Source organism: Rutidosis leptorrhynchoides, chromosome 10 (genome assembly GCF_046630445.1).
Source record: "Rutidosis leptorrhynchoides isolate AG116_Rl617_1_P2 chromosome 10, CSIRO_AGI_Rlap_v1, whole genome shotgun sequence".
Lineage (NCBI taxonomy): Eukaryota > Viridiplantae > Streptophyta > Magnoliopsida > Asterales > Asteraceae > Rutidosis > Rutidosis leptorrhynchoides.
In genome coordinates, this window is record NC_092342.1 from 253,001,242 (window position 1) to 253,145,420 (window position 144,179).

Consider the following 144,179-nt stretch of genomic DNA (forward strand, 5'->3'; position numbering starts at 1 on the left):
CGGTCGGTTAACTATTTAACTCGGTCGATCGAAGGACTCACACGGCCGATTGTCAAGACACACACGGCCGAGTGTGTTCTTGACAGATACATGTCGACTTTTAGGGTTTTCTAGACAAAAAATTGATTTTTCAATCGATTTTCAATGAAAAGCTCTAAACCAGAACGTAGAACACAACTGTAATGACTCCAGAAACACTTTTTAACACACAAAACACAAACTATAACATAAGAAAAAGGATTAATCGTTTAAAACAAAAAATAACACCAAAAACACAAACTTTTTGACCCAAAAACGATTTAGATCAAGCAAACCAGAGACTCCAGCTCTGATACCAATTTGTAGACGAAGATTTAAGGATCTTAGATCGCTTTCTTACAATCCTAGAGGCGGAATACACTAGAATTGGGTTAAACTGAGATATGGGTTATATCAGGATCGATTAGATCAAACCTAGAGTGTATACTAGATTAGATCGACACCTAAACGAAGTATTTCGGTGGTATAAGGTGTTAGGATTATGGAGAGGTGAAAACCAGTTGACTAGGGTGATTGGAATGTGTAACCCTACAAAGGAGAAATAAACCCATATATATACTAAGCATCAGACACACTCGGTCGAGTGTATCTCTCATTCGGTCGACTGTCTTACACAGTCGGTCGAGTGTGTGGACACACTCGGTCGACTGTGTACATTTATTAACATATTGATCATTTAAATAATAAAGCACACACAAACACAAACGTAATCAATAGTCACATATAATAATTATTACATAACCAAATGTATTAAACGTTGAAATAATCTACGTCTGGGGATACATGCACCAACAGAACCGATTTAGTCTCTGGATCAAATGAAGTTGTTAGAGAAAAAAGTAAAAATGCATATGTGTTCTAAGTCTACTCATGATACTACCTGCAAAATCTCACATCTCAATTCGAAGAATTGAATTCGAATTTGCGAGTCAAAGTTCGTGATAAAAAGTCAACAGGATATTCATCAAATTCGAATTTGATATGATGTTTCTGTTGAAGATGTTGAATGTCGAGCACTAGGTGATTGTGTTGACAATGAATATTGTTTATTATTTGTGGCATGCGGTTTTAGTGTTACTAATGCAATAGGTAGTTTACTTGTTATGTTATTAGTTAGTTTAACCATGGTAAATGTAACTTACCATGTCAAGTTACCACTTGGAGGTTGCTAGTATAAAAGCAACTCTCGCTCTTATTTGTAACTAGTTGAGTTATTTTCCATTTCACTACTTGCAAGTATTTCTGTCTCAACCTTATCACAATATTACTTGTTCTTAACATCTAAACCCACTTACACTTACTAAACCGATCGACCTTAGCAAGATTTGGGGCTAACAATTGGTATCAGAGCGGGTCTAAGCTCTTTGCATAGAAGATCCATTGCTCGAAGGTCTCCATCGCGTATTTGAAGTGCTTGTGTTCATTTTCGGTTTAGGTAACTAGAAAACTCAACTCACTATCTTATTCTTGTTAGTTTTAGTGCTTATCATATCATATATGTGTTATTAAAACTACTTGAACTAATTTTTACACTTTAAAATACAAATAGATTCATCCAATTGTATGTTATTCTTGTTGTGTAAACTTGAAACTTGCATATGTAAACCCCATTTTCGTTATTAAAGCTTGAATATGTTAAATATGCTCGTGTTTGTTTAGAATCTGTTGCAAGAACACCTTAAATCTGCTTGTGTTTGTGAATAATATGTTGTAAGAACACTAGAAATCTGCTTGTGTTCGTCATTTGATGTGTTTTTCCTAAATTCAGACTGCCCGAAAACATGTATTGCATGCTCGAAAACCTGAAATTTGTGCTCGAAAACCTGAATTTAGTGCCTTAAAACCCGATTAGTCTTCCTCGAAAATTTGTTTCTAAGCAAAATAAGTGCTCGAAAACTTTAATTTGGACAAATTACTGCTCGAAAATCTAAGTTTGCATCACTTGTGCCCGGAAACTTTATATTTTTGGCTCCAAGTTTGACTTATTTTTGGCTCCAAGGTTTTGTCCTTTAGGCAATACCCACCGAAAAAGCATCTTTGACTTTGTTGTGTCATAAAAAGTACAAGGGACAAAAGGACTAAAGTACAGAAAAGCTGACTGTCCTGTGCTCGAAAAATTGGACCAAAAACCCCTGCCCGAAAACTTACTGCTCAAAAATCTTGACTTTAAACTTGTCTGTGTTTAACTGCTCGAAAACTTAGTTAAAAGGGTGCTCGAAAACCTGATCAAAATTATCTGCTCGAAATTTACTGCTCGAAAATCTATCTGCTCAAAAATCTCTCTGCTCGAAAACTTGTTTGAAACCACCTGCTCGAAAACTTGTTTGAAAGAGCATCTGCTCGAAAAACTTTACACAAGAAACTCCTGCTCGAAAACCATTACACGAATACATCTTGCCCGAAAACCTCCTGCCTGAAACTCATATAAAATTCGAAAAAAGCTCATTTAAAAAAAAAGGCGGGAAAACGTGAGTAAAATTTAAATTTGTCCTTGGATTAAAAAGCTCATTTTGACGCGAGATTTAAATTTTCACGACATAATATTTTTCGGCCCCGAAAATCACCCAAAAACGCACAATTTTGAACGAAATTTCACGAAAATTTCAAAAATTTCAAAAATTTTTTCTCAACCTCCCGAACACTCATACGTTCATTTCTCAAAAGTTTACGACATAAATTTTTGTCGATAAATTTTGGAGGGAAATTCATATTTGACACTTAACGGAAAAGTTAATGAAAACCATCGAAACCTAATTTTCAAAATTTGATTCATGTGAATCATATTTTGAGGGGGAGAAAAGTGATATTTCTTAAGTTTATTTGTTGTTTCGTGGTTTGCTCGTAAACCTTGTCTGTCTTAACCCCTTTGTTGAACACTCGTCCTATTAACATGGCAAATCGTGATGATCACGTGTCCTCTAATGTTGAGGAAGAGGTACAATTATACACCGATATTACTCATGAATATTACAACTCTGTACATAATAATTCTGTGCTTATATCTGATGTATTGCAAAGTTGTCCTGAAACACCTCTTGATCAAATTGATACAATTGCATGTAGCTCTGCTTGTCATATCCCACTCCCACATGTCCAAATGAAACTGCCCATCAAATCTGAATCTGTTGTGACAACCCGAAAATTTCCAACCAAATTTAAACTTTATCTTTATATTATTCCGACACGATAAGCAAAGTTTGTTAAGTTAAATCTCAAGAATTTTAAATTGTGTTCATACATTCATTATAACCTCGACCAAATTCCGACGATTCACGAACCGTTATATATAAATAAATATGTATATATATGTATATATATATATATATTATAACTTGAGAATATTAATAAAGTATTAAACGTATAATACTTTACATGAACGTATTTGTTTCAATATGTTTATCGATGGAATTAGAAGATAATATCAAATGATTGATTTATCAGATACATTATGATATGATTACGGGTCTATGTTATGAGGTCCACTGTGATTTAAGAAATCTATTCTTTTTGACAACATTCGAAAAATGGTAAAGTGATTTATAAGTAAGAACGTGAAGTGTAAATAACTTAGATGTTGGATATCGACAAGTTAAGTAACTCGACATTTTTCATTAAGATGATTTCATACGTTTATTTAACCTTTGAACTTTATCCCATGCTTCACCAACAAACTGTAATTTAAAAACTTGAAACCTATTATGAATATATATGATTCTACTTTTCTAAAACATTTTATGATATAACGATTTCCATTATTTTAACCTTTAAACAAAATGATTCTTAAAAATATATCTGGTTTTGGAAAACAAAATTATTATATTTATTTGATTTAGTTTCAAACGTACAAAAACGCTTTCAGTTTAAAAAGAACTTTATTATTAAAACGTATATAACTTTTATAAATATCTAGAACCACTTTTGACAACTCATTACTTAACCAATATGATAAAGATAACGATATTTATATTTTATTTTATTAAATATATATAACGATTTACATTAATATTATATATATTTATACGCGTATTATAAGTACATAGTTTTATACTTTTACTATACTTAAACTTTACCTTTACTTTATTTTTACTTTACTTTAACTTTAATAATTCACTTTAATAATTCATACTTTAATAATTCACGTTAATAATTCATACTTTAATAATTCACTTTAATAATTCATACTTTAATAATTCACTTTAATAATTCATACTTTAATAATTCATACTTTAATAATTCACTTTAATAATTCATACTTTAATAATTCACTTTAATAATTCATACTTTAATAATTCACTTTAATAATTCAAAAATCTATTATAAATAGAATTCAATAGGTTTCATTATTTCATAGAAACTTGAAAATATTTTTCTCTAAACTCTCTCAATCGATTTACATATATATATTTACTCCGTATTATTTCAAGACATTATTAGTATACATAAAATATTACGTCAGAGTGCTGTCCGAGTGATTTCGAAATTGTTTTTCGAGTGGGATTGGTTTAAGGAAATTATGGGTTATAGCTATGGAGGTGATTGGGTATGGTTCATGGGTATGCTCGTGAGGTCAATATAGTGTTTATCATCTCCGTTGCGTCTACGTACCTTTCCTGCAATATTGAATCTCAATATTGATATGTGAGTACTCATAATATAACTTTTACATACTAATAGTGTATCCCTGACTAGTGCTCGAGTATATAGGATTATGCATGTTTGTACTTTTGATATTGCCTTTAGTTAGGTTATGTTGAATCCTGAATTAGTTATATATGCGACTGAGATAAGGTATAAGATATGCATGTCGTTGGAAAGCTACCGAAAAATTAAGAACTTTTCATTTAGATATCGAATGATTTCGATGAACGGATTTGAAGTTATAGTCCATCGAATTTTTGTATTATTATTAAAAATGATTATTATTATCGTCGTTATTATTGTCGTTCTAGTTTTATCTTATTATTATTATTATTATTATTATTATTATTATTATTATTATTATTATTATTATTATTATTATTATTATTATTATTATTATTATTATTATTATTATTATTATTATTATTATTATTTTCTTTATCAATAAAAGGATTTATCATTAAAAATTGTTATTTTTTTATTATTACTATCGTTATTATCGTTAAAGTTATAATTAGTATTATCCAATTATTATTATTATTATTGGTATTATTATTATTATTATCATTATTAATATATATATATCATTATTTAAAAATAGTTATTGTTATTGTTATTATTATTATTATTACTATATTATCATTAAGATAATTATTAGTATTATCGTTAATAATGTTATAGTAACTATCATTATTAATATTAGTGTAATTAAAACAAATATTTGTAACACCTAATTATTTTGATTACTATTATTATCATTATTACGAACACGATATAAAAGACGATTAAAAGCTATTAAACGAAACGATTAGGAAAAATGGGTAAGAGTATCATGATGAAATTAAAATATTATAAGATATTGATTTAGATAAAATTATCGTTCTTATTATTTTTATCATTACTATTATTATTAAAATTATCGTTAGTATTAAAACTATCATTTTAACAAAAATTATCATTTTAATAGAAATGTCATTGTTACTATAAAATATCATTATTATTATTATTTTAAATAGAATTATTATTTTAAAGATAATATTAAAAATTATCGTAAATATTAAAGTTATCATAATTAGAATTATCGTTTTATCATAATGTCATCTTAGTAATTATAAATATTGATATTTTTATAATAATAATTATTATTACAAAATAATACAACTTTTACTTACTATCATTATAGATATTATTTTATCAAATAAATATTTGATACAAATATATTTTACTACGTGTAATAACTTACTTTAATAATACCTATCATATTATCTTTATAATATTAAATGAACCCTATAAATTTTATTACTTAATATATATACAAGTATATTTTATTATATAAATATAATATAAAATTCTATTTATTAATAAATAAATTATATTATTTACTCTAATAAATCTTTTAAAAATATTTAAAAATATAAAAAGACGATATTTAAACTATATATTAATCATGTATAGATTTTTAGAAATTATTTTGAGTCAAATTTACTTTTGTTGACTTTTGCATATTAGTCTCGAGCATTAGGATTGTGGTACACTATGACTTGAACTAATTTGTTAGACAAATATTGACCAACACATAAATATATATAATTAATTTAGGTTCGTGAATCCGAGGCCAACCTTGCACTTGTTCAATGACGTTATATGTATTTTTACTACGAAATACAGTATGGTGAGTTTCATTTACCTTTGTACCCTTTATATTTTTGGGACTGAGAATACATGCGCTTTTATAAATGTTTGACGAAATAGACACAAGTAATTGAAACTACATTCTATGGTTGAATTATCGAAATCGAATATGCCCCTTTTTATTAAAGTCTGGTAATCTAAGAATTAGGGAACAGACACCCTAATTGACGCGAATCCTAAAGGTAGATCTATTGGGCCTAACAAACCCCATCTAAAGTACCGGATGCTTTAGTACTTCAAAATTTATATCATGTTCGAAGGAGGATCCCGGAATGATAGGGGATATTCTTATATGTATCTAGTTAATGTCGGTTACCAGGTGTTCACCATATGAATGATTATTTTTGTCTCTATGCATGGGACGTATATTTATGAGAACTGAAAATGAAATTCTTGTGGTCTATTAAAATGATGGAAATAAATGATTATGATAAACTAATGAACTCACCAACCTTTTGGTTGACACTTTAAAGCATGTTTATTCTCAGGTGTTAAAGAAATCTTCCGCTGTGCATTGGCTCATTTTAAAGATATTACTTGGAGTCTTTCATAGCATATTTCGAAGAACGTTGCATTCGAGTCATTGAGTTCATCAAAGATTATTATTAAATCAATTTATAGTGGATAGTGGATAGTGGATATTATGAAATGGTATGCATGCCTGTCAATTTTTGATGTAAAGAAAGATTGTCTTTTAAAAACGAATGCAATGTTTGTAAAATGTATCATATAGAGGTCAAATACCTCGCAATGTAATCAACTATTGTGAATCGTTTATAATGTATATGAATGGGTCCTTTCAGTTGGTATCAGAGCGGTGGTCTTAGCGAACCAGGTCTGCATTAGTGTGTCTAACTGATAAGTCGATAGGATGCATTAGTGAGTCTGGACTTCGACCGTGTCTGCATGTCAAAAGTTTTGCTTATCATTTTGTGTCGAAAATTAACTACTTATCATCCTCAGGAAATTACCTGCTTATCATTTTTAGTCTAAGACACGTCTTGCTGCATTGATTGCAAGAATAGTTTATAGACAAAAATTCATATCTTAGCATATCTGCTAAATCATATCTTATCGTATCTGTTACTTTAAACTTTGCCTGACATATCCCGCAAATTTCTCCGTAATCTATGAAATCTTTTGATCTCTATATATAGATATCCTATGTAAATAGAATACCACCCGATAGCCGAAAAATCATTTTATTTCGAAAATCCTTTATCCAATCGTACGAAATGAAATTTGTCATCAGTTCAAGTCACTCGGATTCCGAAATGGAATCTCACTCAAGCTCCGAAAGCAGTGTGACCGGAATGGATCAACCAATCAGTCATCACCTATTCTGGATGAATTGGGGATGGGTTCGTAGGCTCTTCAATCATTGGAAACAAGAAGAAGGCGATCCTTTCCATCCACCACATTGCCCTCTTGGCGAAGAACCTGAAGCACTTACCGGCGAACCTGTTCGAAACACCATTTTCTCGCTCATTTCCAGAGTATCTCGTCACGATTATATATTACATCAAATTTTAAATTTTATTTATCCGCTCGTCCGAACCGACAATCACCCCTGTAACGACCCGACCAAATCGTCATTGACGGCGCCGCTACTTAGGTCCCGTTGCGTGGTCATAGTCTCTATATGAGACCCGTTTGACCAAAATTATGTCGCATTCATTTGAAACGTGCATGACTTGCAAAGTTTAGTTCACCAAACGGATCGACAACAAGTTTAAGTTTACAAAAGTAGTAAAGTACAAATGAAATATCTTGCGACATAATTAGTTTAAAATCACAGTTGCTATAAATAGCGTAAGTATGTAAACAATATGTTTGAATCCAAAGATGCTATCACTAGCGTATGCATGTATGTATGCTTGACTCCAAGCAAGTATGAATGTACGCGGAAGCATGTATCAAATAGCCATGTATGAACCTGAGAAACATATAGAAAACTGTCAACGAAAAACGTTGGTGAAATCATAGGTGTATTAGTAAATGTTATATTTTGAACCACAAGATTTAGTATTTCCATAAATTGATCATCCAAAAGTTGCATTCCAAAAGTTGGTTCGCGAGCACCCAATTATCAAGACTTAACGTTTCCTCCCATTGTATACCCCATCACTTAGTGCTAGAACAAACACTGATTCTCGAAAATATATTTCATCCGTAGACGGTAGCGAACCGTCCGAATGAGGGTTTGTCAAACCCGTATGGCCATACAATATAAGTTCTCGCTTACACCCTGCAAGTGTAACTAATGATAATCGAATTGAGGATTTTTGTTCTAACTCGCTGTGGAATGTTTGTTTCCTTGTACTTGTGTTCAAAGTATAAAAGTATGTATTATAAAACTGTATATGTTTCTCATCCCATAATTTAAAAGTATAAAAGTTGTTGAAAGATGGGACTATGATCTCACCTCGAGTGCACGAGTATAAAGGTACTTCAACAAGTAAACGTGTGCATGAAAGTTGCTTAGCCTTGACCTAAACAAGTAAGTTGTATCAATTAACCGGTTACGACACAAGGTCGGGTGAAATGTGTTCAATTAGTCCTATGGCTCGTTAAGACTCGAAAAGTATAGCATGTGAATCACGTTGTCAAGTTTCATGCGAGAATGAAGTATAAAAACATGTTAGAACGATTGCATAAACGTTTGGTTAAGTTTGGCTAAAAGTCAAACTTGGTCAGAGTCAAAGTCAACGATGTCGGGTCGGGTATCCGACAATTTTTCTAAGTTATATAATCATATATGAGCATGTTGGCCAAGTTTCATGTTAATCGGAGGTCCGTAGCATATCAAACATTTTACGTCAAATGACCAAGCAAAACAGCCAGTTTTAGTACAATGGGACGGCGTCCCAAATGGCTAGACGGCGTCCCACATTGAAGGGTGGGACGGCGTCCTGATAACCTAGACGGCGTCTAGGTTCAAAAGGTGGGACGGCGTCTAGGAGGTTGGGACGGCGTCCCAAGAGGCTTACAGGTCCTGTTTGCAGAAAACACAAGGCACGAGCCAAACTTCAATCAATCTTAGTTTATGATCCGCAAACAATCAAGACATGTATTTTATATCACCGGAAAGCTCTTTCGACAAGGAACACAACTAGATACATTTCCTAAATCAAATTTATCATTTTAGACAACAAAAATCTCGTCGAAAGTTCGTTAAACGTTCCAAAACAAGGTTTCAAGTTCATCAATTGCAATTCAAGTTTCGGGAATCCGATTTATACATATGATATGCCGTTTTGAAGGTAATGAAACATGTAATACAACTAAACACTTATCAATAACATTAATAAGCATTCAACGCATCAAAAGTTCGTTTTAAGAGTTGTCAAACCCTAACCAAACCTCAAAATCACTAATCATGTTAATGTAAGGTTTTCATGTCAATCAACACACCAAAACGAAGCTATTGAAGTAACTAACACTTTGAACACACAAACATTAACATCTAAACACATTTCATCATCCAAAATCAAAGATTAAGCATACACTTTTCATTTTCAAGCTAGTTACACCAAAACATCAAGATCGAGCATACAAATCATATAATCATGCTAGACACGAGCCATAGACACTAACTAACAACATTTCAAGTCAAAAACACGAATTTAAAGAAATTTAGTGTTTTAGAAATGTTACCCAAAATGGATGAAATTGGTACCAAATCGAAGAGGATGATGAGAGGATCACGAATATGTAATTTGTTTTGAAGTTTGCTTCCCGATCCGAATTTAGATGATGAATTATGTTTGTGTTCTTGAGAGAAAAAGAAAGAAAGAGAGAGATGGAGGGATTGAATGGTGGTGATTGGGGTGGACTAGTTGACCTAGTCAACTAGTTTGCCCCGTGTCAATTTTAGTCCCTCGAGTTTAGAAGCGGGTGCGGGATTTAACCAAACGAATATTTTAAAAACGCTCGAGTAGACGAGTGATGTTATAATTAAATAACGGGAATATTATAAACGTTAGTCAACGGAAATTGGGAATTTAAATAGCGAAAGATATTATTTAAAAAAAAGACGGTGTTAAAAATAAATTTAACGGAAAAACGCGGGATGTTACAACCCCGGTGTAATAGAAGAAGTCAACGAGCTTCGCGCTCGGGTAGTGGCTTTGGAGAATATGGTGCAGAGATTACAAACACCAGCAGCAGCATCAGCAGCATAACCAGTACCACCATCATCAACACCAACAGTACCATTACCACCTCCAACCACAATCGCGTCGTAATCCTTAACTTCACAATCTGTCCCACGAGCATCAACGTCATACGCACCATAGATACCAAGGAGTACCAACAACAATAACTGACGAAGTATTAATTCATAACTTCATTGGAGAAACATTCCGCGGCGATTATATAATCTCTAAAGTCTTAGAGATTGTCTAATCTAGCCCTAACCATAAATCAGTTAAGCGAACCAAAATGATAGAAGGAAGAGTAGAAACCCTGACAAAAATGGTGTGTGATTAACAAGTTAAACTTGTTTTGCCAACAGCATCAACAGTACCTTCAACGTCACCAGCATCGTCAGTACAGTCAACATCAGAATCAACAACACCTATAACATCACAAACTCCGTCAGTTCAAGAATCACTGTGGACATCATTATGAATCAATAACGTGTATATTGTATCAACAAGTTATGAAGAATTAACTCATTCCCTCTGAAGAAATTATATATATATTTTATATATATATATATTTATATTTTGAAATAAAAAAATAAATCTTTCCGTGCTAAGCTATTGTATGTGAATCTTAACTACTCGGTTAATTCATATTACAAATATGCAATAATGTACGTCCCTCGCCCGCGACTTAACCATCATTAACTACAATCTCTGTCTCAATTCAACAAATTCCAATTCCTAATAAATCAAGTATATATTTGATTTTACACTTCATCATTGATGTAACCGAAACTTTTCAGATAACATCATTCGTACTTTGTGAAGTTCACAAGAATTTAACGAAAACCAACATCACATCTCAACAAATAACGAAGTATTGATTCATAATTTCAATATTATTGAAGAAATACTTATGTAACCTCTAAAGCCTTCAAGGAATTATTCAATTCTAGTTCCAACCGTAGATCAAATGATTTTAATTTAGTATTAACTCATTAAAATCTATGTTATATCTGAGGAGATTATATACATATATATTTTCATAAAGACTGTAATAAAATTCTTATGCACAAAATATTAATTGTGAACATTTTTTAACGGGTAGGTAATACCCGAGAGATATATATAAATTCACAATACATATGTTACATTCTTCGAATCAGATTAAGGAAATTATCAATTATACTTCCTACTTTCACAATAATATACATTCTTTCATAGAAATCAAAACAACCATACTCATTCAAACCCAATTACATATTCTGATTTTAAAATCTCAGAATTCAATTCGAGATATAACCGGTACCATCACTTTTAGATTCCTACATCTTTCAAAGCTATACTTTGACTTCAAAAGTGTGTTAGAACATCAAATGTATACAAACGATTACAATCTGTGTTCAAACCCTTTGAAAATCTCTGAAGACACTTCAAATAATGAGCAATCGAGATGATGATCCAACCACATATTACCCACAGTTATGTACTTAAAAAGCTCTTGAAACCAAAGTCATAATTCAACACATATCTGTGTCAGATCTTTTGGCATTTATTAGCAAAAATAACCTTGCAATTCCTTTGCAAAGTAGCAAATTATATCACAGCTCCAGCAAGACAACTTCGATTTTTTCATTCGGAGTAGCCTTATCATAATTTTGATATATGTGATTACCCTTTTGTTACCGGAGAACCTTTCATATTCCACCACATTAGCAATAAACTTACCAACAACTTCACTGATCTTGGGCATTCCGAAGAATCTTTATATTTATCGAAACCTCATCATTTACTCATCTGCCTCTTGTAACGAGAATTACCATACGAATCATAGGGAATTAGCAATCAGTATTTTGAAATCTCACAGCATGTTGACGCCAACAGTTATACATAACGTCTATTTCCAAGGCTTACATACTTCGAATGTGAAGTTTCTGAAAAACACTCTGAACCGCGAACTAGTTCTCGAAATGCTGATGAAGCAACAAAAACTGTAAATGACCTTAGCAGTAAAAAGTTTGATGATAAAGATTAGTGTATTAACAAAGCTCGGAAATAGAGAAGTTTTGGAACTGGAAAACGGATTGAGCAAAGTATGAAGGAGGCTGTGGACAAATCACAAAGACTGAACCTGCCTTCAAAGAATCCAAATGATTCAGTATCTGCTGAAGTCATTAATGAATACCTTGCTCCTGACACTAAACCCTTACAGACAATATTCTTCATCATCCTCTAATATTAGAAATTCTAAGATATCATCGTATCTTTCATTATAAATATCCTCCATATTTCTGAAGATATTTCCATAACTATTCTTATCTGGAATCATTTATATCTTTGCGCTATCTGTATTACATCAAAAAGAAAACTGTTTAGTTCCTATACTCTGTAAACCTTTGAGTTTAAAATATGAATGTTTTTGAAGTAGTGTTGGAAACTGAAGCATGAGTTAGTATAATATAATGACACTTGATCAACGTGATTATATTACAGTAATTCATGCTGAGTTTCTAAATGGAACGTGATGATTCACAGATCATAACATCATCATGTGCCATGTTATACGACTCTTGTATTCTATTTAACCTCTAAAATATCAAGAAAATATTTCTTGATGATTCGGCATTTTCCAAGATATTCTAGTAATTTGACAAGTCAAGATTGTGCCATCACAATTTCCTTCCTAGAACATTAACAATGTTCATTCCAAAATTCATATCTGTGTATTCTGGACCATTACAAGGGGTAACTTAATCGCAAGAAGAAGAAACGAAAGGACAAAACTCCGAAATAGAAATTGGGGTATAAATTGCAGCAAATAAAAGAGAGCATTAACTGTGGATGACAATGATTATAGAAGATAGAAACAGAGACTTTGAAATATAAGGGAAGATATAAAGCCCAACGACAAACCAAAAATTATAAACCATATATATCGATGCATATAGCAATATAAAGACACGGGAGAACTAGAAACACTATAAACCCAAGAGTATAGTAGAAGTAAATAGATTCTTCCGGCGGTAGATGAAAAAGAAGAATGACCGATATGAAAGTTATAAGTATATCGAGAATCAGAACTGGATGGAGCATATTGATGAATACTTTAAAATATGAGTTGAGGGGGAAAGAATAGGAGGTGATGAAACATGACTAGGAACTTAGAAATCAACAGATTTAACTCACACAATGACGGAATAAGTGAATCAAACCCTCTAGTGAATAGGTTAAGCTTTTTGGGATTAATTTAGTCATACCACAACTAAATCAAGTGTGATTAGATCAACACCTAGAGCTATTATTCACCACCTGGGTGATTTGGGTTGAGAGAGAATCGGAGGAGCTCACCAGATCTGAGTGTGTGTAACAAATGAGAGGCTTAACCTAAAATGAAGAACATAAGACTTTATATACCCCTGCTGTTGACTCACCCGTACGATTCATCCATCACACATACGAGTTGTCTTCATCAGCCGTACGGGTGATCACTCACTCGTATCTTCTCATTTAGGTTGTAATTGTGACTTAGCTCAGCATCAACCGTGCGTATGATCCTGTCAGCCGTACGAGTGAGGCTTCACTCGGACGTCTGACTAAGTCTAACATAGTCAAACATCCAAATCTCGTTCCAGCAGTTGCTGTAACCACATACAAACAAGGATAGGATAATAACGAACGATCATGGTGGCCTGTAAACTGTTGTACCTGCAATGGACGAGGTTAGATGTCTAGGGACTTGCATAAAATGCATCAACAGAAGGTGTGAGTTGTAAGAAAATGAAGGAGGTGAATTTATAAGAAAATCTCCGACAGAACAATTAAAATGGACGATCACATTTAAAGCGGATCCTAATTCCTTTTGTTACCAGAGAATCAAATCTTATTACAAAGATTTTCTTCAAATCCCTTGAAATCTGGAAATCAATTATATCTACGTCAAATGATAAGATGAATCTACACTTACTCATTTCACTCTTCTATGTTAGCTTCATTCGTACTCTTCATATAAATGGATTGTTTATCCAAATTATTCGCTGATGATAAAACTCTAATTTTCAGCCTGTATGCATCATGAAAACATACTTATTATCATTCACGACCTTTCCACTCAAATTTCGGGACGAAATTTCTTTAACGGGTAGGTACTGTGACAACCCGAAAATTTCCAACCAAATTTAAACTTTATCTTTATATTATTCCGACACGATAAGCAAAGTTTGTTAAGTTAAATCTCAAGAATTTTAAATTGTGTTCATACATTCATTATAACCTCGACCAAATTCCGACGATTCACGAACCGTTATATATAAATAAATATGTATATATATATATATATATATATATATATATATATATATATATATATATATATATATATATATATATATATATATATATATATTATAACTTGAGAATATTAATAAAGTATTAAACGTATAATACTTTACATGAACGTATTTGTTTCAATATGTTTATCGATGGAATTAGAAGATAATATCAAATGATTGATTTATCAGATACATTATGATATGATTACGGGTCTATGTTATGAGGTCCACTGTGATTTAAGAAATCTATTCTTTTTGACAACATTCGAAAAATGGTAAAGTGATTTATAAGTAAGAACGTGAAGTGTAAATAACTTAGATGTTGGATATCGACAAGTTAAGTAACTCGACATTTTTCATTAAGATGATTTCATACGTTTATTTAACCTTTGAACTTTATCCCATGCTTCACCAACAAACTGTAATTTAAAAACTTGAAACCTATTATGAATATATATGATTCTACTTTTCTAAAACATTTTATGATATAACGATTTCCATTATTTTAACCTTTAAACAAAATGATTCTTAAAAATATATCTGGTTTTGGAAAACAAAATTATTATATTTATTTGATTTAGTTTCAAATGTACAAAAACGCTTTCAGTTTAAAAAGAACTTTATTATTAAAATGTATATAACTTTTATAAATATCTAGAACCACTTTTGACAACTCATTACTTAACCAATATGATAAAGATAACGATATTTATATTTTATTTTATTAAATATATATAACGATTTACATTAATATTATATGTATTTATACGCGTATTATACGTACATAGTTTTATACTTTTACTATACTTAAACTTTACCTTTACTTTATTTTTACTTTACTTTAACTTTAATAATTCACTTTAATAATTCATACTTTAATAATTCACTTTAATAATTCATACTTTAATAATTCACTTTAATAATTCATACTTTAATAATTCACTTTTATAATTCATACTTTAATAATTCATACTTTAATAATTCACTTTAATAATTCATACTTTAATAATTCACTTTAATAATTCATACTTTAATAATTCACTTTAATAATTCAAAAATCTATTATAAATAGAATTCAATAGGTTTCATTATTTCATAGAAACTTGAAAATATTTTTCTCTAAACTCTCTCAATTGATTTACATATATATATTTACTCCGTATTATTTCAAGACATTATTAGTATACATAAAATATTACGTCAGAGTGCTGTCTGAGTGATTTCGAAATTGTTTTTCGAGTGGGATTGGATTAAGGAAATTATGGGTTATAGCTATGGAGGTGATTGGGTATGGTTCATGGGTATGCTCGTGAGGTCAATATAGTGTTTATCATCTCCGTTGCGTCTACGTACCTTTCCTGCAATATTGAATCTCAATATTGATACGTGAGTACTCATAATTTAACTTTTACATACTAATAGTGTATCCCTGACTAGTGCTCGAGTATATAGGATTATGCATGTTTGTACTTTTGATATTGCCTTTAGTTAGGTTATGTTGAATCCTGAATTAGTTATATATGCGACTGAGATAAGGTATAAGATATGCATTTCGTTGGAAAGCTAGCGAAAAATTAAGAACTTTTCATTTAGATATCGAATGATTTCGATGAACGGATTTGAAGTTATAGTCCATCGAATTTTTGTATTATTATTAAAAATGATTATTATTATCGTTATTATTATTGTTGTTCTAGTTTTATCTTATTATTATTATTATTATTATTATTATTATTTTCTTTATCAATAAAAGGATTTATCATTAAAAATTGTTATTTTTTTTATTATTACTATCGTTATTATCGTTAAAGTTATAATTAGTATTATCCAATTATTTTTATTATTATTATTGGTATTATTATTATTATTATCATTATTAATATATATATCATTATTTAAAAATAGTTATTGTTATTGTTATTATTATTATTATTACTATATTATCATTAAGATAATTATTAGTATTATCGTTAATATTGTTATAGTAACTATCATTATTAATATTAGTGTAATTAAAACAAATATTTGTAACACCTAATTATTTTGATTACTATTATTATCATTATTACGAACACGATATAAAAGACGATTAAAAGCTATTAAACGAAACGATTAGGAAATAATGGGTAAGAGTATCATGATGAAATTAAAATATTATAAGATATTGATTTAGATAAAATTATCGTTCTTATTATTTTTATCATTACTATTATTATTATTAAAATTATCGTTAGTATTAAAACTATCATTTTAACAAAAATTATCATTTTAATAGAAATGTCATTGTTACTATAAAATATCATTATTATTATTATTTTAAATAGAATTATTATTTTAAAGATAATATTAAAAATTATCGTAAATATTAAAGTTATCATAATTAGAATTATCGTTTTATCATAATGTCATCTTAGTAATTATAAATATTGATATTTTTATAATAATAATTATTATTACAAAATAATACAACTTTTACTTACTATCATTATAGATATTATTTTATCAAATAAATATTTGATACAAACATATTTTACTACGTGTAATAACTTACTTTAATAATACCTATCATATTATCTTTATAATATTAAATGAACCCTATAAATTTTATTACTTAATATATATAAAAGTATATTTTATTATATAAATATAATATAAAATTTTATTTATTAATAAATAAATTATATTATTTACTCTAATAAATCTTTTAAAAATATTTAAAAATATAAAACGACGATATTTAAACTATATATTAATCATGTATAGATTTTTGGAAATTATTTTGAGTCAAATTTACTTTTGTTGACTTTTGCATATTAGTCTCGAGCATTAGGATTGTGGTACACTATGACTTGAACTAATTTGTTAGACAAATATTGACCAACACATAAATATATATAATTAATTTAGGTTCGTGAATCTGAGGCCAACCTTGCACTTGTTCAATGACGTTATATGTATTTTTACTACGAAATACAGTATGGTGAGTTTCATTTACCTTTTTACCCTTTATATTTTTGGGACTGAGAATACATGCGCTTTTATAAATGTTTGACGAAATAGACACAAGTAATTGAAACTACATTCTATGGTTGAATTATCGAAATCGAATATGCCCCTTTTTATTAAAGTCTGGTAATCTAAGAATTAGGGAACAGACACCCTAATTGACGCGAATCCTAAAGATAGATCTATTGGGCCTAACAAACCCCATCTAAAGTACCGGATGCTTTAGTACTTCAAAATTTATATCATGTCCGAAGGAGGATCCCGGAATGATAGGGGATATTCTTATATGTATCTAGTTAATGTCGGTTACCAGGTGTTCACCATATGAATGATTATTTTTGTCTCTATGCATGGGACGTATATTTATGAAAACTGAAAATGAAATTCTTGTGGTCTATTAAAATGATGGAAATAAATGATTATGATAAACTAATGAACTCACCAACCTTTTGGTTGACACTTTAAAGCATGTTTATTCTCAGGTGTTAAAGAAATCTTCCGCTGTGCATTGGCTCATTTTAAAGATATTACTTGGAGTCTTTCATAGCATATTTCGAAGAACGTTGCATTCGAGTCATTGAGTTCATCAAAGATTATTATTAAATCAATTTATAGTGGATAGTGGATATTATGAAATGGTATGCATGCCTGTCAATTTTTGATGTAAAGAAAGATTGTCTTTTAAAAACGAATGCAATGTTTGTAAAATGTATCATATAGAGGTCAAATACCTCGCAATGTAATCAACTATTGTGAATCGTTTATAATGTATATGAACGGGTCCTTTCATCTGTGCCTTTTAATGACGAATGTGTGTTTCCTATACTACCTGATATGTATGTAGACAACTTTGCCAAGATGAATAGAGACCTTAGATCATTTTCTAGTCAAATTAGCGAACTCAAAAATGATAACTCTAGGTTGAAATCAGAATTGGAAACAAAAGTGTCAAATCATACTTATTTCAAAATAAAACAAGATCTAGCAGATAAAGTAACTGAATTAAGAGAGCTAGAAGGTAGTGTAAAACCCCTACGGATAGAAAGGACAGATTTTAAACTGAGGAATGCAGTTCTCACGAAAAAAGTTAACAACGCTGAAAAAGAACTTAAGAAGCTTAATGATTCTAAGAAACTTTTCCTAGAGACTGTAGAACAGAACACTAGAAAGCCTTTGAGTGACCTGGCCGAGAAGACTTATGAATGCTCTAAGTTAGTTACAGAAAACTTAGACTTGAAAACCCAACTAAGTTTACTTGAGGAAAAACTTTACAGAACTGACCAAGCTAAAGTAGTCTTAGATGGCCACATTTCTAAACATGATCTGTTCTTGAATCGACCCAAAAACTCCTACCAAAAACACCAGGGGTTAGGGTTTGAAAATCCTCAAATACAGTCCAAGATCTCCAAAGCCGATCCTTGTTTATATGATGGTAGATACATTAAGATAGGTTTTCCAGAGAGACTCACTTTTGCCAATGAAAGTGAGATTGAGGAAAGAATAGCCAATCGATCAACAAAAATGAAACGTGAGGTGTCGTTAATTTATGACAAAATAAATGCAAATTACATTAGAAAAGATGGTTCATATTATAACACACCACTCGATTTATTCAATGATTTTGAAAGTTTGAATGCTCAAAATAGTCCTAAAACGTGTATAATATATTTACCAACCTTGGTTTTAGAAAGATACATCATCAGTCTGGAGGACGAACTTGATCAAAACAAAATCAAATATTTTGACAACGAACTCAAATTTCAAATGATCATTAAGGCTTTACAACACCAAATCTCTGTCATTGAATCCCAAAACAACAAACTGGTCTCCAATGTTCATAAACTTGAAAATCAAATTGCAAATCAAGTTGTTAATTTTTGTGAATTGATTTCAAAGAACACTGAATCATGGGACTCAAACCCAAAATCCGTGAATGACACCATCAATTGTGAAGGTCTAGAACAAGAACTCAAAGACTGTAGTGATTCTATTTTGACCAAATTTGACATTGTTGAACGCAGGTTAGAATCATGTAGGTCCAAATCTCTAGATCACTTCTTAAAATCTCAACCCAAGATTCCAGAAGTTAAGGTAGAACCACAACCCGAGAAAGAACCTATCTCTTTAGGAGCTCAGGATGTTGAGGCTGACCTTACTCAATTTTTTGATAAGCTAGAACGAGAAAACATAGATCTTCAGGTTAAATTTGAGACCTACAAGAAAACTCTAGTAACAATTGAGAAGATGCCAGTAGTTCCCAAAGTAGAACCCACTTATGATTTTAAAGACTCTGTAGTAGTTTCTGTTGATGACCTTGTCTTAGAAATTCAGGAGTTAAAAGCTCATGTGAATCTACTTAAGGAAGAGAATGAGACCTTGCATGACCAATGTGATTCACTAGAAAGTATGGACTTCGTGACCAAGACCATATATTCAAAACCTGGTTCTTACAAGATCTGTCCTGGTACTGAGACTATACTGACCTCTAATGACACTCCAAAATCAAATGTGTCAGTTGGTTCTAGAGTTACAAAGTCTGAGTTGTCCAATGCTTCAATGTCTACTCCCAAGGCTGTGAAAAAGCATGTGACTTTTGCCAAGACCAATCCAAAACCCATAGCATTCCAATCCTCAATGTCCTCAAAGACTGCTTTACGAAAAAACTAAAGACCCTGGAGGCTCCAAAATCGAAAGACAACGGTCCTCCTAAGTCTACACAGACAACGAGGAAATCCCTCATGAAACCAAAAGTCCACATGGATACGACACCCAAAAGGTCCTCTAACCCCAAACCAAAAGAACGAGGTTCTCCAAACTCAATGGTGACTCTGAGAAAAAAATCCTCGAAACCAAACGAACCCAAACTTACTCAACCCAAACCAAAGGAACCTAACGTTGCCCTACCCGTAGCATCCAAGTTCCCAAGCAAAAAGATTTACTCCGGTTACCAGACCAACATCAACTGTCTATTTCTGGAAACAGCTTATGGGAAAAATGGGGAGATTACGGGGCTTCGCGATCAATATGGTTAGCTTCCACACAAACCCATGAAGCCATCCATAGGTCCAAAAAATATCCCGCGCATCAAAATTGACCTTGTTTCTAAACACTCAAAGAATTATCTTGCTAAACAAGTGTCAAAGAAGAAGTGGACAACCAAACCATTTTCAACACCAAGATCCACTTCTTCTTCAAAACCAATGAAGTACTCTTCGTCTGAGTTACTTAAAATTAAGCCGAGATCCATTTCTCTGGCTTTGTCAAAAGATTTTCAATCACCCTTGATTCCACAAAATCAACTTTCTAAGGATACATCATGTATCAAACCCAAGTGGAATTCAACGTCCATAAGTCAGATCGACAATGCCTATAAATGGTATTCTAATTTAACTTTGAAAAAATGATTTGACTGCAAGATGTTTCTTGGATACAATAGTCCAAGACCCGAACTTAACCCGCCGACACCTGACTGAACACTCAGGCATGACCCACTCGCAACCCCAGATGACCTGATATGTTGTTTGAACCTTTCTTTCCTCCAACCTCGCCTAATCCCTGATTAATCCAAAACCAATTTCGCATGAATCCATAACCTTTAGTACATATACTTTAGTAGTTGAGGCGAATCACCCTCCGTTGAAATAGACTCATATGAGTTTCTTCACCTCGATGAACCTAGAAACTGCATGTGTCTAGGGGGAGCAATGCATGTGCCTAGGAGGAGCAATGCATGTGCCTAGGGGGGCAATGAGACCCGCAATGAAATGATGATTTTCAAAATCTGAAATGTCAAATTTTTTTTTAGGGGGAGAAGGGGGGAATGTGGGTTCCCATATAGATCATGATGGTTCCCATAATAGATCTGTATGGGAACCACACTTCAAAGAAGGTTTTATCCAAATGGACCCGCAACGAAGATTTTCACCAAAACCTTATATGGCCCGCGTCTCAACTGCCTTACAACCTTTCTCATCAAAACCTATATTTTCTGTGTAGCAAATTGGCAAAATATGTTTTAGTTCCAAATAAATCATATTTTGAGGGGGGGAAAAAGACCAAGAAAATAAAGGTTTTATCAAAACATGACACGTCATATATTGAGGGGGAGGGTAAAAGGATTAAAACCAACATGAGTTCTATCCAAGATGGCTTCTACATACTTCTGTGTAGAACCCGCATCTCAAAGCGGTGTCAAACACACTTCAAAGTGGTGTTAAACATCAAAATGGCTTTTACACACATAACACTGTAAAACCCGGCATTTCACATCAAACTCACCTTAAACGTTCAACTATCAAGGGGGAGTTTAAAGATTCAAATGTCAGTAATGACAGAGGATGTGTCCTAGTGACTGCCTTAGGAGGATGTGTCTAGATGACTGCCTCAAACAAAATAGTCATCAAATGACGGAGGATGTGTCTCAGTGACTGTCTCAGGAGGATGTGTCTAGATGACTGGCTCAAAATTGGAATGACCCAACATCTTGATGCAAATTAAGTGTATGGAGTCTCGAACTGCCGAAGGGGTTTTGAAAAACCATGAATAGAAACCCTGCGTATCGGCAGGAAATCCTCTATCAACACCTTGTTGTAGAAGGTGGGACCTCAAACAGTGTCCAGAGGTCAGACTTATCTTGAGGGAGATCTGTCTAGTTCAATGGAGAGGCAATATGACAATGCTTAGGCTTACCTTGGTAGATTTATCAGACCTCCGGAAGGATGATCACCTTAACGATCAATCAGCCTTTAAGCCTGATAACACACATTCCTTAGAGAGTGCAACAACTGAAAGAGATGTGTCACCTCATGACATATCAATGACTTCAGGACGCGATGTAACATTTTCCTACATTACATTGATTTCTACCGACACCAATGCGGTGTTAGGTACAGTTGGAAAAGTTGGTATAACCAAGAGCGGCATAGTCGCACAAAAGTCCCATGATACTTTAATCATGGAGGTGGATAGCTTGCTAACTCCGACTGGAACTTCGGTGACCAGTCACCCTCAACATCCACCGAGGTTAAACTTATACCTACCAATACCGGTGAGGTCCCCAAATCTGGAAACAGTTTTGGTTTCAGAAAACTTGTCTAGTGTAACAACTAGCATGCCTGATTTAAACCTGTCTAGTATAACAACTAGCTTGATTTTTACAAAATCAAAAACAGTTTCTGAAAGATCCAGTTTTCCCTGAGGATCAAACTTTTATCTTAACCTATTTGTTTCTTCTTAGCAGGTTCACATTCCCTCTCTAATGATAATCATATATGCTCTCTCTGCTATTTTGCAATGAACACGGGATTCCTTATTCATTCTACACGTGCTTAACACGGTACACCATATTCATCATGCGGGGAGAATGAAACACGACTCAAAACAAACCAACCTTGATAACGAAATAGACGACTCAATATTTGAGGGGGAGCAAAAGAGGTTTACACAAAATCACTTCAAGCTACTTTCAATTCACAAAGATGGTCGAAAGTCAAAGATCAAGACCTCATTGCCCGCCTGGGCTAAAGAAGAAGACAGAACAAATCAACCATAACACTCCCAGATCAGTTCATCCTATGTGCAAGTTCGTGTTCAAAGCTGACAGAATCAACAGCGTAATAGCTTCAAACCGAAATCAATGCCCAGAAGAAGGCTGCACAAGAAACTGTAAGAGAATGATCAAGGGAGGGTTACATCTTTTGAAAACCCCACGCCAAGGACTAGGTGTTGATAATCAAGGGAAATACTGTTGACAAAGGGAAGACTGTTGAGAATCAACACTATTTTGAAAACCCCATGCCAAGGGGGAGATTGTTGACAATGAATATTGTCTATTATTTGTGGCATGCTGTTTTAGTGTTACTAATGTAATAGGTAGTTTACTTGTTATGTTATTAGCTAGTTTAACCATGGTAAATGTAACTTACCATGTCAAGTTACCACTTAGAGGTTGCTAGTATAAAGGCAACCTCCCACTCTTATTTGTAACTAGTTGAGTTATTTACCATTTCACTACTTGCAAGTATTTCTCTCTCAACCTTATCACAATATTACTTGTTCTTAACATCTAAACCCACTTACACTTACTAAACCAATCGACCTTAGCAAGATTTGGGGCTAACAGATTGATTTGCTACATATTTCGTGAAGGAAGTATAGCTTCAAAGTGTCTAAATCGTAAATTCAAATTTCATGTTCAAATGAACTCGATGCTACAATATGTTCGTGATTTTTCAAATTTGTTGAAGTTTTGCATTTGATGTCTTGTGAATATTCTTATTCGCTGCCTTATGAAGATATTTCATCATATTTCAAGCTTGAATTCGGACAAATAGATTGAATTTAATTTTCAAAGTTCATCAGTTTTATGAAGAAACACTGCTGTGGATCGATATAATCTAAGAGATGTTGTTGTTGCAGATCGAATGAAGATGATGACCAGATTCGGTTTAATATTTGAATCATATTTGGAGGTTTACAAATTGATGATATTCCTATGAATTTCAGATTGGCTACCCGGAATTCGGTTTCTGATTCAGGTGTACTTGATACTGATGAAGATTCGGTTTGCATCATGTTCCCAAAGTAATATGGATTATAAGGTCATGGATCAATTATTGGGCCTAGCGAATCTGGAAAAGCCCAACAGAATCTGTTACCTTTCATATGGATCAACCAAATCTGACTTAGGCCCAACAGCATAATTAATTTATTGGACTAACCGAATTTGATAGGCCCATTGTCCAAATATGACATGCAATTTTTAGAAGTTTCAGTTTCAGTCCCTGTCAGGTTTCAAGGTTTTGCAAGGACAGTCCCATATCCGAATCTGGCTACATTTTGACACTTTTGGCCCCTTACAGAATTTCAGAATTTTCAGGGGTGGTCCCTAACCGAATCTGGACCTCCAAAGCACTATTTTCCACTACTTTTGAGGCTCAGATTCACACGCCTTTTCTCATACGTGTTTTTTAAGATATTTTGGGGAATTGCTGAGTACATCAACCATTTTAAACAATGATGCTTTTATTTCATGCATGCATCATTGTGGGAGAGATATGTATATGGTTGATGTGCGTATGACTTCTATACACTCAGTATGGGACTTGTGCTTTACATTATGACTTCAATACATGTACGGTATTGGACTCGGACTTCTAAGAAAGAATTGTTAGTTTGGGGGGAGATAGAGACTCGAAGAAGATCACATCATATGGGGAGTTTTCTTGTGGACAATATTAAAAGTATTCATTGGAATGATGATTAGTTCAAGATACGTCTCGGTAGTGAAACCGACGGTATGGATACCACACATGACATGATGATTAGGACTAACTGCGGGAGCCAATATGATAGACCCTTTGATGTGAGTCCATGTACTTTGAAGGGGGAGCTTCTGAAGTATTAAAATGACTTCTTAATGCAAGCAAATTCTAAAGAGACAAAGTCAAAGCATTACTTATTTGACGAGTGAGCAAAGGAAAATGAAAAGCAACTTCCACATCCTTGGGGGAGTATTTCAGACGTTCGGAACTTCGAAGGATCCAACGATCACAAAGCTACCTTATATCGAGTTAAGCGATATAATGAACTAATTCGTGCCCCATATACTTTGTGAGGGGGATTCTCAAATTTTTGAGCTTACTAATCAATGCAAGTGTTGGAGGGGAGTTATATTCTTCAACAACTTGAAGTGATGCTACGATGAATGTCACATGTTTGCGCATTTTCGCTGTGCAAACTCAAAGACCATTGAAGGTAGAAGAATTCCAACATCAAAGATCTACTATAACGGCCATGCAAGATTCGTAGGGGAGGTAGTTAGCAATAGCATGTTTCTTTCATGTAATTTTGTATGTTTTTCCAATGGAGTGTTCGTTTGGAAGTATGATTACCTCATGAGGGGAGATTGTTAGAACCCTAGAAATGAGTCAATCATACTCCTGAAGGTCCTTTAGATGAGTGCTATATAAAGGACCCCGGAACTCCATAGAAACCAATGATAGCCAATGTACTTCATAGAGATCAAGGAAGTCGTGGAATGAAATTCTCAATTTCTCTCTAGTTTCCTTGATTACTTTGTGGCTACTCGTTCTGTTCATCGTGTTCATGTTGATATTAGGATCCAACACGTTCTTACTTCTTGATGGACTTCTTGATCTAGCTCTCCCCTGACTGACACTCAAAATGGAACCTGAACTCTCACCCGAATCTTTCCTCCTGATTCATTCACTGAGAACTAAATCCTGAATTCCATCAAAATTAAGCTTAGTAGTTCTGTATGAACCATTAACCACTGTCAGCGTATCAGACCAACTTTCGGGTAATGAAATAACAGAAACAATGCCTCCAGGTCATCCTCGAATTTAACCTAACAGATTTTAACCGGGTTAAATCCAATTAAACTCGTTAACATGATCCGCTACCGAAAAACACTCTTGCATCCTAACATTCACTAACTATCGTTCAAGAAAACCTTATTCAAAGCAGATTGCTTTTAATACATATTAGATAAAGCCGCAATCAATTCTGCAGTTGTGGTTTCACCCAAAATGTTGTAAGTAATGCTCTTGACCAGAAAAAGTCGAACAACCCCTAGGTTTTGCCTATATAACTGATCCCAATCTTCCTGCTTCATCTCTTCCATTTTAACACCCAATAACGATTGGTAAAACTTCTTTTGATAGAGATCAACTTATATATGTGATGATGTAAAAACTACACCTATCTAAATTAAGATTAAACTATGGGTTAACTCCACACAAATGAGGAACTAGTCTCAATCGAATGTAGCTAGCACAAATCAAGTTCGGGTTGTACACAGAGAGCAGTGTTCAAAATTCAAATAAATAATGATTGTTCAAGAGATAATGGTTTGAAAACTGGGATTTTGTAATTAAACTAAAGTGCGAAAATTAAACTAAATTAATAACCATCAATGTACGAAGCAGTGTCCACTCGGATGGCTCACTAAAGACGTGGATTGTTCTTTCAATTAAAGCCAATCAAATGTCCGATACATTATAATCTAAACACTTCAATTTTGGCTAACTCACATTAATCTCATTTAAATGATCAAACTATAATTGATTAAACTATTGAGACTCAATCTAGATTGAATTCACATAAAATCTTAATTACAATGATTACTCAAAGAAACTACACAACTGTGTTATCAAAATACCAATTAATTACCATTCACACTCACATGTAAATGTCTTGATCACTAGGTGTTGAAGCATAACTTGTTTATCACTAATGAACTCAAGTAAACTAGTTAACAAGTTATGTAATTAAAGTAGAGTAAATGATAAATACAATAATGGGTCTATTTATAGAACACAATAATCAATAATCAATAAAATTTAGCTATTGAGATTTGAACTAGATTAAAATCACTTAAAATCCTAATTACAGTGATCACTCAGTGTAATTACACGGTTATGAAGCCAAAACTACCATTCCATTACCAATTAGAAACCAACCTCAATCACTTGAAATCAAGTTCATAATCGTCTAGATCACATATCGCGTTGAAGTGCAAGTTATTTATCACTTTTTATTTCACAATAACAAGTTAATAACTTGTATAATTGAATTAAAGTAACAAGCATGCATAACAATTGAGCTTTTAATAAAACTTAATAACAATAAATCAATCGAATATAATATAAATAAAACTAGAACAATCCACGATCAAAAAGCTAATACATTCGAGTCAACACTAAGAAAGTTTATCCTAACATGCTTGAATAATCAATTGTATTAATGATCTAGATGATCAGTCTTTTAATCTTGATGATATGCCTTCTTGAAGATGATAAAGATAGGGTTTAGAACCCCTAAAATCCCACCCCACAATCGCCCAAAATCGGCCAAATCTTAAACATTCTTTGAAATTTAAAGATTTGACCTGGCCGATCAACACTCGCGCTCGCGATTCTTACCTTCACAATCCACTCGCAATCACGAGTTGCTAAAAACTGGCATTTGTATGTTCGCGACTTAAGTACACGTGAATGGAATGAGTGCTCGATGTTGTACTCGCGAAAGGGAGTCATTTAGGCCATTTTTTCTCGCGAAATGGAGCGATCTATATCTCATATTTGGCCTAGAAAAACTCTAACTTCATATCTTCAAACCGAAATGAACCGAGACGGATTTCTTTGTTATTTATGCATCAAAACCACCGTGAACACTTCTAAAACATTACTTGAACCAAATGGCAATAATCTTCAATAATATACTCAATAAATCCTCAAATATAAACCAAAACGAACAAATGTGAACTCGATATTGCGAGAGAAAGTATGTATAAACCAAGCAATATCAAATTCCCCCATACTAGAATCTTTCTTGTCCTCAAGCAAGACTAATCTTTAAAATCATCAACACAAGTCTTCATATGATAGAAATCTGTTCGAACCAAACACCATTATGATCTTCAACTTCAAAACTTCAACAATAACCAAATAGATAAATAGGGTGGAACCAAGGTTGTAAGGTGGGTGTTCCATCCACAGTCATCTTCATGTTCAAGACAACAACACTACTCTCGCATGCACCCATTTATCTCTTGTGATCTATAGTAAGAACAATTGGAAGAAGGATCATGGTTAAAGTCCCATGTGACTTGGTACAACCGTTTTGGCTTTGGCCACATTTGGCTCTCGTTTCTAGTTTTATCCCCAAGAAGGCTGATGTTCAGCGGGGTGTATATAAAATAGTTATTAATTTTAGCAGGAAATACTATTAAATACGATACAATTTTACACAAGATATTTATTTATTTAGAGAATGGATATACTTAAACCTTGCTACAACACTTATAGGCAGTGTACCTAATCGTACAGTAGTGTAGTTTTTAGTAAGTCCGGTTCATTCCACAGGGAAATCTTTAAACAAAGCTTAACGCTATATTAGTTTACTTTTATAAAAATACAAATATATATATAAGTAATATTATTATTATAAAGGGGGGTTTTTACCGTTTAATGACCGGTTTGTCGATTTTAAAACTTTAGTCGCAGTTAAAACCAAATGTAAAATATTAAAAATGAATACAAGACTTAAATTAAAGCATAAAGTAAATAACGATAATGAAATTGCGAATAATAAAAGTGCGATAAAATAAACTTGCGATAATTAAAAAGTACGATAATTAAAAGTGCAATTAAATACAATAATAATAAAAATGCGATAATTAGAAGTGCAATTAAATATAAAATAAAGGAAATTAAATATGAAATAAAAGAATTATGCTTATTTAAACTTCCGTAATCATGATGTTTGACGTGTTTATTTTAGTTTTATGCCCATGGATTAATTGTCCTTTGTCCTGGATTATTTAATATGTCCGTCTGGTTTTTGTCCATAACAGTCCATCAGTCATAAATATAAAGTGCGAGTGTCCTCGTCAAATTATCCTTATACCCGAAGTTAAATATTCCAACTAATTGGGGACTTAAACTGTAACAAGATTTTAATACTTTGTTTAATAATTACACCAGGATGTCGACTGAGTGTAACCCAAGGTTTTAATATTTTGTTATCAATTATACCAAGTGTCCTTGTACATAATTTCACCCATGTTTTAATTATTCTAGTGGCTTATTAATCCATTCCCGTGTCCGGTTAAATGAACGATTATTCGTACATATAAATACCCCGCCCATCGTGTCCGATCGAGTGTATATGGTAATTTATAGGGACGCCCAATTGTAAATCTTTATATTAACATTAACAAACTATCATTTAGTTAAACAAATATAAAGCCCATTAATAGCCCATAGTCTAATTTCCACAAGTGTCGTTCTTTTGTCCAAACCCCAATTATGGTACAAAGCCCAATTACCCAATTTTAGTAATTAGCCCAACATCATGATTACTTCGTTTTAAATAAGCATAATAATAACTTAGCTACGAGACATTAATGTAAAAAGGTTGAACATAACTTACAATGATTAAAAATAGCGTAGCGTTACACGGACAGAATTTCGACTTACACCCTTACAATATTCGCTAACATACCCTTATTATTAGAATTATAATTAAAATTAAAATATAAATTATAAATATATATATATATATATTTTACGTATATATGAGAGAAGAGAAGGATAGATGGATTATGTTTTTGGCTCACCAAAGCTCGATTTTATAGGCATGTGGGCTGGAACTGGGGCTCATGCAATCGCATAGATTTATGCCTTCCAGGCCATGCGATCGCATGGCCAGCTGGGGAGGCTCATATTTGGTTGTTTTCTTCTGCCGACGGTTTTATAAATAATATAATATATTAAATAATTATAAGAATTATTTAAATATTATATTATATTTATGTGCATAGTTGACTTGTAATTTTTAGTCCATTGCGTCGAGCGTTGAGAGTTGACTCCGGTCCCGGTTCCGGATTTTCGAACGTCCTTGCGTACAATTTTATATTTTGTACTTTGCGTTTTGAATCTTGTACTCTTATAATTTCTAGACGTTTCTTATCAATAATTGGAACCTCTTTGATTGTCTTTTGTACTTTTGAGCTTTTTGGTCGTTTGCGTCTTCAATTCGTCAAATCTGTCTTTTGTCTTCACCTTTTATTATTTAAACGAATATCACTTGTAAATAGAATAATTGCAACTAAAAGCTTGTCTTTCTTGAGAAATAATGCTATGAAATATATGTTCGTTTTTAGCATTATCAAATATTCCCACACTTGAGCGTTGCTTGTCCTCAAGCAATATCGTCTTGAAATACTAGAATCACTTCTTTATTCTTCACACTTTGTACATCAGTGATTTCTATACGGCGGTATAAACAATGATAGTAACGATAGAACCATGGTTAAAGGTGGGTGTGTCATCCACAGTTGCCTCGGGTTTAGGTCAACGACACTTGCAATCAAATAGCCGATTTACTTTCGGTTTCCAAAGCAAAGTGCACATTTGAAAGGCGGTTTACAGTCCCACATGACTATAAAAATGTAGATCCTTAAGGAAATTGGATCTTTATGAAAATATTTGATCTTTTGAAAATTCAATCTAGCTTTTACCCTAGATAAGTTTTCCGGAATAACCCTTCACCGGTGTTTGCAAAATATTTTTGTGGTTTTGGTGGGTTTCAGATTTGAAAATTTTAGCTCAAAACTTGCGGTTTTGTGTCACCCACTTGCTAACCTGGTATTTGGAAAGCAACACGTCCAGTTTACTTGTCCCGTATATTACCTTTCGATAAACTACCGTCCGGTTGTAAAGGAAAGCGTTGAACAAGCAACTGTTAAGGCAATGTCCCCTGACATGCTTTTAATTATGGTCTATAACGTGTCGGATGCAATTACTATCCTTGGTAGGAGCAATAATAAAGGCTCACCCTTATGATTTTTCGGTCTGGCACAAGGTCCTGTCTTCGACCATTATGCAACCACCGTTCTTACGGTTGACACCCGATTTAGTTCAGGTGACCTAATGAATTCCAGGTGAATTTCTAGGATTTTACGTTCAATGGTAATGAACGCATTAAGAATAGGGTTTTCAGAAAACAAATCGGTTTGTAATTTTGATCAAAATATTTTCTCGTTCAAGCTCGAGTTTAGATATCATTGAATTCCATGAGTTTGTAATTCTCAATCTTTAAGGTCAATCTCTAGGATTGAGTAATATCAGTCTTAAAAGCTGATTTTTAATCTTTAAGGAGATTATCCTTTCTGGGGATCTGATTCATTAGTCTTATCCAGCTAATTTGCATGGTGCCCCCCATTGTACGAGATAAATCCTTCTCATGGTTAGGATAAATCTGACCACTTGGCGACCCTGTTTGATGCTGAGGTCCGTGGATTTCCTGCTGATTTTAGAGATGACTTTTCTAGATTTTTCGTCAACCTACAGCTGGTCTAGACGACAACTTCTTGACCTAAATCAAGAAGCGCGTGTCTTTTTCGGAAGACTTTACTTCCTTTTAATGATGGAATTGATTCATCGTGTAGATCCATCTCTTCTTTTCTTTCATCGGGTAAAATGGCTTAGTTTAGTCCAGAGCAAAAGTATTTTTAGTTATTTGTTACAGATATATGTGACATATGTTTAAGATAACTTGGTAAATTTTCCCACACTTGGCTTTTATTTTCCTTTTTATCGTCCTCTATTCCATTTTAAATGAATTTCAACATTTTGGTTTGTTTCTCAATTTATGTCCTTTCCGAGGTAACAATAATTTCGGTGTTAAAACCTAGTTTTATCGTTCATAAATATGTATAAACATGATTTTGAGTTCATTTAATTGAAAATTTAAAATTTTTTTTACTAGAATTGGGTAGTCAGTATATAAGACTAGGGCTGTTCTTTATTATCAGAGAGCACTAGATTCTAATACAACTACTACGTTACTAGTATTTTTAATGGTAACCAAGTGTATAAAGATAAAAATTTTAAAAATCCGAAAGAATTTAACCCCTTCCCACACTTAAGATCTTGCAATGCCCTCATTTGCAAGAAATCAGTACAATTTAAATTATTGAGGGTGATAAGCGTAGAAATGATTAAATTTTACCAAAGTTTCTAAATATATTGGCGTTTGTTTGCTGAATGATAGATGGTGCATAGCATTTGTTCATTTCGTCTGTTGTTACATCACATTTATTTGTCATCTTGTCGTCAAAATTAGTAGCTTTTGCTGAACTTAATGCCAGTCTTTGAAAATGCGCTGTTTTACCCTGTTTTGAACAATCGACAATATACATACATACAAGTATAATCATGCATGGCAATTTGAAATGGGACTTAATATCCCACTTTCAAATTCTAAATATGAAATATTAGTACACAATAATAATAAAAATTACACAAATATATCCAATAACATAAGTTTAAACATGAAAAAGTCAAAAGATAAAAACATAAAAATCATAAAAATAACCAAATGGAACTAAATCAGTCTGGATAGGGGTTCCAGTTCATCTCATCGGGTGGGTTCCATTGTTGGTTATAGGTGTTCTGATAGGCTTGGTCATAGTCATACCGGTTAAAGGGTGGTCGGATATCGGGGCTATGTGGCGGAAAATGAGCAGGTCGAGTAGGTACATAGTTATTTGGTACCTGATATGATAGCTGGCTCATGATTTGGTGCTGATGAACTAACCAGCTATCGTGTTTGCGTCGCCTATAATCCTCGTATACTCGCTCGGAGTTCCACTGCTCATACATACTATGTCTTGCCGCGTTCGTCATTGCTTCCTCATCTATACGAACGTGGACGTCAAGAATAGCATCTCGAAAGACATCCCTAATGTCTTCCGCCTCCTCCATTTCCTCGTCTGAGCCTCTCTCTACCTGAGGATGAGATCCCTCATAGGGTACTGCCTGGTTACGTCTACTTTTCAATACCTTAGCACCCACATAAACTTTCAATCCTAAGGGCTCAACCTGTTCTCTACAAATCTGTAATGGACCCCCTTGGTTCCTATCAACACCTAAATACTCTCCAATGAGAGTAACAAAAATACCTCCTCCTATTATACTCCCGTCCTGCAATCCCTCTACCATTTTAGATAAATAAAAAGCAACACAGTAAGGGATATTGACAAAGCTTCTAGGATCCCGAATACACTTTAGGTAGAATAAATCATATAAGGTAATTTTTTCTTTATTATGACCTCTTTGTGTAATCGAGTTAGCCAAAAATCTATGAATAATACGAAGCTCGGCTCTGTCAATATGTGTATAGGAGTGTCCTCCTGCTCGTGTAAAAACATCAAAATGTGACATACGCCTCCAAATGGCGTCAGCGTCAAAGTTACTATCTACCCGTTCACCATAATGAATCAGGTTTGTACAATTGGGTAATAGCAACTCACCAGGAGTATATATCTGTAAGGCCCTGGCCATGTCCAGCATGGACATTCTGTACATCCTACCGCCAAGGATAAACCTAAGAAATCTTTTATCATCTATCCTAACTATATTTGTATCAAGTGATACAGTACTCATCAACTCAACACACCATTCCTTATATACAGGTCTACGAATGGTGAAAAGACGTTCCCAATCTGTAAAAGAAGAACTGCCATACCTTTGAACTAAAAGCTGTCTAACACGGTCAGCTAGATGGACCGTTTCCAAAGGGGCCCAATCAATTACCCTTGGCACCTCTACATTTTTTGTTACCAATTTGAATTTGTTCCTTTGATATGTCTCGTAATCTCTCCATCTTCTATCAAATCTCAGATTAGGATGTAGAGTGTGCTCAGGAATCGTTGGGAATTCTACTGGCGGCCTCATTGGGAATACTATGAATTCATCAACAAACTGTACTGGATCATAATAAGGTATGTGCTGATCAGGCTGTTGTTGTTCCTGTTGTGGTTCTTGTTCGTGTTGCATTTCTGGCTGTGGTTCTTGTGCTGGTGCTGGTCGTCTAGATGATGATGCTCCTGAACCTCCAGTATCGGCTCTCTGTAAAACACATTAAACACAAAAATTGTGCATCCAAATATGCATTAGTGTTAGTAAAATAACAACTTAAAACAATCACTATAACATGTTAAATCAAAATTAAACTTATACACATTTTCACAATTTTTCACAATTCTACACTTTTCAAATAAGCACATATGAAAATGTATACAAAATTCATAAGCATTTAACTCAAATAACATGTCAAAATATTCATTACTAATAATTAAACAAGTCTCAAATGTCAAATATATCAAATAAATCAAGTTCATGAATTTTGGACTTAAAAAGTCCACTTTAATCTCCAAAAATCATGTTTAGGATCATTGTTTGGATCATTTAACTATCTAAACATGTTACACTACTCAATTTAGCAATAATTCATGACAAAAATCGGCCATAACCTGTTTATATCAAAAAGCCCCAAATTGCTCAAGAACACAAACCCTAGATTTCTAAAATTTTTGAAGTTTTTGGCTTCAAATCATGTTAAATAGCATCAATCTAGGTTATACATGCATAAAATACTAACAATTTAACACTAATTACACTAGAAATTAACAAAATTGCATTAGGTAAAAAAAATTGGTAATTATCACAAAAACTAGGAATTTATAGAGTTTAGGGGTGTAATTTTTACCAATTTGCTGAGGAATGAGAATCTAGGCATGATTAGAGCAAGAAAAATGACGAATTACGGTGGAAAAATGGCGAAAATTTGTGAATTTTTGGGTGAGTTTCGGGTGTATGTGTGTGTGTTGTGGTTGAAGAGCAGACCCACTGCTGTTTTTGTTTCTGAACTGCATTTGGTCCCCATGCGATCGCATGGGTTCCAAGTGCAAACCCCATGCGATCGCATGGGATGCCGGCTACAGTATTTTCAGCTTTTTTTTTTTTTTTTTTTTTTTTAAACCTTATGCTTTATAAAACTTATAATTAATTAAATTTTAAAAATTTTGTTTTCCTTTAGGAGCGAGGGCGTTTTGGATTGTTGTCCTAGTCTGTCTCTCGACAAAATTTTTAAAATTTGTCAAATCAAAGTGCGGTTTTTAAAAGTAGAGATTTTTGGGTTTTTTAATGTTTTTGGCATACTTTAATTCAATAAGATTAAAAATAATGATAATAAAAGTTCTCGTCCCTCCCTCGGGTAAAGCAATTTCGGTTCAAAGACCTAGTCTTCAACTTACGACGAATTTTAAAAATTATATTTTTAACTTAATGAGATAAAGTAAATTTTTGTTTTTAAATTCACACAACTTAAATATGAAATTCAAAATTAATATTAAAAATTCACACTAAACTTAAAATTTAAAATGCATAAAATTAAAAATTTATATTTTAAAAATTCACACCAAACTTAATTTAAAAATTCATATTATAAATTCACACCAAACTTATATTAATTTTTCAAATATTTACAATTTTAAATATATTGTTTTTACAAAGTTTACAATATTAATTTAAGATATAAATATTAATTTTAAAAACAAGGTAAAAATAAAATTTAAAATCTTTTTGTCTTTTTATCCCACTTTAATCAATCAAATATTATCAAAAATATGCGCCCCTCTTTTCGGTAAAGTAATTTCGGTTCCAAAACCTAATTTAACTCATGACGAATTTTTGAAATATTTTGGGTTGATTGATTAAAGATATTTATACCTTAAGAATAAACGTTAAATTTCGCAGTGATGTAATAAATTTTTGAATGATATCAATAATTTCGGTCGCCAAACCTAATTTTATTCAATACCAATTTAATACTTTTTAGCGAACAAATTAGCGTTTATTATCAAAAGGTTAAAAATAAAAATAAAAATAAAAACTGTACAGACATACCTGTGAAATAAATTTCTTAGTTATATGATCTATCCCATTCATAAGATAGTCGGTTTAATTGGTTTTCCATGGCTACATAGGCGTAACCTCGAGCATTCAGTGTCTTTTCTTCTAAACATATGAACGGTCCGTCTCTGCATAAAGTAACAAATTCAGTGTTTGAATAGGTTTGATTATTTGAACATTTACCTCCATTTGACCATTTTCCGCATTTGTGACATCTTTCTAGGTGTCGTGCTCTTCTTTTCGCTGCGGATTTTGATTTTCCTTTACCAAATTGTAATTTATTATCTTCGCATCTGGATTCTTTTCTAACTCCGTCCATTCTTTCTCTGATTACTGATACTATTTCACTAAGTAGTATGTCATTATTACGTTTAGTGATCAAAGCGTGTAGCATTAGACCATGGTTTAGTTCACAGGCAGTCTTCATTTTGTAAAAACCTAAAAAAAAATAAAAATTCAGAATGGGGGGAGAAGACTAGTTCTTTAGGGTCTGCTAGGGAAAGACCATTCGGGTTCCATTTTCGAGAACTACACGAAAACAGACAATCTAACTCTAACAGAAATACATATTATCCTTTAAAGACTTGATTCTCCCCACACTTAGTTAGCTGTTGTGTCGAAATTGTGATTAACTTCGTTGTCGACTTCCATCGGACCATGTATGTAATGTTTAACTCTGTGACCATTAACTTTAAATTCAATCCCATTTGAATTTATTAATTCTATCGTTCCGTATGGGAAAACTCTTTTGATTATGAATGGTCCAGACCATCTTGATTTCAATTTTCCTGGAAATAGCTTGAATCGTGAATTGAAAAGAAGAACTCTGTCTCCTTCTTTAAATTCTTTTGAACTTCTGATTCTTTTATCATGCCAATTCTTCGTTCTTTCTTTATAGATTAACGAATTTTCGTATGCTTCATGTCTTAATTCTTCTAATTCATTTAGTTGACTTAATCGTAGACGTCCGGCTTCATGTAAATCAAGATTACATGTTTTCAAAGCCCAAAATGCTTTGTGTTCAATTTCTACTGGAAGATGACATGCTTTTCCATAAACAAGTCTAAAAGGTGTGGTTTCAATTGGAGTTTTGTAGGCTGTTCTAAAAGCCCAGAGTGCATCCTCCAATTTAATGGACCATTCCTTCGGATTTGATCCTACGGTTTTCTCTAGAATACGTTTTAAAGCTCGGTTGGTATTTTCAACTTGTCCACTTGTTTGTGGATGATATGCGGTGGAGATTTTATGAGTTACTCCATATCTTTTAAGAACTTTCTCAAGTTGATTATTACAGAAATGAGTACCCCGATCACTTATTAAAGCTTTAGGTGTTCCAAACCTTGCAAAAAGACGTTTTAAAAAGTTGACTACAACTCGTGCATCGTTAGTTGGGAGAGCTTGTGCTTCCGCCCATTTAGATACATAATCAATGGCTACGAGTATATATAGATTATTATGAGATTTTGGAAATGGACCCATAAAGTCAATACCCCAAATGTCAAATACTTCACATACTTGGATGACATTTTGTGGCATTTCATCACGTTGACTTATTTTTCTGGCCCTTTGACATGCATCACAGGATTTGCAAAGAAGGTGTGCGTCTTTGTAAATTGTAGGCCAATAGAATCCAGCTTCATAAACTTTTCTTGCTGTTAGTTGAGGCCCATAATGCCCTCCTGTTGGTCCTGTGTGACAATGGTTTAAAATTTTACTAGCTTCATCTCCAAATACACATCGGCGTATTATTCCATCAGGACAACTTTTAAACAGATGTGGATCTTCCCAGAAATAGTGTTTTATATCACTGAAGAATTTCTTTCGTCTTTGGTACGATAATCCTTTTTCAAGGAATCCACAAACTAAGTAGTTTGCATAGTCTGCAAACCATGGAATTTCTTTATAATCTATCTTCAATAGATATTCATCAGAAAAGTTGTCTTGTATGGCCGATTCATTTAGAACTTCTAATTCGGGATTTTCAAGACGAGAAAGATGATCAGCGGCGAGATTTTCTGCTCCTCTTTTATCTCGGATTTCAATATCAAACTCTTGTAAGAGTAAGATCCAACGAATTAATCGTGGTTTGGCATCTTGTTTCGAAAATAGGTATCTAAGAGCAGAATGATCGGTATAGACTATTGTTTTTGCTAGAACGAGATATGATCGAAATTTGTCAAAAGCAAAGACAATAGCAAGGAGTTCTTTTTCAGTAGTTGTATAGTTCGTTTGTGCTCCTTGTAACGTCTTACTAGCATAATATATAGGTTGAAATCGTTTTTCAATCCTTTGTCCTAAAACGGCTCCCATTGCAAAATCACTTGCATCGCACATTAGTTCAAATGGTAGATTCCAATTTGGTGTTATCATGATCGGTGCATTAGTGAGTTTCTCTTTAAGAATATTAAAAGATTTGATACACTCATCTGAAAAGATGAATGGAGCATCCTTTTCTAGGAGTTTATTCATAGGAGTGGCAATTTTAGAAAAATCTTTTATGAAACGTCGGTAAAAACTGGCATGCCCTAGAAAACTCCTAACTCCTCTAACATTGGTTGGATGTGAAAGTTTAGCAATTACATCTACTTTAGCTCTATCCACTTCAATTCCTTCTTTTGAAATTTTATGTCCAAGAACGATGCCTTCTTTAACCATGAAATGGCATTTCTCCCAATTAAGTACTAGATTTGATTGTTCGCATCTAAGAAGCATTCGTTCCAGATTAACTAGACATGATTCAAATGTATCACCGAAGACTGAAAAGTCATCCATGAAAACTTCCATGCATTCTTCTATCATGTCGTGAAAAATCGCCATCATATACCTTTGAAAGGTTGCAGGGGCGTTGCAAAGTCCAAATGGCATGCATTTGTAAGCAAAAGTACCATAAGGGCACGTGAACGTGGTTTTCTCTTGATCTTCGGGTGCTATTGGAATTTGAAAATATCCGGAAAATCCATCTAGAAAACAATAGTAACTATTTCCGGCTAATCTTTCCAACATTTGATCTATGAAAGGTAAGGGAAAGTGATCTTTTCTGGTGGCGTCATTTAATTTTCTATAATCAATACATACACGCCATCCTGTTACAGTCCTAGTAGGAATAAGCTCATTTTTCTCATTTGTAATGACAGTCATGCCACCCTTCTTAGGTACGCATTGAACTGGGCTTACCCATGGACTATCAGAGATTGGATAAATTAGACCTGCATCTAGCAGTTTAATAATCTCTTTCTTAACTACATCTTGCATATTAGGATTTAGTCTTCGTTGGCGTTGCACATACGTTTTATGACCTTCTTCCATAAAGATTTTATGTGTGCAATACGAAGGACTTATTCCTTTAATATCATGAATCTTCCATGCAATGGCTGGTTTATGGGCTTTCAACACAGAAATGAGTTGTGATTTCTCATTTTCAGTAAGAGAAGACGATATTATTACAGGTAATTCAGATTCACCATGTAAATAAGCGTATTCCAAATGGTTTGGAAGTGGCTTTAACTCTAATTTCGGAGGTTCTTCTATCGATGATTTGTATCGATATCTGTCTTCTTCTTTTAGCATTTGAATTTCTTCTGTTGTTGGTTCATATCCATTAGCTATAAGTGTAGCTAACATTTCAGCTTCATCAATTGGTTCATTACCTTCTCCTAAAGAACATTCTCCTGTTCCTTGTAATTCTGGAAATTCTTCTAATAATTCTGCATGTGCATCTATAGTTTGAATATAATAACATGTATCATCTGCAGATTGTGGTTGTTCCATTGCTCTATCAACTGAAAAGGTAACACTCTCATCCTCTATACTTAGGGTCAGTTTCTTACCGAACACGTCTATCATTGCTTTAGCCGTGTTTAAGAATGGTCTTCCTAATATGAGAGGAACTTGAGAATCTTCTTCCATGTCCAAAACAACAAAATCTACTGGAAATACTAAATTACCAACTTTAACTAGCATGTTCTCCATTATCCCTCTAGGATATTTTATTGATCTATCGGCTAGTTGTATGCTTATTCTGGTTAGTTTCAATTCTCCAAGGTCTAGTTTAGTGTATAGTGAATACGGCATTAGATTTATACTAGCACCTAAGTCTGCCAATGCTTCTATTGAACTAAGACTACCCAGAAAACATGGAATTGTGAAACTTCCTGGATCAGATAATTTTTCTGGTATCTTATTCAACAGCACTGCTGAACAATTAGCATTCATAGTAACAGCCGAGAGTTCTTCCATTTTCTTTCTATTTGAGATTAGATCTTTCAAGAATTTAGCATATCTAGGCATTCCTGAAATCACATCAATGAAAGGAAGATTTACATTTATCTGTTTAAACATATCCAAGAATTTGGATTGCTCAGCTTCAAGTTTCTCTTTCTTCATTTTACTCGGATAAGGAAGTGGTGGTTGGTATGGCTTAACATAAGGTTTAGCCTTAACTGTGTTATCTTCATTAACCTTTTCAACTACCGGTTCTTTTTCCTTATCTTGATCAGGTTGTGGTTCTTGTGGAGTAGGAATAGTTTCATCAGAAGTTACAGGTATTTCCGGTGATTTAAGTGTTGTACCACTTCTTGTGGTAATGGCTTTAGCTGTTTCATTCCGGGGGTTAGCATTTGTATCACTAGGTAGACTTCCCGGTTTTCTTTCACCTATTAACCTTGCTAGGTTACTTATTTCTTGTTCCAGATTTTGAATAGAAGCTTGTTGATTTCTAAATGCTTGAGCATTTTGTTCATTGGTTTGTTTCTGAGATGTGAAAAACAGCGTTTGAGTTTCAACTAGTTTCGTCATCACATCTTCTAAATTCGGCTTTTTATCATCGGTTTGTTGTGGTGGGTTGTTTTGAAAATTAGGTCTTTGCTGATTGTAAGTATTATTGGATACTTGTTGATTGCTAGGACCTTGTTGGTTGTTGTATGGAATATTTCGGTTATAATTCTGGTTTTGATTGTAAATCGGTCTTGGCGGTTGATAATTATTCTGATAATTATTTCCAGGCCTTTGGTTTATGTATGAAATATTCTCTCTTTGTTCCATTGTTAATTCAATACTGAGACAATCTTTTGTCAAATGTGGTCCTCCACACTGCTCACAACTAATTCGTATTGAGTGAATATCTTTAGTCATCTTTTCCATTCGTCTCTCCACAGCATCTATCTTTGCGGAAATGGAATCTAAGTCATGGCTAGAATCGGCTCTAGCTGCTTTAGATGATCTAACGATGTCTTTTTCTTGGTGCCACTCATGTGAGTGGGAAGCAGTGTTATCAATAATTTTGTAAGCATCAGTTTCGGTTTTCTTCATAATAGAACCACCAGCTGCTATATCTATGTCTTTTCTTGTAGTGATGTCGCATCCTTGGTAGAATATTTGTACTATTTGACAGGTGTCTAAACCATGTTGCAGACATCCTCTTAACAACTTTCCATATCTAGTCCATGCCTCATATAGAGTTTCGTTTGGTTTCTGTGTAAACGTAACAATTTCTGCTTGAAGTCTTACGGCTTTAGATGCAGGAAAGAATTGTTTAAGAAATTTTTCAACTAAAACGTCCCATGTATCAATCGCCCCTTCAGGTAATGATTCCAACCAATCTTTGGCTTCTCCCTTTAAAGTCCAGGGAAATAACATGAGATATATCTGTTCATCCTCCACTTCTCGGATTTTAAATAGTGTGCAAATCCTATTAAAGGTATGTAGATGTTCATTTGGATCTTCCTTCGGCGCACCACTAAATTGGCATTGATTAGTCACCATGTGTAGAATTTGTCCTTTGATTTCATAATCTGGCGCATTAATTTCTGGATGAGTAATTGCGTGACCTTGGCCAGTGCGTTTAGCTCTCATTCGGTCTTCCATACTTAAAGGTTCCAGATTCTCCATAATTGAATTTGTTGAATCGGTATCACTAGATGATTCTGATTTAATGGTTCGTTCCTCAATAATCTCTGTTTGAATGATTGGTGGTTCCTGAGGAAAATTTAGTGGTTCAGGATCTACGAACCGTTCCTGAATAGTCTCCGGATTCTCAATTGTGAGGTCGGGTTCAAAAAATGGATTATCGGAAATTTGAACTGAAGTACTTGGTTGACTGGATGACGATTCTAAAGAAAAATCAACGGCGGTTATATTTGCTAAATGTCTTGATCTAGTTACAGGTGGTGAACGTACAAAAGGTGGTGAACGTCTTGCTCGGTGCATTCACTGAATATCCTATTAGTTTTAAAAAGGAAAGAAAAATTATAATAAGTTATCCAATCAATAGACTTTTCTGATTTTGCCCAAGTTTCGAATAGCCAAAAGATGCAGCAGAGGGGCAGGATTCGTTTGGTCTCAATATAATTGAGGACTGTTTGGCTCCAATAACCCGGTCCACGTACAAATCCAACTATTACTACGAACCAGAAAATTTTGATGTCTATTAATTTAACCACTCAAAATAAATTTTCGTAATTTTAAGAAATTTAGATAAGAAGTAGAATAAAAATCTATGTCCTAAAAACTAGAATAGCGAGAAATAAGAAAGAAAAAGAGTTCGTCGAAAAAGGTCGAAAAAAAAAAAATGGTTGAAAAATAAAAGGTGACGGAAAAATAAAAGAAACTTATAAAAACTTAAAAATACTTGACTAACCTAACCTTATTACTACAACTAACTTAAAATTATAATCGAAAATTGAGATTACTAATTGGAATGATAATTGATACATAGTAAAAGGTGTCTAAAAATATTAAAGCTTACAGGAAAAACTAAATCTCAAATGGAATTAACTTAAAAAGAAACTAAAACTTAAAAAGGCGTCGCAAAATTCTAAAGCACTTAAATCTTAGTCTAAAGAAAAAGCACTTAAGGAATTCTAAGGCAAAGCCTAAAAATCTAGAAGTAAAAATAATTATGGCAAAAACTATGAATTAAAACTAAATATGAGCGAAAAATACAAATATTACGCTAAAACGATTAAAAAGGGACAAAATATAAAAATATATAAAAAGTTGTAAAAAGTACAATTTTTATAAAAATATTATTTTTATATTATTTATTTTATAAAACTATTAATTTTACAATTTAAATAAACTAATTAAACTAAAAATACAAAATAAACTTAAACTAATAACTAATTAAATAATAAATCTTAATTAGGGTTAATAATAAAATTAATAATTAATTAAAACCCTAATCGCATTAATTGCTGTACGATGATGGCCTGTCAGATACGCTCATGCGATCGCATGAGTTCTAAGTTACCCAGCCATGCGATCGCATGGGCTAAGGTTTCGGGCCAGAGTTGGGCTGCTATAGTACAGGCCGATTAAAATTTTATTTTATTTTATTTTATTTTTTTGTGTTTTTGCTGTAAAATATAAAATATATTTATTAATTAAATAAAACTTATATTTTTACAAAATAAAAAAAATAGAAATAAAGAAACTTTATAAAACTTAAATATTTACCAAACTCTAAGAAAAAATATTTATATTTTTGTTTTTCTTTTAATATTTTTGAATATTTAAAACGTATTTTTACAAAAGCATACTAAAAGTAAAAAACTTTTTTTTTATATATATATAGCGTTGCGCTTCCGGCTTTTAAGACTTTCCCCGGCAGCGGCGCCAAAAATACTTGATGTTCAGCGGGGTGTATATAAAATAGTTATTAATTTTAGCAGGAAATACTATTAAATACGATACAATTTTACACAAGATATTTATTTATTTAGAGAATGGATATACTTAAACCTTGCTACAACACTTATAGGCAGTGTACCTAATCGTACAGTAGTGTAGTTTTTAATAAGTCCGGTTCGTTCCACAGGAAAATCTTTAAACAAAGCTTAACGCTATATTAGTTTACTTTTATAAAAATACAAATATATATATAAGTAATATTATTATTATAAAGGGGGTTTTTACCGTTTAATGACCGGTTTGTCGATTTTAAAACTTTAATCGCAGTTAAAACCAAATGTAAAATATTAAAAATGAATACAAGACTTAAATTAAAGCATAAAGTAAATAACGATAATGAAATTGCGAATAATAAAAGTGCGATAAAATAAACTTGCGATAATTAAAAAGTACGATAATTAAAAGTGCAATTAAATACAATAATAATAAAAATGCGATAATTAGAAGTGCAATTAAATATAAAATAAAGGAAATTAAATATGAAATAAAAGAATTATGCTTATTTAAACTTCCGTAATCATGATGTTTGACGTGTTGATTTTAGTTTTATGCCCATGGGTTAATTGTCCTTTGTCCTGGATTATTTAGTATGTCCGTCTGGTTTTTGTCCATAACAGTCCATCAGTCATAAATATAAAGTGCGAGTGTCCTCGTCAAATTATCCTTATACCCGAAGTAAAATATTCCAACTAATTGGGGACTTAAACTGTAACAAGATTTTAATACTTTGTTTAATAATTACACCAGGATGTCGACTGAGTGTACCCCAAAGTTTTAATATTTTGTTATCAATTATACCAAGTGTCCTTGTACATAATTTCACCCCTGTTTTAATTATTCTAGTGGCTTATTAATCCATTCCCGTGTCCGGTTAAATGAACGATTATTCGTACATATAAATACCCCGCCCATCGTGTCCGATCGAGTGTATATGGTAATTTATAGGGACGCCCAATTGTAAATCTTTATATTAACATTAACAAACTATCATTTAGTTAAACAAATATAAAGCCCATTAATAGCCCATAGTCTAATTTCCGCAAGTGTCGTTCTTTTGTCCAAACCCCAATTATGGTACAAAGCCCAATTACCCTATTTTAGTAATTAGCCCAACATCATGATTACTTCGTTTTAAATAAGCATAATAATAACTTAGCTACGAGACATTAATGTAAAAAGGTTGAACATAACTTACAATGATTAAAAATAGCGTAGCGTTACACGGACAGAATTTCGACTTACACCCTTACAATATTCGCTAACATACCCTTATTATTAGAATTATAATTAAAATTAAAATATAAATTATAAATATATATATATATATATATATATATATATATATATATATATATATATATATATATATATATATATATATATATATATATATATATTTTACGTATATATGAGAGAAGAGAAGGATAGATGGATTATGTTTTTGGTTCACCAAAGCTCGATTTTTATAGGCATGTGGGCTGGAACTGGGGCTCATGCGATCGCATGGATTTATGCCTTCCAGGCCATGCGATCGCATGGCCAGCTGGGGAGGCTCATATTTGGTTGTTTTCTTCTGCCGACAGTTTTATAAATAATATAATATATTAAATAATTATAAGAATTATTTAAATATTATATTATATTTATGTGCATAGTTGACTTGTAATTTTTAGTCCATTGCGTCGAGCGTTGAGAGTTGACTCCGGTCTCGGTTCCGGATTTTTGAACGTCCTTGCGTACAATTTTATATTTTGTACTTTGCGTTTTGAATCTTGTACTCTTGTAATTTCGAGACGTTTCTTATCAATAATTGGAACCTCTTTGATTGTCTTTTGTACTTTTGAGCTTTTTGGTCGTTTGCGTCTTCAATTCGTCGAATCTGTTTTTTGTCTTCACCTTTTATTATTTAAACGAATATCACTTGTAAATAGAATAATTGCAACTAAAAGCTTGTCTTTCTTGAGGAATAATGCTATGAAATATATGTTCGTTTTTAGCATTATCAAAGGCTCTAGTGTACGGTTTAATTGCGACTTAAGGCATGCGTATTGAAAGTTGTCCCGGTAACGAACAACCACACGGACAAGATACTAACCCGTTTTTTACCTTTCGGTAAACTACCTCTCGGTTGCAACGAGAAAACGATGCAAAAGTACTTGTCAATTGTAAGAGTTTAGTGTCATCAGCCAATCTTGTAATGATCAGCGATAAAAGAACAGGTATCAAACCCTGACAAAATCTCTCCGGGGTAGGAGAAATATGGGAATGATACATGAATGACATTTTGTACAACTCAATTCATGGGTTACTACTACAAAAACAATGCTGGTACGCGATACAAATCCTGCTCTAGCTTAAACTCTAATCAGTCTTACACTAGACAGTGGCCCGGATTTAACCTACCAAGCAATTTTGTTTTATGGGTGCAAGACTCTCTCTTCCCACGGTACCTTTACATCTCGAAATGATGATGGTATGAAATTGAGGTAGTTGAGGAAGTATGCTACACCAATTGGACGATGACTCGAAAGACTTTATTTCCTCTCAGGATGGAACAAATTCATCCTTTAACACACACACACATACCCCAAAACACATAAAACACCATAGTTCATTATCCATGTACCTGAACAAACTCAGCACACAATGGGGATAACATCTGATCAATTGAACAGTTAAAACTTGGCTTTTGAATCTTCAAAAAATTTAAAAATTCTCAAATTTTTCAAAAATTACTCAAAAATAAGACATAAAGCCAAGTGTAATACATCCACGAGAATTTATATCTCTCCCTCCTCACTTAAGATCATGTAATGCCCTCAGTACATGAAATTAGATAATCAAATATAAATTCGAGAGGACAATGGAGTGTAAGAAATATAAAAAGCGGGATGTACACCAAGAGATCGGGAAACGAAGTGCAGATGGCTCTGCACTAACGGTCATTCCTCGAATTTCATCACACAAAGTTCACCTCAAATGGTACCTGCAAAAGAATACACAAAAAAAAAAAAAAACAACACAAAAAGCAAAATATTTTTGGATTTTTTAAAAAATTTCAAACTTATAGGGTTTTTACAATTTTAAAAAACAAGCATACAAACTATACAAGGATACGTATGTATGTTTATTAAGAATTCGTGCATTCAAATTGGTCTCCTCCTCAGCTAATACTCGGGTGATAGTGGGTTCCATCCTTCACCCCATCAAAACCATCACCCGATGATCTATACCCAATCTAAGTTAACAGCAAAACGCCCGCTACCTTTGACTCATCACACAAATCCCTTAACTTATCATTCTCCTTGCTAGAAATATTTGACACTAACCTCTGATCAAATAATCATTTCAGACTTAGCATTACGAACCCTACCATACAATTTTCTCATAGATTTATCAATAACCTCATCATCCGATTTACCTAAGGGTTACCTTTCAGCATTCCAACCACACTTAGTTGTTTGACTAATTCCTATCATATATTTAATGGGTTTAGCACTAGCCACAACATTCACAAAGCCTATAGGTGTGGTTGGTGTTTTAACAGTATACTTAGTCTCAAAAGTCATACTTCAACCTCAATCTCTCAAAACTAACTTCTTAATTTTCCAGTCAGTTAACGCACCTGCAGTTGCTAAATATGGCCTACCAAAGTAATTGGTTCAACATTATCCTTCATCATGTCGACAACTACAAAGTCCGTCGGGAATTCTAATTCACCAACCTTAATAACCATGTTTTTAGTAATCCCTATGTATCTACCAACCGACTGATCAATCAACCTAACACATGTATTGGTCGACTTTAGGTCACCAAAATCTAAACGTAAGTAAATAGAATAAGGCATTAAATTTATACTCGTACCTGAATCCGCTAAGGATCTAAACAACTCAGACCCCTCCACCCGACAAGACATGATAAACGGCCCGGGATCACCTAACTTTGGTGGTATCTCAATCTTCTTCACAATGGCATCACATTCCGCTTCAAGAAACACGGAGGATGCCTGCTCATTCTCACTCTTATTTGCTATCAACTCCTTCAAAAACTTCCCATAATTGGGCATTCCCACAAGAATATCAAATAAAGGAACATTTACACAAATATTGTCAGAATTTAAAAACTTGCAAATATCTTCCTTTGGCTATTCGGAACGGATAACTTGTGAATAAGGAACAGTTGGATTGTACTCCTTCAATTTAGGTGAAGACTTCAACTCAGCTTCCACTTTCTTCTCAGTCAACTTTACATAATCGTTAACTTTGAACCTGGGAGACTCGGTAGTGTCAATCTTCTTCACTTCCAACTTGTGCACATCTGAAGTATTACCCGACATCAATGACATCAAATAATTACCATACTCGGGAGTTATATCACTAACTCTAATACCATAATCCTCACAAGATGTTACACTCTTCACACTCTCCACTCAAATCTCATCAACACTGCGGTATGGAGTATAATCCGTCATATCGGATAAAATTGAGAAAGCCAAATCACGATACTTAGTATTAACGGAACGAGATCCAAGCTTATCATCAAACTCTTCCTCATGATCTTCACACCCCAGAGTATAAACTGGATCAAATTCACCGAAATCATGACCATCAAAACTAGATATAACATTAACCCGCAAATAGTGAGAGACCTGGGGTTCCTTGTTCTTTTGAGAACCCTGAGATAAACTAGCATTCTGGCTTCCAGTAGAATTATGATTAGGGTTGGTCTGGGTATTAGATGGAAGAGTACCTGGTGGCCTCTCTGATAACAATTGTGAAATCCTACACATCTCCTTTTCAAGAGTCTGAATCAAAGCATGCTGATTACGCATATGTTGTTTCATTAGCTCATCTTTCTCTTCATTCTTAACCATATAACCTCTGATTAAATCCTCTAAACTATACTTCATACCATGTGGCTGGTTATTATGCTGATACTTATTCCGATTGAACGGTTGTTGGTAGTTTTGTTGCTGGTTTCTATTGTACAACCCCGGTGGTCCATTCCTTTGAAAACCTAAACTACCCCCTTGATATTAATTACCCGCATAATTACCCTAAGCAATCATCGACCTATCATTAATATTACAATCCTTAGTAAGATGAGGACCCTTACACTTCTTACAACCCACTTGCATCTCAACCACAGTCTTGTTCAACTTTTCAAACTCTCTGCCAAACATCTTCATTTGATTATATAACGATGCCAAAGGCATGCCACTACCATCATCCTCATCATAAACAATACATGCTGTTTCTTCATCGGAACACCCCTAGATGATGATGTCCATTCAAAAGTGTGTTGTGACATATCCTCTAAAAGCTGATATGCCTCATTTAGCGTTTTGTGCAAGAACACTCCTCCCACTGAAGAGTTTAAGATACCCCGTGTATGATCATCAATACCCCGATAAAAGAGCTGCACAATAGGACAAATGGTCTAAACCGTGTTGAGGACAGTTGCATAAAATTCTTTTCAATCTATTCCAAGCATCATGTTGCGATTCATCAAACTTCCGAGCAAAAGAATTAATCTCCGCTTTTAATCATGCAACCTTAACTAGCGAAAAATATCTAATGATAAACTTGTCATGAATTTGGGCATAGGTTGTAATGGAATTCGATGCTTGATTTCAACCATGCCCTCACGTCCCCTGTTAAAGAATATTGGAAAAGTATTAATTTGAAAACATCCGCACTCACATCGTTATTCTTGAAAAGGCTACATAACTCATCAATCTGTACAATATGCTCAAATGCGTTGCCAGTTTTTCCATCGAACATATTCTCTCGGACCATATGAATAAATTAAGGCTTAACCTCAAAAGAATCTGCAGCAATATCCGGTGTCCGAATAGGTGGTGGTAATGCTAGCGATGTAGTCTTCTTAGCACTCCACATTGGTTGGTCATTAGGATTCGTCGCTATAACTGGTTCCTCAATAACAATCTCAAACCCAGTAACAATCTCTGTTTCAACCTCAGAATCCAGTGATAAGGACTCTAATCTCTCAATAAGAGAAAGCTCGTTTCTTAACTTAAAAACTAGTGGTACTCTCTTTCTGGTTTAGAAAATGGCTCAACTACTTCTGATTTGTCAGAATTTAGTTTCATGCACTTCCACCTAATCGGCAATCACAACACTACAAATAAAAGCACGTAAAAGCAAACAAAATAACAAAAAGTAACTTCCGCATAAACAAGTTCCCACGAAAGGATCGAACAACTAAGAGTTATTAAAATCCTAAAACACACTACCCTCCTGCAGCGGCGCCAAAAAGTTGATGTGGTCAAACTACACCTCTTTAAATGAAGACTAAACAACGGGTTTAACTCCACACGAATAAACAACTAGTCTCAATCAAATGTACAAAGCAAGTTCAGCTTGTCCACAGAGAGCAACGTTCAGAATTAAAAAAACTAATGATTGATTTAGAGATAATGATTTGAAAAGTGGATTTTTTAATTAAACTAAAGTGCGAAATACAAAATAAACGAATAACAATCAATGGACAGAGCCGTGTCCACTCGGGTGATTCACTAATGACGTGGATTGTTCTTTCAATTAAAGCCAATTAAATATCAGATACGTTATAATCTAAAGGCTCAAATTTTAATTAAATCACATTAATCTCATTAAAGGATCAAACTATAATTGATTAAACTATTGAGGCTTAATCTATATTGGATTGTCATAAAATCTTAATTACAATGATTACTCGAATTATCTACACGAATGTGTTATCAAAAATACCAGTTAATTACCATTCACACTTACATGTAAATGTCTAGATCACTTGTTTTTGAAGCATAACCTATTTATTACTAATGAACTCACGTACGTAAACTAGTCAACAAGTTATGTAATTAAAGTAAAGGAAATGATAAACACAATAATGGGTCTTTTGATTTAACACAATAATCAATAATCAATAAGATTAAGCTATTAAGATTTGATCTGGATTAAAATCACTTAAAATCCTAATTACGGAGATAACTCATTGTAATTACACAGTTATGAAGCCAAAACTACCATTCCATTACCAATTAGAAACCTAACTCGATCACTTGAAATCAAGTTCCTAATTGTCTAGATCACATATCGCGTTGAAGTACAAGTTATTTATTACTTTTTATTTCACAATAACAAGTTAATAACTTGTATAATTGAATTAAAGTAGCAAGCATGCATACAATGGAGCTTTTAATCAAATTTAATAACAAAATATCAATCAAACATAACATACATAAAACTAGAACAATCTATAATCAAAAAGCTAATACATCTGAGTAAACACTAATAAGGTTTAGCCTAACATGCTTGAATAATCAATTAAACAAAGGAAATCAAGAGTATTCATCATTAAAATCAATAAAAAGGATAAAAAATAATTGTACCAATGATCTAGATGATTAATATCATAATCTTGATTATACGCCTTCTTTAAGATGATAAAAATAGGGTTTGGAACTCCTAAAATCGCCCCTCAATCGTCCAAAAATTTGTAACCCCAAAAATCTGAAATGTGCTTTGAAATTTATAGATGTGACATGGCCGACCAAGACTCGCGTTCACGAGTGTTGTATAAGTGAAACATGCTTTGTTGGCGACTCAAGTACACATGAATGGAATGAGTGCTCGATGTTGTTCTCATGAAAGGGAGTCCTTTTAGGCCATTTTGTCTCGCAAAAGGAAGTGATCTAAATCTCATATTTGGCCTAGAAAAAATTCTAACTTCATATCTTCACACCGAAACGAACCGATACTACTTTCTTTGTCCTTTATGCACTAAAACTCACCAAAACCACCATAAACACTTTCAAAACATTACTTCAACCAAATGGCGATAATTTGCAATAATATACTTGATAAATCTTCAAATATAAACCAAAACGAAAAATGTGAACTCGATATTGCGAGAGAAAGTATGTATAAATCGAGCAATATCAATCTGCATCTTCGAGAAACTGAAATCACTCACATCAAACCTATGAATCTTCACATCACTTTTATCTACCATTGTTCCTAGATTACACTCATAACCTTGCTCTGGTACCACTTGTTAGGAATTTTAATGAGCCCCAACAAGAACTTGAGAACCCTAGATTATCACCCCAACAACAACAAACATATACTAAGTATGTGTGAAAATAAATGCAAGAAACGTAAATAACATGGGGAATTTAACGTGTTTATGTACAATATTGCTATTGGTTTAATCCACGACCAATTAAAGAGAAAATATTACTTATTTTTGTACATGTTGAGGTTAGAAGAGGCGAAAGTTTCTATTTATAGAACAAATACAATAAGGAAACAATTCAGTGACTTACTGGACACGATAAGGGTCGCGTTTTGCAACCCCACCTTCCATACGCGACATCACCTAACCATAGAACCCTGAATTTGATCGGCACACAATCTCGCATCTTGCTCTTGTTGATCGCGCCCCATGACTGACCCTCATGATCCACGAGGGTCCAGCTACTCATTTCCTTGCTATTTTGTTCAACAAACCTTCACTCAACAATCTCCCACGGAAGATTTTTGGACAAAACCCAGCTTCTACCCTTACTTTTGATCATACCTACCACTAACAACATTTGACCTGCTGATTAAGACTCCTTTTAATACCACCGGAAGAGCCAGCCAAAACTACAAGGGAAGGAAGTCTTTCGACATTAAAAATACCACTGAGAAATAATCCGATTTGTGATACTCATTTGGGGCCAAGAATCTCTCTTTGGATACAACTCCTATCTCCTTAGTTTAGGAGATAACAGGTTGGAGCCTAAACTAATTGTAGCGAACCATTTCCCAAGCGATAAATCCGCATATAAAAACATCTACCCAATTCATCTCTCCAATAAAGAATAAACTCGCTGGCAGAACAAACATTTGGACTTTACCGATCAAGATATTGTACGAGAATGCGATTGCATCCTTAATTATCCACTTCATTGCTTTTATTTTCTCTGTTGGAACACCGACCACATACATGCGTACGAATTTTGACGAACCTGATTTTTTACCCCGAGCCAACTCCCACTGTACAAATTTAAGCACACAAACTTGCGTCTTAACCTTGTTACCCGCACCCTTAACTGACCCTCGCGATCCGTGAGGGTCATGCTTCTTGTTTCATAACTTTTTTGTTCAACAAACCTTCACCAAACAATCTCCCACTGAAGATTTTTGGGCAAAACCCAGCTTCTACCCCCACTTTCGATCATACCTACCAAAACAAGGTTTGACTCGCTGATCACGACTCCTTTTTGTACCGCCAAATGAGCCACCCAAAATACGCTGCACTTCCACATCGCTATCCTACGAGGGAAAGAAGTCTTTCGACATCAAAAATACCAATGAGAAATAATCTGATCTATGCAACTTATTTGGGACCAATAATATCTCTTTGGATACAACACCTATCTCCTTAGTTTAGGTGATAACGGGTTGGAGCCGGACCCGAATCTAGCGACCCTATTGGCGAAGCAATCTATCTGCGCAGAAAACCATCTACGCTATTCATCCCTCCAGTAAAGAATAAAATCGCTCACATAACAAACATGTTGACTTTATAGATAAACAATTGTACAAGAATGCGATCGCATCCTTAATCTTCTACATCACCGCTTTTGTTTTCTTCGTTGGAACACCGAACACATACGTGCGCTCAAATTTTGACAAACTCGAAATTTGACCCTGATCTAACTCCCACTATATGAATTTCGGCACACAATCTCCTATCTTGACCTTGTTGCTCGTGCCCCGCAACTGACCAACACGGTTTGCTGCTTGTTTCCTTGCTTTTTTGTTCAACAAACCTTCACTCAACACTAGTTGCATGCTCTGGCCCTCCCTTGTTTTCGATACATATGATAATAGCCTTGTAGCAGCTCTCGGCCTTAGCAACCCTTTTACAGCGACTCCATCTTTGGTTCTAGTACCCTCGAAAACGTATCCCATGGTTACACGCTCATAAACTGGCTCACTAAAACTGCGTGACTGTCGATCACCATGGCTTACTCACAATTTCTAAATCAGTTGTGCACACTACTCGTAACCCCAACTAGAAGATGCCATGGAAGCTTAAATGTATGCACTAGTTTCCAATGGCACATGTACTCTCGTTCCCTGATTTGTCTCCCTTGTGCCATCATCGTGGGTGGTAGGTAGCTCTACTAATAAATGTTTGATAGTACAAGGATCGTCTTCTGGCTCATTGCTTTTCTCAACAGCCTGGTGTTGACTTTGATGAGTCATTCAAACTATATGTCATCATTCGTACATTTATCATCATAATTGATAGTTGTGTCATGCCATTGACCTATTTACCAACTTGATGTGAAAACGTATTTTTCATGAGACATCTCAGCCCCATTTCCCATGACATTTTTGTTAGAGTCGCAACTCGTGTAGCACGACCGCAGACACGAAGTCTAAGTTACCTCTACATGTACACTAGTATCAAATCTCACTCATTACCATAGCAAAGCTAGGTAGGTACTCATCAACATCTCACCCGGATATTTCCTATAAAGTTCAACAAGTTTGCCCCTATAGAATAACCCGCGTGCACAACATATAAATGATCTTAAGCACATTCATCGATGTGTTTAGGGTATTTTGTCTCGTGGTCTTCATTTACGTATGTCCACTTTAGATAGTTTGGTGTCTAACAGGGGATTCTGATGGGGTAATTAAGTTGTCTTACGACTTGCGGGTTCATTTCCGTGTTCTGTGTCTTCTTGAAATATTACCTTTTCTCTTAATTTTCCAAAAGACAACACTTGGTAACTCGTTCTAGAGCGAGTCTAAAATTTATATATATATATATTGCGAATGTTTTTGATGAGGCAACTTAGCTTCATAACCTCCTCCTTGATGAGGTAAGTTGGCTTGGTAACCTCCTCCTTAAGTTACGTCGTCTATTGTCGCCTTCTAGAATTGTTTTTGTGACGATATGATTTCCATGTACTTGTTGCTAGGAGAAGCGTTTCTATTGGACAGGTCAGTGTGTTGTTGGATGTGTGAAGTAGTTTAAACAAAAAAAAGGAAACAAGGTACTATTAACTTGGAGATCAAGTCAAAGCTTGGAGAACAAGTCAAGCTTGGAAGACAAGTTTTACTTAAGGAACAAGGAGTTGATATTTATGGAATGTTTCTTGTACTTGAAGGCCAAGTTAAACTTGTGCAACAAGCTTTTAGGCTTAATGCTTCCCTATAAATAGACCCATAATCTCATTGTAACTCATCACAAATTCTATCAATAAAATCTCTCTAGTTTGGTCCGTGGATTAAAGTAATCAACCATTGATTACATATAACCATGTTAAATCATTGTGTTCTTAATTTTCTAGTTTATTGTCTTTGTTTGTCTATAGTGGGTTGGGTAATCTTTGAGAATTACCCTTATTGTTGGGTCCTAAATCCTAACAATTGGTATCTAGAGCTCAAGGTTTTCGAGTTGGTAAGATGGCAGAAGACGAAAAATTTAGAATCGATAGATTTGATGGAAAAGACTTCGGCTTTTGGTAGATGCAAATCGAAGATTACTTGTATCAAAAGAAGCTACACCAACCCTTGTTGAAGGTCAAACCCGAAGGCATGCATGATGCCGATTGGTCTCTTTTGGATCGCCAAGCTTTGGGTGCGATTCGTCTATCTCTCGCCAAGAACGTTGCAAATAACATTGTGAACGAGAAACAACGTTTTCATGTTTGAAGGCTCTCTCTAACATGTATGAAAAACCCACGGCGGTGAATAAAGTTTTTCTTATGCTAAAATTGTTAAATACGAAGATAAGGGAAGGTTCAAGTGCAACGGATCATATCAATGAATTCAACAACATTATATCAAGGCTTGAATCGGTAGATCTCAAGTTTGATGATGAACTAAAAGTACTAATCTTGCTTTCATCGTTACCGGAAAGTTGGTCGGGTATGGTCACCACGGTTAGTAGCTCTACGGGAACTACTAAGCTAGCGTTTGAAGGTATTAGGGATTTGATTCTCGGTGAAGACACTCGTAGGAGAAACTCGGGGGAATCGTCATCCGGATCCTTGTTAAGTGCCGACAACCGTGGTAGAAAAATTGATCGTGGTGGTGAGAAAAAGGGTAGGAAGAAGTCTAAGAAGAAGTATCCATCAAAGGACCGAAGTGAAGCTATTTGTTGGGGTTGCAATCAAAAGGGACACTTTCAAAGGAATTGCAAGAATTCTCCGGCGAAAGGTATTAACTTTACCATGGAAGATACGGATGATGCACTTTTATGTAGTGTTGAAGATTCGGTGGTGGATCTTGGATTCGGGAGCTTCATTTCATGCCTCACCCACTAGGAGTTTGATGACAAATTTTTGATCGTATCAAGGTAAGGTTAGATTGGCAAACAATAAAAAGCTTAAAATTAAAGGCATATGAGATGTTGTATTGAGAACTACTCTTGGTTCTAATTGGACTTTGAAAGACGTTAGGTTTATTCCTAAGTTGAAAAGGAAGCTTATCTCAGTTGGTCAATTAGATGAGGGAGGTAACGCGGTTACTTTTAAAAATCGCCAATGGAAGGTGGTTAAGGGTAGTAGGGTTATGGCTCGTAGACATAAAAGGGGAATACTTTATATGGTTGAGGTGTTTGATGAAAAAACGGTGGTTGCTACGGTTGATGTTGGAGATAATTCTACTCCATGGCACCGAAGACTCGGGCATATGAGTGAAAAGGGTATGAAAATGCTTATTTCGAGTGGGAGAATTGAAGAAAGTGGAGCTTGGATTTTGCTAACCATGTGTATATGGGAAGCAAAAGAAGGTGACTTTTGGAAAATCGAGGAATGCACCCAAGTTGGAGAAATTGGAGCTAGTTCATACGGATGTGTTTGGTCCAACGAATGTAGAATCACACAGAGGTTCTCGATATTATGTCACCTTCATTGACGACTCCACTCGAAAGGTATGGGTTTATTTTCTGAAAGCTAAATCTGATGTATTTGATACTTTTGTGAAGTGGAAAGCTATGGTAGAGAATGAAACTAACTTAAAGGTGAAGTGCTTAAAGTCAGATAATGGAGGAAAATATGGTAGTCTTGAGTTTAAAGACCATTGTGCAAAGCTCGGTATTAAGATGTTAAATACGGTACAGGAAACACCGCAACACAATGGGATCACCGAACGTATGAATCGTACGTTGAATGAAAGGGCTAAGAGTATGAGACTACATGTAGGTTTGCCTAAAAATTTTTAGGCAGATGATGTTAATACGGCGGTTTATTTGATCAATAGGGGATCCTCAACACCATTGGGTTTCCAAATTCCCGAGGAAGAATGGCAAGGTAAAAAGGTGAGTTATGGTCATCTTAGAATCTTTGGGTGCAATGCATATGTAAAGACCAAGGATGCGGATAGAGACAAGCTTGAGGCTAAGTCAAAGAGGTGTACTTTCATTGGTTACGGTTCGGATGAGATGGGTTATCGATGTTGGGATAACGAAGCTAAAAAGGTGATTTGTTCTCGTGATGTTACCTTTGATGAGGATTCGGTTTATGGCAAACCGGAAACAGGGAGTCCTAAACCGGATTATGTTACTTTTGACGATGTTTCTATTGATGATCTTGCAGGTTCTAGTGGGAGTTCGGTTAATAATGTATTGCCGAATAATGGTGAGGCGTCACAAAGTGCTAATGGTGAGGATGGTTCGAAGAGCGTTGAAAGTTTCGAACATAGTAGGAGTTCTAGTGATGAGGAGGATGATGATGGAACCGGTCCAACCATAGCGGTTGCTCCTACGCTAAGATGTTCTACTAGAGTGCCCAAGCCTAATCCTAGGTATTCTTCATCAACAAACTACTTGCTCTATATCGAGAATGGTGAACCTGAGAGTTACTTTGAGGCGAGAAAATTAAAAGAATCCATACAATGGAAGCTTTCCATGAAGGAAGAGATGGGGTCACTTGAGAAGAATAAAACTTGGTCACTACTGAAGTTACCTCATGATATAAGGGCGTTGCAAAGCAAATGGGTGTATAGAATCAAGAATGAGTTAGATGGCAAGAAAATGTACAAGGCTCGATTGGTGGTCAAAGGCTTTCAACAAAAGGAAGGAGTTGATTACAATGAGATTTTTTCACCAGTAGTTAAAATGACTACTATTCGGTTGGTACTTGCTATAGTTGCATCCGAGGACTTACATCTTGAGCAACTAGATGTGAAGACCGCATTCTTACACGGATATCTTCATGAAGAGATCTATATGAAGCAACCCGAAGGCTTGAGGTAAAGGGTAAAGAGAAGTGGGTTTGTAAGCTAAAGAAAAGTTTGTATGGATTAAGGCAAGCACCTCAGTAATGGTACTTGAAGTTTGATGAGTTTATGAAGAAGATTGATTTCTTAAGATGTGAAGCCGATCATTGTTGCTACTTGAAGAAATTCAAGTCTTCTTATATCATCTTGTTATTGTATGTTGATGATATGTTGATTGCGGGTTCTAACATGTCCGAAATCAACAAGTTGAAGAGATTACTTTCCCATGAATTTGAGATGAAAGACCTTGGTGGAGGGCAAATACTTGGGATGAGTATTATGCGTGATTGTGTGAAAGGAACTCTATACTTGTCTCAAACTAAATACATTAAGAAAGTAGTAGAGAGGTTCAACATGGAGAATTTAAATGCTCGTTCTATGCCTTTGGGTAGCTCGATAAGGTTATCGAAACGTCAATCACCTAGAACGGAAGAAGACAAAGCGGAGATGGAGAAGGTTCCGTATGCATCGGCCGTGGGTAGTGTTATGTATGCCATGGTTTGTACGAGACCGGATATTGCCCATGCGGTGGGGGTAGTAAGCAGTTATATGTCTAAACCGGGGAAAGAGCATTGGGAAGCAGTCAAATGGTTGCTTCGTTACTTGAAAGGTACTTCTAATATGGGATTGTGTTTTACTAAAAACAATGTCATACTTAGAGGTTATACGAATGCTAATTTGGGTGGATGTGATGATTCGGGGAAAAGCACTACAGGTTATGTGTTCATATTACGGAAGACGGCGATTAGTTGGATGTCTCGACTACAAAGAATGGTTGCTTTATCAACAACGGAGGCCGAATACATGGCTATTGCAGAAGCTACTAAAGAGCTTGTGTGGTTGAAGGACTTCTTGAGTGAGTAGGGTAAAAGACAAGACTATTGTGTCTTGTATTGTGATAATCAAAGTGCGGTTAATCTTGGGAAGAATTCAGTGTTTCATAGTCGTACGAAACACATCAAGTTAAGGTATCATTTTATTCGACATCATATAAGAGATGGTACTTTAATTTTGAATAAAGTCCTTGGTTCGAAGAATCCCGCGGATATGTGTACTAAGGTGGTGACGACAGACAAGTTGAGGTTTTGCATAGCCTCAACCGGTCTTCTCATGAATTGATGAGAGAAGATGACCTACTAGAGAGATAGAGAGTTGATGTTCGAGTCTAACAAGAGGAGTTGAAGACCTTGTATCGAAAGTCTACTCATCCGACGTATGTGTTGAGTGTGCGGGTTTCAAACGGCGTTTTGGCGGTATGAATGGTGGTTTGACAATCTTGGTTAGCGTTGGGTTGAAGAAGATTGGGTTTTGTTAAAGTCTCCTTCAAGTGGGAGATTGTTGGATGTGTGAAGTAGATTAAACAAAAAAAGGAAACAAGGTAATATTAACTTGGAGATCAAGTCAAAGCTTGGAGATCAAGTCAAAGCTTGGAGAATAAGTCAAGCTTGGAAGACAAGTTTTACTTAAGGAACAAGGAGTTGATATTTATGGAATGTTTCTTGTACTTGAAGTCCAAGTTAAACTTGTGCAACAAGGTGTTAGGCTTAATGCTTCCCTATATATAGACCCATAATCTCATTGTAACTCATCACAAATTCTATCAATAAAATCTCTCTAGTTTGGTCCATGGATTAAAGTAATCAAACATTGATTACATATAACCACGTTAAATCATTGTGTTCTTAATTTTCTAGTTTATTGTCTTCGTTTGTCTATAGTGGGTTGGGTAATCTTTGGAAATTACCCTTATTGTTGGGTCCTGATAGTGTATCCCCCCGTCAAGATAAACGAAGCTAAGCTAACGGAGATATCGCGCTTAACGAGGATAGATGACATAAGAATGGATCACAAGAACACATATGTCAAATACAAATCGAGGGCGGGATATCCTCAAACTCAAATAAAGGCGCCCAAAGGATAAAAGAAGAATGTTACCAAAGTAGAATCCCAATATTCAGAGTTGGTACGAAACCACTTCCGTTATACGAAGCAATAGTAATGAAGGAACATGGTGACGAAGAGATCACGGTTACCAATGGACAAGGACTTCTCCTAAAGTCACAAGATCACCTAGACTGAAGGATAGTAGTAAGCGGTTGACCAAACTCGCTTCCACTAACATCCAAATGACAAAAGTGGAATATTGCAGGGTAGCTTTCATAAGCCATCAGGAGTTACTGTCGGCCGAAGGGAAAGTTCCCTTTGTCTTATCAGAGATCGCCTCGAAGACTGAATCTACCTAGAAAGCTGGTGATAGAGCTATTGCCTAACCCTCTAAAAAGGAGAACATGATCTATGGAGAGGGCATTCACTCTAAGTCACAATTACTTACATACAATACTCTCAATGAGTTACCTTCATATCTTGGTGGCGTAAAGTACGATACCTTCGTACTACCTTCGGGGAATCGCCAACAAGCATACATTCATCATCATATCCTGTTATATTACTGACTCAGTGATCAGACCTCAATATCCTTGTTTCTTCAACAAGGGTTGCCAAGAATTGTACAAACAATTGGCGCCATCCGTGGGACACCACTTCAATATTCACTTTGTTTGAAAAAAGAAAAAACACAAGATCATGGTAGAATCTGATCACCCACCACCCGATTTCTCTTTACCCTCTGAGGTAGACTAGCATGAAATCTGGACACGGACACCTATCATTCCTGCTATGCCAATAACCACAGATCGGTGTGATTATGGGCCACCACCGTTAATCGACAAAACTTTCATAATCAACAACTATGATAACATACGCGCCGTTATCAAAAAGTTACGAGAAGAGGGGCAATTACACAGTCGGCGAACCCTCACGTATGATAGCGAGGACGTTGACGAAGAAATAGAAATGGAGGCGAGACCAGCAAGAAGTCTCCCTCTTACCAGCCAGCCCCAGATCATACAACTGGCGATCCCTCCGAACATCACTCTTCAGCCGGTGCCTTCGCAACCGGCTCATTCAATGATCACCCAGTGTCCCGTTGAGCAACTCTGGAGGGCTAGTTACGCAACAATATACCTTCGGGAGTCCATTTCCTGTTGTTCCGCAAAACATGCCTAACACCAGCATGGTCCTACCCGCCACAGTTGTTATTCCCATGGTGACTCATCAAAACACTTCGTTGCCTATGGGGACTGAAATATGGAACGGAGGTAATCCGTGGGTTAGTTTACCCTACCAAAATGTGTATGCCGGAGGTGCCCCCATAGCAAACAACCTCATCCATGAAGCTAATGGAAACATTGGCGGATGCTTAGACCAATTCTGGAAGTGTCAGAAAACTCCTTTTATATCTTCGATACAAAACCACCCGCTACCTATCGGGTTGAAGATACCCTGATGATTTTATAAATATCTTCGAAGGTGCGGCTTGAATGTCAAGGTGGGACACAGCCGTAGCTTGCCACGTGTTCTCATACGTGCTCAAAAATGATGCAAGGATCTGGTTCGATTCTTTAGCAAAGGATTCCATCTCGAGTTTCGAGGACCTTAAACTACTCTTCAGGTCGAAGTTTAGCTAGCAAAAGAAGTACAAGAAGAATCATGTTGTTGCCCACAGTATCAAGCAGAAGGAAAGCGAAGCTTCAAGAGCTTTCCTCATTCGGTATACGGATGAAACCCAACAGATCCTCGGACTCCCCGAGTCACAAAGAATCTCGGGACTCTTATACGGCTGTAGGACCCGAGCGTTGGTGGAACATCTTAGCCGAGATCTCCCCGACACTTACGAAGCTTTGCTAGATAAAGCGTACGTTTAGTTAGATGCTAAAGACACCGCCAATAGCTTCGTATACGAAGAATTCCAGGGTTTTAAGCGGAAAGAAAAGGCAGGTCACCGTGAAGAAAAGTCCAGAAGAAGGAACGAGGGGAACAGGTTCTCCCCTTGATCCTCGAAACGTTGATAAAGTTACCTAAAGAAATCCTAGCTACCGAAAGGGCTGCCCAAGCCTTTAAAGCTCCATCGAAGCTGAATAGCAAAGGAAGGATGAGAGATACAAGCAAATTTTGTGACTTTCATAATGAATTCGGGCACGAAACGGACGACTACATACAGTTGAGGTAGGCCATAGAGGTAGCAGTCAGATTTGGAAAATTAAAGCATCTAGTAATGGGCATATGAAACCCGAAGGTACCAAAGCAAGAACCTAAACCCGAAGAAAAGAAACCAAATGCAGACAACGCCATACTGACTGTCACAGAATGCTTCACCGTCGAGAAACTAAGGACCTACAAGAGGGGAAGAAAAAGCGAAGTGATAGACTGGGAAGAGATCTCCTTCCCAGCACTCGATACCATCACTCCCTTCGATAAACCTGTTACAATCAACGAACGAATCTTCGAGAGAGAAGTACATCGAGTTTACTTGGATGGCGGCAGTGCATGCGACATCATGTATGAGAATTGCTTCGATCAGCTTAGCCCTAACATTAAAGCCCGCCTAAGTCCACCAAGAGTACCTTTAGTCAGATTCTCCGGGGAAAGATGCTGGCCTATCTAAGAGATAGACCTCGATTTCACCATTGGAGAATCACCGTTGTCCAGGACCGAAACACTAGACTTTGTAGTAGTCCGGTCCACCTCACAGCATAACATTCTGCTAGGGAGAGTAGCCATGATGAAGATGTGATAGGTCAGATTATGTTGAGATTAGAAGAAATGACAAGTTAGAATGAGATTCAGTAAAGATGAAGGAGACTCGGTATGAGAGAGAATCAATAAGATTTACATTCCAAAGCTTCTAGAACTCATTTACAATGCAATGGCTATCTAATTAGGACTACTTAGGTTCCTTATATAGCCCTCTTCTAAGGAACCATCATTTAAGCTTATTTCACATTAACACTATACAACTTTGGGGTCCTAACAATCTCCCCCTTAGTGTTAAATGTGAACTTTACAATATAATCCTATATAAACAATCTAAAGGAACTTTGTTCCTCTGAAGTGAACTTTGGATTTGAATCCTTTAAGATTCTCATATCTTCGTATGTTCACTCTTGTTTTGAGACGACTCTTCAATCTCATGAGAATGTATTTGACAATCTCATTATCTTTAGTTGAATATCAGTTATTGATCAGTCTCCATCTTAAGTATTTGAAGGCATACATTAATGTTCCGTCTGAGTATCTTCTGAAATCTGAGACTCTAAGGAAGACCTTTGTATAGTGAGAATTGACATACAGAAACCCATATGGACAGTCACTTACTTCAAGTAAGGACATATATCTTAGCTCTTCAATCACTTGATTTGGCGGTTTGATTCCGAGCTTTTTGTGTCCAGATTCTAACCTCATCTAAAAATCGTGAATAGACATCCATCTCATGGAGTCAAGAATAAATCTGTAGACTGCCTTCATCGCAGTAGGATGATAAATTGTTGTAGATTCATTCAAGTCAATCAAGTAATTGTAGATAAAAATAATGTCATCCATCTTCAGTTTATCAAAATCCGCTTCTGAGAACTAATAATCCTCATCATCCATTCTTGTTACTTGAAACATTGGCATCTTCACTCCATACTTATTAATCATCAAAACCTTATTAATGCTTTTGATCTCTGAATTTTGCTGCTCTTGAAGTTTCTCTTCATTCTTCAATTTAAATTTGTCGCGAACACTCAGATAAGCTTTGAGATATTCCGGATTCTTATGATATTTCCATGCACCCAGAACACTCATTGATGTAGAAAGGATGAGATCAGAATCACCATAAATTCTATAAGCTTGTTGTTCAATGAATGGTGAACGAAGAATCATTTTCTCTTCATCCTCACTAAGTTGAAAATCAGCATCACGCTCAAGAACAATCTCTGCAATTTGAAAATGAACATTCAGATTAGGAGGAGTCGTAGTATCTTCCTTGCTATTAGAGAAAATCTCCTTTTCAAAGTGTATCCCAAATTCATCAGTTGGAGATGTCAAATTGACAAATTGATCTTCATTGAATTCATTGGCAACACTGGACGACCCCTTCCAAATATCTTTAATATTATCAAAATTTTGGTTGCTCTCTTGAACTGACTTATTCTCTGATTAATTAGCTGAATCCATATTTTGGTCCTTCCACTGCTTTCGGAGCTTAGGTGAATATCCATGTTGGAATAGCTGTCAGAATAACTATCGGAATAGCTATCAGAATCTGAGGGACTCGAACTAGTTGAGGGATTCACCTCGTATGATCAGATGAAGGATTTTCGATCAGAAATATATTATAGGATGTAGATTAGTACCCTGTAATACATAATTTACATATGCATATATAATACTAAAATCCCATAAGTTACGGAGGAATCTACGGAAGCTGTCAGGAAAGTCTACAGTAACAGATACGCTAAGATATGAATTATCAGATACGCTAAGATATGAATTTTTATCTATACACTATTCATGTAGTCAATGCAGTAAAACGTGTCTAGACTAAGAATGGTGAGCAATTAATTTTCGACACAAAATAATAAGCAAAACTTTTGACATGTAGACACGGTCGAAGTCCAGACCCACTAATGCATCTAAACAACTATCAGTTAGACACACTAATGCAAGACCTGGTTCGCTAAGACCACCGCTCTGATACCAACTAGAATGACCCGTCCTAATCCATCTAGAAGAAGTCCATATCGATTACAAATGATTCACAATAGTTGGTTACATCGCGAGGAACTTGACCTCTATATGATACATTTTTTACAAACATTGCATTCGTTTTTAAAAGACAAACTTTCATTACATCAAAAGTTGACAGCATGCATACACTTTCATAATATGTCCAACTATAATTGACTTAGTAATAATCTTGTTGAACTCGACAACTCGAATGCAACGTCTTTTGAAATATGTCATGAATGACTCCAAGTAATATCTCTAATATGAGCAAATACACAGCGGAAGATTTCTTTAATACCTGAGAATAAACATGCTTTTAAGTGTCAACTAAAAGGTTGGTGAGTTCATTAGGTTATCATAATCATTCATTTTCATCATTTTAATAGACCACAAGAATTTCATTTCCAGTTCTCATAAATATACGTCCCATGCATAGAGACAAAAATAATCATTCATATGGTGAACATCTGGTAACCGACATTAACAAAATGCATATAAGAATATCCCCTATCATTCCGGGAAATCCTTCGGACATGATAAAAACGAATTTGAAGTACTAAAGCATCTGATACTTTGGATGGGGTTCGTTAGGCCCAATAGATCTATCTTTAGGATTCGCGTCAATTAGGCGTGCACTAATTCTCAAAATTAGTGATGTTCCCTAATTCTTAGGCTACCAAGCAAAAAGGGGCATATTCGGCTTCGATCATTCAACCATATAATGTAGTTTCAATTACTTGTATCTATTTCGTAAAACATTTATAAAAGTAGCGCATGTATTCTCAGTCCCAAAAATATATATTGCAAAAGCATTTAAAAAGGGAGCAAATGAAACTCACGATCCAATATTTTGTAGTAAAAATATTCATACGACGATACTGAACAATGCAGGGTTGGCCTCGGATTCACAAACCTATATCATTAGTATATATATTAATACATATCCTTGTAATCGAGCAAGTTTATATATATTAGTATTAATAGTATGCTTATTATGTTATTTAGTTAAATTTAATATATTTCATTCACATAATTTATATAACTAATATTTATCTTTCTTTATAACAATTTATTAATAAAAATTTATACTAAGGTTTTTATCTGATGAAAATATACTTATATAACAATTGATATCTTTTATACTTAATTAGTATCATTTAAAAAAAAATAGTGATATGTATTACTAATATTATGATAGTGAAATTTTATATACGAATATATATGTGTAATAATATTGAAAGTGATCAGTGATAATAATAATGATATTTCATTTATAATTTTCTTAAAAAATATATATATTTACTTTTTTTTAATCTTTATTTTCTTAGTTCTACTAAATAAAAAAAATAATAATAATTATATTGTTAATATTAATAATAATATCAGTATTGGTGTTCATGTTACAAAGTAATAATGATTATAATGTTAATAGTTTTTAACAATAACAATATTAATAATGATAATCATGCTAGTAATAATAAGAATGATAACTTCAATAATAATTCTTATGATAGTAATAATTATAAGTATGGTAATAATACTAATATTAATGATAATAATAATAGGTTGTATTGTTTTCCTAAAAATGATAATAATAATCATAATCATAATAATAATGATAATACTTATAATAATAATTATAATGATGATACTAATAATTATAATGATAATACTAGTATTATTAGTAATACTTTTAATAATAATAACACTAGTAACAACATTAGTAATAATTATAATAAAGATAATAATAATAATAATATTAATAATAATAATCATAAAGATAAAGATAATAGTAATAATAAACTTCATAATAGTGGCTACCTCTAAATGTAAAGGCTTTAAACAAATATGCCATCTCGGGACTCGAAGCCGCAACCTCTCGTATACCCGTTATCACATGAAACCAGTTGGGCTGTTGCCCTTATTCCGACATATTACAGAAATCAAAAAATATTTAACTCGTACGTTCCTGTTTCCTTTATCTTCTTCTTCTTCTTCTTCTTCTTCTTCTTCAACTCAGTCGACTCATTGATCAAACCAAACATGAAAATCACTCATCTAATCAGTCTTAGGACTCTCAAACAATTCCTAATCAATCTATGTTAAACTTGAATTAATTTGAAAACGAGAAAAATAGAAAAATTAAACAAACACGGCAAGCTAGTAGCGACGGTTTTTGAAAAAAAAAATTGATTTTGCAATTTATAATGTTATAGACAAAAGTTGTAACATGAATTGTCTTTCAAATCACTCCTAAAAACTTTCTCAAACATCAATTGAATCAGAAATATTAAATAGAATTCGAATTTCACTAAGAACAACCCGTTTGACTTTTTACATTTAAACTTTGACTCTGCAAATTTGTACTCGATACAAAAAATTGAGACTTAAGATTTTGAAGAATGATTCATGACATGATTTAGAACTCTTCTACATTTATGGATTTTGAAGTAGGATTCAATTTTGATTTATGGGCAAAAAAAATGGTACGTACAGAGTCTATCGAAAGAAAGAAAGAAAAAGAAAAATATAATTGATTCAATTAACAATTTCGATTCTGTAAAAAGATAAATAGTTGTAACTGATTTAGAGAAGGAAGATACGATTGAATCAATCACTTGTGAGAGAATAGGTTATTTTACAGCTATGAATGTTGACAGAAATTGGCCAGGAAAGAAAAATAAATAAAAAGAAATATACAGTTCGATCATGAAAGCTACTAATTTTGTTGTTATTGTATTTGATTGGCACAATTTGAGGAAATCATCTACAGCAACGATCGAGATGCCCACAGATTTTGGATCTTATAGTTGTTTTATTTATTTATTTATTCATATATGTGTATATACGTATTTGTATATATGTATCTATGTTAGTATGTATATTTATACAATCTTATTTTATATATGTATAAATATTTATATATATATTAGTTGTTATATATCTATCTGTAATTTAAATTTAACTAACATTAGTAATTATTAATGTATTAATGTTAATATTATTATTAACACTTATAAAAATACTAATAATTAATCAATGATAAAAATAATCTTATTAATGATAATATTAATTATTATTATTATTATTTTTAATATAATATTTGTATCCAATAATATCACTAATAGTAATCATTAATCATAACAATTAAAATTTGTAACTTTACTAATGGTTATAATAATAATAATAATGATATTAATAATGGTAACAATAATATTAGTAATTATAATAAATCAAATGTATCAAGTTTCATATAATAAGTTTTATTATTAATATTGAATGTAATAATGTAACAACTATACTTGTAATTACATTAAATTTAATTATATATTACATATTATATTATAACATATGTTGAATATTTATTATGTATACATGTTATATATATACTATACATAAAATCAATAGTTATGTATATCAATTACGTGTATATGTATATATATCCACTACTACATATTTAATTATGTTTTAGATATCAAGTAATTAAATATTTTAATTATATATATTGAAACAATAATCTCAGAGTATAACATTTAGTACTTTATTAGTATTGACCAATTAGGTATATTTAATCTACTCTCTATATTTACATAAACAGTTTTAAATAATATGTTTAGGTTTTCTTACTTAGTAATTAATTTACATAATAGTTCATTAATGTATTTATTTTATAAAATAATTATTTACATATATATATATATATATATATATATATATATATATATATATATATATATATATATATATATATATATATATATATATATATATATATATATATATATATATATACATTTCCATTTACGATTAAAGGTTCATGAATCGTCGGAAGTGGTCGAGGTCAATTGATTTCATAAAATAGTTCAAAAATTCTGAGATTCAATTAAATAGACTTTTCTTATCGTGTCGAAATCATATAAAGATTAAGTTTAAATTTGGTCAGAAATTTTCGGGTCGTCACAGTACCCACCCATTAAAGAAATTTCGTCCCAAAATTTGAGTGGAGTCGTCATAGCTAACAATAAGAATGTTTTCATGATGAATTTTAGTTGATAAATAGGATTTTATCAATATTGAGTAATATAGATAAAAAAATCCGATCATTCGAAGCGCACGAGTGAAGCTATCACACAAGAGTGAAATGAGTAAAGGTAGATTCGTTTTAACTTTTGACATAGTCAGGATTGAATTTAGAAAATAAAGTGCGTCTTAACTTTTGATGTTGTCTTGGTTGAATTCCGGAATTCAAGGGATTTAAAGAAAATCTTCGAAATCTAAAAGATTTGATTCTTCGGCGAATAAGGAAATTAAGATCTCTATAATTAAATACGGTGATCTGCCTCGATTACTCTGTCTGATATTTCCATTATAAATTAAACTCTTCCGTTCCATTATTCTCACCATTCCAATACTTTCTTTCTTAGTTCATACATCCAAAAGATTGTGAAAATGCTTAATCCCGTTCTAATCCTTGATATTTTCATAATTATCATTTCTGTCATCATTCCTTTCAATCTTCCACCAAGAAAATCTGTTTACTTCTACTATTACCTTGAGGAGATGCTATTCTTAATTCTACCGTGTTTACTTCTACTATTACCTTCGGTAGTCGTGAAAACTTCAGATTCTGTAACCAAATAAGCTTGAGTTTTCATACCAAAGACTTAAATAAAGCATGTGAGATTTATCAAGTTGAAAAACACATTATTTTTAAAGTACCAAATCACAGACTTGGTAAAATGCCAAGAATGGATTCGGTATCTTCAAAAATCACATATAATCACCCAAACATGCATATTCAGTCTTATATCATGCAAAAACATAGTCATAATCAATTAACAACTCAAACAAATCAGAAAAACATGTTAATGACTTGAACAGACTCGGTACTGTAGCAAGAACACATTCGGTATGTACAGAATCCATCAAATACTCAATTAAACTTGTAATCAGACTCGGTCAATTGATAGATCAACTAATTTAACATAGATTTGACAAGATTTCATGTTAATTCACCAAATCAGATGAGTTGAATCTAAGAATTAAGAAATTCGACTCAGATTCGGTACAATCAACACTTTTTCAAAATTGAGTGTCACAATCTTGTTATTTGCATTATTTTCTGGTTTATAATTGTTCAATTATCTCAGATCATGAGACGACCCGTCCTAATCCATAAGGACGAATACAATAACATATGATTACATTGAGAGGCATTTGACCTCTAAATGATACATTTTACAAACATTGCATTCGTTTTTAAAAATACAAACTTTCACTACATCGAAAGTTAACAAGCATGCATACCATTTCATAATATCCAAACTTTAAATGACCTAAACTGTCATTTACTTTAATTATAATTTTTATTGAACTCAACGACTTGAATGCAACGTCTTTTGAAATATGCCATGAATGACTCCAAGTAATATCTTTTAAAAGAGCTAATGCATAGCGGAAGATTTCTTTAATACCTGAGAATAAACATGCTTTCAAGTATCAACCAAAAGGTTGGTGAGTTCATTTTTATCATCAATATTCATTTCCATCATTTTTAATAGACCACAAGATTTTCATTTCCAATTCTCATAAATATACATCCCATACATAGAGATAAAAATCATTCATATGAATTAAACACCTGGTAACCGACATTAACAAGATGCATATAGAATATCTCCATCATTCCGGGACTCCCTTCGGACATGATAAAATCGAAGTACTAAAGCAGTTCAAATTCTCTGACTGGGCTTGTTAGTGCCCATAGATCTATCTTTAGGATTCGCGTCAATTAGGGGCAGTTCCCTAATTCGCCCATAGATCTATCTTTTGTGAAGGGGCACATTCGATTCGATAATCCAACCATAGCATGTAGTTTCAATTACTTGTGTCTATTTCGTAAAACGTTTATAAAAGCAGCCCATGTATTCTCAGTCCCCAAAAATATATATTGCAAAAGCATTTAAAAAGGGAGTAATGAAACTCACTATACTGTATTTCGTAGTAAAAATACATATGACGTCATTGAACAAGTGCAAGGTTGGCCTCGGATTCACGAACCTATATCATTTATATATATACATATATATATATATATATATATATATATATATATATATATATATATATATATATATATATATATATATATATATATATATATATATATATATATATATATATATATATATATATATATATATATAGTGGTAGGATCAAGAGGGAAGTAACCATTCGGGGGGAAGCGGGGGGAAGCAAAAACTTTTTTTTTTCGTTTTTTGAAAAAACTTTGTTCACGAACATTATAGATGAGATGAAAATATGAACATTTAGTAGAGACACTTTGTGATAAATGTTTTTATTTTGGCAGAAAAATGCTCGAAGAAGTAATATATAACAATTATCGTGTTTTTCGAACGTATTTTGAGGTTTTAGCTATTGGGGTTTAGATATTAGGGTTTAGATATTAGGGTTTATAGGGTTTAGATATTAGGGTTTAGAAATTTAGGGTTTAGGGTTTAGATTTAGGGTTTAGATTTAGAATTTAGATTGAGTTTTTAACACGAACGGTTTAGAGTTTAGGGTTTAGGGTTTAGGGTTTGGTGTTTTGGGTTTATTCCATAAACCCAAAACACCAAACCCTAAACCCTAAACTCTAAATCGGGCTAAATTTTACTTCACAAAACATGAAAAAAACGTTCATATTCTTCACGAACAATATTATCTTGAATGTTATTTTTGTTGATCGTTTTCCCGCCTAAATAATAACATTCATCACGAAGTGTCTCTTCTAAATGTTCATATTTTCGTGTGATCTTGATGCCGAAAAAAAAAAATTTCAAAAAAACGAAAAAAAAAAAATTTTGCTTCCCCCCGCATCCCCCCGATTGGTTACTTCCCTGTTGATCCTGCCCCTATATATATATATATATATATATATATATATATATATATATATATATATATATATATATATATATATATATATATATATATATATATATATATATATATATATTTATTTATTTATATATATATTAACACATATAATTAACATGTAATAATAATCAAACCCGTTTGTATATATTATATATTACTTATTTAAAATAGTAATGTAATATTTATATAGTCATTATATATGTATTTGATATATTTTTATATAAATAACTTTTGATTTGTTAAAATAATGACTTTAATAATACTAAAATAGTGTTAATAATAATAATAATTAGATTTAATAATGACAATATTAATTTTGATAATAATACTAGTCATTTTATTTGTAGTAATAATAATAATGATAATAATAATATATTAAAAATAATGAGACTTATAATAATGATAATACTAGTAATAAAATAATGATAATAATAATAAATTCATGTTTAATGATCATAATAATAATAATGATAAAATAATAATAATAATAATAATAATAATAATAATAATAATAATAATAATAATAATAATAATAATAATAATAATAATAATAATAATAATAATAATAATAATAATAATAATAATAATAATAGTAATAGTAATAATAACAATAATAATAATAATGGTAATAGAAATACTACCTCAAAGAAGTTGTCCTTAGAAATGCCCAAGCCCGGGTCTGAACCCGCGACCTCCCGCTAACCCAATAACATCCTTAACCATATTTATTATTATTGTTATTTCACATATCATTAACGAATCATAATCATCATCATGCTACATCGTCTTATTATTTTGTGTATCATTATATTTAATTCGTTATTCGTTGTCATCGTCTTCATAATCACCATCAACGTGATTATAATCATAACCATTCCTTCATCATCATATTCCTAACTTCTTAGCTCGTTATCATCTATATCATTATTATCACCTTACATAAAATCACAAATTCGTATCATAATCATACTTCTTGGTAATTACGGTGCGTATGACATTGATGCTCGAGGTACATATTGTGATGTCGAGGTGTGGGATGCGGATGTTGTTGTTGATGGTGGTAATGGTACAGTTGGTGTTGCTGATGGTGGTACTGTTGCTGCCGGTGCTGCTGCTGGTGCTTGTAACCTTTGCACCATATTCTCCAAAGCCACTACCCGAGCGCGAAGCTCGTTGACTTCTTTTATTACACCGGGGTGATTGTTGGTTCGGACGAGTGGATGAATAAGATCTAGAATTTGAGATAGTATATAATCATGACGAGATACTCTAGAAATGAGAGAAAAAAATGGTGTCTCGAACAGGTTCGCCGGTAAGTGCTTCAGGTTCTTCGCCAAGAGGAAAATGTGGTGGATGGAAGGGATTGCCTTCTTCTTGTCTTCAATGATTAAGTAGACTATGAATCCATCCCCAGATCATCCAGAATAGATGATGGCTAATTGGTTGATCCATTCCGGTCCCATTTCGTACGATTGAATAAAGAATTTTTCGATATGTAATGATTTCCGGCTATCGGATGGTATTCTAATTATATAGAATATCTATATATATAGAACAAAAGATTTCGTAGTTTGCGGAGGAATTTACGGAATATGTCAGGCAAAGTTCACAGTAACAAATACGCTAAGATATGAATTAGCAGATACGCTAAGATATGAATTTTGTCTACACACTATTCATGCAATCAATGTAGTAAGATGTGTCTAGACTAAGAATGATAAGCAGGTAATTTCTGACAGAAAATGATAAGCAAAACTTTTGACATGCAGCTAAGGTCGAAGTCCAGACTCACTAATGCATCCTAACGACTATCAGTTAGACACACTAATACAGATCTGATTCGCTAAGACCACCACTCTGATACCACATGAGAGGTTCCAGAAAACAGAAAATGAAGGAGTAATAGCAGGATAGTAACAAAGAAGGCGAGAAACAATAGCAGGTATATGTGATGTTGTGTAGTTATCGAAGGTGATGTTTTGGGGTTTTGTTATAACCCGGGCCAAAAAGTTGTAATGTCCGAGCAATGGTAGTAGGTTTTATACGATGGTTCTTGATAATAGAATAATGGTAGTAGTAAGTAAGGAGGGTTATGGTGGTTGTCATTTATGATGGGTTTTGGGTCTTCGTGTTATAAACGGAAACAATATCAACTTAAGCATGATCGATGGTGGTGGTTTAACAAGGTGGAATAGATTGGTGTTTCAAGGGTGATGGTTGTTTATGGTGTAAGGTGGTGAAGTTTGTGGGTTTCCTTCGGCCCACACATCAGCGAGAAGGAGAAACATCAAAAATTTTATAGACGGGTTGTGGTAGTAGTGTTTTACAAGGTGGTTGATGGTGATCATGTTGGAAACATATAAAGATTAAAGTTTAAATTTGGTCAGAAATTTTCGGGTTGTCACAGATCTACAATATGTGCATCTTAGATTCAATTAAAACTAAGAATTACCAAAGATTTGAAGATACAGAAGACGGGATTCGGTAGATTAGGTAGACTCGGTAGATTAGTTCAGATTCGGTATGCAATTAGAATAAAGTGAGAGAAAGTTTGACTTTGACCCTCCTATTTATAGCTACCGAATGATTTTAAAAAACATGGGCTTTGCCGAATGGGCTTTAATTACCGAATGCAGTCCAATTTTTAAATTCAAACAAATTCACTTCAAATTTTGACAATTCTTTATCAAAAATCATTCAAGATTATCACATTTTTAATGAAAAACATTTCTGAGACAATTTTTTAAAATTTTGAACTTACTGAATCTGTACTGTTGGTTGTCAGATTCGGTATAATGCTAAAATTAGGATTTATTCAGTAAAATTCAACTCTTTTTGGATTTTAACTTTTCCAATTTTTATGAATTTTCTCAAAACAAGATTTGTACTTAGAAAGTTTTGAATTATGTACAAAGTACAAATCTTCAGTGATACCAATTGTTTAAACGGGTTGCATACTGAGATGTATACAAGCCTTAGTGAATTATTTCAGATATAAAACATAGAGTTTATGAAATTCACTTTTGAAAATCAATTTCTTTTCATTTTCTCCCTTTTTCTCCCCCTCAAAATGTGATATACAAGAGAGTAAATCATCATTTTGATATATTCCCAAGAAAATGAATTAACTCCCCCTTGAAAGATGATATCAATGAGTTACCTCCCACTTTTGTAACCATTGAAACTTAATCCCAGGAAGTTACACAAATCTAAAGGCTCCCCCGTGAAAGATGTTATCTAGAGCAGAAGAAATCAGTTGCTCCCCTAGAAAATATCTACTCCCCCTAAACATAAGATCCCAATAAGAAATTCTAAAAGATCGAAGGAATGTCAAGCACTATATTCTACCATGCCAATTTCTTTGATCAAGAATTTTAGCCTAAGTTCATCTATGGCCTTAGTGAACATGTCAGCTAACTGCACTTTGGTAGGCACAAAGTATAACTCTACATCCCCTGTCTTTACATGGTCCTTTATGAAATGATAATGAATATCTATGTGTTTAGTCTTAGAATGCTGGACCGGGTTGCTTGTAATGGCAATAGCACTTTGTGAATCACAGTAAATTGGGGTCTTATAAATCTTAAAGCCATAGTCTAAAAGTTGAATTTGCATCCACAAAACTTGTGAACAACAGTGAGCTACAGCAATGTACTCAGACTCAGCTATTGATAAAGACACACAGTTCTGCTTTTTGGATGACCAACCAACTAGCCTATTTCCCAACATCTGAATTGATCAAGATGTGCTTTTTCTATCAACATGGCAACTGACATGATCTGCATCAGTATAAGTAGTGAGATTTGAATCGGATCCATGAGGATACCAGATTCCAAGGTTAGGTGTACCTTTAAGGTACTAAAAAATTCTAACAACTGCTTTGGAGTGGGATTTCTTAGGGTTTGACTGAAAGCGGGCACAAACAGTTACAACAAGTGTAATGTATGGTCTACTTGCAGTCAGATACATTAAAGATCCAACCATGTTTCAATAAAGTGTAGTGTTAAAGGGTTCCCCATTAGCATCAACATCCAGTAAAGTCCTCATTGGGGTTGTCATTGGTTTTAAAGCAGTCATTTTAAAACATTTTAGCATATCATTGATAAACTTTGTTTGACTGATAAAAATCCCATTTGGTAATTGTTTTACTTGTAACCCCAAGAAGAAATTTAACTGGTCAAGCATGCTCATTTTGAATTTGTTGGCCATAAGGTCACCAAATTCTTTGCATAAGGCGGGGGACGTGGAATCAAAAATAATATCATTAACGTAAATTTGAACCAAGAGAATGTGACCGTGGTTTTTACCGATGAATAGCGTTGTATAAATCGTTCCATGAGAGAAGCCATTATCCAACAAATACTTTGTCAAGGTCTCGTACCATGCACGCAGTGCTTGCTTCAGACCATACAAAGCTTTCTCCAAGTAGTAGACGTGGTTTGGATGAATGGGATCGACAAAGCCTTTTGGTTGATCAACATAAACTTCCTCTTGAAGATGATCATTCAGAAAAGCAGTTTTGACATCCATTTGAAACACCGTGAACTTCATATGAGAAGTAAATGCAAGGAAAAGACGAATAGCCTCAATCCTAGCAACCAGAGCAAACGTTTCGTCATAATCAATACCCTCTTATTGTCGATATCCCTTGGCCACAAGACGTGCCTTATTTCGAACCACAATTCCATCAGAATCCTTCTTGTTCTTAAAAATCCACTTAACCCCTATTGGTCGTTGACCCGTTGGTCTTGGAACTAATCGCCATACTTTTAACCGTTCAAATTGATTGATCTCTTCTTGCATTACAACCACCCAGTTCGGATCTAGTAAAGCTTGAGCAACCGTTGTTGGTTCAATCTTACTAAGAAAGGCAGTGTATAGACACATATTCCGAGTAGCCCTTCGAGTTGAGATTGGAGCAGATGCATCACCAATGATAAGATCTATCAGATGACTTTTAGTCCATCGGTTGTTATGTGGAAGATGTTGTACATCAGTGGTATCCATTGAAACATCAACCGTTGTTGACATTGAGCTTTCAACCGCTTGATCTGATGTAACACTTTCTAATGGATTCATTTGTGTATCTGGAGAAACAACTAGAGTTGTATCAACAGATGAATCTTGAATTGGTTCAAGATTATCAGAAGTAGGAGGTGAGAGGGAGGATGAAGAAACAACAGGTGAATCATTTGGTGTTGTATCTTCATCAAAAAGACTTAGTTGAGTCTCCACAGTAGTTGACTGTGATGGTGTAACCGGTACAGCTTGAACATTTGAATCCCGTTGAGGAGCATAAAGACTATCAAACAAGATATCCAGTTCCTCTGTTGTTACCGTAGGAACACCCTTCTTCAAGAAAATTGAATTTTGCGTGGAAGAAGTAGTAGCTAGGTTAGGATCGGGTTTTGAACTGAGTTGTTCAAAAGCCATTCCCGATAACTCATCGAACCGTACATTAATACTTTCCTTGATCGTATTCGTCGGTTTGTGATAGACACGATAGGAAACTTTGTTCGAAGAATAACCGAGAAATATGGCCTGATCGCCATGAGGATCAAACTTTCCAAGGCTGTCAAAATCATTAAGCACATAGCATATACAACCAAAGACACGGAAATATTTGACATTCGGGCATCTACCATATAGTAACTCATAAGGAGTTTTATTAAAGCGTTTATTAATGATGCAGCGATTTTGGGTATAACATGCAGTGGAAATGGCCTCCCCCCACATTTTTGGCGGTAGTTTGGAGTAAGCAAGCATCATTCGAGCTACCTCGCACAATGTACGATTACGTCATTTGACTACTCCATTCTGTTATGGGGTTCGTGCAGCAGAGAACTGATGTTCAATGCCTTGGTCTTTCAAATAATTATCAATCAGGTCATTCTTAAATTCCGTCCCATTATCAGTTCGAATACTCTTAACATGTTTGTTAAAAGAGCGTTGAGTTTTTTTTTAATAAACTCAATGATAATGGCGGGGGTTTCTGACTTATTCCTTAGAAGGAAAATCCATGTAAATCGGGTATAGTCATCAACAATGACAAGCACATGTTTTCGGCCCCCAAGGCTAGAAATTCTCATGGGTCCACATAGGTCCATATGCAATAATTGCAAGGATGAAGTACTGGGGTTTTGCTTAAGCGGATGATTAGTCCGTTTCAGCTTACCCATCGCACATGATGGACACACATGATGCTTATCATATTGAAAGCTTGGAATACCATCAACTAAGTCTTTAGAGACCATTCGATTAATACCCTTGTAATTCAGGTTTGACATCCGGTGATGCCATAACCATGAATTCTCCTTTGTTGACCGAGTAGCCAAACACATGGTTTCATGTGATGGTGCATCATTAAGGTCAATAGTATAAAGTGAAGCACAACGTTTACCGACAAGGAGATCGTTTCCATCGGTGGTTTGAACCGAGCATTGACGACGTTCAAACAAAACCTTGAGATCTCCGTCACAAAATTGGCTGACACTAAATAAACTGCACCCCAAACCCTCAACATATGAGACCCGTTTGATCGTTATGCCATTTTTCACAAAATATCCATAACCCGTTATTGCTGGAATTTCATCATTTCCAAAAGTAACCGTTCCGAGGAATTTTTCAACGAAGTTGACAAGCAAGGATTTATCGCCTGTCATGTGTCGAGAACAACCGGAATCGATATACTAAACACAGACATCGAAACCCTGTAAACGTTAATTTCCTTGAGTTTAGGTACCCAAAGTTTCTTGGGTCCTCTACGGTTAGTACCAACAATAAACTTTGGATCAACAACGAGATAATCACGTAAAGAAACATGCAATTTAGACAATAAAGCATCATTTAAAACCACATTACATGAAGCATCATACGCAATATCAAGTTTTACATCGTTATCAAAAGTCTTAGCACACAACTTATTCCAAACAGATGTTTTGTTTACAGACAAAAATTGAAAAACATGAGATGATTTCCTAGGTCGACTAGCAGATTGTTTTGGTTTGGTTGCTACTTTTTTAGTCGTGGATTTAGGAACCCATACAGACTTGTAAGTCAAATTTAGATTATGACCTGTGACACGAAAAACACCTCTGTTAGTTAGACGTCCAAATTTTTCAGTTGACACATGAGATGATTGATTTTGCAAAATTTCTAATTTGATTTTACGTTCCTTTGCATCATACTCACTCAAATCAGGTTTAGGACTCGTGTGTTGTGTAGACTTGACTGATTTTGTTAAAAAACTCTCCTTTGATTTATTTGACATAGGAATCTTTTTTAGTTAACACAGAACCATTTTGAGAATGAACTTTCTTGACAACAAATTGCGTTGAAGGTGCAACTTTTGAAACACGTTTACCAAATTAAGAACGTAGTGGGTTTTTAAGAATAGTGATGGGTTTTGCATCCTTAGATGTTATTAATGTGATGCCCTGTACAAAACCATTGTGTACGGATCACCAACAACAGGATCATTACAAGGTCAAACACTATATGCTATTTGAAAATCGATTTGCATTCATAGAAGATAACGTTTTACAAAAGATAAATAGGAAACATTAACATGAGTACATGATACTAAGGTCATTACAAAGCTATCGTTTTGAAAATAACATAAGTTGCGAATGCAAAGTAAAGTTCCATGCTTGAGACATCTCTAAGTAATGCAGCGGAAGTCTAACACAGCAGGTCTGTAACAGCAAGTCTAACACCAAGACTAGAACAGCAAGTTTAACAGCAAGACTAGAACAGCAAGTTTAATAGCCAAAGCAACATCGTCTAAGCACCTGAGAAATACATGCTTAAAAAGTCAACACGAATGTTGGTGAGCTATAGTTTGTTTGTATTAGTAATGTAACGTAGGCCACGAGATTTCAGTGCTGCAAACCGCGTATCAAAACAGTATGTTCAAATCAGTATGAATAAGTATATGTATAACCGTGGGCACCCGGTAACTAGACTTAACGTTTATAACCCCCTGAAAGTGCACTTGGCAAGTGTGTATGACTTACGAAGTATTAAACACCCGTTAAATGCTAGCGCGACTAGCCCGAGTGGGGATGTCAAACCCTATGGATCCATATCTAAGAATCGCGTTCACGGTTCAAAAACCAATGATTAAACGTTACCGAGCTAAAGGGAATGTTTATGCCGTTGTATAACCCACACATATATAAAGTTTAAGTACTCGTGCCTAGTATGTAAAACATAAAATCCGCATGTATTCTCAGTTCCCAAAATAAGTTAAAGTAAAAAGGGAATGCTATAACTCACAGTGATAAAAGCGGTAAAGTCGGTAATGAAAGTACGCAAGTAGTAAGTCGGTCTGAAAGGTCGTCAACCTAAATCAAAGGTTACTAGGTTAGTAGGTTGTCTTAATAAGTTCTAATAGTGCATAAAATAAGTTTAAGTGTCATCATCATCATCATCATCATTCATCATCATAAAAGCTTAGTGAGTTTGACAAGAATAGAGATCGAAACAATAGGCTGATTCGGTCAGCTGCTACGACCTCTACGTAAATCGAAAAGACACATGGTCAGTGGCTATGGCTCCGTATATGAGTCCCCTAACAGCTGACCAATTTTCAGGACCTAACTCGTCTTCGTTTGAGCGTGGCGACGGTTTAAGTGCGAGTAGGTTAGAAATTTCAGCACAACATTAATAGGGTGTAGTGACTCTCGGAGGGCCATAAATCCTAAACCGTAACTCGGATTAAGACGAGGCCTAAACAGAAAATCATCTACTCGAACCAAACTAACTGAAAATCAACTTTACAGTAGCCCAGGTGGTCTGATCAGATACGAAAATCAGTGGACAATTGCTCCGGTGGGGTTCTTGGTGCTCGATGCTCATCACGGTTCTCATCCTTGATGCTTGTAGCATCAAGTGTACAACTCGTTGATGGTTTAGCATCACTTTGACCAAGATTCACCATCAATACACAATATGTTAAGACCAAGTAAGAATACAACTCATTCATGAGTCTTAGATGGATGATGAACCAAGGTTACATCATATCCTTAGTCTTAACACTAATACAAGTCACAATAACAACTAGAGTTACAAACTTTACATCAATTTAACAAGTATGAACACAATCTAAGTCAAAAGAGGTGATGGAACCCTAAGCTAGAGAGCTTGGATCCATTTTACACAAGTTACAAGGTTACAAAGCTAGAAAGCTTGAACCTTTAAGTGTTCTTGAAGATCTTGAAGCATAAGGCTTGGATCTTTAAGATATATGAAGATAACAAACATAAGTTTGAATCTTTTTCACAAAACAACATGATCAAAGCAAAAAGAACTTAGATCTAACAAAAAGATATGAAGATTCAAGCTAGAAAGCTTGCATCTTGATTGTTCTTGAAGATCTTGAAGCATAAAGATTGGATCTTGAAGATGCATGAAGATTACAAACAAAAGTTTGAATCTTTATCATAAAATAGAAAGCTTAAAGTATAAAAGAAGTAGATCTACAAAAGTTATGAAGATTCAAGCTAAAAGCTTGAATCTTCCATGTTCTTGAAAGATTCATGCTTGAATCAACAAGATATAAGTAAGATCAAAGCTACAAGGAACTTTGATCTCCATAAAATGATGATGATCATGAATTTGAAAAGGAAAAGAAGAAGGAAAAGAAGACTTACAAGTAATGCTAGAAAGGAAAGAAAGAGAGAAAGAACAAGTGTGTGAAAAAAAACCAAAATTATCAAGTGTGGAAATGAGAGGCTAAAGGCTAGTATTTATAAGCAAAGAGTGATCACATGGATTGATGACATGGCAAGATCTAGGGTGGTGGTGGTGGATGGTTTATGGAGGGGGAGGGGAAGGACAAAAAGTTTACTTTTTGGCTAATGGTGTCTAAAGTGTGTCCTTTTGCTAGAATCTTATGTAACAAAGTTAATTATCCTTATCCATAATGCTAGCATGACTCACTAATTATTTATTTATTTATTTATTTATTATTATGGGCCACTAGTAAATATATTTGGGCTAATTAATTGGGTCACTAGCTAGAGTATGGTGGGTTTGAGCCCAACAAGGTAAAAAGTCCAAAAAGGCTAATTATTGGGCTTTAGCAATTAAATAAATAAAATTAAGCATCCAAAGGCCCAAGTAATTATTATTATAAAATAATAATTAATATTTCGCTGTCCAAAAGTTCCGGTTCCGACAAAAGTCAAACGTACGCGCAGTCCGCGTTTTAATCGTAACGGCAAGTAACGCTAACGGTTATAAAGCATCCAATGGACAAGTTAAGCATTCTAATCATACCAAGGCACGTTTTAAAGTATATATGAATATAAAACATGTGTGCCAAGGTTCCAGAGTAATAAAGTAACGCAGTACGCACAAATACGCAGTTTCGCAAAAATACAAGGCACAAAAGCAAGTCAAAAAAGCCGGGTCGTTACATTACCCACCTGTTAATGGAAATTTCGTCCCGAAATTTGAGGAGTGACCAAAAATGGTACAGTATTTAAATAAGAATTAGCGTATCAAAGTTCCGTGAGACTCGTGGGCTCAGAAGTGAGTTATTTGCCTCGAAGGGTACTTGGGCATATAAAAGTAAGGATAGGTATATGCCATTAATTAAGTCTCTTGTCCTAAGAGATCAATAAATTGATTTCGTCTCTGGTTAACATGAGTATGTCATTCGAATATATGTATCCATAGAGGGAAAGATGATGTTTTTAGCCTTACAGGCATCTTCAGTAAGCTGGATGCGTAAAATGCATCATGAATGTTACTAAACTTATCTAAAACATTGAGCGCTTATGTCGCAATACAAGGCTGATAGGTAGAATGGAAAACATGGTGATCACAACCATGTGATTTGATGTCTGGATAGTGTTAGCCACGGATTTTACTGACCCCTTGATTTCGGAAGGAGACCATAGGCATAATGAACCCGATATTTAAGAACGTTTCATTTGACTAAATGAATTGAAATGTTAACTGGAAGTGACTAATCGGACTTATATACAATGCAAGCCATAGTTATTTATAGTGTCTCCAGGGCGGTCTGAACGAACAATGAAGGATATCACCCAGTTTACCATACTGCAGGTGAACTTATCCTTAGATGAAATGAAAACACAGTTCCATAACGTAACTTTATCCTTTCAGTTACATGTTGAAATTAGGGTTAACATTAACTAGAATAACATATAGTTGCAACCAACGAAGGAAGGAATGTGTAGAGTAACCATATCCGTGTTACAGACATTTTAAGCAGTCCCTTCCAAGAGGATAACAAGATTCATAGATTCTTAAAGTATTTTATACTATATTTCCGAAAGAAATTGCACGAAGGGTGTAATCTTAGAACGAGAGTGAACTCTTCGAGTGGGTTGTTCTGAATTTATCCTTATACTTAAGGGGATGCGCAGATGAGAAGATACGGGAACTCTTGGTCATAAAGAATGGTTTTCTCTTAGTGAAAAGAATCTCAAAAAAATGATTCTTGTACCTCAACATACTGATTGATAGAGATGATGTTTACAAGGGTGTTGCGATTAGTCGTGAAACATTGAGAGTAGAAACCTGCCTAATGCCTTTCCTACGATAGGGTGACCACTGGGTGGGTCCCAGAGAACTGATTTATCGGCCCGCGTTTTTGCCAAGTCTAACCTTAAGAGGAACATTTTACGAGCACAAAGACTTACTAATAAATTTATAAATCTGCCATCCAAAGTGGCTCAAGAGTTTTTAATAAATATCTTAATAGTAAGCTTTTATCCCTAACGGGGGGCGAGAAGAAGTGTGATCCATACATGGTGTAGTTTAATACGAAAACCTTTAATAAAATCAACCGAGGAAGTTTTGAAAAGCCTTTAAAAGTTTGATGCGACAACATAAATGGAACGAAGTTCTTGGTAAATTTAGAAGTATGTACAACGTGTATCATTTGCTCAAAACCATTTGACTTCAACTTAATAAAGGAGCGATTTTTAAATAATTTGGAGGTATAACTTGGAATGTATTAACCAAAATAAGTAAGGGTAAATTTATACATATATGCTTTTATAAATCGCATAAGTGACAGAAAAGTTTTTAGTACTTTCATTTGTCCATAAATCTCGTGAGGACCGCATAAATAAACGTGTAAAAATCAACGTGTGAAAATTTTTGATAAACATAGTTTTTCGCATTTCAAAGGTTATGAGTTGAAAAAGATTGAGTGGAAAATCTTTGAATCATCGGTTGACATGTTACTAGGTAACGAAAACTAATGAATTAAATGTAGTTTTGATAACATAAGTCTTTGGGCAAAAATGTTCACGTGTGAAGCCGTTAAAAAGTGAGGTACGAAGGGTAAAGCGTGAGGATGAGAAGTTAATCATTTCTTGACTTTGCAGAAAGCCAAATAGGTTATGACTAATATTAAAGTCGGAATATTGACGGTATTAATATCGCTAGATGGGAATCTCTTGAAATAAGTCAGGACTTCGAGTTATGTAAGAAAGAGCATCGTTCCAACAGGCGTGGCAAATAAGATCCTTGGGGTAACGCAATAGCTTTGAATGGTTTAAGTGTTAGTGGATACCCTAAGGCTCTGCATGGTGTGGTAGTAAGTGCCTTCATCACTTACACACGCATAAATCACTCAATTTTGACGGTTGTAAAGTCTTCATGATGACTTGGATACGAATAAGCAACGAAAAATTTTGTATAATAAGCAACGAAAGTTTTTATAGAAATCGTTTTAGGTGACAATGTAAGAAAAGAAACGAAGTTCTTTGTAATCTAGGGTTATGTACAACTTGTACCATTCAAGGTAAAATATCTTTTGAACAAAAGATTTGATTTGTAAAAGTAAAATTTCATATGTATCTGTCAAAATAAGTAATTATTTACTTTATTGTATATAACGTATATGATTTCAAAAATTCGCACGAACGGCAAATAAAATAAATTTACTTTCATAAAACTTTGAGAGGATCGCATAGTAAAATAGTGTAAGTAAAAATTTTTAGCAAACTAAATTTTCATATTTCGGAGGTTACAAGTTGGAAAAAGATCGAGTAAAAGATTTTTTTGAAAATTTCGGGTGACATTTGAGCAAAAATGTTACGAGGTAATGAAAACTGTTGGATCTAAATGTGGTTGATGACTATTAGTAGTGCATAAGTCCTTCGACCAAAAATGTTTAAGTGTAAAGTTGTTGCTTATAAGTGAGATACGAAAGGGAGAGTATGAGGATGGGAATTAACTACCCATTGATTTTGGAAATCTCGAACTGATATGACTAATATCGAGGTAAGAAGGATGTCGGTGTGATTACCATCGAATAAGAATTCTTTCGGGATAAGTTAGGATTCAGAGTCGCGTAAGAATGAGCATCGAATAAGATTCTTGGGTAGTCCTTAAGATAGAATTTGAATTGCCGAAGTGACGGAATACAATTTCCTTTATGTATCGTTGTCCATAGTATCGGTTTCTTTCGTAGTTAGAAAGTGAGCAGATTTGGTGAGACGATCACCAATAACCCAGGTAGTGTCATAACTGCCTATTGTTTTCGGCAGCTTCGGGATGAAATCCATTGTCATCCCTTCCCATTTCCATTGTGGGATCTCGGGTTGTTGAAGTAACCCAGATGGCTTTTGGCTCACTATCCTCTCGAGGTACGCGAATAATCTTGTCACTATCAATATCTTTCGCTTTCATCCTTGAAAGCCAGTCCGTTTCAACTATTTCATCAAAGCTTCCCAACTCGATGAGTATTAGGTTAATCCTAAAGTCCATTCCAACTTTTATATCAAGCTTCCTGACTTGATGAGTATTAGGTTAATCTTAAAGTCCATTCCAACTAAATCTTATTATACTACCGCGAAAAATTCTATCAACCTTCTCAAATAACATCTGATTGTGCGTAGATGACTAATCCTTTAAAACTTCCAACTACTACTTTAAAACTTTCCAAGTTTTGTTGACATGAGGTCATTTCTAATGACCCACCTGTTAATTTTAAGGTACTGCCTTAAATTATTCCTCTATCTCTGTCAGATTACCATTAACTTGTCTTAGAGAATACTTAACCCTCATGGTTGTTAATGGCTTACTAGTCATAACACTAAGGTTCTTAGATGTAAGGTTTCTATCACTCTAGTATTAAACAACTTCGAGATAATAAACGTTGTAAAGAAATGTACCCTAACTAAAATCAGGATCCATGCGAGTCTCCATAACTGAGGTAATGATTGCTCTACCGCAAGTAAGTCCAAAGTTTTTCCTGTTTAAGAACTTTTTCCTTAAGTATTCAGGGTGTCTATATCTATAACAAATTTTTGGGTTACAGTATCTAGGCTACGTGGTTATTCTTTCCCTACCTCTAACGGACCATAATGCGTATACTCAAGCGGTTCCTACCAAAATTTCCTTTGAATCACTTCATATTCCTCATGTAGTAATGTTGGGACTTCTGTATGATTTACTTCAATATAATCACGCTGGCCTGGCGTCATTATATTGTACTAAATCGCACGTTCATTCCAATATCGCTCCATATGGTTAATGTAACGTGATCACTTCAAGTTCTACTCAGTTTCATATAACGTTGCTTTATCTGTGCTATCTCAAAACATAATCTACATAGTTAATCTCACGGTTCCTCGGTGTGGGTGTGTATGTCCCGCAGATCATGCATCAATGCCTAAATGTCCCGAAATTTCTTCAAAATGTTCGGGTTCAGGTAGTGTCGTTAGGTTCCTTTCTAGAAATTCCATTGGGGTCTCGTGTCGAGTTGTACGTGTAGCAAGTGGTAATACTATATGTCTTGAGGTGACTCCCAAGTCTTTGGGTATGGCTGAGCATCAGTAAAAGGCACTCTGACCTTGTGAAAGGAGATGTCCTCCCGACTTCTCCACTGCCTAAGAGTGTTAGGGACCTAAGTCCGGAAGTGTCATTAGATCGTCGAGTAGTGGTGAAGAATGAAAGAGATAAGTGACGGTCATGAAATCGTACGGGATACGGGTCAACTTGCGGGAACTGAACAACCTTCTGTTGTTCATACGTTGTACGTGGCTAACTAGGGTGAGCTCGAGGTGCGGTTACTCCAACAAATCCTCCTAGATTGCGTGAAGTAATGTTCCGATTTCTGGAATGGTGGAACGGTAGTAACAGGTGGATTACATTACTAGTACTTAGAGTTAGAAGAGTGGGGAAAAGGGTTCAGAAAACATCTGAATTAGGAAAGATAAGTTCTTCAAGTCGGTATAGCGAAAAGCAGACGGGTAGCAAGCACGTAATCAGGCATAGTAACTACAGCAGCCTAGATCGTCTACAGCAGTGCATAGCATGGCAATGAAAACAATACTAAACAGAAGTAACAAGCGAAAGCAGATAGTAGCATGCAGCAGTGTAAAATAAGCATACAGTAAGTTTGCATGGCAGTAAAGGTAAGTAGTAGCATGCAGTAAGATTATACAGCAGTAGAAATAAGCAGTGGCATGCAGTAGTAGTAAGCAGTAACATGCAGTAATATAACATAGTAGCATGCAGTGGTCCGCAGAAACAAGTAAACTAGCAAGTTGTAGATTAGTCCTATTAGTGAATCCTACTTGGTCCGGTCTAGACTCACTAATGCAACCTAATTCCCTACAACCAATGCTCTGATACCAAATGTGACGCCCCGTACAAAACCATCATGTACGGATCACCAACAACAGGATCATTACAAGGTCAAACACTATATGCTATTTGAAAATTGATTTGCATTCATAGAAGATAACGTTTTACAAAAGATAAATAGGAAACATTAACATGAGTACATGATACTAAGGTCATTACAAAGCTATCGTTTTGAAAATAACATAAGTTGCGAATGCAAAGTAAAGTTCCATGCTTGAGACATCTCTAAGTAATGCAGCAGAAGTCTAACACAGCAGGTCTGTAACAGCAAGTCTAACACCAAGACTAGAACATCAAGTTTAACATCAAGACTAGAACAGCAAGTTTAACAGCGGAAGCAACTTCGTCTAAGCACCTGAGAAATACATGCTTAAAAAGTCAACACGAATGTTGGTGAGCTATAGTTTGTTTGTATCAGTAATGTAACGTAGGCCACGAGATTTCAGTGCTGCAAACCGCGTATCAAAACAGTATGTTCAAATCTGTATGAATAAGTATATGTATAACCGTGGGCACCCGGTAACTAGACTTAACGTTTATAACCCCCTGAAAGTGCACTTGGCAAGTGCGTATGACTTACGAAGTATTAAACACCCGTTAAATGCTAGCGCGACTAGCCCGAGTGGGGATGTCAAACCCTATGGATCCATATCTAAGATTCGCGTTCACGGTTCAAAAACCAATGATTAAACGTTACCGAGCTAAAGGGAATGTTTATGCCGTTGTATAACCCACACATATATAAAGTTTAAGTACTCGTGCCTAGTATGTAAAACATAAAATCCGCATGTATTCTCAGTTCCCAAAATAAGTTAAAGTAAAAAGGGAATGCTATAACTCACAGTGATAAAAGCGGTAAAGTCGGTAATGAAAGTACGCAAGTAGTAAGTCGGTCTGAAAGGTCGTCAACCTAAATCAAAGGTTACTAGGTCAGTAGGTTGTCTTAATAAGTTCTAATAGTGCATAAAATAAGTTTAAGTGTCATCATCATCATCATTCATCATCATAAAAGCTAAGTGAGTTTGACAAGAATAGAGATCGAAACAATATGCTGACTTCGGTCAGCTGCTACGACCTCTACGTAAATCGAAAAGATGCATGGTCAGTGGCTATAGGTCCATATATGAGTCCCCTAACAGCTGACCAACTTTTAGGACCTAACTTGTCTTCGTTTGACCGTGGCGACGGTTTAAGTGGGAGTAGGTCAGAAATTTCAGCACAACATTAATAGGGTGTAGTGACTCTCGGAGGGCCATAAATCCTAAACCGTAACTCGGATTAAGACGAGGCCTAAATGGAAAATCATCTAATCGAACCAAACTAACTGAAAATCAACTTTACAGTAGCCCAGATGGTCTGATCAGATACGAAAATCAGTGGACAAGTGCTCCGGTAGGGTTCTTGGTGCTCGATGCTCATCACGGTTCTCATCCTTGATGCTTGTAGCTTCAAGTGTACAACTCGTTGATGGTTTAGCATCACTTTGACCAAGATTCACCATCAATACACAATATGTTAAGACCAAGTAAGAATACAACTCATTCATGAGTCTTAGATGGATGATGAACCAAGGTTACATCATATCCTTAGTCTTAACACTAATACCAGTCACAATAACAACTAAAGTTACAAACTTTACATCAATTTAACAAGTATGAACACAATCTAAGTCAAAAGAGGTGATGGAACCCTAAGCTAGAGAGCTTGGATCCATTTCACACAAGTTACAAGGTTACAAAGCTAGAAAGGTTGAACCTTTAAGTGTTCTTGAAGATCTTGAAGCATAAGGCTTGGATCTTTAAGATATATGAAGATAACAAACATAAGTTTGAATCTTTTTCACAAAACAACATGATCAAAGAAAAAAGAAATTAGATCTAACAAAAAGATATGAAGATTCAAGCTAGAAAGCTTGCATCTTGATTGTTCTTGAAGATCTTGAAGCATAAAGATTGGATCTTGAAGATGCATGAAGATTACAAACAAAAGTTTGAATCTTTATCATAAAATAGAAAGCTTAAAGTATAAAAGAAGTAGATCTACAAAAGTTATGAAGATTCAAGCTAAAAGCTTAAATCTTCCATGTTCTTGAAAGATTCATGCTTGAATCAACAAGATATAAGTAAGATCAAAGCTAAAAGGAACTTTGATCTCCATAAAATGATGATGATGATCATGAATTTGAAAAGGAAAAGAAGAAGGAAAAGAAGACTTACTAGTAATGCTAGAAAGGAAAGAAAGAGAGAAAGAACAAGTGTGTGAAAAAAAACCAAAATTATCAAGTGTGGAAATGAGAGGCTAAAGGCTAGTATTTATAAGCAAAGAGTGATCACATGGATTGATGACATGGCAAGATCTAGGATGGTGGTGGTGGATGGTTTATGGAGGGGGAGGGGAAGGACAAAAAGTTTACTTTTTGGCTAATGGTGTCTAAAGTGTGTCCTTTTGCTAGAATCTTATGTAACAAAGTTAATTATCCATATCCATAATGCTAGCATGACTCACTAATTATTTATTTATTTATTTATTTATTATTATGGGCCACTAGTAAATATATTTGGGCTAATTAATTGGGTCACTAGCTAGAGTAGGGTGGGCTTGAGCCCAACAAGGTAAAAAGTCCAAAAAGGCTAACTATTGGGCTTTAGCAATTAAATAAATAAAATTAAGCATCCAAAGGCCCAAGTAATTAGTATTATAAAATAATAATTAATATTTCGCTGTCTAAAAGTTCCGGTTCCGACAAAAGTCAAACGTACGCGCAGTCCGCGTTTTAATCGTAACGGCAAGTAACGCTAACGGTTATAAAGCATCCAATGGACAAGTTAAGCATTCTAATCATACCAAGGCACGTTTTAAAGTATATATGAATATAAAACACGTGTGCCAAAGTTCTAGAGTAATAAAGTAACGCAGTACGCACAAATACGCAGTTTCGCAAAAATACAAGGCACAAAAGCAAGTCAAAAAAGCCGGGTCGTTACAATTATTCCCTTCCCCATCTTAGTAATCCCACCAACACATTCAGATATATTGGTTTCAACAGAAGATTATTGTTTAAGTGTCTTAGCCTGTTTCATTTGAATTATTTTGTGTTTTATGCTTTTAATCTCAAGACATAATTCCTCAGCAGAAACTATCACTTCACCCTCCTTAAAGTCATAAGTACACTCTTTCTTAGGAAGTGAAGGGAATTTATCACATAAAGTAAGCATTTGTTCTAATGATTGACACTTATGTTGCAAATCAACATTCTCCTTTTCTAGTCTATCTACCTTACGATTTAAAATGTAGAAAGCAGGTATGCTAGAATAAAATTCATTCAAAGGATCAATTATTGCATCAAAGTCTATCAAGTTTTCAACAGTTGGTTCATCTCGAGGTTCTACCTTTACATCTAAAGTAGGTTGACCTAGAGATTCTATCTCAAAGAAGACAGTTAGTTCATGTGATAGGTCTTCACAGAAAACATTATCAGAACATGCAGATAAGGCCGGTAGAATTGGTTTCCCATCAAAAGTTGGTTCATCAAACACCTCATCTATGGAAATAATGCTAGAACTAGGTTTGTTAAACACTTCATTCTCAAGCATTAAAATGTATTTCTCTATCATGAGTGTTGGGATATAAACCAGTCTACGCATAGGCACATAATTTTCACGTTGCATATTCTTTTCAGTTTCAACAAGTTCCTTCAAGAAATCGGGATTTAATTTACCCATTTTAGTATTGATTTTTTCATACATTAAGATAATTTGATAGTATTTTCTAGATTTTCGATTAGCAATAATATCATCAAAATCAGCATCAGAAGCATGCGCAAAATGAGTTGGTAACCAGCTTGAAAGTAATCAGAATGATATAATCCTGGATTCTTTTTGGAAGCATTATCTAAGATCTTAGGATCTTTGATGTGTGTAGCGGTGTATACGAAATACTATTATTTTTAATACGAAATACGGTACAATTTACACAAGTTATTTATTTATTTATAGAATGGATATACCTAAACCTTGCTACAACACTTATAGGCAGTGTACCTAATCGTAGAGTAGTGTAGTTTTTAGTAAGTCCGGTTCGTTCCACAGGGAGCTAGCTGAGTTTAACGCTATATATGTTTTAAACTATATTTGTATAAATATATATATAAGTATTATTATTATTATTATTATTATTATTATTATTATTATTATTATTATTATTATTATTATTATTATTATTATTATTATAAAAGGGGTTTTACCGTTTAATGACTGGTTTGTCGATTTTAAGACTTAAATCACAATTAAAACCTAATGTAAAATATTAAATATAACTTAAAGCGTAAAGTAAATGATGATAAATAAAATTACGATAATTAAAAGTGTGATAATTTAAAGTACGATAAATAAAATAACAGTAAATAAAAGTGCGATGAGATATAAAATAAAGGAATTAAGCTTATTTAAACTTCCATAACCATGATGTTTGACGTTTTGATTTTAATTCATTATTCAGGGTTAATTGTCCTTTGTCCTGGATTATTTGAAACCTATCTGGTTTTTGTCCATAATAGTTCATCGGTCATAATTATAAAATGCTTGTCAAATTAACCTTATTCCTGAAGTCAAATATTCCAACTAATTAGGGATTCGAACTGTAACAAGGTTTTAATACTTTGTTTAATGATTACACTAGGTTATCGACTGCGTATAATTCAAGGTTTTAATACTTTGTTAACAATTACACCAATTACCCTTGTATGTAATCCACCCCTGTTATAATTAGTCCATGATACATTAATGTATTCACTTGGCCATAATGAATAATAAATTACCCAATCCAATTGATTAAATTAAATGATTTGTAAAAGATGTCGTATAAACGTCACTAAATAGGACATGCATAATCATTTAATAATTATTAGATTAACTAATATGAAGATAGGTTCAACAGATTCCAATGAGTTGTCATTCAATTAGACAATACCCCCCATCTATTAATAGTCCATAGTGCAATGTTCACAAGTGTCAGTCTTTTGTCCAAACCCAAATTATGGTACAAAATCCAATAACCCCATTTTAATATTTAGTCTAACATTACGATTACTTCTGCTCAAATAAGCATAATAATAACTTAGTTACGAGACATTAATTTAAAAAGGAAGAACATAACTTACGGTGGTAATTAATCGCGTAGCGTTACACGGACAGAGTTCCGTCTTACAAAACCTTAAAACATTTCTTACATTAACCCAATTATTATTAAACTTAATTTAAACTTAATATTATAAATATAAATATATATGTTTCTTTACAGAGGAAGAAAGAAAATATGGTGTGTAAAATTCGTCCGAAAAATGCTGAGTTTATAGACTTGGCCAGGATTCTGAAGCCATGCAATCGCATGGGATTTGCTCCTCCAGGCCATGCGATCGCATGGCCAGCTGGATCAGGATATTTTCTTTTACAAAACGTGAGCTGCTCGATTAAATTAATATATAATATAATATAATATATATAATTATATATCATTATATATATTATATTATATTTTTGTGCATAGTTGACTTGTAATTTTAGCTCCGTTGACTCGCGTGTTGATGCTCAATTCATGTCTCGGTTCCTGATTTTTGAACGTCCTTTCGTACGCGTAGATATCTTGTACTTTGCGTTCCGCAGCTTGTACTCTTGTAATTTTTAGACGTTTCTCATCAATAAATTGAACCACTTGAATTATATCTTGTACATTTGAGCTTTTTGGTCATTTGCGTCTTCAAATTGTCATTTTCTTCTTTTGTCTTCGCACTTATTTATTTAAACGATTATTACTTGAAAATAGAACAATTGCAACTAAAAGCTTTACATATTGGAAGGATATTGAGCCTAAATATATGTTCATTTGGAGCACTATCAAATATCCCCACACTTGAATGTTGCTAGTCCTCAAGCAATACAAAACTTGAAATAAAATCACACTTCACTCGAATCACTTTTTTATTCTCACACTTTATACATCAGTGATTTTGATACGGCGGTATGAACAATGATAGTAACGATGTGGTTTACAGTCCTATATGACTATGAAAATTTAGATCCTTTAAGAAAATTGGATCTTTATGAAAACATTTAATCTTTTGAAAATCCATTCTAGCTTTTACCCTAGATAAGTTTTCCGAAATAACCCTTCACCGGTGTTGCAAAATTTTTTTATGGGTTTTGTGGGTTTCAGATTTTTAAAATTTTAGCTCAAAACTTGCAGTTTTGTGTCACCCATTTGCTAACCTTGTATTAGGAAAGCAACACGTCCAGTATACTTGCTCTGTATATTATCGTTCGGTAAACTACCGTCCGGTTGTAAAGAAAAGCGTTGAACAAGCAACTATTAAGGCAATGTCTAATGACATGCAGAAGTTCATGGTCCACAACGTGTCGGATGCAATTACTATCCTTTGTAGGAGCAATAGTAAAGATCACCCTATAATTTTTCGGTCTGGCACAAGGTCCTGTCTTCGACCATGCTATGCAACCACCGTTCTTACTGTTGACACCCGATTTGGTTCAGGTGACCTAATGAATTTCGGTGAATTCTTAAGATTTTACGTTCAATGGTAATGAATGCATTGAAAATAGGTTTTCAGAAAACAAATCAGTTTTAATTTGATCAAAATATTTTCTCGTTCAAGCTCGAGTTTAGATATCATCGAATTCCATGAGTTTGTAATTCTCAATCTTTAAGGTCAATCTCAAGGATTGAGTAATATCAGGATTAAAAGCTAATTTTTAATCTTTTAGGAGATTATCCTTTTCTGGGGGTCTGATTCATTAGTCTTATCAAGCTAATTTGCACGGCGCCCTCCCCGTTTTACGAGACAAATCCTCTCATGGTTAGGATAAGTCTGACCACATGGCGACCCTGTTTGATGCTGAGGTCCGTGGATTTCCAGCTGATTTTCGAGAAAACTATTCAAGGTTTTTCGTAGACTCTACAACTGGTCTGGATGACAACTTCTTGACCTAAATCAAGAAGCGCATTTCTTTTTTGGAAGACTTTACTTCCTTTTAATGATGAAATTGATTCATTGTGTAGATCCATCTTTCTTTCAAATATATTACAGTAAATCGGGTAAAACTGATTAATTTAGTCCAAAGCAAAAGTACCTGCAATAATCTTGTACAAAATATGTGATATATGTTTTAAAGAACTTGGTAAATTCTTTCCATACTTAGCTTTTATTTTTCTTTGCCTTTTTATTCTCCTTTATTCCATTTTAAATGAATTCAAGCATTTTGGGTTGTTTCTCCATTTATGTTCTCTCCGAGGTAACAATAATTTCGGCATTAACACCTAGTTTTATCGTTCATAAATATGTATAAACATGATTTTGAATTCATTTAGTTGAAAATTTTTCAAATTTTCACAAAATTTGGCAATTAAACTAAGTGTAAATCTGAGAGAATTTATAACCCTTCCCCACACTTGAGATCATGCAATGCCCTCATTTGCATGAAATCAGACTATAATTATAAATTCGAGAGGGTGATTAGTGTAGAAAAGTGATTAAAAATACCGAGTTTGCAAACATATTATTTTATATCACATTTGATATTTTGCTTCTTGTCGTCAAAATTAGTAGCTTTTGCTGAACTTAATGTCAGTCTTTGAAAGTGCGCTGTTTTACCCTGTGTTGTACATAAGATAAACTACAAACATATATATTTATAAAACCTTTATTTATTAAAACAATTTAAATGAATAATTTTTTAAAATTTTATTTTCTTTTACTTTAGGTAGTTTCGGTATGTTTACCTAGTCCGTCCCTCGACAAAATTTAAAATTTGTCATTTTTAAAGCGATTATTTTAAAAGAAAAGATTTTTGGGTTTTTTTAATTTTTTTGGTATACTTTAGATCAATAAAATTAAAAATAATGATAACAAATTTTTTCGCCCCACCCTCGGGTAAAGCAATTTCGATTCTATGATCTAGTCTTTAACTTATGACGAATTTTAGAAATCATTTTTTTAAACTTAATGAAATAAAGTAAATTTTGATTTTAAATTCACATAAAACTTAAATTTAAAAATGCATATTAATTTCATACAAAACCTACAAAACAAAAATTCAGAATGGGGGGAGAAAACTAGTTCTTTAGTGTCTGCTAGTAGAAAAGACCAATCGGATTCCATTCTCGGAACTACACGAGAAAAGAACAACTAACTCTAGACAGCATTATTTCTTAGAACATTTGAATCTCCCCACTGTGACAACCCGGAAATTTCTGACCAAATTTAAACTTAATCTTTATATGTTTCCGACACGATAAGCAAAGTCGGTAATGTTGAGTCTCGAAAATTTTGAAAATATAATCATGTAATCAATTACCCTTTGACTATGCTCTACGATTCACGAACAATTGTGTAAATAGATATGTATGTATATATATATGTGTGTGTTTATTAAATTAAGAAATATTAATAAAACTTTAAACGGTTTGATTAATACGAAAATAAGTTATGAAATTTATTATGTGACTTGAAAACGTTAACAAATTATTAAATGTATAATACTTTACATGGAACGTATTTATTTTAATTTGTGTTTAATATATTTATCGATAGGATTGAAAGGTAACATCAAACGATCTAATTAACGGATATATATTATTTTAAGTCTCGGTTGTGAGGTCTATGTCGATTTGAGAAATCTTTCCTTTTTAACAATATTCAGAAGAAATGGTAAAGTGATATTATAATAAGAACAAAGTGTCAATTAACGAGTGTTAGACAAAGATAGTGGAGATTTCCTACTTAACTTTCAATTTGTACTTTACAATAATTTCTCGTATATGTTGATAAGATAATCATTAGAATTAAATATGTAAAATAATATACAAAGTAATAAAGTACTGTTAAAATGAATATATATATATATATATATATATATATATATATATATATATATATATATATATATATATATATATATATATATATATATATATATATATATATAATTTGATATGTATAATTGGTTATATTAGTATTATTAATATTATTATTATTATCATTAATAATATTAATATTATTATAATTAATAGGATTATTATAATCATTTTTATCATTATCCTTTTTAATAATATTAGTTACTCAGTATCATTATAAGTATTATTATAAAATTTATCATTTTTTTATTAAAATTTTATTACTATTATTAATATTATTGTAAATATGAGTTTAATTATTAATATAATTATTATTATGAGTAGTATTATTTTTATTAATATTATTAACTATTTTTATCCTTAATATTAATATTATTTCTGTATTTATTATTATTAGTATTTGTATTATTATTAATAATATTATCTATATTATTGTTATTAACATATTTGTATTTATATTTATTATTTATTAATAATTAATATTAAAAATAATATATAAGGATATATAATTACGCGTGTTTACTTACAGATCATTAGCAGATATATATATTTTTTATTTTCTTCTTCTTTCTCGTGAACCTCTGTCGACACACCCACTATGTGTACAAATCGATCATCTAGTTATCTGTTTTAATCAATCAATTACCACCATCATTATAAATTACACTGCTATTCTTTGTTGATAATTGGAAAATCAAACAGAAATTTTATACTACGAGCCAGTTCATCTGTTCAAGTCAGCAACCAATAAAAATCAAATCAATTTTTAATTCTAAAAATGCAGAAGTGTTCTAAATCATGTGGTGAAAGTTTCTCCAAATTCTCAGGTTTTGATTCACCAAATCAAATTCGAATTCAAAGAGTCAAATTTCAAATCAAAAGTCAACTGGATTTTTATTTCTCAAAATTCGAAATTTAGAAGTTGTTTCGGGTTAAATTGATAACTTACGAGTATTGTAATGATGATTTGAAGTAGATCTCATGAAGAAATCGCGATCTAAAACTCTTTAGATTTTGAGTTCAATGATTGAGTTCAATATATATATTTTTTTTACGAAAACTTAAGCAGCAGCAATTTATTTATTTATTTTTTATTATTTTTATTATTTTTACGTTTGTTAATCTAATATCGCACTCATAAAATGTTTATGAATAAATTTTATATCTTAAAACAATCAAAGAAAATCTCTGTTGTTAAATAGCGAAGCCCTGGTCGACTAGTTGGATTGGAAGAAGAAGAATGGGGAAACGAAATATATACGGGTTATAATTAAATCATATGGGTCTAATTCTGGAAAAAACGATAATGGTGCAATGGTTTAGGGGGTTTGTGTGATGACCCGTCCTAATCCATAAGAACGAATACAATAATATATGATTACATCGCGAGGTATTTGACCTATATATGATACATTTTACAAACATTGCATTCGTTTTAAAAGACAAACTTTCATTACATCAAAAGTTGACGGCATGCATACCACTTCATAATATATCCAACTATAATTGACTTAGCATTAATCTTGATGAACTCGACGACTCGAATGCAACATCTTTTGAAATATGTCATGAATGACTCCAAGTAATATCTCTAATATGAGCAAATGCACAACGGAAGATTTTTTTCATACCTGAGAATAAACATGCTTTCAAGTGTCAACCAAAAGGTTAGTGAGTTCATTAGTTTATCATAGTCAATCATTTCCATAATTTTAATAGACCACAAGAATTTCATTTTCAGTTCTCATAAATATACGTTCCATGCATAGAGACAAAAATATCATTCATATGGTGAACACCTGGTAACCGACATTAATAAGATGCATATAAGAATATCCCCTATCATTCCGGGAAATCCTTCGGACATGATAAAAACAACATCGAAGTACTAAATCATGCGGTACTTTGGATGGGGTTCGTTAGGCCCAATAGATCTATCTTTAGGATTCACGTCAATTAGTAGATCGGTTTACTAATTCTTAGGTTACCAAGAAAAAGGGGCATATTCGGCTTCGATCATTCACCCATATAATGTAGTTTAAATTACTTGTTTCTATTTCGGAAAACATTTATAAAAATTGTGCATGTATTCTCAGCCCAAAAATATAAAGGGTAAAAAGGCAAATGAAACTCACCATATTGTATTTTGTAGTAAAAATACATATGACGATATTTAACAAGTGTAGGATTGGCCTAGGATTCACGAACCTATATCAAGTATATATATTAACACATATAATCACATAATTCCTTCTATATAATATTTATATATATATTAAATGTTGTAGTTATATAATTATATATCTTTATTTATATTTTCAGTTATAATTTATATACAGTTATTTTGTAAAATAATCAATATTCATACATATAGTTATACTAATACATATATATCTATATAATTAGTATTATATTGTTAAATTAAAAATTTGTTATATGTAAATTTTTATGTAAATAATGTTATTATGTTTAATATATAATGTATATGTATTATTAATATAGTTATAGTATATGTAGTTAGAATATTTTTATATATCAAACGTTTATTTGTTAAAATGATAGTTTTGAAAATAATTATTTACTAATAATAATAACTATTTTAATAATGATAATGTTAATAATAAAAATGATATTGTTAATAATGATATTTATGTTAATAATAATAATAATAATAATAATAATAATAATAATAATAATAATAATAATAATAATAATAATAATAATAATAATAATAATAATACTAATAATAATAATAATAATAAATGATATTAATGCTAATGTTAATGAAAATAATAATAATTTGTATTGTTTTCAAATTAATAATAATAATACTTTTACTAATAATGATCTTCTTAACAATAATAATTACAACAATAATATCAATAATGTTAATAATAATAATAATAATATTAATAATCATAAAACTACCTTTAAAAGAAAAAGCTTCCAAATAGAAAATAAATTGTCTCCACCCAGGCTCGAACTCGCGACCTCTCGTTCCACCCAAACACACCCAACCGTCCCTCTGTTGATACTTTTCTGTGTTAACTTGTATCCTAAATTATTTAACCTATATTTCTACTATCTTCATAATACAACATCCACATATATCTTCATCATGGTATTAGTCTTCGTACAGCACATATGATGGCTTCTTGGGCCAACGAATTAACACAGCCCACCTATACTTAATACGGCCCAACAAGAGGAAAGGGACTCGGCCCAACAGCAGGTTTCTGGCCCAACTGTTAAAATAAAAAAAACTGCTGCAAGCTAGGATCGAACTCAGGACCTATTGTTTAAAGACTACTCCTCTAACCGCTCATCCATTCCCTTCATTTCTGTTTTATCTACTAACTGAAAATTTATATAACTCGTTTTTATTTTCTTCTTCTTCTAAAATCAAACCCAAAACTATTCATCGTTTTCATCATATCCCATCATCATCTTCTTGGATCGTCTACTGTTTATCACCGTGAATACTATCATCATCATTTATCTTACTTGCGTCGCCTTGCTTCATTATTGTCTTCATTATCATCGTTTAAAAAGAAAGAAAGAAAATAAATGAAGTAGGGCAGTTATATCATCGATATCTCATCTATCATAACCATCATATATCCATTAATATCATAATCAAATTGTCATCATATATGTTTCTGTTTGTTAGACGTCCATAGTTGAAACAAAATCATAAGCAAGAAAACAGATAGCAAGATCATTTATCCAACGTACCAAGCTGAAACTAAAACAGAGATTATAGAAGTTGGTGATGATGGTGTGGCACTTTAGGGTGATGAATAGTGGTGAAAGAAGGTCGATGCAGGTGGTGGTGATTTGGGGTGGTATACGGTGAAGGTTCACGGTGGGGAGAGTGGCCGTGAGGTGATGGGTTGTGATGGGATTCATAATTAAGGTGTTGGTTGTTTTAGATGGTGGTTCATAGTGGTTGGGCTGTGGTGAAAATCTTGTTCATGTTGACAGAAAACAGCAACAAACACAATGGAAACTGAAATTCTCTAATGGCTTTGGTTGGTGATTGTTCAGGATAAAAAAAAATATGTAAGATAGAGAGAGGAGATAGGTGGAAGTTGTAAGGTGGCAAGGGTGGTGTGGCGGTGGCTGACAGTTGCAGCGATGGTGACAACCGCTAGTACAATGGCAGGGATCAAGATTGAAGTGGCTGGTGAATGTTTTCTATGTATATGCATATCCTGCGATATATATGCATAGAATTATATATACATATATAATTAGATATATAATATTTAATATATATAATATATAATAATAATATTATTATTATAATATAATAAAAGTTTATCATGTGGAAAAGGATGGAACAATACTCAAATAGCAAAGCCATCAGGTGATTTGGCTTCTTCTACCGATGATTTTCACGGTGCGTGTCCATTGCTAAACAGTTAACGTATAAAAGTGTTCCTAAAAATCTCAAATTTTTAGCTTAAATATATTTAATTATTTCAGTCATTAACTGTTCAAAACCTGATAAAAAAGGTTCTATAATTATTCATTTTCTGTTCTAATTAATATATACAGAGTGCTAATATTTAAACTTAAAAAGGTAAAAATATTTTTAACAAATCTAAAATCTTCGTAATCAATTTACAGTCCAACTTTTATTTCAATCCTTCATGAATATTTAATATATCTATATTAAAACCAACAAAACTTCAACCGAGTGTTACTGACGTTTACTAATTAAGCTCGAAATCATTTATTTTTAATATATTCTCTTTCTATATATAAACAGTTTTAAAATAGCAAGTTTATTACTAAAAAAAATATATTATATATTTTTAAACAAATATAACTTTATATATTTACCAGTAATATTTATATACATAATTATATATATCCATATATTTATAAATATAGTTTTCATTACATCGCATATTATTTTATATATTCATTTCCATCAATTAAATCATATATTATTTCAAATAATATTTCAAATTATCATAAATATACATATATTTAAATATACATGTATCTATTTACAAATAGTTGTTCATGAATCGTCGAGAATGGTCGAAAGTCAAATGTATATATGAAACAGTTCAAAATTTTGAGACTCAGTTTAATAGACTTTGCTTATCTTGTTGAAATCATATAAAGATTAAGTTTAAATTTGGTCAAAAATTTCCGGGTCGTCACAGTACCTACTCGTTAAAGAAATTTCGTCCCGAAATTTGATCGGGGTCGTCATGGCTAACAATAAAAATGTTTTCATGGCGAATATGAGTTGATAAATAGAGTTTTATCATCACTGAGTAATATAGATAAAAACAATTCGTTTATATGAAGAGTACGAGTGAAGCTATCACAAAAGTGTGAAATGAGGAAATAAAGTTTCGTCATAGCTTTTGACGTAGATAGGGTTGATTTTCGGAGTTCAAGGGATTTGAAGAAAATCTTTGAAATCTGAATAAGATCTGATTTCCTCGGGATTAAGGAAATTAGGATCTCTCTAATTAAATGCTGAAATCTACCTTGATTTCTTAATCGATTATTTCACTATAAATTAACTTCTTCCGTTCCATTATTTTTACCACTCCTATACTCAATTCCCAAATTCAAAAAATTGTGAAAATGCTTAATCAAGTTCTGATTCTTGTCCTTATCCTTACTATCTCAACAATCATTCTCCTTTTTCAACTACCACCGGAGGAATCTGTTTTCTTCTACTTCACCCTTGGGGTTATAATTTTTTTAATTCTCCCGTGTCTTTATGTTATAATAAACATTGATATACACGGTTTGTAATTTATGTGTTGTTATCGGGCTTTATATTCTCTTTTATATTTCAGAGTTCTTTGCCTTTTTATTATCCTCTCGACCTCTAGTAAAGCAAGTAATGGTCCAGAATTCGTAAGTATGGAATTTCGGATAAATATCATGTTCTAAATAAGAAAAAATGTATTAGCACGATTTAATTTGTCAACTTACCAAAATCACTGAGAATAGAATTATGAAGAATATACTTTCTTGATATGTTCAGAAGTTAAGCATAATGAAAGAGTTATGTAACATGGCACATGATGACGTTATGATCTGTGAATCATCACATTCCATTAGAAACTCAGCATGACTTACTATAGTATAATCACATTGATCAAGTGTCATTATATTATACTAACTCATGCATCAATTCCCAACATTACTTCATTAACATTCATATGTTAAGCTCAAAAGTTTACAGAATATAGAAAGTAACAGTTTCTATAGGATGTAACACTGATAGCACGAAGAGATTAAGGATTTCAGATAAGAATAGTTATGAAAATATCTTCAGAAATATGGAGGATATTTATAATTAAAGATACGATAATATCTTGGAATTTCTACTATCGAAGGATGGTGAAGAAAATTTATCCGCAAGATTTTGGAGTCAAAAGCAAGGTATTCGCTAAAGATTTCATCAGAAACAGAATCATCAGGATTCTTAATGTACAAGTTTAGTCCTTGTGTTTTGTTCAGAGACTCATTCATAGTTTGCTCAATCAGTTTTTCAGTTTCAAACTTTTTCTGAGCTTTGCCAACATACAATTCTTTATCATCAACTTTTAGCTGTTGAGGTCGTTTACAGTTTTTGTTGCTTCATTCAACTTTTCAAAATTCAGAGTATTAATTCGCAGACTGGGTGCTTTTCAGAATCTCAGAATGGAAGATCATAGTTCTAAGAGATAAATGTTATATGGATACATATAACTGTTGATGCGGAAACGTTGCGAGACTCAAAATACAGATTTACTGATTCCCGGTAATTGGTATGGCAATTCTTTTTACAAGATGCGGATGCGTACATGATGAGACTTCAGTAGATAAATATAGTGATTTGTCGGAGGGATTTAAACCAAGGAGCGACGAGGTTGCTGGTGAAAGGACCCGTCCTAATCTATCCGGACGAAGTCCATATCGATTATAAACGATTCACAACAGTGGATTACATCGCGAGGTACTTGACCTCTATATGATACATTTTACAAACATTGCATTCATTTTTGAAAAGTCAATCTTTCATTACATCGAAAGTTGACGGCATGCATACCATTTCATAATATATATCTAACTATAATTGACTTAACAATAATCTTGATGGATTCAATGACTCGAATGCAACGTCTTTTGAAATATGTCATGAATGACTCCGAATAATATCTTTAAAATGAGCAATTGCGCAGCGGAAGATTTCTTTCGTACCTAAGAATAAACATGCTTTAAAGTGTCAACCAAAAGGTTGGTGAGTTCATTAGTTTAACATAAATAATCATTTCCATCATTTTAATAGACCACAAGATTTTCAGTTTTCAGTTCTCATAAATATACGTCCCATGCATAGAGACAAAATATCATTCATATGGATTGAACACCTGGTAATCGACATTCACAATATGCATATAAGAATATCCCCATCATTCCGGGATCCTCCTTCGGACATGATATAAATTTTGAAGTACTAAAGCATCCGGTACTTTGGATGGGGCTTGTTGGGCCCGATAGATCTATCTTTAGGATTCGCGTCAATTAGGGTGTCTGTTCCCTAATTCTTAGATTACCAGACTTAATAAAAAGGGGCATATTCGATTTCGATAATTCAACCATATAATGTAGTTTCACGTACTTGTGTCTATTTTGTAAAACAGTTATAAAAACAGCGCATGTATTCTCAGTCCCAAAATATATATTGCAAAAGCATTTAAAAAAAAGGATTAATGAAACTCATGCATATAAATATTGCAAAACAGTTAATAAAGCATTTGCATGTATTCTCAGCCCAAAAATGTAAAGAGTAAAAGGGAGCAAATGAAACTCACACATATAAATATTGTAAAACAGTTAATAAAGCATTTGCATGTATTCTCACCCTAAAAACGTAAAGAGTAAAAAGGGCAAATGAAACTCACCTAATGTATTTTGTAGTAAAAATACATATGACGACATTAGACAAACTGAACAATGCAGGGTTGGCCTCGGATTCACGAACCTATATCATTTATATATATTAAATACTATAATTAACTTGTAAATAGTAATAAAACAACTTTTAATTATATAATATTCTTACTTATTTGTATTATATACATACTTCATCTGCTATATATATATATATATATATATATATATATATATATATATATATATATATATATATATATATATATATATATATATATATATATATATATATATATATATATATATATATATATATATATATATATATATAGTTATACTTTCATATCCGTTTTAATGTTTTAATAAATTATATGTTCTGTTAGTAATTTAATAGGTTTATCAATTTATTTTTATCATCATAGTAAACTATTAGTGTTAATTTCTTATTAGATCATTTTAAATCAATAATTAATATTAATATGTTTAATTATTTATAATTATTAGTACATTGATAAAAAAAAATTGAATTAGATCTAATTATATTTACACAAAACGTATCAACTTAAGTTTTTAACAATATCAATATATCTTTAATATTTTAATTGTTAAATAGTTAATTAAATACGTTAAACACTTATTAATATATATTTGAGCTTATATAAAAATAAATAAAAAAATAAATAATTAAATGGTTTTATGATAATCATTCTTTACATAACTTGTAGTCATAACCTATTAATAAGAAATACTTACAATATTTTCATAATACACTTTTTCATATATTCTATTTTCCTTATGTGTAATGATAATAATAATAATAATAATAATAATGATAATAATAATAATAATAATAATAATATAATAATAATAATAATAATAATAATAATAATAATAATAATAATTATATTTATTTATACCTAATAAAAGAGATCACGCATTTGTTTAACTCTTATACAGATCGAGATAGCAGAATCAAGGACGCAGAGGAGGAAATATTATCGCGAGTGATCAATCGACAATCATCATCATCATCATCAGATCCAAAGGAAATTCATCGACGGGTATCAGGTTAATCGATTGTTATCCACCCGGTTCAACTTCTTCATCGTCTCCATCCTCATCGATAATCATGATCCTTCATTCAGCAATCAAGCAATCGATTTATTAATTGGTGATGTAAGTAATTGATTCTTTAATAATCTTTTAATTTCTTCATCCCTCTGTAACATTCTGTATTTTATTCAGATTGACACGATTAATAACAGTAGGAGAGTTTTTATTCGATCTTTTTGTGCTTAATGTCAAAACCCCTAATTCGATTTTTATGATCTACTGTTTGACTAACAGGTTTGGTGGATTTGAATGTGTATCGCTCTTTCGTCCAGATGATGTCATCAATTTGATGATGGATAGTTGAAGTGCACTTTGATCTGAGACTAAGAAAGTGTAAGTTGTAGTTCATTTTATTTCATATTCAATTCAGGGTCTTGTTGGCATTATAACAGAAACAATTAGATTTAAGAGGTATTCTTCGATGGTTTTTCTTGTTAACAGTAGGAATATCAACAACAAAGTGAAGTTGCAGATTCTGTAATGGTTTGATCGAACAATAGTATTTTCAATTGGTGATGTAAGTATGCAATTATATATGTGTTGGTTTTAAGATGTTAGTTTGTGCATAAAGTGATTTAGGGTAATATGGTTGTTCCAGGATGTCAAAACAGCAGCAAAGCAGTGGCAGTAATTGTTTGTATATATGCAGGTAGCTTTATTGATATAGAAAGCATAATCGTGTAACAGCAGTTGGTCGTAGTGCTGATTTGGTGATGATGGTTGTGAAAGAGGTGATTTTTGATTTCTCTAGGTGTTTCTCATGAATATAATATATCTGTAGATTAGAGATATAGATAGATATGGATGATGGTGATTAAGGATAGTCTGATATTTTATTCCCATCAGAAATAAGAAAACGTACCCTATTAGTTGTAATGTGCTTGATTATGTTGCCGGTATATAGATGGTGAAGGTCTTCGAATGAAGCAAGAACATAGCAGCAACAAAGCAGTGAAGTTAGGAGTCATTAGTTTGAAGATGGTGATGGTCCGGTTAATGGTAGCCAAGGGTTTAATTGAGGTTGTGATAATGATCGAGTAATAGAAATAAAAACTTAGTAATTGATTTGTTTTTGTTTAAATGATGCAGGTGGCGTTTTGATGGGTGCTCACAGTCGTGGTTTACATTAGAAGATGTTTAACCGGTGGTGAAATGGTGGTGGCTCCAGTGGTTAAAAAGATCAAGATGGTGGTTTGATCATGGTGCTCGTGGTTGTTTGAATAATATGATTTAAGTGATGGTGTTTTGTTGTGATCGTACAGAAAAGAATGGATGCAGCAGCAATTTTGAATGATCGAATAGTATAGCAATAGTAACGGCAACAACAGGCTTGCAAGTGGATTCGATTGTAAAAGATGAATATTTGATGATGGTTTCATAGGTATTTGATGGTGAAGGTGTGTGAAGGATGCAGGAAAAAAAGAAAGAAATATAAAGTGGGTGCTTGTTATCTTGGAAAGAAATATAAATGAGCTGTTTATAATTTAAGTGGGTTTGTTGTTTTAAATTATCAAGTGATGCTATATGATTGATGGTTTTTGTTTGGTTGTTCACATAATAGACATAAAGCAGATACATGCATAAGTATATATGTAAAGTTAGAAGTAAAATTTTTAAAGTCAAAGTGGTGATGCTAATAAGAAACGAAAACAGTTGGTAGAGTTTGACTAGTAAAAATGACACATGTAGTTTGGTGATTCAAATTGGAGAAAAAGGACTTAAAACAATAAAGGTGATCTAGATGTATGTCATATATACATGTATGTTATAGATATACATATATAGGGAATGGATAATTGATATAGATAGTGGTTAAAGATGTAATCTAAGCAATATAGAAGAAAGATACTTGAATGTAGTTGTTAAGTTTGATTCTTTAAATTACAAGTGGGTGATTTAATGTAGTGATGATAGTTGTCATGAAAGGCACGTATGATTATTCTTGATAATTGATAACAAAAATATCCATTAATTAAATTGCTTGATATTATCTTTTAATTCCGAAATTAAACATATCAAATAGATATTGAAGCAAATAAGTTTAAGGTATGGTATCATTCACTTAATACATTGTTAACGTTTTCAATTTATATATATATAATTATATAAGTATAACTATTTACATATAATTGTTCGTGAATCATTGGGAACAGTCGTGGGTCAATTAAATATATAAACATAGTTTCAAAATTTTTGAGACTCAACATTACAGACTTTGCTTATCTTACGAGATTATATGAAGATTAAGTTTAAATTTGATCGGAAATTTCCAGGTCGTCACAGTACCTACCCGTTAAAGAAATTTCGTCCCGAAATTTGATTGGGATGGTCATGGATGACAATAGGTATGTTTTCATGATGAATATGAGTTGATAAATAGAGTTTTATTACCATTGAGTAATAAGGATAAAATAATTCGATTATTCGAAGAGTACGAGTGAAGTTATCACAAAAGAGTAAAATGAAGAAATAGAGATTCATCTTAGCTTTTGACATAGTTAGGGTTGAATTCAGAATATAAGGTGCATCTTATCTTTTGACTTTGTCTCGATTGAATTCCGAAATTCAAGGGAATTAAAGAAAATCTTAGAAATCTAAAAGATTTGATTCTTCGGCGAATAAGGAAATTAAGATCTCTATAATTAAATACGGTGATCTGCCTAGATTACTCCGTCTTATATTTCCATTATAAATTAAGCTCTTTCGTTCCATTATGCTCATCATTCCTATACTTTCTTTCTTAGTTCATACATCCGACAGATTGTGAAAATGCTTAATCCCGTTCTAATCCTTGATAAATTCCTAATTATCATTTCTGTCATCCTTCTCTTCAATCTTCCACCAGAAAATCTGTTTACTTCTACCATTACCTTGAGGTGATACCATTCTTAATTATACCGTGTCTTTATATTGCTATTCATATTAATATCCACGGGTTGTAACCTCCGTGTTGTTATTGGGCTTTATATTTTCTCTTATATCTCGAAGTCCCTACTTCCATCTTCTATAATCTTTATCATTCACAGTTAATGCTCTCTCTTATTTGCTGCGATTTATACCCCTTCCTCTTTCAGAGCTTCATGCTTTTGTTTTCTTTTCGCAAGTAATGGTCCATAATTCGTAGGTATGTTGTTTCGAATGAACTTAAAGTTATAAACAAGAAAGTACGTAATCTCACGATTTGATTTGTCAAATTATCCGAATCACTGAGAATAGAACTATCAAGAATATACTTTCTTGATATGTTCAGAAGTTAAACAGAATGAAAGAGTTATGTAACATGGCACGTGATGATGTTATGGTCTGTGAATCATCATGTCCCATTAGAACTCAGCTTGACTTACTGTAATATAATTACGTTGATCAAGTGTCATTATATTATACTAACTCATGCATCAGTTCTCAACACTACTTCAAAACATTCGTATTTTAAACTCGAAAGTTTACAGAATATAGAAACTAATAGTTTCTCATATGATGTAACACTGATAGCTCAAAGAGATAAATGATTTCAGATAAGATTAGTTATGAAAATATATTCAGAAATATCGAGGATATTTATAACGAAAGATACGATAATATCTTTGAATATCTAAGATCAGAGGATGATAGAAACTATTGTCCGTAAGGGTTTAGAGTAAAGAGCAAGATATTCGCTAAAGACTTTAGCAGGCATTGAATCATTTAGATTCTTTGAAGTCAAACTTATTCTTTGTGATTTGTCCACGGCTTCCTTCATAGTTTCGCATAATCCGCTTTTCTGTACTAAATTTTCTATTGAATGTTTCCAATATTCCATTCTTTATCATCAAACTTTCGACGGATAAGATCGTGTACAGTTTTTTTTTTGTCGCTGTATTCAGCTTTTTCAGAATTTGTGGTATTGATTTGTAGACTGGGTGCTTTTCAGAATTTCAGAATGGAAGATCATTATTCTAAGAGATAAATGTTATACATATAACTGTTGATGTAGATATGCTGTAAGTTTTCAAAGTACTGATTGCCGATTCCTCTACATTTACTGCTACCATATCTGAATCATTGGTTATCGATCCAAGATGATTTCAAGAGAATTGTGTTTTTAGATGATTAAACACTGACGGTAATATGGTGGAACATAAAAGGTTTCCCGGTAAAAATAATAGAGCATACATATAAATCAAGGTGATAATAAGGTTGTTTCGAACGAAAAGTCGAAGTTGATTTGTTGAAGCTGTGACAAAATTTGCTACTTTGAAAAGGGATCGCAAAGTTATTTTTGCTAATAAATGCCAAAGGATCTGACGCGGCTACGTGTTAAACTTTTACTCAGTTGCCGAGAGTTTCTCAGGTGCATAACTATATGCATAAATCTTTCCTTCCGTAGATGAAGTGCGGTTGGTTCATCCTCTCGATTGAGGTGTTTTCAAGAATCATGAAAGGTTTGAACGCAGATTGTAATCGTCAAGATACAAATGAGGTTTAAGATGAAATCAAGTGGCAAACTTGAAGAATTGATTAGTTTCATATGTTATAATCAATATTTTAATTCATTTTAATTGTCCAATGTCGGCAGTCCACAGTTGATAGTCCATAGTTGACAGTCCAATATTTCATATATAGCTTAATATATAATATTCGAATTAATTAATACGTATCGTGACCCGTGTACATGTCTCAGACTCGATCACAACTCAAAGTATATATATTATTTGAGAATCAACCTCAACCCTGTACAGAGAACTCGATCATTACTACATATAGAGTGTCTATGGTGATTCCAAAAAATATATATAGATGCGTCGATATGATATGTCAAAACCTTGTATACGTGTCCCGATATTTAAAGTGCGTAAAATAAATAACAGAAATTAAATGACGATAAATTAAATGCGTAAAGTAAATAACAGAAATTAAATGACGATAAATAAAATTGCGATAATTAAATTGCGATAAATAAAATGTAATCAGTTAGCTAGGAACAGGTAGCTAGGAACAGTTAGCGTGGATTCTTAACAAAATTTCTCATAGTTAATTTGTTTGTTTCTAACAAATTTTATTTTGTCAAATGTTTTCTTCATTATGCCACTTGTTGGATTCTGGTAAATCAAAATCCAAATATGAAATTGGATGAATATGGTTATTCTATGGTGAATGGATTTGTATATCGGTGGATGTAAGTAGGATAGTAATCGACTGTTGAATCAGCTTTGAAGAATGTACATTGTAACTTATTAATGTGAAATTTAAATATTCCTCGGGTATTACCTACCCGTTAAAATATTTTCACCATTAACAGTTTGTACAAAAGAATTTTTAATTACAATCTTTATGAAAACATATATACATATATATTTTCTTTAGATGTAATCATGGATTTAATGAGTTAATATAATATTAAACTCATTTAGTTTTCGGTTGGAACTAGAATAAATAATCTCTAAAACTTTAGAGATTACATATTCGCCATGTCAAACGAAGATAAATGAGGTAGAACGATACGTAGAACAAAGATCATACACGGAGTACAGATGGTGATATTGAAGCATGGATTGTTGATGGTACTGGTGCTGTTATTGATGGTACTGTTGGTGCCGGTGATGTTGTTGAAGCTGGTAGATTTTGCACCATATTCTCCAAATTTATTTTTCGAACGCGAAGTTTGTTGACTTCTTCTATTATTCCGGGGTGATTGTCAGTTGGAACGAGCGAATAAATAAGGTTTAGAATTTTAGATAGAATATAATCTTGGCGAGATATTCGGGAAATGAGAGAGAAAATAGTATTACAAACAGGTTCGCCGGTAAGTGTTTTAGGTTCATCGCCAAGAGGTAAATACGGTTGGTGGAATGGAAAGGATCGCTCTCTTCGTGTGTCTGTTGGTTTAGTCGACTATGAACCCATCGCCAATTCATCCTGAATTGGTGATGACTGATTTGGTTGATCCATTCCAGTTATACTGCTTTCGAAGCTCAAGTGTGTTTCCATTTCGGAATAGCTATCGAAATTCGAGGAACTTGAACTGGTTGAGGGATTCATCTCGTACGATCAGATGAAGGATTTTCGATAAGAATTAGATTATAGGATGTAGATTAGTACCCTGCAATACATAATTTACATATGCATATATAATACTAAAATCCCATAAGTTACGGAGGAATCTACGGAAGTTGTCAGGCAAAGTCTACAGTAACAGATATGCTAAAATATGAATTAGCAGATACAGTAAGATACGAATTTTGTCTATACACTATTCATGCAATCATTGCAGTAAGATGTGTCTAGACTAAGGATGATAAGCAGGTAATTTCCTAAGGATGATATACAGATGATTTCCGACAAAAATGATAAGCAAAACTTTTGACATGCCGACACGGTCGAAGTCCAGACTTACTAATGCATCCTAACGACTATCAGTTAGATACGATAATGCAAGACCTGGTTCACTAAGACCACCGCTCTGATACCAACTGTCATACAGTTGGGGACAACCACCGTCCCACCCAGTGCCTTCCCAGCTTACCGCCTGGTGACCACTGAGTGTACCTCAGATACTGATTTTAGGGCCTGCCTCTCGGCTACTGCCAACCCTCGTAAGGGATCGCAAGGAGTAAGAGCCAATGCTTCGTCACAGGTAACACTGTGAGAACCTCCTTTACGACTAACCCGCCACACATTGACGGCGTTATACCAGCTCTGATGCCAACTGAAAGGACCCGTCCTAATCCATCCGGACAAAGTCCATATCGATTATAAACGATTCACAATAATTGATTACATCGCGAGGTACTTGACCTCTATATGATACATTTTACAAACATTGCATTCGTTTTTGAAAAGTCAATCTTTCATTACATCGAAAGTTGACGGCATGCATACCATTTCATAATATATCTAACTATAATTGACTTAACAATAATCATGATGGATTCAACGACTCAAATGCAACGTCTTTTGAAATATGTCATGAATGACTCCAAATAATATCTTTAAAATGAGCAATTGCGTAGCGGAAGATTTCTTTCGTACCTTAGAATAAACATGCTTTAAAGTGTCAACCAAAAGGTTGGTGAGTTCATTAGTTTAACATAAATAATCATTTCCATCATTTTAATAGACCACAAGATTTTCAGTTTTCAGTTCTCATAAATATACGTCCCATGCATAGAGACAAAATATCATTCATATGGATTGAACTCCTGGTAATCGACATTCACAATATGCATATAAGAATATCCCCATCATTCCGGGATCCTCCTTCAGACATGATATAAATTTCGAAGTACTAAAGCATCCGGTACTTTGGATGGGGCTTGTTGGGCTCGATAGATCTATCTTTAGGATTCGCGTCAATTAGGGTGTCTGTTCCCTAATTCTTAGATTACCAGACTTAATAAAAAGGGGCATATTCGATTTCGATTATTCAACCATATAATGTAGTTTCACGTACTTGTGTCTATTTCGTAAAACAGTTATAAAAACAGCGCATGTATTCTCAGTCCCAAAATATATATTACAAAAGCATTTAAAAAAAAGGATTAATGAAACTCACGCATATAAATATTGCAAAACAGTTAATAAAGCATTTGCATGTATTCTCTGCCCAAAAATGTAAAGAGTAAAAGGGAGCAAATGAAACCCACACATATAAATATTGTAAAACAGTTAATAAAGCATTTGCATGTATTCTCAGCCCAAAAACGTAAAGAGTAAAAAGGGCAAATGAAACTCACCTAATGTATTTTGTAGTAAAAATACATATGACGACATTAGACAAACTGAACAATGTAGGGTTGGCCTCGGATTGACGAACCTATATCATTTATATATATTAAATACTATAATTAACTTGTAAATAGTAATAAAACAACTTTTAATTATATAATATTCTTACTTATTTGTATTATATACATACTTCATCTGCTATATATATATATATATATATATATATATATATATATATATATATATATATATGTATAGTTATACTTTCATATCCGTTTTAATGTTTTAATAAATTATATGTTCTGTTAGTAATTTAATAGGTTTATCAATTTATTTTTATCATCATAGTAAATTATTAGCGTTAATTTCTTATTAGATCATTTTAAATCAATAATTAATATTAATATGTTTAATTATTTATAATTATTAGTACATTGATAAAAAAAATTGAATTAGATCTAATTATATTTACACAAAACGTATCAACTTAAGTTTTTAACAATATCAATATATCTTTAATATTTTAATTGTTAAATAGTTAATTAAATACGTTAAACACTTATTAATATATATTTGAGCTTATATAAAAACAAATAAAAAAATAAATAACTAAATGGTTTTATGATAATCATTATTTACATAACTTTTAGTCATAACCTATTAATAAGAAATACTTACAATATTTTCATAATACACTTTTTCATATATTCTATTTTCCTTATGTGTAATGAAAATAATAATAATAATTATAATGATAATAATAATAATAATAATAATAATAATAATAATAATAATAATAATTATTATTATTATTATATTTATTTATACCTAATAAAAAAGATCACGCATTTGTTTAACTCTTATACAGATCGAGATAGCAGAATCAAGGACGCAGAGGAGGAAATATTATCGCGAGTGATCAATCGACAATCATCATCATCATCATCAGATCCAAAGGAAATTCATCAACGGGTATCATGTTAATCGATTGTTATCCACCCGGTTCAACTTCTTCATCGTCTCCATCCTCATCAATAATCATGATCCTTCATTCATCAATCAAGCAATCGGTTTATTAATTGGTGATGTAAGTAATTGATTCTTTAATAATCTTTTAATTTTTTCATCCCTCTGTAACATTCTTTATTTTATTTGGATTGACACGATAAATAACAGTAGGAGAGTTTTTATTCGATCTTTCTGTGCTTAATGTCAAAACCCCTAATTCTATTTTTATGATCTGCTGTTTGACTAACAGGTTTGGTGGATTTGAATGTGTATCGTTCTTTCGTCCAGATGATGTCATCAATTTGATGATGGATAGTTGAAGTGCACTTTGATCTGAGACTAAGAAAGTGTAAGTTGTAGTTCATTTTATTTCATATTCAATTCAGGGTCTTGTTGGCATTATAACAGAAACAATTAGATTTAAGAGGTGTTCTTCGATGGTTTTTCTGGTTAACAGTAGGAATATCAACAACAAAGTGAAGTTGCAGATTCTGTAATGGTTTGATCGAACAATAGTATTTTCAATTGGTGATGTAAGTATGCAATTATATATGTGTTGGTTTTAAGATGTTAGTTTGTGCATAAAGTGATTTAGGGTAATATGGTTGTTCCAGGATGTCAAAACAGCAGGAAAGCAGTGGCAGTAATTGCTTTGTATATATGCAGGTAGCTTTATTGATATAGAAAGCATAATCGTGTAACAGCAGTTGGTCGTAGTGCTGATTTGGTGATGATGGTTGTGAAAGAGGTGATTTTTGATTTCTCTAGGTGTTTCTCATGAATATAATATATCTGTAGATTAGAGATATAGATAGATATGGATGATGGTGATTAAGGATAGTCTGATATTTTATTCCCATCAGAAATAAGAAAATGTACCCTATTAGTTGTAATGTGCTTGATTATGTTGCAGGTATATAGATGGTGAAGGTCTTCTAATGAAGCAAGAACATAGCAGCAACAAAGCAGTGAAGTTAGGAGTCATTAGTTTGAAGATGGTGATGGTCCGGTTAATGGTAGCCAAGGGTTTAATTGAGGTTGTGATAATGATCGAGTAATAGAAATAAAAACTTAGTAATTGATTTGTTTTTGTTTAAATGATGCAGGTGGCATTTTGATGGGTGCTCACAGTCGTGGTTTACATTAGAAGATGTTTAACCGATGGTGAATTGGTGGTGGCTCCGGTGGTTAAAGTGATCAAGATGGTGGTTTGATCATGGTGCTCGTGGTTGTTTGAATAATATGGTTTAAGTGATGGTGTTTTGTTGTGATCGTACAGAAAAGAATGGATGCAACAGAAATTATGAATGATCGAATAGTATAGCAGTAGTAACGGCAACAACAGGCTTGCAAGTGGATTCCATTGTAAAAGATGAATATTTGATGATGGTTTCATAGGTATTTGATGTTGAAGGTGTGTGAAGGATGCAGGAAAAAAAAAGAAATATAAAGTGGGTGCTTGTTATCTTGAAAAGAAATATAAATGAGCTGTTTATAATTTAAGTGGGTTTGTTGTTTTAAAGTATCAAGTGATGCTATATGATTGATGGTTTTTGTTTGGTTGTTCACATAATAGACATAAAGCAGATACATGCATAAGTATATATGTAAAGTTAGAAGTAAAATTTTTAAAGTCAAAGTGGTGATGCTAATAAGAAACGAAAACAGTTGGTAGAGTTTGACTAGTAAAAATGATACTTGTAGTTTGGTGATTCAAATTGGAGAAAAAGGACTTAAAACAATAAAGGTGATCTAGATGTATGTCATATATACATGTATGTTATAGATATACATATATAGGGAATGGATAATTGATATAGATAGTGGTTAAAGATGTAATCAAAGCAATATAGAAGAAAGATACTTGAATGTAGTTGTTAAGTTTGATTCTTTAAATTTCAAGTGGGTGATTTAAGGTAGTGATGATAGTTGTCATGAAAGGCACGTATGATTATTCTTGATAATTGATAACAAAAATATCCGTTAATTAAATTGCTTGATATTATCTTTTAATTCCAAAATTAAATATATCAAATAGATATTGAAGCAAATAAGTTTAAGGTATGGTATCATTCACTTAATACATTGTTAACATTTTCAATTTATATATATATATAATTATATAAGTATAACTATTTACATATAATTGTTCGTGAATCATTGGGAACAGTCGAGGGTCAATTAAATATATAAACATATTTTCAAAATTTTTGAGACTCAACATTACAGACTTTACTTATCTTATCGAGATTATATGAAGATTAAGTTTATATTTGATCGGAAATTTCTAGGTCGTCACAGCTGGTACATCCGCTGGTAATATGGTGGAATATAAAAGGTTCTCTGGTAACAATAAAAGAGCATGCATATAAATCAAGGTGATAATAAGGTTGTTTCGAACAAAAAGTCGAAGTTGACTTGCTGGAGCTGTGACAAAATTTGCTACTTTAAAAGGAATTACCAAGTTATTTTGGGTAATAATAATACTAAAGGAATTAGCACATATACGTGTCAAATGTTTACTCAAGTTCCAAGAGTTTTCAAGTGCATAACTATATGCATCAATCTCTTCTTACGTAGATGAAGTGCAGTTGGTTAGTTCATTATCTCGATTGAGGTGTTTTCAAGAATCATGAAAGGTTTGAACGCGGATTGTGATCGTCAAGATACAAATGAGGTTTAAGATGAAATCAAGTGGAAAACTTGAAGAATTGTTTAGTTTCATATGTTATAATTAATATTTTAATTCATTTTAATTGTCCAATGTTGGTAGTCCTCAGTTGATAGTTCACAGTTAGCAATTCAATAATTCATATATAGTTTAATATATAATATTCGAATTAATTATATACGTATCGTGACCCGTGTACATGTCTCAGACTCAATCACAACTCAAATTATATATATTATTGTAGATTCAACCTCAACCCTGTATAGAGAACTCGATCATTACTTCATATAGAGTGTCTATGGTTATTCCAAATAATATATATATATATGCGTCGATATGATATGTCAAAACCTTGTGTACGTGTCCCGATATTTAAAGTGCGTAAAATAAATACAGAAATTAAATGACGATAAATAAAATTGCGATAATTAAAATTGTGATAAATAAATTGCGATAATTAAAATGTAATCAGTTAGCTAGGAACATTTAGCTAGGAACAGTTAGCGTGGATTCTTAACAAAATTTTTCTCATAGTTAATTTGTTTGTTTCTTACAAATTTTATTTTGTCCAATGTTTTATTCATTATGCCACTTGTTGGATCCTGATAAGTCAAAATCCAAATATGAAATTGAATGAAAATGGTTATTTTATGGTGAACGGATTCGTATATCTTGTGGATGTAAGTAGGATAGTAAATGACTGTTGGATCAGATTCGAAGAATGTACAGTATAACATGTTAATATGAAATCTAAATATTTCTCGGATATTACCTACCCGTTAAAATATTTTCACCATTAACAGTTTGTACGAAGAAATTCTAATTACAATCCTTATGAAAATATATAAACATATATATTTTCTTCAGATGTAATCATGGATTTAATGAGTTAATATGATATTAAATTCATTTGGTTTACGGTTAGAACTAGAGTATATAATCTCTAAAACATTAGAAGTTACATAACCATCATGTCGAACGAAGATAAATGATGTAGAACGTCATGTAGAACGATGATTATACTCGAGTTACAGAATGAGATGTTAAAGCATGTGATGTTGAAACTTGGGTTGTTGGTGATACTGTTGGTGCCAGTGATGTTGCTGAAGCTGGTAAGTTTTGAACCATATTCTCCAAATTGATTACTCGAGTGCGAAGTTCGTTGACTTCTTCCATTATTCCGGGATGATTGTCGGTTCGGACGAGCGGATAAATAAAATCTAGAATTTGATGTAGTATATAATCATGATGAGATACTCTGGAAATGAGAGAGAAAATGGTGTTTCGGACAGGTTCGCCGGTAAGTGCTTCAGGTTCTTCGTCAAGAGAGGAATTCAGTGGGAGGAAAGGATCATCTTCTTCTTATCTCCAATGATTAAGTAGATCACGAACCCATCAGATAAATTGGGGATGGATGATTGGTTGATTCATTACGGTCACACTGCTTTCAGAGCTCGAGTGAAACTCCATATCAGAATATTTGTCGGAATTCGAAGAACTTGAACTAGTGGCGAGTTCCATTTCGTACGATTGAATAAAGAATTTTCGATATGAAATGATTTCCGACTATCGGGTGGTATTCTAATTATATAGAATATCTATATATATAGAACAAAAGATTTTCGTAGATTACGGAGGAATTTGAGGGATATGTCAGACAAAGTTTAAAGTAATAGATACGATAAGATATGATTTAGTAGATACGCTAAGATATGAATTTTGTCTATACACTACTCATGCAATTAATGTAGCAAGACGTGTCTAGACTAATAATGATAAGCAGATAATTTCCTAAGGATGATAAGCAGATGATTTCCGACTAGAAATGATAAGCAAAACTTTTGACATGCAGACACGGTCGAAGTCCAGACTCACTAATGCATCTATACAACTATCAGTTAGACACACTAATGCAAGACCTGGTTCGCTAAGACCACCGCTCTGATACCACATATGATGACCCGTCCTAATCCATAAGAACGAATACAATAACATATGATTACATCACGAGGTATTTGACCTCTATAGGATACATTTTACAAATATTGCATTCGTTTTAAAAGACAAACTTTCATTACATCGAAAGTTGACGGCATGCATACCATTTCATAATATATCCAACTATAATTGACTTAGCATTAATCTTGATGAACTCGACGACTCGAATGCAACATCTTTTGAAATATGTCATGAATGACTCCAAGTAATATCTCTAATATGAGCAAATGCACAGCGGAAGATTTCTTTCATATCTGAGAATAAACATGCTTTCAAGTGTCAACCAAAAGGTTGGTGAGTTCATTAGTTTATCATAGTCAATCATTTCCATAATTTTAATAGAACACAAGAATTTCATTTCCAGTTCTCATAAATATATGTCCCATGCATAGAGACAAAAATATCATTCATATGGTGAATACCTGGTAACCAACTGTAGAGACCCGTCCTAATCCATCCGGACGAAGTCCATATCGATTACAAATTATTCACAACAGTTGATTACAACGCGAGGTAATTGACCTCTATATGATAAATTTTACAAACATTGCATTCGTTTTTAAAAGACAAACTTTTGTTACATCGACAGTTGACAGGCATGTAAAGCATTTCATAATATATCCAAATATAATTGACTTAATAATAATCTTGATGAACTCAATGACTCGAATGCAACATCTTTTGAAATATGTCACGAATGACTCCAAGTAATATCTCTAATATGAGCAAATGCACAGCGGAAGATTTCTTTCGTACCTGAGAATAAACATGCTTTAAAGTGTCAACCAAAAGGTTGGTGAGTTCATTAGTTTATCATAAAGAATCATTTCATAATTTTAATAGACCACAAGATTTCATACTTCCATTTCTCATAATCATACGTCCCATGCATAGAGACAAAAATATCATTCATATGGATTGAACACCTGGTAACCGACATTCACAATATGCATATAAGAATATCCCCATCATTCCGAGATCCTCCTTCGGACATGATATAAATTTCGAAGTACTAAAGCATCTGGTACTTTGGATGGGGCTTGTTGGGCCCGATAGATCTATCTTTAGAGTTCGCGTCCATTAGGGTGTCTGTTCCCTAATTCTTAGATTACCAGACTTAATAAAAAGGGGCATATTCAGTTTCGATCATTCGACCATAGAACGTAATTTCGATTACTTGTGTCTATTTCGTAAAACAGTTATAAAAGTTGCGCATGTATTCTCAGCCCAAAAATATAAAGGGTAAAAAGGTAAATGAAACTCACAATACTGTATTTTGTAGTAAAAATACATATGACGACATTGAACAATGCAGGGTTGGCCTCGGATTCACGAACATATATCAAGTATTAACACATTATAGTATAAATCAATTAAGTTTATATATTTGTTATGTATTAATTATTCTTATAATATATTATGATACTTATTTGATATTTAATTAATGTTATATCAATAATATTAGTTGAAACATAATTTTATGTAATATTAGTATATTTTATGTAATAATATATTTACATATATATCTTTTGTTTTGTAAAATTAATAATTGTAGAAATACCTAAGGATAATAATAATATTATTAATAATAATAATAATTTTTAAAAGTATAAAACAACCTTAGGAGTCAGTTTTAAAAAAATTGCACCAAGCCGGGATCGAACCCGAGACCTCTCGCTCACTCATCAACACCCTTAACCATTCCTCCATTTCAGTTTTTCTGATTTATAATACAAACTCAAATACTTATCTATTACATATTTCAACCCACTTCATATTCTTCACCAAAATCTAAACAATCAAACAACTTCATTCTTAATAGTCAATCATTAAAATGGTTTTAGGACTTCTAAACAAACATGAAACAAAAAATAAAAATGTGTTCATGATATAAAAAAAATGAGAAAAAAAACAAAAAAATCCTACTGCTTGCTAGTAGACAAGAAAAAAAAAATTTTGTTTTCAATTTTGAGTTCGTTTTGGACAATCTTTACAACATGAAACATGTTTCAAATCATTCCTAAAAACTATTGAAATCGTCAATTGAACTTAAAACATCAAAACAAGCTCTAATTTCTCCAAGAACAAAACAGTTGACTTTTGACAATTTAACTTTGACTCGCAAATTCGAATTCGTTATCAAGAATTGGAACTTGAGATTTTGCAGGAAGTTTAAGTAAATGATTCCTAACAACTCTACATTTTTAGTTTTTGAAATTTGTTTCGAATTCACGTTAGTGTATATCACTGTGAAGAACTCAAGAACTCAAAAATTGATTTTTAGATTAAGAGTGTTATAGGTTATGATTACAACATGAATTGTGTTGCAAATCATTCCTATAATCTTTATGGATCATCAAATTAACTGGAGATATCAAAACAAACTCGAATTTGATTCAAGAACACTTAGTTGACTTTGAAAACCAAAACTTTTACTCTCAAATTAGAAATTAATAGAAAGAATTGAGGATTGAAAACTTACAGATAGTTTAGATAGACGATTCCTAACATGACTGCATTATTACATTTTGAAAATTTGTTCTAAATCAAAATATGGTGAAAAAGATGAATGTACAGAGTGTCGAGCTTATTTTCTGGGTTTTCTTTGTTTTCAACTCAAATTGCAGTTTGTAACTTATATAGAGTGATTAGGTACATGATTTAACAGTTAAATTGATTTCCAATTGATTTGTGAAGTAGACTTGTAACAAACTGGAGACATGAAGTACGTAAATTATTTTCATGTGAAGAAAAAGAAAAAAAATTGATAGTTACTTCTAACAGAATGGGATTCCCTATTTTTATTTTTAATAAATATTAATAGTAAATACCCTAATAATATTAATAATAATTCTAATAAAATAACTAAATAATATCATAAAAATGATAATAAATAAAAATAAGAATTCGTTTAAATCATAAATAAATTTTAATCTTAATTATCTTGTACATTATTTTACATTTTCAATTCAAATGATTATTTTGTATTTTATTAATACAACTTAATATGCAATCTTATATTTATATATGTATATATATTTACATATTTATTTACACACAATTGTTCGTGAATCGTCGGAAATAGTCACAGGTTAAATGAATCTATAAATAGTTCAAACATTTCGAGACTCAACATTACAGGCTTTGCTTATTGTGTTGGAACATATAAAGATTAAGTTTTAATTTGGTCGGAAATTTCCGGGTCGTCACACCAACATTAACAAGATGCATATAAGAGTATCCCCTATCATTCCGGGAAATCCTTCGGACATGATAAAAACAACATCAAAGTACTAAAGCATCCGGTACTTTGGATGGAGTTCGTTAGGCCCAATAGATCTATCTTTAGGATTCGCGTCACTTAGTAGATCGGTTTACTAATTCTTAGGTTACCAAGCAAAAGGGGCATATTCGGCTTCGATCATTCGCCCATATAATGTAGTTTCAATTACTTGTGTCTATTTCGTAAAATATTTATAAAAATTGTGCATGTATTCTCAGCCCAAAAATATAAAGGGTAAAAAGTCAAATGAAACTCACCATACTGTATTTTGTAGTAAAAATACATATGACGACATTTAACAAGTGTAGGGTTGACCTCGGATTCACGAACATATATCAAGTATATATATTAACACATATAATCACATAATTCCTTCTATATATATATATATATATTAAATGTTGTAGTTATATAATTATATATCTTTATTTATATTTTCAGTTATAATTTATATACAGTTATTTTGTAAAATAATCAATATTCATACATATAGTTATACTAATACATATATATATATATATATCTATATAATTAGTATTATATTGTTAAATTAAAATTTTGTTATATGTAAATTTTTATGTAAATAATGTTATTATGTTTAATATATAATGTATATGTATTATTACTATAGTTATAGTATATGTAGTTAGTATATTTTTTTATATATCAAACGTTTATTTGTTAAAATGATGGTTTTGAAAATAATTATTTAGTAATAATAATAAATTTATTAATAATGATAATGTTAATAATAAAAATGATATTGTTAATAATAATAATAATAATAATAATAATAATAATAATAATAATAATAATAATAATAATACTAATAATAATAATAATAAAATGATATTAATGTTAATGTTAATGAAAATAATAATAATTTGTATTGTTTTCAAATTAATAATAATAATACTTTTACTAATAATGATCTTCTTAACAATAATAATTACAACAATAATATCAATAATGTTAATAATAATAATAATAATATTAATAATCATAAAACTACCTTTAAAAGAAAAAGCTTCCAAACAGAAAATAAATTATCTCCACCCAGGCTCGAACTCGCGACCTTTCGTTCCACCCAAACACACCTAACCGTCCCTCTGTTGATACTTTTCTGTGTTAACTTGTATCCTAAATTATTTAACCTATATTTCTACTGTCTTCATAATACAACATCCAGATATATCTTCATCATGGTATTAGTCTTCGTACAGCACATATGATGGCTTTTTGGGCCAACGAATAAACACAACCCACCTATACTTAATACGGCCCAACAAGAGGAAAGGGACTCGGCCCAACAGCAGGTTTCCGGCCCAACTGTTAAAATAAAAAAAAACTGCTGCAAGCTAGGATCGAACTCAGGACCTATTGTTTAAAGACTACTCCTCTAACCGCTCATCCATTCCCTTTATTTCTGTTTTATCTACTAACTAAAAATTTATATAACCCGTTTTTATTTTCTTCTTCTTCTAAAATCAAACCCAAAACTATTCATCATTTTCTTCATATCCCATCATCATCTTCTTGGATCGTCTATTGTTTATCACCGTGAACACTATCATCATTTATCTTATTTGCGTCGCCTTTCTTCATTATTGTATTCATTATCATCGTTTAAAAAGAAAGAAAGAAAATAAATGAAGTAGGGCAGTTATATCATCGATATCTCATCGATCATAACCATCATACATCCGTTAATATCATAATCAAATTTTCATCATATATGTTTCTGTTTGTGAGACGTCCAGAGTTGAAACAAAATCATAAGCAAGAAAATAGATAGCTAGATGATTTATCCAACGTACCAAGCTGAAACTAAAACAGAGATTATAGAAGTTGGTGATGATGGTGTGGTACTTTAGGGTGATGAATAGTGGTGAAAGAAGGTGGATGTAGGTGGTGGTGATTTGGGGTGGTATACGGTGAAGGTTCACGGTGGGGAGAGTGGTCGTTGTAGTGACCCGAACTTTTCCATGTTTATATATATTAACTGAGATTGATATTTACATGATTAAATGTTTCCAACATGTTAAGCAATCAAACTTGTTAAGACTTGATTAATTGAAATATGTTTCATATAGACAATTGACCACCTAAGTTGATCGGTGATTCACGAACGTTAAAACTTGTAAAAACTATATGATTGATAAGGCTAAAAAGGAACATATATTTCATAGCATTATTCCCCAAGAAAGACAAGATTTTAGTTGCAATTGTTCTATTTTCAAGTAATAATCGGTTATATTAAATAAGTGCGAAGACAAAAGGCGAAAACGACGAATTGAAGACACAAAGGTCCAAAAAGCTCAAAAGTACAAGATACAATCAAAAAGGTTCAAATTATTGATGAAGAACGTCTAAAAATGACAAGAGTACAAGTTACAAAACGCAAAGTACACGATATAAAATTGTACGAAAGGACGTTCGAAAATCCGGAACTAGGACATGAACCAACTCTCAACGCTCGACGCAACGGTGTAAAAATTACGAGTCAACTATGCACAAGAATAAAATATAATATTTAAATAATTCATAATAAGAATAATATTAAATAATAAAAAGTTGTTAATTGAGCATAGTTCAGGGGTTGTAAATGAAAATTCAATTTCTAATTTCGCCTATAAAAGGCTATATTACGTTCAATTAAAGACGAACATTTTTCTATCCTAAATCTATCTTTCTATTTCTATATCTTTCCCCTTAATATCAAATATCAATATCTATATTCTATATCTCTATCATAATGTTAACTTAATAAGATATAACAATAATCTTAATTTTAATTTTAAATTATGATAATAATAAGATTTATGATAGAGATCGTTTGAGTGTGTAAGTCGAAATTCTGTCCGTGTAACGCTACGCTATTTTTAATCATTGTAAGTTATGTTCAACCTTTTTATATTAATGTCTCGTAGCTAAGTTATTATTATGCTTATTTAAAACGAAGTAATCATGATGTTGGGCTAATTACTAAAATTGGGTAATTAGGCTTTGTACCATAATTAAGGTTTGGGCAAAAGACCGACACTTGTGGAAATTGGACTATTGACTATTAATAGATGGGGGGTATTGTCTAATTGAGTGACAACTCATTGGAGTCTGTCGAACCTATTTTCAAATTAATTATCCTAATAATTAATAATGATTATGGTTGTCCTATTTAGTGACGTTCATATGGAATCTATTATAATCATTTAATTAATTATTCGGGTTGGGTAATTGATTATTCAAACTGATCAAGTGGGTAAATTAATATTCATATCTAATCAAAACAGGGGTAGATTACATACAGTGATAACTGGTGTAATTGTTGACAGAAGTGATAACTGCGTCACAGTTTAAATCCTTAATTAGTTGGAATATTTGACTTCGGGTATAAGGGTAATTTGACGAGGACACTCGCACTTTATATTTATGACCGATGGACTATTATGGATAAAAACCAGATAGGTATCAAATAAACCATGACAAAGGACAATTAACCCGAGTAACAATTAATTAAAATCAAAACGTCAAACATCATGATTACGGAAGTTTAAATAAGCATAATCCTTTTATTTCATATTCTATCGCAATTTTATTTATTGTTATTTTATTTATCGTCATTTATTTATTTTACGCACTTTAATTATTGTCATTTATCTTTACGCTTAAAAATATAAAATCGACAAACCGGTCATTAAACGGTAAAAACCCCCCTTTTATAATAATATTACTACTTATATATATATATATTTACATAAATATAGTTTTATAAAAATATAGTACGTAATCACTAGCTCCCTGTGGAACGAACCGGACTTACTAAAAACTACACTTCTCTACGATTAGGTACACAGCCTATAGTGTTGTAGCAAAGTTTAGGTATATCCCATCCGTAAATTAATAAAACTTGTGTCATATTTTGTAGTATTTCCTAGTAAAAATAATACTATTTCGTACCCTCACGCTACATCATCAAGTTTTTGGCGCCGCTGCCGGGGAGCGCTAAAACGCTATATTTTTAATTATAATAATATTGAAATAAAATATAATAATATAATAATATTGAAATAGAATATAATAATATAATAATATTGAAATAGAATATAATAATATAATAATATTTTAGAATATATTTTGAATCGTAAAAGTTTTAAAAAGTCGTATTTATTAAATACTTCAGGGGTATATTATGTAACTTGTAATTAATAATTTCTATCATGTCGCTTTCATGTAAATAGTAAATTAATTAATTTATTTTCATTTACTATTCATGAATAGTAAATGAATTAAAAAAAAAAGTTTTGAAAAAAATAATAATAATTATAAAAAAAGTATTAATTTGTAAAAAAAAAAATTCGTTTTTTTTTTAAAAAAAAAATTGTAAAAAAAAACGTTTTTTTTTTAAGAAAAAAAAATTTGTTTTAAAAAAAAAAAAAGAAAAATTTTTAAAAAAAAAAAAAAATTGTAAAAAAAAAACGTTTTTTTAAGAAAAAAAATTCGTTTTTTAAAAAAAAATTTAAAAAAAAAATTTAAAAAAATTTTTTTTTTTTTTAAATATAATAAATTATAATTTTTTTTTTTTAAGTTTTATTACCTTTATATTTTTAGACTATAGTTACAATTTTTAGTATTAAGTTTAGTTTTGCCATAGTTATTTTTATTTCTAGAATTTTTAGGATTTGCCGTAAAATCCCTTAAGTGCTTATTCCTTAGACTAAGATTTAGGTGCTTTAGAATTTTGCGACGCCGTTTTTCGCGCTACTTTCTTATTTTTATTTTTCGGCGCCTATTTTTCGACCTTTTATTTTTCGACATTTTTCGACGCGCAATCTATTTCTTTCTTATTTCTCGCCATTCTAGTTTTTAGGACTTAGAATTTTTTCTACTTCTTCTCTAAATTTCTTAAAATTACGAAAATTTATTTTAAGTGGTTAAATTGATAGACATCAAAATTTTCTGGTTCGTAGTAATAGTTGGATTTGTACGTGGACCGGGTTATTGGAGCCAAACAGTACTCAATTATATTGAGACCAAACGAATCCTGCCCCTCTGCTGCATCTTTTGGCTATTCGAAACGTGGGCAAAATCAGAAAAGTCTATTGATTGGATAACTTATTATAATTTTTCTTTCCTTTTAAAAACTAATAGGATATTCAGTGAATGCACCGAGCAAGACGTTCACCACCTTTTGTACGTTCACCACCTGTAACTAGATCAAGACATCTAGCCAATATTGTCGCCGTTGATTTTTCTTTAGAATCATCATCTAGTCGACCAAGAACTCCAACTCAAATTTCCGATAATCCATCTTTTGAACCCGACCTCACAATTGAGAATCCGGAGAATATTCAGGGACAATTCCAAGATCCAGAACCACTAATCATTCCTCCTGAACCACAAACCATTAAATCAGAATCTTCTAGTGATTCGTATTCAACAAATTCAATTATGGAAAATCTGGAACCTCTAAGTATGGAAGACCGAATGAGAGCCACACGCACGGGCCAAGGTCACGCCATTATTAAGCCAGACATTAATGCACCAGATTATGAAATCAAAGGACAAATTCTACACATGGTGACTAATCAATGCCAATTTAGTGGTGCGCCGAAGGAAGATCCTAATGAACATCTACGTACCTTTAATAGGATCTGCACACTATTTAAAATCCGAGAAGTTGAAGACGAACAAATCTATCTCATGCTATTTCCCTGGACTTTAAAGGGAGAAGCCAAAGATTGGTTAGAATCGTTACCTGAAGGGGCGATTGACACATGGGATGTTTTAGTTGAAAAATTTCTTAAACGATTCTTTCCGGCATCCAAAGCCGTGAGACTTCAAGGAGAAATTGTTACGTTCGCGCAAAAGCCAAATGAAACATTATATAAGGCGTGGACAAGATTCGGAAGGATGTTGAGAGGATGTCCTCAACACGGTTTAGACACTTACCAAATAGTACAAATATTCTACCAAGGTGTCAACGTTGCTACACGAAAAGACATCGACATAACAGCTGGTGGTTCCATTATGAAGAAAACCGCAACTGAAGCTTACAAAATTATTGATAACACAGTCTCCCACTCGCATGAGTGGCACCAAGAAAAAGATATCTTTCGATCATCTAAAGCGGCTAGAGCTGATTCTAGCCATGACTTTGATTCCGTTTCCGCAAAAATAGATGCTTTCGAAAGACGAATGGAAAAGATGAATAAAGATATTCACGCAATACGAATCAGTTGTGAGCAATGCGGTGGACCACACTTATTGAAAGATTGTCACATTGAACCAACGATGGAACAACGAGAGAATGTTTTCTATATGAACCAAAGGCCGGGAAATAATTATCAAAATAATTATCAACCGCCAAGGCTAAACTTAAATCGAAATCAAAACATTCTTTACAATCCAAAAGGACCCGAAAATAACTGGTATAACCAACAAGGTCCGAATAACCAACCGACTCAAAACAACACTTTCAATCAACAAAGACCTAGCTTATATAAACCACAACAACAAACCGAAGAGAAAAAGTCAAATATGGAAGACGTGGTATTCAAGCTAGTTGAATCTCAAACACAATTTATTGAAACTCAAACCCAAACGAACGAGAGATTTGATCAGTCATTAAGAACTCAACAAGCTTCCATTTTGAATCTAGAAAAACACGTAGGTACTCTTGCTAGCATGATGAGTGAGAGGGAACAAGGAAAGCTACCGAGTAATACTGAAGTAAATCCTCGGAATGAGAATGTTAATATGGTGTCAACAAATTCTGAAAAACCAGCACCAGAAGATGGGAAGGTTTTAGATGAGAGTAACAATGAAGAAGTTACACCACCACCACCCGAGTATGTAAAGCCAGTGGTGACACCATACAAACCACCCATCCCGTTTCCAAGAAAAGGAGTTGAGTATGAGCAAGTAATAAGTAATAAAGATTGTGATACTTCTGGAAAGAAGAAGAAGAAAAAGAATAAGAAAGTGCAAGAAATAAAAGCCGTAAATATAAACCCGGTGAAGACAGTTCCACCAAAACCTCCACCTAGGGTAGGTGATCCGGGTAAATTTATTGTTCCTTGTCTACTTAGTGATTGTGTCATGTATGATGCACTAGCAGATTTAGGTGCAAGTGTAAGTGTTATGCCTCTTTCCTTATATAAGAGATTAGGTGTAGGTAAGTTAAGTCCAACGGATATGAGTGTTTGACTCTTTGATCAAACCATTAAGCACCCAGTTGGAATTGCTGACAACCTACCCGTTCAAGTAGGCAATTTAACCTTTCTAGTTGAATTTATTGTCATTGACATAGAAGAGGACCCAAACGTTCCTCTAATTTTAGGTCGACCATTCTTAGCGTCCACCGGGGCGTTATTTGATGTAAGAAAGGGTAGAATGACACTTAGTAATGATGAGAAATCGATCACCTTTATGATTCGACAGTCTAAATATCCACAAACCAAAACCGTTGAACCGAAAAAAATGATTGGTAAGAACCATGTTGTTTTACCAACTCCAACGGTAATGCTTAACAATAATAGAACGCCTAAGTGTGGGGAAAATGAAGTAACACCTAATGATGACTTGATAATAAAGAACCCCATAGTTGATACGAAATTAAATAACCCCGTTATTAACAGTTCAATGAAGAAACTTTTTAAACGGGTTATTGATGCTAAAAGCAAGGGGAACTTTAAGTTATGTAACCGGTTAGTATCCAATCTATCACCTAAAGAAAAGGAGAAACTAGTTGAAATTGTGGATATTACACAGGAATCCGACCAATGGCTTAAAGAGAAAGTCACAGATATGCAAGTTGATTATGGACCAAGAGAAATTGACGATGAAGTTAATCACAATTTTGACACCACAGCTACCTAAGTGTGGGGAGATTCAAGTGTTCTAAAAAGAAAATGCTATCTAGAGTTAGTTGTTCTGTTCTCGTGTAGTTCTGAGAATGGAATCCGAGTGGTCTTTTCCACTAGCAGACACTAAAGAACTAGTTTTCTCCCTCCATTCTGAATTTTTGTTTTGTAGGTTTTATATAAAATTAATATGTTTTTTTTAATTTAAGTTTTGTGTGAATTTTAAAAACAAAATTTACTTTAATTCATTAAGTTTAAAAAAATGATTTCTAAAATTCGTCGTGAGTTGAAGACTAGGTCATTAAGCCGAAATTACTTTACCCGAGGGCGGGGCGACAAATTTTGTTATCATTATTTTTAATTTTATTGATTTAAAGTATGCCAAAAATATTATACTTTATAAATTTTTGAAAAGTGGGGTTATAAACCAAACTTCAAAAATATATATATATATATATATATATATATATATATATATATATATATATATATATATATATATATATATATATATATATATATATATATATATATATATGTTTGTATTTTATCTTATGTACAAAACAGGGTAAAACAACGCACTTTCAAAGACTGTCATTAAAGTTCAGCAAAAGGTACTAATTTTGACGACAAGACGCAAAACAACAAATATGATATAACAAATGAAGGAATGAACGATGAGGCGCCATCTATCATTCGACGAGCTTTGTAATTACAAACTCGGTATTTTTAATCACTTTTCTACGCTAATCACCCTCATGAATTTAAATTATAGTCTGATTTCATGCAAATGAGGGCATTGCATGATCTTAAGTGTGGGGAAGGGTTATAAATTCTCTCAGGTTTATACTTGGTTTATTTGCCAAATTTTGTGAAAATTTGAAAAATTTTCAATTAAATGAAGTCAAAATCATGTTTATACATATTTATGAACAGTGAAAACTAGGTGATAATACCGAAATTATCGTTACATCGGAAAGGACATAAATTGAGAAACAACCTAAAATGCTTGAATTCATTTAAAATGGAATAAAGGAGAATAAAAAGGCAAAGAAAGAAACTAAGTGTGGGGAGAATGTACCAAGTTATTCAATTAAAAACTATCTATCACATATCTTTGTACAAGATTATTGCAGGTACTTTTGTTTTGGATGATACTAATCAGTTTTACCCGGTTTACTGTAATATATTTGAAAGAAAGATGGATCTACACGATGAATCAATTCCATCATTAAAAGGAAGTAAAGTCTTCCGAAAAAGACACGCGCTTCTTGATTTAGGTCATGAAGTTGTCGTCCAGACCAGCTGTAGGTTGACGAAAAATCTAGAAAAGTCATCACTAAAATCAGCAGGAAATCCACGGACCTCAGCATCAAACAGGGTCGCCAAGTGGTCAGATTTATCCTAACCATGAGAAGGATTTATCTCGTACAATGGGGAGGCACCGTGCAAATTAGCTTGATAAGACTAATGAATCAGATCCCCAGAAAGGATAATCTCCTTAAAGATTAAAAATCAGCTTTTAAGACTGATATTACTCAATCCTTGAGATTGACCTTAAAGATTGAGAATTCAAACTCATGGAATTCAATGATATCTAAACTCGAGCTTGAACGAGAAAATATTTTGATCAAAAATACAAACCGATTTGTTTTCTGAAAATCCATTTTCAATGCGTTCATTACCATTGAACGTAAAATCCTAGGAATTCACCTGGAATTCATTAGGTCACCTGAACAAAATCGGGTGTCAACCGTAAGAACGGTGGTTGCATAGCATGGTCGGAGACAGGACCTTGTGCCAGACTGAAAAATCATAGGATGATCTTTACTATTGCTCCTACCAAGGATAGTTCTAGCATCTGACACGTTAAAAGACCATAATCAAATGCATGTCACAAGACATTGCCTTAACAGTTTCTTGTTCATCGCTTTCCTTTAAAACCGGACGGTAGTTTACCGAAAGGTAATATACGGAACAAGTAAACTGGATGTGTGCTTTCCGATACCGGGATAGCAGTGGATTACACGAACCTAAATGTTTTTAGCCAAAATATTGATCCACAAATATATTTTGCAACACCGATGGTGGGTCAAATCAGAAAACTTGTCTAGGGTAAAATCTAGCTTGAATTTTTAAAAGATCAAATGTTTTCATAAAGATCCAATTTCCTAAAGGATCTACATTTTCATAGTCATGTGGGACTGTAAACCGCCTTTCAAATGTGCACTTTGCTTTGGAAACCGAAAGTAAATCGGCTATTTGATTGCAAGTGTCGTTGACCTAAACCCAAGGTAACTGTGGATGACACACCCACCTTTAACCATAGTTCTATTGTTAATATCATTGTTTATACCGCTCTATCAAAATCACTGATGTATAAAGTGTGAAGAATAAAGAAGTGATTCGTGTGATGTATTTTATTTCAAGACTGTATTGCTTGAGGACAAGCAACGCTCAAGTGTGGAGATATTGATAAGGCTAAAAAGGAACATATATTTCATAGCATTATTCCCCAAGAAAGACAAGATTTTAGTTGCAATTGTTCTATTTTCAAGTAATAATCGGTTATATTAAATAAGTGCGAAGACAAAAGGCGAAAACGACGAATTGAAGACACAAAGGTCCAAAAAGCTCAAAAGTACAAGATACAATCAAAAAGGTTCAAATTATTGATGAAGAACGTCTAAAAATGACAAGAGTACAAGTTACAAAACGCAAAGTACACGATATAAAATTGTACGAAAGGACGTTCGAAAATCCGGAACTAGGACATGAACCAACTCTCAACGCTCGACGCAACGGTGTAAAAATTACGAGTCAACTATGCACAAGAATAAAATATAATATTTAAATAATTCATAATAAGAATAATATTAAATAATAAAAAGTTGTTAATTGAGCATAGTTCAGGGGTTGTAAATGAAAATTCAATTTCTAATTTCGCCTATAAAAGGCTATATTACGTTCAATTAAAGACGAACATTTTTCTATCCTAAATCTATCTTTCTATTTCTATATCTTTCCCCTTAATATCAAATATCAATATCTATATTCTATATCTCTATCATAATGTTAACTTAATAAGATATAACAATAATCTTAATTTTAATTTTAAATTATGATAATAATAAGATTTATGATAGAGATCGTTTGAGTGTGTAAGTCGAAATTCTGTCCGTGTAACGCTACGCTATTTTTAATCATTGTAAGTTATGTTCAACCTTTTTATATTAATGTCTCGTAGCTAAGTTATTATTATGCTTATTTAAAACGAAGTAATCATGATGTTGGGCTAATTACTAAAATTGGGTAATTAGGCTTTGTACCATAATTAAGGTTTGGGCAAAAGACCGACACTTGTGGAAATTGGACTATTGACTATTAATAGATGGGGGGTATTGTCTAATTGAGTGACAACTCATTGGAGTCTGTCGAACCTATTTTCAAATTAATTATCCTAATAATTAATAATGATTATGGTTGTCCTATTTAGTGACGTTCATATGGAATCTATTATAATCATTTAATTAATTATTCGGGTTGGGTAATTGATTATTCAAACTGATCAAGTGGGTAAATTAATATTCATATCTAATCAAAACAGGGGTAGATTACATACAGTGATAACTGGTGTAATTGTTGACAGAAGTGATAACTGCGTCACAGTTTAAATCCTTAATTAGTTGGAATATTTGACTTCGGGTATAAGGGTAATTTGACGAGGACACTCGCACTTTATATTTATGACCGATGGACTATTATGGATAAAAACCAGATAGGTATCAAATAAACCATGACAAAGGACAATTAACCCGAGTAACAATTAATTAAAATCAAAACGTCAAACATCATGATTACGGAAGTTTAAATAAGCATAATCCTTTTATTTCATATTCTATCGCAATTTTATTTATTGTTATTTTATTTATCGTCATTTATTTATTTTACGCACTTTAATTATTGTCATTTATCTTTACGCTTAAAAATATAAAATCGACAAACCGGTCATTAAACGGTAAAAACCCCCCTTTTATAATAATATTACTACTTATATATATATATATATTTACATAAATATAGTTTTATAAAAATATAGTACGTAATCACTAGCTCCCTGTGGAACGAACCGGACTTACTAAAAACTACACTTCTCTACGATTAGGTACACTGCCTATAGTGTTGTAGCAAAGTTTAGGTATATCCCATCCGTAAATTAATAAAACTTGTGTCATATTTTGTAGTATTTCCTAGTAAAAATAATACTATTTCGTACCCTCACGCTACATCATCAATGATGACATATATATGGATATATATATATATAGTTAACATGATACTATGATAAGAAAACATATCATAAAGTATATTAACAATGAACTACATATGTAAAAACAAGACTACTAACTTAATGATTTTTAAACGAGACATATATGTAACGATTATCGTTGTAAAGACATTTAATGTATATATATCATATTAAGAGATATTCATACATGATAATATCATGATAATATAATAATTTAAAATCTCATTTGATATTATAAACATTGGGTTAACAACATTTAACAAGATCGTTAACCTAAAGGTTTCAAAACAACACTTACATGTAACGACTAACGATGACTTAACGACTCAGTTAAAATGTATATACATGTAGTGTTTTAATATGTATTTATACACTTTTGAAAGACTTCAATACACTTATCAAAATACTTCTACTTAACAAAAATGCTTACAATTACATCCTCGTTCAGTTTCATCAACAATTCTACTCGTATGCACCCGTATTCGTACTCGTACAATACACAGCTTTTAGATGTATGTACTATTGGTATATACACTCCAATGATCAGCTCTTAGCAGCCCATATGAGTCACCTAACACATGTGGGAATCATCATTTGGCAACTAGCATGAAATATCTCATAAAATTACAAAAATTTGAGTAATCATTCATGACTTATTTACATGAAAACAAAATTACATATCCTTTATATCTAATCCATACACCAATGACCAAAAACACCTACAAACACTTTCATTCTTCAATTTTCTTCATCTAATTGATCTCTCTCAAGTTCTATCTTTAAGTTCTAAGTGTTCTTCATAAATTCCAAAAGTTCTAGTTTCATAAAATCAAGAATACTTTCAAGTTTGCTAGCTCACTTCCAATCTTGTAAGGTGATCATCCAACCTCAAGAAATCTTTGTTTCTTACAGTAGGTTATCATTCTAATACAAGGTAATAATCATATTCAAACTTTGGTTCAATTTCTATAACTATAACAATCTTATTTCAAGTGATGATCTTACTTGAACTTGTTTTCGTATCATGATGCTGCTTCAAGAACTTCGAGCCATCCAAGGATCCATTGAAGCTAGATCCATTTTTCTCTTTTCCAGTAGGTTTATCCAAGGAAATTAAGGTAGTAATGATGTTCATAACATCATTCGATTCATACATATAAAGCTATCTTATTCGAAGGTTTAAACTTGTAATCACTAGAACATAGTTTAGTTAATTCTAAACTTGTTCGCAAACAAAAGTTAATCCTTCTAACTTGACTTTTAAAATCAACTAAACACATGTTCTATATCTATATGATATGCTAACTTAATGATTTAAAACCTGGAAACACGAAAAACACCGTAAAACCGAATTTACGCCGTCGTAGTAACACCGCGGGCTGTTTTGGGTTAGTTAATTAAAAACTATGATAAACTTTGATTTAAAAGTTGTTATTCTGAGAAAATGATTTTTATTATGAACATGAAACTATATCCAAAAATTATGGTTAAACTCAAAGTGGAAGTATGTTTTCTAAAATGGTCATCTAGACGTCGTTCTTTCGACTGAAATGACTACCTTTACAAAAACGACTTGTAACTTATTTTTCCGACTATAAACCTATACTTTTTCTGTTTAGATTCATAAAATAGAGTTCAATATGAAACCATAGCAATTTGATTCACTCAAAACGGATTTAAAATGAAGAAGTTATGGGTAAAACAAGATTGGATAATTTTTCTCATTTTAGCTACGTGAAAATTGGTAACAAATCTATTCCAACCATAACTTAATCAACTTGTATTGTATATTATGTAATCTTGAGATACCATAGACACGTATACAATGTTTCGACCTATCATGTCGACACATCTATATATATTTCGGAACAACCATAGACACTCTATATGTGAATGTTGGAGTTAGCTATACAGGGTTGAGGTTGATTCCAAAATATATATAGTTTGAGTTGTGATCAATACTGAGATACGTATACACTGGGTCGTGGATTGATTCAAGATAATATTTATCGATTTATTTCTGTACATCTAACTGTGGACAACTAGTTATAGGTTACTAACGAGGACAGCTGACTTAATAAACTTAAAACATCAAAATATATTAAAAGTGTTGTAAATATATTTTGATCATACTTTAATATATATGTATATATTGTTATAGGTTCGTGAATCAACAGTGGCCAAGTCTTACTTCCCGACGAAGTAAAAATCTGTGAAAGTGAGTTATAGTCCCACTTTTAAAATCTAATATTTTTGGGATGAGAATACATGCAGGTTTTATAAATGATTTACAAAATAGACACAAGTACGTGAAACTACATTCTATGGTTGAATTATCGAAATCGAATATGCCCCTTTTTATTAAGTCTGGTAATCTAAGAATTAGGGAACAGACACCCTAATTGACGCGAATCCTAAAGATAGATCTATTGGGCCTAACAAACCCCATCCAAAGTACCGGATGCTTTAGTACTTCGAAATTTATATCATATCCGAAGGGTGTCCCGGAATGATGGGGATATTCTTATATATGCATCTTGTTATTGTCGGTTACCAGGTGTTCACCATATGAATGATTTTTATCTCTATGTATGGGATGTGTATTGAAATATGAAATCTTGTGGTCTATTGTTACGATTTGATATATATAGGTTAAACCTATAACTCACCAACATTTTTGTTGACGTTTAAAGCATGTTTATTCTCAGGTGAATATTAAGAGCTTCCGCTGTTGCATACTAAAATAAGGATAAGATTTGGAGTCCATGTTTGTATGATATTGTGTAAAAACTGCATTCAAGAAACTGATTTCGATGTAACATATTTGTATTGTAAACCATTATGTAATGGTCGTGTGTAAACAGGATATTTTAGATTATCATTATTTGATAATCTACGTAAAGCTTTTTAAACCTTTATTTATGAAATAAAGGTTATGGTTTGTTTTAAAAATGAATGCAGTCTTTGAAAAACGTCTCATATAGAGGTCAAAACCTCGCAACGAAATCAATTAATATGGAACGTTTTTAATCAATAAGAACGGGACATTTCAGTTGGTATCAGAGCGTTGGTCTTAGAGAACCAGAAAATTTGCATTAGTGTGTCTTATCGAATTTGTTAGGATGCATTAGTGAGTCTGGACTTCGACCGTGTTTTCTTTAAAAATGATTGCTTAATATTTTTGTTGGAAACTATATATTTTTAACATATGAATATTATGTGATATATTAATCTCTTAACGTGTTTGATATTATGTGATAGATGTCTACCTCTAGAACAAGTCCCATTGACTCACCTAATAATAATGAAGAGTCAAATGTAAATTGGAATGATTTGTGGACTGATTCACAAGTTCCCGAAGAGGAACCGGAAGAAGAGTCGGAACCGGAAGAAGAATCGGAACCGGAAGAAGAATCGGAACCGGATGAAGAAATAGAACCGGTGGGGGAAATAATAAAACGGTTAAGTAAAAGAAAATCCTCAACCAACCGACCAAAGTTAATTATGGTCAATGGTGTTTCCGCCAAGGAAGCAAAATATTAGGAGGATTACCAATTCTCCGATGAATCGGATTTCGACGAGAATTCCGATGATGTTATAGAAATTACCCCAACTGAATTTAAAAAGGCAAAAGAAAATAATAAGGGAAAGGGCATAAAAATAGAGAAATCTAATTCCAACCCCGATGAACTTTATATGTATCGTCAACCCCCGAAGTCCTTAAGTTGTAACAATGACCCGGGAACCTCTAAACCACCAGGTTTTTCTAAACCAATGTGGACAACGACGGATCGTATTAGGGGAACATCATATATCCCTAGAAACTTGGCAAAACGAACCAAAACCGAAGAAGAAGAAACGAGCGAGTCGGAATAAGATAGTTGTATTCGTGTGGTGTAATATATGTAATATAGTGTTCTTATGCTTTATGATATATGTAAAAATTGCTTGTATTAATAAGTATTTTTTTATGAATCTAACTCTTGTCTATTTTACAGTTTAAAAACACAAAATGGATAGACAACCCAATATTTTAAGAGACCTACCCGGAGACATGATTGATGAAATCTTGTCTATAGTCGGCCAGAATTCTTCGGCACAACTATTTAAGGCGAGATCAGTTTGTAAGACATTCGAAGAACGTTCCAAGAATGTCTTGGTTTATAAGAGACTTTCGTTTGAAAGATGGGGGATATCACATTGGGAAACCCATAAGTTACGATGTGTTTACTTTGACGCATATATTGCGGGGAACCCAAATGCTATTTTACGCAACGGGTTAAGAAATTATTTTGACTCAATATATCCGAATATTGGACTTCGTGATTTAGAAAAAGCGGCTAACATGCAACATAAAGAAGCATGTTATGCTTACGGATTAGTAATGTTCGCTTCTCACCAAAGTGAGAACAAGAACATCGGGCTACAACTATTAAACAAAATGTTTCCACAAGTGACGGAGTCGGTAATTGGGGTAAGAAATGAGGTTTTTAGATTATTACGGGACTGTTGGACATTACGTAACCCTCGTCCCTTTGATGACGTTACAACACGCTGTCTTATCAACGACCATAACGGTTATGTTCCACAAGACCAAGGATGGGAAGTAATCCTAGTAAAACCAGAATGCATGACTTGTTTCTGGACGTATGAATTACGTGTCTTTATTGCCTTTGCTGAACGACTTGTGTACTAGCTAGAATTATCTTCACAACTATCTTGTATCAAAGTTATTGTGTGCTATATTTCATGCTTTATGTAACATAAGCGGTATTGTAAGTTTGTAAAATATTGTATAAAAGTTTGAACGCGAAATATTATTATAATCAGTTTTTCATATAGAATTGTAGTAGTTGAATTGTATATTAGCTACTAAGTATGAACTTAACGGGTAGGTACTACCCGAATTTAAACTTATAAAACGCTAATATGAAGAAAAAGCTTTTATAAATGAGTTCATATTATGCTACGAAATACTATTAACTACTCTTAATATTCTGTATGATTAACTTGTTCCATTTAATTATTTTGAAGGAAATGGCACCGACTACTCGACACACCGTGAATATGAATGAAGAGGAATTCCGTACTTTTCTAGCTTCAAACATAGCCGCAGTACAGGCTGCGCTACATACCAACAATAACCTTGGATCTAGCAGTACAGGAAATCGTGTAGGATGCACCTACAAAGAATTCACTGCCTGCAAACCTTTGGAATTTGATGGAACCGAAGGACCGATCGGATTGAAACGGTGGACCGAGAAGGTTGAATCAGTGTTTGCCATAAGTAAGTGTACTGAAGAGGACAAAGTGAAGTACGCTACGCATACCTTCACAGGTTCTGCGTTAACATGGTGGAATACCTATCTAGAGCAAGTGGGACAAGATGATGCGTACGCACTACCGTGGTCAGCATTCAAGCACTTGATGAACGAGAAGTACCGTCCCAGAACCGAGGTCAATAAGCTCAAGACAGAACTTAGAGGGTTACGAACCCAAGGATTTGATATTACCACGTACGAAAGACGATTCACAGAATTGTGCCTATTGTGTCCGGGAGCATTCGAAGATGAGGAAGAGAAGATCGACGCGTTTGTGAAAGGATTACCGGAAAGAATCCAAGAAGATATAAGTTCACACGAGCCCGCCTCCATACAACAGGCATGTAGAATGGCTCACAAACTAGTGAACCAGATTGAAGAAAGAATTAAAGAACAGACTACTGAAGAGGCCAATGTGAAGCAAGTCAAAAGAAAGTGGGAGGAAAACGGTGATAAGAATCACCAATACCACAACAACAGCAATTACAACAATAATCGCAACAATTATCCCAACAATCGCAACATCAATCGCAACTACAACAAACGGCCCAACAACAACAACAACAACAGCAACTACAACAATCATCCCAACAACAATAATAACCGCAACAACAACAACAATCAGAAGCAGCTATGCCAAAGGTGTGAAAAGAATCACTCGGGGTTCTGCACCAAATTTTGCAACAAGTGTAAAAGAAATGGTCATAGCGCGGCGAAGTGTGAGGTCTACGGACCAGGGGTTAATAGAACGAAAGGAACAAATGGTGTCGGAACGAGTAATGGCGGAGCAAGTAGTGTCGGAGCAAGTTATGCCAATGTAGTTTGTTATAAATGTGGAAAACCAGGCCACATTATTAGAAATTGCCCGAACCAGGAGAACACGAATGGACAAGGCCGTGGAAGAGTTTTCAATATTAATGCGGTAGAGGCACAGGAAGACCCGGAGCTTGTTACGGGTACGTTTCTTATTGACAATAAATCTGCTTACGTTTTATTTGATTCGGGTGCGGATAGAAGCTATATGAGTAGAGATTTTTGTGCTAAATTAAGTTGTCCATTGACGCCTTTGGATAGTAAATTTTTACTCGAATTAGCAAATGGTAAATTAATTTCAGCAGATAATATATGTCGGAATCGAGAAATTAAACTGGTTAGCGAAACATTTAAGATTGATTTGATACCAGTAGAGTTAGGGAGTTTTGATGTGATAATCGGTATGGACTGGTTGAAAGAAGTGAAAGCGGAGATCGTTTGTTACAAAAATGCAATTCGCATTATACGAGAAAAAGGAAAACCCTTAATGGTGTACGGAGAAAAGGGCAACACGAAGCTACATCTTATTAGTAATTTGAAGGCACAAAAACTAATAAGAAAAGGTTGCTATGCTGTTCTAGCACACGTCGAGAAAGTACAAACTGAAGAAAAGAGCATCAATGATGTTCCCATTGCAAAAGAATTTCCCGATGTATTTCCGAAAGAATTACCGGGATTACCCCCACATCGATCCGTTGAATTTCAAATAGATCTTGTACCAGGAGCTGCACCAATAGCTCGTGCTCCTTACAGACTCGCACCCAGCGAGATGAAAGAACTGCAAAGCCAATTACAAGAACTTTTAGAGCGTGGTTTCATTCGACCAAGCACATCACCGTGGGGAGCTCCTGTTTTGTTTGTCAAGAAGAAAGATGGTACATTCAGGTTGTGTATCGACTACCGAGAGTTGAACAAACTTACCATCAAGAACCGCTACCCACTACCGAGAATCGACGACTTATTTGATCAACTACAAGGCTCGTCTGTTTATTCAAAGATTGACTTACGTTCCGGGTATCATCAAATGCGGGTGAAAGAAGATGATATTCCAAAGACTGCTTTCAGAACACGTTACGGTCATTACGAGTTTATGGTCATGCCGTTTGGTTTAACTAATGCACCAGCTGTGTTCATGGACCTTATGAACCGAGTGTGTGGACCATACCTTGACAAGTTTGTCATTGTTTTCATTGATGACATACTTATTTACTCAAAGAATGACCAAGAACACGGTGAACATTTGAGAAAGGTGTTAGAAGTATTGAGGAAAGAAAAACTGTACGCTAAGTTTTCAAAGTGTGCATTTTGGTTGGAACAAGTTCAATTCCTCTGTCACATAGTGAACAAAGAAGGTATTAAGGTGGATCCGGCAAAGATAGAAACTGTTGAAAAGTGGGAAACCCCGAAAACTCCGAAACACATACGCCAGTTTTTAGGACTAGCTGGTTACTACAGAAGGTTCATCCAAGACTTTTCCAGAATAGCAAAACCCTTGACTGCATTAACGCATAAAGGGAAGAAATTTGAATGGAATGATGAACAAGAGAAAGCGTTTCAGTTATTGAAGAAAAAGCTAACTACGGCACCTATATTGTCATTGCCTGAAGGGAATGATGATTTTGTGATTTATTGTGATGCATCAAAGCAAGGTCTCGGTTGTGTATTAATGCAACGAACGAAGGTGATTGCTTATGCATCTAGACAATTGAAGATTCACGAACAAAATTATACAACGCATGATTTGGAATTAGGCGCGGTTGTTTTTGCATTAAAGACTTGGAGGCACTACTTATATGGGGTCAAAAGTATTATATATACCGACCACAAAAGTCTTCAACACATATTTAATCAGAAACAACTGAATATGAGGCAGCGTAGGTGGATTGAATTGTTGAATGATTACGACTTTGAGATTCGTTACCACCCGGGGAAGGCAAATGTGGTAGCCGATGCCTTGAGCAGGAAGGACAGAGAACCCATTCGAGTAAAATCTATGAATATAATGATTCATAATAACATTACTACTCAAATAAAGGAGGCGCAACAAGGAGTTTTAAAAGAGGGAAATTTAAAGGATGAAATACCCAAAGGATCGGAGAAGCATCTTAATATTCGGGAAGACGGAACCCGGTATAGGGCTGAAAGGATTTGGGTACCAAGATTTGGAGATATGAGAGAAATGGTACTTAGAGAAGCTCATAAAACCAGATACTCAATACATCCTGGAACGGGGAAGATGTACAAGGATCTCAAGAAACATTTTTGGTGGCCGGGTATGAAAGCCGATGTTGCTAAATACGTAGGAGAATGTTTGACGTGTTCTAAGGTCAAAGCTGAGCATCAGAAACCATCAGGTCTACTTCAACAACCCGAAATCCCGGAATGGAAATGGGAAAACATTACCATGGATTTCATCACTAAATTGCCAAGGACTGCAAGTGGTTTTGATACTATTTGGGTAATAGTTGATCGTCTCACCAAATCAGCACACTTCCTACCAATAAGAGAAGATGACAAGATGGAGAAGTTAGCACGACTGTATTTGAAGGAAGTCGTCTCCAGACATGGAATACCAATCTCTATTATCTCTGATAGGGATGGCAGATTTATTTCAAGATTCTGGCAGACATTACAGCAAGCATTAGGAACTCGTCTAGACATGAGTACTACCTATCATCCACAAACTGATGGGCAGAGCGAAAGGACGATACAAACGCTTGAAGACATGCTACGAGCATGTGTTATTGATTTCGGAAACAGTTGGGATCGACATCTACCGTTAGCAGAATTTTCCTACAACAACAGCTACCATTCAAGCATTGAGATGGCCCCGTTTGAAGCACTTTATGGTAGAAAGTGCAGGTCTCCGATTTGTTGGAGTGAAGTGGGGGATAGACAGATTACGGGTCCAGAGATTATACAAGAAACTACCGAGAAGATCATCCAAATTCAACAACGGTTGAAAACCGCCCAAAGTCGACAAAAGAGCTACGCTGACATTAAAAGAAAAGATATAGAATTTGAAATTGGAGAGATGGTCATGCTTAAAGTTGCACCTTGGAAAGGCGTTGTTCGATTTGGTAAACGAGGGAAATTAAATCCAAGGTATATTGGACCATTCAAGATTATTGATCGTGTCGGAACAGTAGCTTACCGACTAGAGTTACCTCAACAACTCGCGGCTGTACATAACACTTTCCACGTCTCGAATTTGAAGAAATGTTTTGCTAAAGAAGATCTCACTATTCCGTTAGATGAAATCCAAATCAACGAAAAACTTCAATTCATCGAAGAACCCGTCGAAATAATGGATCGAGAGGTTAAAAGACTTAAGCAAAACAAGATACCAATTGTTAAGGTTCGATGGAATGCTCGTAGAGGACCCGAGTTCACCTGGGAGCGTGAAGATCAGATGAAGAAGAAATACCCGCATCTATTTCCAGAAGATTCGTCAACACCTTCAACAGCTTAAAATTTCGGGACGAAATTTATTTAACGGGTAGGTACTGTAGTGACCCGAACTTTTCCATGTTTATATATATTAACTGAGATTGATATTTACATGATTAAATGTTTCCAACATGTTAAGCAATCAAACTTGTTAAGACTTGATTAATTGAAATATGTTTCATATAGACAATTGACCACCTAAGTTGATCGGTGATTCACGAACGTTAAAACTTGTAAAAACTATATGATGACATATATATGGATATATATATATAGTTAACATGATACTATGATAAGAAAACATATCATAAAGTATATTAACAATGAACTACATATGTAAAAACAAGACTACTAACTTAATGATTTTTAAACGAGACATATATGTAACGATTATCGTTGTAAAGACATTTAATGTATATATATCATATTAAGAGATATTCATACATGATAATATCATGATAATATAATAATTTAAAATCTCATTTGATATTATAAACATTGGG